This window comes from Hemiscyllium ocellatum, chromosome 3 (genome assembly GCF_020745735.1).
Source record: "Hemiscyllium ocellatum isolate sHemOce1 chromosome 3, sHemOce1.pat.X.cur, whole genome shotgun sequence".
Taxonomy (NCBI): domain Eukaryota; kingdom Metazoa; phylum Chordata; class Chondrichthyes; order Orectolobiformes; family Hemiscylliidae; genus Hemiscyllium; species Hemiscyllium ocellatum.
Genome location: NC_083403.1, coordinates 35,934,459 through 36,078,637, shown reverse-complemented (window position 1 = coordinate 36,078,637; position 144,179 = coordinate 35,934,459).

Below are 144,179 nucleotides of genomic sequence, written 5' to 3'. Positions count from 1 at the left end.
GTGCATAACATCCCACTCTAGATTCCCAACTGGGCAGGGAACTTCCCTATTAAAATTCAAGCATTGCTGGAGTAAGTCTCAATATTGGTTAACAAAACAAGAATTCAAAAACCAATGTCCTGGGAAAAGGAAGCCCAAACAAAAGAACGTTGGAACAGTTATGTCTTGAGGTGATGAAGGTCAGGATGGAATTTTCAGCTGCAAATGAACTGGGCAGGATCAGAATTATCATAGAGGTATAAACAGGTGATCTGGGAGGCAGCAAGTCAGAAGCTCATCTAAGGGTCAATTACCAACCTACATTTAAACACATAAACAAGGAACAAGATTAGACCACTGAGCCCTTCGAGCTTTCTTCACTATTCAATAAGATCATGGAAGATCTGATTTTAACCTCAACTCTACAAACCTGCATATCCCTGACAATCTTTCCTTCCCATGCTATTGAGAATTTATCAATCGCTGTCTTAAAAATATTTCTAGATTCTGCATCCACTGCCTTTTGAATTGTCAAGGTAACAAACAATCCAATGAACCTTTCACCACTGAGACAAGAAGAATGCATAGCCCCATTACTCCATGAGTCTCAGCATATGTTAAACAAAAGGAAGAGAAAAAAGAAAACAAGTAAGTAAAAAGCAAAGGAAAGAAAGTGGAGTGGTCAAGCCCTGGGCACAGGAGCCCAGACTTTGCCAACTCCACCACTGCCAGCTTGGGTGCTACATTTATCACTTGGGCAGCACGGTGGCACAGTGGTTAGCACTGCTGCCTCATCAGCGCCAGAGACCTGGGTTCAATTCCCGACTCAGGCGACTGACTGTGTGGAGTTTGCACATTCTCCCCGTGTCTGCGTGGGTTTCCTCCGGGTGCTCCGGTTTCCTCCCACAGTCCAAAGATGTGCGGGTCAGGTGAATTGGCCATGCTAAATTGCCCGTAGTGTTAGGTTAGGGGTATGGGTGGGTTGCGCTTCAGCGGGTCGGTATGGACTTGTTGGGCCGAAGGGCCTGTTTCCACACTGTAAGTAATCTGAAAATGTTTTACCTGGTTATTGAGAAGGAAAAATGTGTATGTTAACTTACCTGTTTTGGAGTACAAATCTACCAACCAGGTCTCTTTAACTAACATCAAAATTATTAACTTATAATAAAACATTATTATAGAACATTATTATAAATGTACAAAGATAAAAATCACACAACACCTGTTTATAGTCCAATAGTTTATTTGGAAACATGAGCTTTCAGAGTGCTGTTGTTTCATCAGGTGGTTGATGAAGGAGCAGTGGTCTGAAAGCTAGTGCTTCCAAATAAACCTGTTGGACTATAATCTGGTGTTGTGTGATTTTCAACTTTGGCCACCCCAGTCCAACACAAGCATCTCCAAATGATAAATGTAGCACCCAAGCTGGCAGTGGTGGAGTTGGCAAAGTCTGGGCTCCTGTGCCCAGGGCTTGACCACTCCACTTTCTTTCCTTTGCTTTTTACTTACTTGTTTTCTTTTTTCTCTTCCTTCCTTCCTTCCTTCTTTCATTTTGTTTTCTTTCTTTCATTTTTTTTTGGCAGAAGGCAGTATCAAGACATCTTCTCCGGGGTCCAGAAGAAATTTCAACTCATCCAGTCCAGTAATCAGTAGATCAGAGAGAATTAAGGTGCGAAGTGAAGCAGAGTTAGGTGTCACTAGCTTGCATGTAGAACCCATGGTTGTGCTTCTGGGATGATGTTGCTGAACTTCTGCATGTGTCTGTGAAGTAGGAAGATTTGAGGATAAACCCTGAAGACCCACAAAAGATAATGGTGTTCGAGCCATTGTGGGGCTCTGTCAAAGTAGAAACAGTACATTTTTCCATGTACTAATCTATCTGCCATATCTTTTCCCACTCACTGCCTCTATCTATATAACTCTGCATTGTTAATCCATCCTCCTCACAACTTATTTTCCTACCTGCTGTCCTGTCATCAGCAAATTTAGCAATCATACCATAAGTCTCTTGACCCAAGTCATTTACTTAAACTGTAAAGTGAGCTCCAGCACTGAACGCTATTAGATGGCATTTGTTCCATCTTGTTCACCATAAAATGAGTCAATTATGCATATTCTTTGTTTCCTATCAGATAAGCTGTTATTATTGTTTGTATTATTATTATCTATGCCAAAACTTTACTTTTACATCATAAACTTTTATTTCATACAAAATATCTTTGATGCGGCACATTATCAAATGTATTGTGGAAATGTTAGTACTAATACTGGTTTCCCTTTGCTCACAGCACACGTTTCTTCTTCAAAGACCTCCAATAAATTGGCGAAACATAATTCCACTTACTCTGCCTGATTACTTTGAATCTTTCTAATTGCCCTGCCATGGCATCTTTAATAATAGCTTCTAACATCTTCCTTATTTCAGATGCTAAGCCTGTAGTTTCCCATATTCTGTTTCTCTCTCTTTTTGAGTAAAAGGACAACATTCACCAGTTTTCAACAGAACAGAACTTTCCCAAATCTCAGGAATTTTGGAAAATTAAAATCATTACCTCAATTATTTTGCTAGCCACTTTTATTGAGCCCCATTGAGACCCAGCGATTTCGACAGCTGCAGGCAAGGAATGACTCATACACTGTTCTCGGAAGCTTGTATATTTGTTAATTTAATGCTAGGTATTAAGTATTATCATCTACGCACTTAAAGGAGTGCAGTTCATGAATCAAATGGAGGATGTTAACTTTCAGGACCTCAATTGATGTAATTCAGATGTCAACAGCTCTCGTAAAAATATATGCTATTGCAGACCAACACAAGAATCTCTGTGTTTAACCAGCTGTACCAGCTTTGTTAAAGTGGAACATTCACTTTAGGCTCACTGAGCATAAAATTGGAAATGAGTTTTGGGGCCATGGTGTACAATTAAAAACCAACCCCTCAAAGTAAAATTTGCAGTGTGCAAACTTAATGTCATTTGTTGATATAATATTAGTGGTAATATTCATGTTCACAGCACTGCCACTCAGACAGTGCACTTGCAGTAGTTTGTGACACCAGCCAGCCCAGACTGCATCCACCCATGATGAGGTGAAGCTGTCCAAAGTCAAGTCTTCAAGGCCCAGTGTTGTGAAGGGGTGTCCATGTGACTACTTGCAATCTCTTAAATGATATGTCAGCAGCTTTACCCACCCAGCCATGTTGCAATCATTGGTCAAACTCTGAGTAGAAGCATTGGGACAAGTAAAGACACACACTAAATTGCACTAAAATAACTGAGACAGTTAGCTGCAATGAAAAAAATGAAGAAATTCACAAATGGATATGGATAGGTTTGATAAATGGGCCAGACTTTGGCAGATGAAGTTTAATGGGGATAAGAGTGAATTTATCCATTTTGATCTGAAGGATAAAAAGACAACTTACATATATGGAGAGTCACCTCAAAATGTTTCTGTGCAGAAAGATTTGGGTATTCTTAGGCATAAATTGTAGAAAGGTAGAATGAAGGAAAGATTAGTAATAATGAAGGCAAATGGAATTTTGGCATTTATTGCTAAATGAGTGGAGTATAAAAGTAGAGAAGTGTTGTTGCAATTGTACAAGGCATCGGGAGTGCTGTGGACAGTTTTGGTCTCCTGTAATTGTATTGAAGGCAGTTCAGAAATGGTTAACTAGACCAATTGTCTTATGAGGGTTAAAGTGAGGACTGCAGATGCTGGAGATCAAAGTCAAGATTAGAGTGGTGCTGGAAGAGCACAGCAGGTCAGGCAGCAGCCATGGAGCAGGAAAATCGATGTTTCGGGCAAAAGCGCTTCATTGGAATGAGGCAGGGAGCCTCCAGGGTAGAGAGATAAATGGGAAGGGGGTGGGGCTAGGGAGAAGGTAGCTAAGAGTGCAATAGATGGATGGAAGTGGGGATGAAGGTGATCAGCTGGAGAGGAGGGTGGAGCGGATAGGTGGGGAGGAAGATTGGCAGGTAGGATAGGTCATGAGGATGATGCTGAGCTGGTAGGTTGAAACTGGAGTAAAGTTGGGGGGGGTGCAGGGGGGAATAAGGAAACTGCTTTTTCAGCACCATTCTAATCAATTGTCTTATGAGGAGAGACTGAATTTAGGGCTTTACATACTTCAGAAGGATGAGATGAGATCGAATTGTGGTATATAGGATGTTAATGGAGATTGACAAAATCGACATTGAGTAGATGTTTCCTCCAGGAGGAATCTAGAATGATAGATCATAGTTTTAGGTTAAGAGGTAGCAACTTTAAAACAGAGAGGAAGAATATTTTTCTGAAAGAGTCATGAATCTAATGGAATTCATTAGCCCAGAATGTGGTGGACACCATGACATTGAATACATATAAGAAGGAGATAGACATCAGTGAGGTGATGGGTTGAAGAATTACAGGGAGTGGATAGAAAAGTGGATTTGAAGTCAAGATAGGATCAACCATGATCACATCGAATGGCAGAACAGGCTCAAGAGGCTGAATTGCTTACTTCTGCTCCTAGTCCTTACGTCCGAAAGAAATATACAGTGGTGCTTGTTTTTGTTTATATGGGATAGTTTTATTTCAATTCGGGTGGTATGGAATAGCTTTCTTCTTTGTTAGTGATTAATGGCTGGTTAAAACATGCTGGTGTTGGGGAGGGGGAGTAATTTGAGGACATGTTGAACAATGGGACACCAGGGTCACTATGCTTGTTCCAAACTGCCATCTGCTGATTTTCTGCTTTTCTCCTCCTTCTCTTTGTAAACCTTCTCTTGCTCTTTTTCCTCCTCCAGGAGTGCTCATTCTTTTCCTGCTGCCAAATGTTGTACCTTACTGATGGTCAGGCATGTATTCGGGCAAGTCCCAGGGAGCTATTGCATCGTGATTAAGACAAATGAACAATTGGTTCTGCACTGCCCTATGATTGGTTTCCTGGTAGCATGGCTTTCACTGAATTAAGACTGTGTTTGGGCTGCAGAGAGAAGTCATAAGTGAGACATACACTTGCTAATCAGTGGTTGCATTTTGCTTTGATGTGGTGCATGAAAGATTGGTGGAACAGTGGACTCATACAGAGACATGACTGCCATCGTGACTGCTACCCGGAGAACAACCATTCACTTGCTTAGTGTATTGGACATGTTGCATATCAGCCACAAACCGAATGACTATGTGACAATATTATTTGTGGTTTTGGCATACCTCAGCATTGGAATGTGGCACTTGGCTCACCATGGTGTGCATAGTCATTGGCACACTGCATCGAGGTGCATGATAGCATGTCGCTGTTCCAAAGGATATAGAAATTCACAACTATTGTCACCTTCACTGTCACTGGCAGTCTGTGGTTCGTGGTCTAATTGCAGAATTCTATGGTCATCTTCTTGTTGAATCTGAGACAGTGAAAGCATTGCTTTTAATGTAGAAGGAACTCAGAAAACCTGGTCACGTGGGCAGAATAGTGGCAAATAGAACTTAATCCTGATAAGTGCAAGGTGATACACTTTAGGAGGGCTAATAAGGTGAGGGAACACATGATGAATGGTATTACTCTAAGTAATAGAAAGAATGAGATGGTTGTTGGTGTGTATGTTCATGGATCTTTAAAGTCAACAGGTGGTTAAATCAGCTTGGACTCTTGTATTTTTTTGTTGAGGCATTGAGTACAAGAGCGGAGAGATGATAATGGCAGAGAGACATTGCTCGAAGACATTTGTTAGTCAACAGCTTAAGGAATGTGTTGGGTATCTGGAACTCAATGTCTAAAGAAGTGATAGGAGCAGGAATCATTGTAACATTTACAAGATTTTTGGATGAACATTTGAAACAATATAGCACACAAGGATATGGTCCAAGTGCAGGAAGATGGGTTGAGAGTAGATAAATGCTTGATGATTGACATGGACATGATGGTCTAGAGGCCTCTTTCTGTGATGTACCATTCTATGAGGACCACAACTTCATACAGATGACCTCTGACAATTCTCCCCTTACCCCAAACCCTCTTCCTCCTCCTGCCTTTGTGAATAGCTTGTCTTACTATTTTCATCTTCTGCTTCACCTCCTCATCATCCTGAAATGAAGACAAAATACTGCAGAAGCTGGAAATCTGAAATAAAAACATCAAGAAGACTCATAGTGTAATGAAACATTAACTCTATTTCCATCTCCATGGACACCTCCAGATCTGCACTTTCCAGTGCACCTTTGTAGCACTTTCTGCTTTTATTCTTCTGATCTTGCCCTTATGCTGTCTGTGGGACCAGGGTCTATTCTCAAATAGAGTCTGCGAGATAACATTGAATAGAATGAACTGAGATTTGAACATGTTGTCATAATACTGACCAAAAAAAATCTGCTGAATTTTAACTTTCAACAGTACTAGGCAATTAACTTTCTGCTTGGGTAGAACCAATTAATGTTTAACTCTCTCCTTCAGCAGGTAAAGACAAAATATCATTTCCAGCATAAAATATTAATTTTGCGTTCAGTGTAAATATTGAAATTGTTTCCCATGGTATGGAAGGTTTTACCAGCAATGATTTATAACCACATGAGTGGGTTAGCCTTTGTTTTGGATGATCACATAGAGAAGAAAAAGTGGACAGTAATGGATTATACAGCAGTTGAATGGTATAGAACATAGATAATTGGAATTCTCTATAGCAAATTCAGCAAAGGAGAAATGTATCTTTTACCCCATCAGCCCTGCAGCTTGGAATTATTGAAAGGTTAGCTATTTCCTAATCCACTGTTCCAAGTCATTATTTTGCTAAAAGGAGACACAAAGTTGAAGTTTTTCCTTTTACTATCATCAGGATTAGGATGCCAGAAACAGGTTTAACAAATGGGACTCTTATTTATACAGCTTGAGAAGTGGTTTCTTAGTTTGGACCATTGGAGGAACAGAGATGCAGCAAAACCAGTTAGCTAGATTGTAGTAGAGATTGGCCGATCCACAATGCCATTTCTTATCCAATACAAATTGTGAATACATACATGAATTCCTGCATGTATATCAGACACAAATGCATCAGACCATGAGCCTGACTGATCATTATAAATAAGCTTCCACAGAAATGCTCAATACAGTCTAGATTATGTAATAAATTATGTCCAATAGCTTAATCACATCTAATGAAGAGCATGCTGTTCTAAGGTTTGCAAGAGCAGGTTGATTGAGCAGCAGCAGCTCGTTGCTCTCTGCCAATGCTCAACAGGTCCACCAGTCATTTGGACGTACAGTCTACATATCTGGCATCACACAGCCCCTGAAACTTATATATCATGCTACCAATTTTTGTAATTGGCAAAACGCCTTACTGATTTCACAATGCCATTCTGTTAGTGGCAAAGAGCATGTGATAGCTCACTTCACCTGCTCTTCATTCTTCAACTACAAAAAACTGCATCTTCCCCTTGCAGGAAAATCTGAGGGAGGCTGGGTACCATTTAGTGAATGGGGGTCCTTTTATGACATCTTCTGATATACAGTGCGAGATGATTTGATCAGGATAGTTTTGATACACCCTATCATATCATCAAGGTGACATGATGAGCAGATGGCTAGGACTCTATTCATGACATTACCAATAAAATTGATTTGGCAAAATTTGAAGTTATAAGAATCCTTTTCTAACCTATGCATTGACCACTGAATGTAAAGTTTGGGTTGATAGAAAAAGAAAGCCCATTGCAAATTTCTCAATCAATACATTGAGGAATTAGAACATGTTTAATGTTCCATTTGATGGTACACTTGAGCAGAGAATGGAGTTTATTAAGCTCTGCAAAGAAGTTCTTTGCTGCAGCTACGAATTCAAATATCATAAACATGTCGTTTACATTTCATAAGTATGCAAGAGGTAGGAGGTTTATGGCAATCCCATCAAAGACATGTTTCTTGTGATGAACAGTACAGATGTGATTGCAAAATGGCCAAGATCCCAGAGCAGGACTATCTACTTGACTGACTGTGGAGTCATTGAAATGTAACTCAACTGTGGAAAGTGATAAGTTCCTGAGTTTGATAAACACAGATTCAGATTCTGGTGGCACATCTAGATTGCCAAAATATAGTGATATTGTGCAACCATTGGTGATTTTGTTCCATACACTGTCGGTAAACAAGCTAATAATTTTGGAACAGCACTTGAAATTGCTCCTAATAGCTCATGAGGGTGAAGCAATCCTTTACAGTATTCTACCAAACACCATTCTGCCAATTCATGTTGTGTCAAGCCATTCATATATAAATAGGACATAAATGCTTTTGTGTTCCTTGGGTAACCTAAACATATATGGATGCAGTAAAAATTCATGATAATCCCATCATATATTTTACCAGGAAGGTTATGTCCCTTATGCGCAACTTCAAAAAGCACATATGCAATTTGCCATCAAGTGTAACTTTGCAGTCACATGTGGTAGCAGGCAACGATATACAGATATCTTATGTCCTACATCCATATAAACTTGGAACTATCATTGAGCACAAAGTGTATTTTGTTGATGTACTCATGCTTGTTAAGTGTGACTACTCCAGTCAATTTGTCAGCTTTACATATGTGCACATCAGGGCTTGCCTTGAGGTTACACAATGCTACCAGCCATCACATAGCAAATAAAAATCTGTCATGTTCCACAGTAAGTATCATGTTCACACAAGTAGGCAGTGCTGCCATGGGATCCCCTCTATATCTGCTAGGAGACCTTTCAGGGTGTAAGCATTCTTGTTGGATGTTAGATTGTGATGAGATAACCAGCAATCGAGGAGTTTGAACTCAGTGAATATCTCTTTCTGTTTAATGCGGGAATTTCAATACTAACTACAAAAAGCTGCAGACGACAACCACTTTACCATTCCCCTATAAAGATAAACCATGGATTCAGCAGAGAAACTCTATTTTATTATGGACTCTGCCCTATCCATTTAAGATGGAAGATAAGTTCAGTATAAACTCCTAAGGATGCAGAATTTAAAATACTTCTGTTTCTTAGTTCTGGTCAGTTAGATTTTGCCAGGTAACTTTTTTATGATGCTAGTTATTCAGGACTGTTACATCTCATGGAGAATTTTATGTTTAATATCATTATTGCCTTGAATCCTACTCTCCATGGTTAGTCAGTTTACTCATTGCTTTCATTTGGAATTTATTTCACATGTCCATTTTCAACCAGAAGTGTCGGATGGATGAGACTTAATAGCTTCCTCCCGAGGACCTCATCTTTATTCAGTCAATTTGATTAATTCCACATGACACTGAGAAACAGTTGAATGCACAAGACACAGCAAAGATTATGTGTTCTACCAACATTCTGGCTATATGAAAGAGTTGCCCATATTTGAAAGACACAAAATGGCCGACAAGGGGATAAACAGAGTTAGAAGCCAGCTCCAGCATTTAAATGAGGCACAATGGTAGCTTTGAACAGGCACTATTCCAAGGTGAAAGAGGGCCCTGCACAAACAACAACCTGAAACAGTTTGATAAGAAAATGTCCAAGGACCAACAGTTTGAAGATTTGTAACAAGCATTGGAGGAGGAGGTAAACTTCAACAACAAACAGATTAACTAATGGGGTTGTTGCTTGTAAAGATCTGAAGGATCAAACAAGTTCATTTAACTATGACAAGTGATCGATTCCAGCCTCATTAATGAAAGGATGTTGTCCCATTCAGTGGAAAGAATCATTCAGAAAAAGGATAAAAATCTCAGTCCAGAAGACAGTCAAGATTAGAGTGGTGCTGGAAAAGCACAGCAGGTCAGGCAGCATCCGAGGAGCAGGAAAATCCATGTTTCGGGCAGGACCCCTTCATCAGGAATGAGGCTCATTCCTGAAGAAGGGCTCCTGCCCGAAACGTTGATTTTCCTGCTCCTCCGATGTTGCCTGACCTGCTGTGCTTTTCCAGCACCACTCTAACCTTGACTCTGATCTCCAGCATCTGCAGTCCTCACTTTCGCCCAGAAGACAGTCAGCCTAATTCATTATGTAGCTGTGAAAATGGCAGCTGAAGTTATTTTGCAGTGATTAGTTCTTTAAAAAAATTATTCACAATATTAAGAAATACATTCTAGTTACAGATTATTCAGATAATCACAGAGATAGATTCCAATGTAATTATAGATAAAATTATACAACAAGATACATTAGGGGAAAAGATTCAAACATATGTGTTAAAGTTAGTTAACCTAGCCTGTTGTATCCTATAAGAAATAAATTGCTTACAAATCATTAGCTAAAGAGTACTAACAGTAGAGGTAATTGTAAATCTTCACATATAACTAACTTTGTAACAGAAATTAATCATATGAATCCTAGAGCAGTTAGGTAGAACCAACTGTCTTTTGTATTTTTTATATGTAATTAAGACAGTGGGAAAATATAAGAGGAGTAACAAAATTTGTTAGAGATAGTAAAGGAATATAATGGGCAACTAAATTGAAGAAATCTTAAGAGAAGGAGTATAGCCAGTAAACTTTGAAATGTGAGTTAGTAAGATGCATAGAAAGATCCCAAAGCCTGGAGATTATAATGTATGTTAAACATCATGTGATCATGAGAACCCAGAGCTCTCTATGGGAGTGCCCATCATTGATTAGGAATTTTACAAGATTTGATGTTTAGAATAAGGGAAAGGGCACAGTGAACATGTTGCATGTGATTATTGTAACACAAAATATATAAAAATATTGTATCTCACTGTGAAAATCAGAACATCATTGATCTCTCTTCCAATCTGAACCAAAGATTAAGGGAACAACTGAATTCTCACGTCGAGGTCAGATTTAGGGGTAATCTTTAGTCCTCTCTCTGCATGATCTTGTGATTGCTTGAATAAGAATAAAGACTGCCAAATGCGTGAATTCTGCCTGCCACCTGAGTCTTTTCCTCAGCTGGGGTTTTGCTCTATACTATAATACAGAAGAACTATGCAATACCTCCAACCTAGTTGTTCAAGTACTATTACAAAGTTGTGGGTTTACAAGTGCAAGTCTGTCCAGGTATGTCTTTGCTCATAAAGAGTGGAGTAATCCAGCCTGCTATAGGGAGAGGCTGAATACGCAGGATCTATTTTCCCTGGAGAGTCAGAGGCAGTGAGGTAACCTTATAGAGGTTTATAAAATCATGAGGGGTATGGATAGGGTGAATAGCTAAGGCCTTTTTTCCCCAGATAGGGGATCTAAAACTAGAGGGCATAGGTTTAAGTTGAGAGCGAAAAGACTTAGACCATAAGACCATAAGACATAGGAGTGGAAGTAAGGCCATTCGGCCCATGGAGTCCACTCCACTATTCAATCATGGCTGATGGGCATTTCAACTCCACTTACCCGCATTCTCCCCATAGCCCTTAATTCCTTGTGACATCAAGAATCTATCAATCTCTGCCTTGAAGACATTTAGCATCCCGGCCTCCACTGCCCTCTGCGGCAATGAATTCCACAGGCTCACCACTCTCTGGCTGAAGAGATGTCTCGGAATTTCTGTTCTGAATTGACCCCCTCTAATTCTAAGGCTGTGTCCACGGATCCTCGTGTCCTCGCCTAACGGAAACAATTTCCTAGCGTCCACCCTTTCCAAGCCATGTATTATCTTGTAAGTTTCTATTAAGTCTCCCCTTAATCTTCTAAACTCCAATGAATACAATTTCAGGATCCTCAGCTGTTCCTTGTATGTTAAACCTACCATTCCAGGGATCATCTGTGTGAATCTCCGCTGGATATGTTCCAGTGCCAGTATGTCCTTCCAGTTTTGGTTCCCACACCTCAAGACACAGTACTCCAAATGGGGCCTAACTAGAGCTTTATAAAGTCTCAGTAGCACAACAGTGCTTTTATATTCCAATCCTCTTGAAATAAGTGACAACATTGCATTCGCTTTCTTAATCATGGACTCAACCTACACGTCTACCTTTAGAGAATCCTCGACTAGCACTCCCAGATCCCTTTGTACTTTGGCTTTACGAATTTTCTCACCGTTTAGAAAGTAGTCTATGCTTTTATTCTTTTTTCCAAAGTGCAAGACCTCACATTTGCTCACGTTGAATTTCATCAGCCATTTCCAGGACCACTCTCCCAAACTGTCTAGATCCTTCTGCATTTAGAAGGGTCCTAAGGAGCAACTTTTCATGCAGATGGTGGTGCTTGCATAGAATGAGCTGCCAGAAGAAGTGATGGAAGCTGGTACAATTACAACATTTAAAAGGCATCTGGATGGGGACATGAATATGAAGAGTTTAGAGGGATGTGGGTCAAATGCTGGCAAATGACATTTGATTAACGTTGGGGCATAACAGCTCAGCATGGGAGAGTTGGACCAAAGGGTCTGTTTCTGTACAATACATCACTCTGACTCTCTGATTAAATTCCTCCTTATTAGTCCACCCAGCACCATTAGCCATGTGATGAAAGGCATTGTGAACAAAATGAACATGTAAACAAAGAACAAGGCTACATGACCCTTCAAGCCTGCCCCGCCATTCAAGAACATCATGGATTAAGTGTGTTGCTGGGGTGGCATGGTGGCTCAGTGGTCAGTGTTACTGCCACACAGCATCAGGGACCCAAGTTCAATTCCAGCTTCAGGTGACTGTCTCCATGGAGTTTGCACATTCTCCCTGTGTTTGTGTGGGCTTCCTCCAGGTGCTCTGGTGTCCTCCCATAATCAAAAGATGTGCAGATTAGGTGAATTTACCATGCTAAATTGCCCATAGTGTGTATGTTAAGTCAGCAGTAAATGTAGAATAATGGGGTGCGGGATTACGTCTGGATGGGATGCTCTTTGGAGGGTTGGTATGGATCTGAAGGGCCTGTTCCCACTCTAATTCTGTTACTTTTTAACCCCAGCTGTACATTCCTACTTATAATCTTTCATCCCCTTGGTAATCAAGAATCGCTGATTTAAAAAATATTTAAAGAGTCTACATCCACTGCCCTCTGAGGAAGGGAATTCCAAACACTCACAATTGTCTGAGAGAAAAGAAATGTTTCCTCATCTCTGTATTAAATGGGTGCCCTTTATTTTAAAAGTATAACCCTGAGTTCCAGATTCTCCCATCAAACAAAACACCTTTGCAACAAGCGTTCTCAGGATTTTATATGTTTCAATTAAATCGCTTCTGACTTGTCTAAACTCTGGAAGATACAGGCCTAGCCTCTTGAGCTTTTCCTCATAAAGGAATTTGTTCATTCCAGGTATATGTCCAGTTCACCTTCTCTGAACTGCTTCTAATGCATTAACATCTTTTCATAGTAATGGTGACCATTGCACACCTGTACACAGTGCACAGGTCTTACCAATGCATTATATAACTGAAGCATAATCTCTCTAGTCTTGCATTTATTTCAACTCACAATACACTACAACATTCTATTAGCTTATCTGATAATTTGCTGTACCTGCATATGAGCCTTCTGTGGATATCCCAATCTCTCTGCATGTAAAAACTCTGCAGGTTCTCAACATTTGCATAATATGCTTTTTTAAAAGACCTTTCTGCCAAAATGGACAACTTCACATTTTTTTCTCATTTTGCCAGGCCTTTGTCCATTCACCGAACCTATCTGCATCCCTTTGTTAGACTCGTTCTGCCTTCTCCACACCTCACTTTCCTTCCGATCTTTCTGTCATCAGAAAGTCTAGCTGCCATTTTGATTCTTTCATCCAAATGATTTATTTCAATTGCAAAAGATTTATTCCTAAACAACCTGTGTAACACACTACTCATGACATACAGTCAACCTGAAAAAAAACCACTTATTCCTATTCTCTGCTCCCTAATAGCAACCTAACTTTCTATCCATGCCGATACTTTACACCTTTGATGTCACACCTTATCAAATGCTTTCTGGAAAACTAAAAAAAATGACCAGATGGGCCAATGGGCTGAGAAGTGGCAGATGGAGTTTAATTCAGATAAATGAGAGGTGGTGCATTTTGGGAAAGCAAATCCTAGCAGGACTTATACACTTAATGGTAAGGTCCTAGGGAGTGTTTCTGAATAAAGAGACCTTGGAGTGCAGGTTCATAGCTCCTTGAAAGTGGAGTCACAGATGGATAGGATAGTGAAGAAGGAGTTTCTTAAGCTTTCCTTTATTGGTCAGAGTATTGACACAGGAGTTGGGAGGTCATGTTGTGGCTGTACAAGTCATTGGTTAGGCTACTGTTGGTATATTGTGTGTAATTCTGGTCTCCTTCTATCAGAAAGATGTTGTGAAACGTGAAAGTGTTCAGAAAAGATTTACAAGGATGTTGCCAGGGTTGGAGAATTTGAGCTATAGGGAGAGGCTGAACAGGTTGGGGTTGTTTTCCCTGGAGCACCAGGGGCTGAGGGGTGACCTTATAGAGGTTTACAAAATTTTGAGGGGCATGAATAGGATAAATAGACAAAGTCTTTTCCCTGGGATCGGGGAGTCCAGAACATGAGGGTATAGGTTCAGGGTGAGAGGGGAAAGATATAAAAGGGATCTTAGGGACAGCATTTTCACGCAGAGGGTGGTACGTGTATGGAATGAGCTGCCAGAGGAAGTGGTGGAGGCTGGTACAATTGCAACTTAAGAGACATTTGGATAGGTATATGAATAGGAAGGGTTTGGAGGAATATGGGCCGGGCGCTGGCAGGTGGGGCTGGAGCAGGGTTGGGATATCTGGTCAGCATGGACGGGTTGGACTGAAGAGTCTATTAGGTAAAAGCAATGACTGCAGATGCTGGAAACCAGATTCTGGATTAGTGGTGCTGGAAAAGCACAGCAGTTCCGGCAACATCCGAGGAACAGTAAAATCGACGTTTCGGGCAAAAGCCCTTCATCACAAATACAGGCAGAGTGCCTGAAGGGTGGAGAGATAAATGAGAAATGTCTTTTTCCATGCTGTACATCTCTGTGACTCTATGACTATGACTCTATCTCCCTTTTATCCATAACGCAAGTTTATTCTTCGAAAAACTTCAGTTAATTAATGCAGTCTATTTTGCTTTTGCCAAAACCATATTGGCTCTGTCTAATTACCTTGAACTTAGCCAAGTGCTCTTTATAGTGTCTTTAATAATAATTCCTAACATTTTCTCAATGATAGATGTTTCATGAACTAGACTGCAAGTTCCTGTTTTCTGCTCTCTCCCTTTTTGAATGAAAGAGTTACATTAGCCATTTTCCAATTTAAAAGAACATTGCCTGAATGTCACTAATCTTGCAAAAGTAAAACTAATGCATCAACTAATGCATCTTTTCAGAGCTGAGGGTGAAATTCACCAAGACACAGGGACTTGTCAACTGACAGTTCCGACAATTTACTCAGTAGCACTTCCCCAGGAATTGTAATTTTCTTGAGTTCTTCCCTTCCTTTACAGCTATTTTCAGGATGTAACTTGTACTCTCTCTAGTGAAGACTGATGCATAACATCAGTTCAATGAATCTGCCATCTCTATTACCTCCATTATTAATTCCTCGGGCTCTTTTTTTTAATGGAGCAAACACTTATTTTTATAAAAAACTTGAAACAGAGTGGATAATCTGTTTTGATATTTTCAGTGAGTTTCTGGTGAAATTCTTTGTAGAATTCTATGCCTTTTCTTCGAGTTTGATAATATCTTTGACTTTTTCAATTCATCACCAATGGGGGTCCATCCCTTAGATTTTTTTCTGATTTGTTGGTATTTATCTATTCTATGTTTTCTGGAATATCACCCTAAATGATTGGATTGCACCTCTGCTGACCTAACATCCCCTAAGTTACCAGTTCATCTTTGCTAGCTCTACTGGCCCTTGTTTGTGTACAAAGTAGCAGTCTTGGACTCACACTTCTCTCCTTTAAGCTACAGGTAAAAGTCAATCATACTATGGGAGCAGGGGATCCAGGGGACTTTCATTATGCAGTCACTAATTGATTCTATCTCATTGGTCAAAACCAGGTCTAGCAACAATGCTATCAGGCAGTATTTATTGACCAATAATCTGCTCATTGATGCCCAGTTTTAGTTCCAAAACTACCATTCAGCACCAAACCTGATTACAGCATTTAAATGAAAGGTGACAGTGACAGTGACAGTGCATTTCACCAAGTGCAGCATAATGGACCCTCAGCAAATTTGAAGTCAATGGGAATCAGGGGACTATCTGTCCACTGGCTTGAGCTGTTGAATTGGCTGGTGTCATTTCAAGTAAAAGTAAATATTGGTGTAATTATGGATGTCAATCATCTCAATTGCAGGACATCGCAGAAGCAGTTCCTCAGTGTCACTTCCTAGGCAAAGCCATCATTCATTAATGATATTCCCTTTATCTCAAGATTGAAAGTGAAAATGTTTACAACTTGTGTACAATGTTCCATTGAATTTGCAATTCCCAGATAATAAATCAGTTTACTTCTACATGCAGCAAGAGCTCAACAATGTAGGTAAAGTCACTAAAGCCTCTGAAGAAGGATCACTGGGCCCAAAACATTAACTCTGCATTCTTTCCACAGATGCTGTCAGACTTACTAAGTTTCTCCAGAAATTTATGTTTCTGTTTTAGGGAAAGTCACTTGTCCTATCTGGCCATTGATTGCTCTCTCATTACAGAGAGATAACTGATGGTGGCTTATTCTAATGGCCAAATGCCTCACAAGAAGGGAGAGGGTGAGAAGGAAAGTTCTTCGTGATTACCTCAGCCAGTACATGAATTGAACACGCTGCTAGCATCACTTTGCATTACAAATCAGCCCACCGAGCTAACCAATTCCTGCAAGTAATATGCAATCCCGGCAAGTGGCAATTAACATTTGTGTAATGCAAGTGCTTGGAAGGAGAGAAAACATAACCAACTCTCCTTAATCATTAAATAGTATTGCCATTATCTGGTCTGCCACCATGAATATTCTGGACGTCAGTTTTGGATTAGAAGTTCGGCTGGACTAACCTCATGTCATGGCTACTCCAACAGGCTAGAGGCTGGTTTTAGTAAGAGTGGTTTCTCAAAGCTTCTTCATCACCCACAATGCACAAATGAGGAGAATAGTTGAACGATTTTCAGTTGCAAGATTTCTACAGTTGCAAGAAGCACAATCCAGCATAGGATTCACCAAGACTTTGGCAATGTCAATCTAACCTGTAGCCTCCACCATCCACTATCTACAAGGGCAAATTTGAAAAGGCCAAAACGTTTAATTGGTCCAAATCCCCAAACAATTCCTGTCTTGGAAAAATATGTTACTCTTTTCTTATCCCTGCTGGGCCAAAATATTGGAACTTCCTGTGGGACAACATTTACAAGTAATTTTCCATACAGTCTTCTTTGTGTGTGGTTTATTTTATATGTGAGTCAATGATAATGACAATTTATATTAACATAGTGGCTTTAATGTAATGTGATGGAATGTAATGCATTAAAAAGCAAAATTTATTCATGATTCACAAAGGTGATGCCAGAGCAGGTTTACTTAAAAAAGTAGGTTTTAAGGCAGGTAGTCATGATATGGAGATGCCAGTGTTGGATGATGGAGCAGCTCTCCGAAACCTTGTACTTCCAAATAACCTTGCGTTGTGTGATTTTTTTACTTAAGGCAGGTAGGCACATAGGGAAATTGAACGTGGAAATTCTAACCTCCAGACTAAGGAAGCTGAAGGCATAGCTACCTATTGGAGAGTGATTACAATTGGGGATGGCCAAGGGGCACAATAAGATGTGTGCAGGTATCTCAATGCATAGCAATGCTGGAGAAATGATGATGATTGGCTGAGGCAAGGCCATCAAGGGATTTGAAAACAAGGAAGAGCATTATCAAGAAATTGCTTGACTGGGAGCTCATGGATCTAAATGAGGACAGGGATGGTAGAGAAAGAAACGTAGTGCAAGTGAAGACATGGGCAACAGAGTAAGTTCACAGAGAATAGAATATTGGGGGCTAACACATTAGGACGCTAAGTCTCAAGGCAACAAAATCATGATTAGAAGGTTTCATTAGCAGAGAAGCTGAACAAAACCACAAGTTCCGATAACAGTCTAATTTAAGGTGCTTTAAATGTTCCATGTTTCATTTCATGCTCCATCTGGATTAGCTTGTGTCAGCTGTCTTCTTCTTCTTGTTTTGTTTGCATATACTATTAAAATAATGGCTTATCTGCAGCATTGTGAACTTCACCTATAAAGTAGTGATTGCAATTTAAATGGTTGTCCTATAAATTTAAGATTTGCCTAATAAAATTTATAGGTTTGTTCAGTGGTTTAGCAAATGTTCCATTTAAGCAAATATCCCCATGAACCACAATCCCATTAATCGACCTTTATTGCAGTTCAACTCACACCAGCATTGGTTAACATTGACATGGCTCACATTTATACATGAATATTTCCCTGTTATCAGTTTATTAACTGCAAATTAATTTGACAGGAATAAAAGGCAGATTTTTCCACACAAGGTCTTTGAAAATTTGCTTGGTATTAAATTGAAGGAAAGAAAAATTGGAGATGATCACAGTTAGCTCACAGCCAGCAGTCCATAGTGAGTATGTGGTCTTTGAATTCAGGTCATTGAAAAATGAGCAGCAAATTCAAGATTGAAAAGATGATACCATCTACTGAAGAACAGAATAGAAATAGCAAAGCAACACCTCATGGTGCAGCTGTGAACATATAATGGCTCCATTCTGGAGTAATAGAATAAGGCTCCACTGTACTCATTCTTTGTGATCAGGACACAGATATTAAGTAGTCATGATCTTTTGGAACTGTAGCCATTTCTTTCTGATTGATATGGTTGAATGAGATAGTACAAAAATAGACGATGTTAAGGTGCTAAATACAGACTGTAAAGATTCGCAGTGAAATCCAAAGTTGTGACTCAGTTACTGATTCTGGAAGTGGTACTATAGTTCAATATTGTTACTTTGTGATTACTTCGCACAGCAGTGAAAACAGTTAAATTGTACCAAAAAATCAGTTATCAATCATAAAACCATATCTAATAACAAGGACAAATTACAATAAATGAACACAAAAACCATCTGCCATCAAAGCTATAATGTACTTTATATCTGGAAGATTCACTTGGCTATCTGCATATTTTAGAAACTATCATTAATGATGTACAAAGTTAAAAATCACACAACACCAGGTTATAGTCCAACAGGTTTAATTGGAAGCACACTAGCTTTCAGAGCGACACTCCTTCATCAGGTGATTGTGCAGGGCTCGATTGTAACACAGAATTTGCTATAAAATGCCCATCAGCCAGGATTGAATGGCAGAGTGGACTCAATGGGCCGAATGGCCTTACTTCCACCCCTATGTCTTATGGTCTTATGGTCTAATCACCTGATGAAGGAGCGTCGCTCCAAAAGCTAGTGTGCTTCCAACTAAACCTGTTTGACGAAAACCTGGTATTGTGTGATTTTTAACTTTGTACACCCCAGTCCAACACCGGCATCTCCAAATCATGATCATTAATGATGACATTGTTTAAAAATGAAATGAACAAGCAGATGCAATTTTAGTCATTCCAACCACTCAACTTTGATATTGCAACAATTATAAAAATCAACTCTCTCATAAAAACAAATTCACAGAATTTAATTAATCAACTTTGGAGATAATGTGATATGAATTATGCTTTCAAGACAGGGAAATATTTTTGTGATGTCCAGTTGCAGTTTCTCGATGGGTTAATAGGACTGTAATTCTATGCCTGCAGCCAGTATTTAAAATGGTGTTGGTTAAGGGAACAATGTTGAACAGGACTGGTCAGATATATCAGGGACATTTAGTTGATTCTTGGATAGGCACATAGAAGATAGTACAATGACGGGTATGTAGGTTAGTCTGATCTTAGAGTAGGATAAAAGGCTGGCACAACGGTGGCTCAGCAGTTAGCACTGTTGCCTCATTGTGCTAGGGACCCAGATTCAATTCCTACTTCGGGTAACTGTCTGTGTAGAGTTTGTACATGCTCCCATGTCTGCATGGGTTTCCTTCAGGTGCTCAAGTTTCCTCCCACAGTCCAAACATGTAAGTGAATTGGCCATGCTAAATTGCCCATAGTGTTCAGTGAAGTGTATTAATCTGGGATAAACATAGAGCATAGGGGAATGGGTTTGGGTGGGTTACTCTTCAGAGGGTCAGTATGGACTTGATGGGCCGAGGGACCTGTTTCCCCACTGTAGGGAATCTAGTCTTCTATATAACATCAAGGGCCAAAAGGCCAGTGCTGTTTGATATTCTAGAATTAATTTAGCGTTGTTCCACAAATAATTCTGAAGAAATACTAATGCAGAATTAAGCAGAGAGGTGAAACTTCTGATTCCTCATTACTGCTGTGGTATGCTAGCCTGCCTTATCAGACTGATTCTAATTAGTTTCCTTCCACAATCACAGTTTTGCAAAACTTGCTTAAATCTGGTGGCAGGGCTTGAACTCTAAACCTTCAAACTTGAGGCATGAATATCATCAACTGAGTCATGTTATAATTCATATTAAATCAAGTCAGCAGGATGATTGGTGTACATTGAAATGGAACAAGACAGTTAACTTCATGATCATATTTGAAGGATCACTGCAAGTTACCAGAAGCCATCAGAAACAACAATAAGACCTGCGGATAATGTTTTATGTTGAGATCAGTGGAAGAAGTTTGTGTTATTTTATTTTCCTTCTCCCAGAGTTTGATACATAACCAACAACACTATTATTTCTTTAAAGTCATTATAGTCTGATTGAACAATAGGCTGTTCTCTCAGAGAGAGAGAGAGAGAGAAATGACTTATGGTAGTTTAACTTAAGGCTCACCAAGCTGCAGGCAAAGGGCAAGCTTGAGAAGGGGAGTCCTTTATTGTAACCCCAACCAGTAGAGGAATTGAACCCAGGCTGTTGATGTTACTCTACATTATAGACCAGCTGGCAAGTCAATTTAGCTGACCAACTTCCATTTCAATGTTAAAAACGTTTTGTGCTGGTGACATTAGGTCAAAGTTTTCCAAACTGGTTTAGGCAAAGTCAAGATTTAATTTTAAAAAGATCAATCCAGATTTTCACTTTACTAATGTCATTGGCTGAGGAGTTTGGACTGTGAAGTTTTCCTGACAGCTGCCAAAGAACCTGATGTAGCCATTAGTTAACACGTCTGTGATTACATGACACATGGGGTAGGATCTCTACAGTCCACACTGACCCTCCGAACAGCATCCTGTCCAGACTCAATCGCCTAGCCTATCCTTGCATTTCTCATGGTTAACCCACCTAACCTACACATTCATTCCTGGGCACTAAGGACAATTTCCCATGGCCAATCCACTTTTGGACATCCTTGGACTGTGGAAGGAAACCAGAGCACACAGAGGAAACCCATACAGACATGGGGAGAATATGCAAACTCTCCAGTGACAGTTGCCCAAGGCTAGAATCAAACCAGGTCTCTGGCACAGTGAGCAAACAGTGTGAACGACTGAGCCATTGTGTCACCCCAATCTAGGATACTCCCATTCTTCAAACCACCCATGAAAAAATAGTGCTTCAATGGAAGGCATACAACCACAAAAAAAAATTGCTACAGGTAGTTCTTGGATAATGTACATTCCAGCAGTGTGATTTGGCTATAATGTCACTGAAGAATTAGGGAATGGTATTTTGGCAAAAGCTTACCTCTACTAAATATTGCGATTCCTGCAGGGATCGGGTTCGCATACTTCATTCTGCTCATGTGCCAATGTCCGTGCCAACCTTCGTGCCATTCAGCACATGTACCAGTGTCAGCTGCATACAGAGCATTGTTCTGTGAAAGGTATTGTACAGAGAGAAGCTTTTTTACTTTTTAATGCACTGTGTTAAATTTCCTTTTGTTTCATTAATAAATGATTTCAACCTTCATTCAAGCTGTGCTCTACTTTGTGTTAGATTTTTGGTTGTGTTTTGAGTGATTGTGAGTGATATTTTTGCTGGTAACCCCCTGCAAACCCCACTTTTCCCATAGGTCCCATTATTTCTACTTCTATTATTCTATTAAGTGAGAATTCATTGGAACAGAACTATGGTATTGTAGGAGAACTACCTGTATCAGTTTGGTTAATTATGATGGATGAATTCACACTCCATTATTAAATTGATATGAAAATTATTTTGCTTATTTTGCTAATGAATATAACACTGAGGTCATATAATGTTAGGATAATACTGAGATTGCTATAATGTTAGGTTCGACTGGATGTTGCTCCTCCCTTCAGTGCTACTAGTTTCCAAAATATGCATATAGATGAGTGAATCTTCCAGTTTGAAAGTACATAATATCTCTGATGGCAGATGGATTTGATGCTAGTATTTATCCGAGTCACTTTGAAACCACTGATCTAAGCATGGAGGCACCATTATTTATTCCCAGGAGAGTAGCGAAGCCAAGTACCTGTCTGAATTCCTTTGTGCTTGAATAGACATGCACTGAAGGTTTTGATGGTCAATTAAACATGCATCAGAAAATCCCACCAGTCTTGTGTGTCAGTCAATCAGGGTCCCCAGAGGTCTATGTCATTCTTGTTTCTTTATGTTAGCTGTCCTGTTTCAGAAACCAGATGCAGATGTCAATTGTGGCATTTACGGTTTTTTTTTGATTTGTTGAAGGGGAGAACTCAAAAGCCTGAATTAATCAAGTGCTTGACTTTAGTTGTGAAATAGCACCCAAAGATCAGATCTTGCACTTACCTGGAGGAAATAAGTACCAGAAGGAGTTGGATTAATTATTAGGAAATAGCTATGAGCATGGACAATGTGGAAATATTTAAAACTTAACTGGGACTGAGAGAATGAAAATACCAAGTAACCAAAGTCAAAATTAAAGGTTAGGTCTGTTTTTCTTTCATTCAGCAGTATGCATATGTAAAGTAAACAAGTTCTAAGTACATTAATAAACACGGTTAGAAGATTTAGGTTTAGAATTTTACTTGGAGTTACTGAAATTTTAGCTCAGGGTAATATAATGCTTACATAAATCTGTCACCTAGAAAATGTGTAACCTTTGCAGTGCTGAATAATACAAAGGTGGCAGTATAAACCGAGTGAGCAATGGCCTTTAGGTGCTAACCGGTCTTGTCTGAGTTCCTAATGACTGATCTTCGTTAATAGCTTTTGTGAATCTGCGGTTTATAGCAGGATTGCTGCATTTGTGCAAGATCTGCACTTTTGGAAGTGGTGAACCTAGTAACTCCGTGATAATATACAGATCAGCTTTTCTTTTTCTGTCTAGACTAACATAGTTGTATTTGGAATTTTGTTCTTTAGCCTCACTTGCTGTGACTAGATGGAGCCGGGAAATCGACTACCCTCTTTAACACCCCATTTTGGTCAGTCTCAAGAATTAGCTAGATTTCTTTATTTCAGTGCAAAACTATTATGCTTCATTTGAAATGAAAAATAAAACCAGAAACTGTTTGTCAGACTAGATTCAACATGTCAGAACTGCTCAGTTTCTCCCCCACTTTATTTTTGTTTCAGATTTCCGGTGCTCACAGTATTTTGCTTCCATTCGATTAAAGTGTAGTTTGCTGGAAAGTAGAGGAAACATTGGTAGGCCACTTTTAGAATATTGAATTCCATTCTGGTCTCCTGCTATTGGAAAGATGTTGTTAAACTTGAAAAGGTACAGAAAAGATTTATATGGAGGTTGTGAGATTAGAGGGTTTTAGCTATTGGGAGAGATTGAATAGGATGAGTCTGTTTTCCTTGAAATGTCAGAGGCTGAGGGAAATCATGAGGGGCGTGGATAGGATAAATAAGCAAGATCTTTTACTTGTAGTGGGGGAGTCCAAAGTTAAAGGGCATAGATTTAAGGTGAGAGGGGTAAGATGTAAATGGGACAACCTGTTCACACAGAGGGTGATGTGTGCATGGAATGAGCTGCCAGAGGAAGTGTTGGAGGTGGGTATAGTTACAACATTTAAAAGGCATCTGGATGGGTATATGAAAGGAAGGATTTACAAGGATATAGGCCAAATGTTGACAAATGGGACTGGATCTATTGAAGGTATCTGGTTGGCACAGATGAGTTAGTTGGTCTGAAGGGTTTGTTTCTGTGCTGTATAATGTTACAATTCTATGATTCAAATACTAGAGTTTTCTTGAGTGTAATAAAGAGGAATTCTGTCACCTTCTACCCTCAAACAATATTAAAAGGTACATCAGACTCGCATTCACAAACTGAGATGTGTTTAAATGAAAGGAATCTGGCACAGGCAGGGAGAAATAAGGCTATGCAGTTTTGAGTCTTTAAGATATTTGATTTTAAACTTGAGGCCAAGTTGATCAATTGGTAGTTCACATCCACAACAAAGCAGTATCTGTAGATATCTTCCAATCTCGATGAATGATAATTGTCTGACATATTTTTTTCACTGGACACTGACTTCAAAGTTGAGAAAGAACATAGAACATGGAAAGGTACAGCACAGAACAGGCCATTTGGCCCATGATGTTGTGCCGAGATTTAATCCTAATGTAAAATATAGTAACAACCTACACACTCCTCAACTCACTGCTATCCAAGTGCATGTCCAGCAGTCACTTAAATGTCCCCAATGACTCTGCTTCCACCACCACCGCTGGTAACGCATTTCATGCATTCACAACTCTACGTAAAAAACCTACCACTGACATCTACACCTTCCTCCTAGTATCTTCAAACTATGACTTCTCATACCAGTCAATCCTGCCCTGGGGAAAAATCTCTGGCTATTGACTCTATTCCTCTCATTATCTTGATACCTCAATCAGGCCTCCTCTCTTCCTCCTTCTCTCCAGAGAGGAATGTCCGAGCCTATTCAACCTTTCTTCATAAGGCAATCCCTCCAGTCCAGGCAGCTTCCTGGTAAACCTTCTTTGCACCCTCTCCAAAGCCTCTGTATCTTTCCTATAGTAGGGTGACCAGAACTGGACACAATATTCCAAGTGTGGCCTCACCAGGGACTTGTAGAGCTGCAGCAAAACTTCGCGGCTCTTAAACTCTATCCCCCTGTTGATGAAAGCCAAAACACCAGATGCTTTCTTAACAACCCTATCCACTTGGGTGGCAATTTTGAGGGATCTATGTACTTGCACACCCAGATCCCTCTGTTCCTCCACGCTGCCAAGAATCCTGTTTTTAATCCTATATTCAGCATTCGAGTTCCACCTTCCAAAATGCATCACTTCACATTTATCCAGGTTGAACTCCATTTCTCAGCCCAGCTCTGCATTTGGTCGATGTCCCACTGCAGCCTGCAGTAGCCCTCTACACTATCGACAACACCTCTAACATTTGTGTCATCTGCAAATTTAGTAACCCATCCCTCAACCTCCTCATCCAAGTCATTTATGAAAACTACAAAGAGGAGAGGGCCAAGTACAGAGCCCTGAGGGACCCCACCCAACACTGTCATCCAGGCAGAATACTTTCCATCTACAACCACTCTTTGTCTTCTGTTAGCCAGCCAATTCTGAATCCAGATAGACAAATCTTCCTGTATCCCATACTTCCTGACTTTATGAATGAGCCTAACATGGAGAACCCTATCAAACGCCTTGCTGAAATCCATGTACACCACATCCACTGCTCGACCGTCGTTGACCTGTCTTGACACCTCCTCAAAGAACTGGCTTTGTGCGTGGGAAATCATGTCTCACAAACTTGATTGAGTTTTTTGAAGAAGTAACAAAGAAGATTGATGAGAACACAGCAGTAGATTTGATCTTTATGGACTTCAGTAAGGCGTTTGACAAGGTTCCCCATGGGAGACTGATTAGCAAGGTTCGATCTCATGGAATACAGGGAGAACTAGCCATTTGGATACAGAACTGGCTCAAAGGTAGAACACAGAGGGTGGTGGTGGAGGGTTGTTTTTCAGACTGGAGGCCTGTGACCAATGGAGTGCCAAAAGGATCGGTGCTGGGCCCTCTACTTTTTGTCATTTATATAAATGATTTGGATGTGAGCATAAGAGGTACAGTTAGTAAGTTTGCAGATGACACCAAAATTGGAGGTGTAGTGGACAGCGAAGTGGGTTACCTCAGATTACAACAGGATCTGGACCAGATGGGCCAATGGGCTGAGAAGTGGCAGATGGAGTTTAAATTCAGATAAATGCATTTTGGGAATGCAGGACTTATACACTTAATGGTAAGGTCCTAGGGAGTGTTGCTGAACAAAGAGATCTTGGAGTGCTAGTTCATAGCTCCTTGAAAGTGGAGTCGCAGGTAGATAGGATAGTGAAGAAGGTGATTGGTATGCTTTCTTTTATTGGTCAGAGTATTGAGTACAGGAGTTGGGAGGTCATGTTGCAGCTGTACAGGACATTGGTTAGGCCACGTTGGAATATTGTGTACAATTCTGGTCTCCTTCCTATCAGAAGGATGTTGTGAAACTTGAAAGGGTTCAGAAAAGATTTACAAGGATGTTGCCAGGGTTGGAGGATCTGAGCTACAGGGAGAGGCTGGACAGGCTGGGGCTGTTTTTCCTGGAGCGTCGGAGGCTGAGGGGTGACCTTATAGAAGGTTACAAAATTATGAGGGGCATGGATAGGGTAAATAGGCCAAGTCTTTTCCCTGGGGTTGGGGAATCCAGAAGTAGAGGGCATAGGTTTATGGTGAGAGGGGAACGATATAAAAGAGACCTAAGGGGCAACTTTTTCATGCAGAGGGTGGTACATGTATGAAAAGAGCTGCCAGAGGAAGTGGTGGAGGCTGGTACAATTGCAACATTTAAGAGATATTTGGATGGGTATATGAATAGAAAGGGTTTGGAGGGATATGGGCCGGGTGCTGGCAGGTGGGACTAGATTGTGTTGGGATATCTGGTCAGCATTGACGGGTTGGACCAAAGGGTATGTTTCTGTGTTATACATCTCTATGACTCTATGACTCTAACTCAATAAGATTTGTGAGGCATGACCTGCCCCTCACAAAGCCATGCTGACTGCCTTTAATCACACTATACTTTGCCAAAGTTATAAATCCTACCCCTCAGAATTCTTTCCAAAACCTTGCTGACCACAAACATGAGACTGACTGGTCTGTAATTGACAGCGATTTCTCAATTACCCTTCTTGAAATGAGGAACAACATTTGCCTCCTTCCAATCCTCCAGTACGACTCCCGTGAAGAGTGAGGAGGCAAATATCTTCGCCAGCGGCTTAGCAACCTTCTTTTTTGCTTCCCGGAGCAGCCTAGAATAAATCTGGTCTGGACCCAGGGACTTATCAATCTTAATGTTTTCCAAAATTTCCAGCACATCAACTTCATCAATCTTGATCTGGTCAAGACTGTATCCCAGCTCCTTGAAGTTTTCATTTATAACAAGTTCCCTTTCCTTGTGAAAACCGAAGCAAAAAATTCATTTAGGGCTTCCCCTATCTGCTCAGACTCCACACACAAGTTCCCTCCGCTTTCCCTGATCAGCCCTACCCTCTCCCTGATCATTCTCTTATTCCTCACGTATGAGTAAAATGCCTTTGGGTTTTCCCTAATCCTTCTTGCCAAGCCTTTCTCGTGCCTCCTCCTGGCTCACCTCAGTCCATTTCTGAGCTCCTTTCTAGCAAGCCTGTAATCCGCTAAAGCTGTGCTAGATCCATGCTTCCTCCACCTTACATAAGCTGCCTTCTTCCTTTTGAAGAGAAGTTCCTCTGTTCTCGTCATCCAAGGTTCCTTAATCCTACACCTGCTTACCGGCCTCAAAGGAACAAATTTGTGCATCATTCGCAACAACTGCTCCTTAAGTAGTCTCCACATGTCTGCTGTGTCCTTTCTGTGGAACAATTGCTCCCAGTCTATATTTCCCAACTCCTGCCTGATAGCGTCATAATTTCCTTTTCCCCAATTGAATAACTTTCCTCGGTAACTGCTCCTTTCACTTTCCAAAGCTATACTAAATGTGAGGCAGTTGTGATCACGTCACCGAAGTGCTCTCCCACTGCGAGATCTGACACCTGTCCTGGCTCGTTGCCGAGCACCAAATCCAAAATGGCCTCTCCCCTCATCGGTCTGTCGACATACTGAGTAAGGAAACCGTCCTGAACACACCTGACAAAATTGGTTCCATCCAAACCATGTGCACTTAAAAGGTTCCAGCCGATATTGGGAAAGTTGAAATCACCCATAACAATAACCCTGCTACTTTTGCATTTTTCCAGAATCTGCCAGCCTATGAGTTCTTTAATCTCCCTAACTGCTATTAGGTGGTCTGTAGAAAACCCCCAATGCAGTGGCTGTTCCCTTGCTGGTCCTAACTTCCACCCATACTGACTCAGTAGGCAAACCTTCCTCAACAACCTTCATTTCTGTAGCTGTGATGCACTCTTTGATTAGCAATGCTACACCCCCGCCTCTTTTTTCAACCTCCCTGTTCCTTTTAAACATCCTAAACCCTGGAACATCAAGCAACCATTCCTGCCCCTGTGAAACTCACGTCTCCGTTATGGCCACAACATCGTAGCCCCAAGTACTGATCCATGCTCTAAGTTTGTCCCTCTTATTTCGGACACTCCTTGCATTAAAGCAGACATACTTTAACAGATCCCTTTGTTTCATCGCATGAAAAGCATTCCTTTTAGATTCAATATATCCTGTCACTGCCCCATCTGCAACTGTCCCCCCCTCAGATATGTGGCTCTGATTCCCACCCCCCTGCCAAATTAGTTTAAACCCTCCCGAATCACATGAGCAAATCTCCCACCCAGGACATTTGTGCCTCTCCAATTCAGGCGCAATCCGTCCTTCATGTACAGGTCCCACCTTCCCCTAAGGTATCCCAATGGTCAAGGTATCTGAAGCCCTCCCTCCTGCACCAACCTCGCTGCCACGTGTTAAGCTGCACGTGCTGCCTGCTCATCACCTCATTATCTTGTGGCACCGGTAGCAAACCTGAAAATCACTACTCTACTCATCCTGCTCTTCAGCTTCCAACCTAACTGTCTGTAGTCACTTTTCAGATCCTTAATCCTTTTCCTGGCTGCTCCCCCTCCCCCTTCAGAATCCTGTAAACCCGATCGGTGACATCCCACACCCTTGCACCTGGGAGGCAATATACCTTCAGGGAGGCCTGTTCCTGACCACAAAATCTCCTGTCAATCCGTCTGACTATTGAGTCCCCTATCACTAGCGCTTTTCTATTTCCCCCCTTCCCTTCTGAGCCACAGTGCCAGGCTCAGTGCCAGAGACTTGACAATTATGTCTTCATTTTCTTATCAAGATGATCTTCAGGCTACTTTTATCCCAATATGTAACTTCCAGAGAAGTGTGAATCAATCAGGAGATATAGATCTGCACTTCGTTTACTTTTATAGCAATATTAACTTCAGTTTAGATTGATCTTTGTTTCCTGGTGTTTTATTGAGTTTGGCCCAAATTGGTCAGCTGATCACAGCATGCGTTTTAGATCGGTATTTGTCCTTTCGATCAGTATTTGTCCTTCAACAAGTCGCTTTATCCGATAAAGCCTCAAGTATTAAAATTAGATGGTGGATGTTCAATATGACTCTCTATATCTGTGTTTGTCATAACACATTGAGGACTTTAGCTGTGCACTTTGTGGTCACTGAACTAGAAACCAAAGGATCAGTGATTTATTTAATTCAATTTTATTTAAAACAGTTAGACACTCCAGAATAAACAGTTAAGCTACTTTAATAAGGCTGGTTCATAGCAAAAACAGTTAATGTAGAACACAAAACCATCAGACAGTGATGCCAATCTACTTAATGCATTCTGATCAATGCCTGTAAATTAGTAACACCATTCAGACTATCTGTTGTTATTTATTGGCATTGTGATGCACTAAACTTAAAAATAAAGCACATATCCCCTCTAATGTATTCCTTTTACTGTTGCTTGGTTTCAGTTATTATACAACAATGGTATGAAAGTTGACAGTCACTTTACAGGAGTTACTGGCATCATTAAGCCTTACTGCAACAAGGTTATTCTGTGGTGGCCCAAGGTCTCCACGTTTATTATTTTATATGACTGTCCATTTTAGTTCAGGACTAGAAAAGTCACAGCAGAGTATGAAAGAATTCTTACACTTTAAGTTTTCATATTTAATGGGAATGACACATAAACAAGGAACTTTTTGCAAAATTGTCCATTTTATAATTCAGCACCTTGAAGACATGAGAGAATGAAATTTTCTTGGAAGATATTAGACTTCTCTACTGTCCATTTCTATCAGCCATGCATTCAACTGGCTAGACCCGGGATTCCAAAATTCTCTCCTGAACATGCTCTCCACTTTGACCACACTTTTCTTCTTGAAGACTTTCACAAAACTGTATCCATCCTACAACAGCCTTTACTTCAGCATTGACTTTCTTGATCACTTTTCTGTGAAGTGTTTCAGTACATTTTTTCAATGTTAAGTGTGTTATTTAAATATGCTTTACTGGTGTTGCTAACAGCTGTTAAGTAAATACTTTTCTGAACATACCTAGTGTTAGGTTTGCGTAATTATAATCATGTATTTACTTCATAGCTTTCATGTGCTCATTTTCCCTTGAATTAAAATTAATTTTGATTTCCAGTAATATTCCTTGTAGCAACTAAATTGTACTTATGTTGGACAACAGGGCATAAAATTTTCAGAAAGACCATCAACAAAAATGCTCTATTTAATATCATCAGAAGGGAACGTTATCCTTTATGATGTGTTGCAAGCGAAAAAGTGGGAAAATAAGGAGATCATCAAAAAGTATATTGCAAGATTTTCTCAGGCTTTCCAACATGGCAATGCTGGAAAATTTGAGGAGAATTTAAAAATCAGCTTTTGATTTCTGACATTCTCCACTTATTACCTGCTTACACATCTGAAGTGGGGGCGAGTACTGGCTTGTGATGTTGCTGACTGTGAAATGTTTTCATTGAAGAAGACAGCAATTGGAACATCGTTATCAATGGCAGAAACGAAAGGGACCTCCAGTGACTGCCACACAGCCTCCAGAAGGAGAAACAGCAGCTGAAGATACCTGAGGAGGTGGAAGAGAATGATCAGACCCTGAATATACCAAACTCTCTGTCACTACCTGCAGCTGTTGCAAACTCAAAGCAGATAGAGACTGAGATAAGGTCTGAAACAACTCCATAGAGGCTGGTAACCCATCACCAAGTGACTTTGTATTTACACATGGACAGTCCTTGACAGGGATCCAACTCCCTCAGGTCCAGCTCCCAGATGACCAGAACCTCTAACACTCCTATTCTTTTTGACCCCTTTTCTCCATAAAACCTGTGTTGTGTGTATGTGTATGTAGAATGACTGAGGAAAAAGACGCCATTGTGGAAGAACTTTATTCAATATTTCCACCACCAGGAAAACACCCACATGGCCAGTGAACTGGGAACAAACAAATCTCAATAAGGGCAATGAACACTCCTATTCTTGTCAGCCAGGGCTCTCTGATTGGACCAGATTAACAGCTCCAATACACATTATATTCTATGAGGTCCAACTGGCTGAACTCTTTACAGTCATTACATCCTTCTCCCTCAGGGTCTGAGGGCGTAGGCCAGTTCATTTTTATTTGGAGCTCCTTCTGCATTGTTTTAGCACCAGGTCAGGTTCCTCCCACTCTGCCTCTGATACGGGCAGCACGTAAAGCACAGTAACTCACCTCTGTTGCCTGGAGCATGTTGGAAGAAATTCATTTTCTTCTTTAGGCAACAAAGGTATTGAGACGGCGACATCTGCTGTGTCCACCTCAGATTCTGAGGTATCTTCAACGCTTGACGAATCAGAGAACCTGTAGGTTCCAGAACAGTAGGAAAGGCTGTCAAGGAGCGGAGCATGTTTTCTTCCCACACAGTTTGCGAGTTTGCACCTTTCATATGGCCCACGTGATTGTTCAGAGTCGACACATCTACCTGAACTTTATACATCACTGAAACTGGCCTCGTGTTGATCATGCCTCTCACCCATGCAGGGCCAGTCCCGTGTTACTAACACCAAACTTCGTCCCCTCATGTAAACTCTCTTTCTTGCTTAGCGGACTCTCGATACCATTTCACCATCCCCGCACCCCAGTTCTGGGAAGATAAGATTTAATCTGGCATTAGCGACTCTGCTGGAGCTGCCCCTGTAGTTGCCTGAGGGGTGCTCCTGTAATTAAACAGGGACTGGGACATTTTGTATCTAGTGAAGCTGTAGTCTGTTTCTGCAAGCCTATCTTCAAAGATTGGACTCCTCTTTCTGTCAGACCTTTGGCTGATGGATGATATTGAGCTGTCCCCTTATATCAAATACTATTTGACTTGAGGAAAATTAAAATTCCCTGCTGGTAAACGATGGCCTGTTATCTGTCACCAATAATTACGGGAATATGTGTATTGCAAAAGGTGTCCACAGTTTTTTTTAATTGCAGTCCCCATGTTCTATGCACGTCCAACCACTTTAAGAAAGGGGTCAAACTTAAAAAGAACATTGAGCCCATGAAAGAACATGCATAGTTGTTATCTAACCGAGTCCAGGGTTTACCTGGCCATTCCTACAAATGTGGAGGAGCTGCTGGGATTAATTTTTGTCCCTGTTGGCACTCTGAGTACTGTTCCACCAATGTGGCTATGTCTGTGTCCAATCCTGGCCAACAAACCTAACTTCTCACCAACATCTTCATTTTGGAAACCTGGATGACCCTAATGGAGTTCAGCCAGTATCTGGCAGTGACTACGCTTAGGACAATCACTCTTGATGCCCATATTACTATGCCATCTTCGAATGTGATCTGGTCTCTCTGGGTAATAAAGGGTTTCAAGTTTGGTTGTGAAGGCCCTTTGGGCCCTATCACCACTAGATATTTCAGTTTTGCCAGAACTGGACTTTTTTTGACCAAAGTCATATATAGTCAGCCGTGACTGGAAGTGTGTCCAGAAAATTGAAGCCTGTAACTGCAGTGGTGTGTCTGCAAGCATGAGGAGGCTCAAAGCATCACTTGGCCTCCTGGATGGTGTTTCAATTTCTAATGATATGCACTTAGTATTAGAGCCCACCGCTTAATTAGTCTTGAAGCTATGGGAGGCACTGCCCTTTCCTCTTTAAGTAAACCTAGCAGGGGTTTGTATTCTGTTAGTATTACAAATTTACATCCATAAAGATATTGGTGGAACGTCCTGAATGCATACGCTCTTGGACATTCCTTTCCACTGGGCCACCTATGAACAAATACTAACCCGATTCTGTATGGGGGGAGGGGGGTGGATGTGGGGGTGAGGGATGGTATCTCATGTCAGTATCAGATCTGACTTGGGATCATAATGTGCCAATGCCTTAAAAGATGATAGTTGTTTCTTCACTTCCATGAAAGCTATGGCTTGGCAACGTAGACATTTCCAAGGATGACCCTTTTTTTAAGGGTTGATGCAAAGATGCCAGGAAGGAAGCCAGGTCATGTATGAACTTTCTGTAAGAATTCACGAGCACAAGGAAAGACCTAAGTTCTGGTTTGGATAGGGATCACCCTCACTTTATCTTTCAATGGATATAACCCGATCTTGTCAACTTGGTAGCACAGTCAGATCGCTTAGCGTACCTAAAATGCATATTCTTTCCTTCTTAGCCCTACAGCAGCTTGGGGGAAATGTACAAGAACTATGTCCAAGTTCTCTAAGTGCTCCATCTTTGGTCTTCCATGTTATTAGCATTTCATTAAGCTAAATGGCAACCTGGGATAGACCTTGTAAGATGATCTCCATCGTCTGCTGTAAAATAGCAAAGGCTCGTATATTGATACAAACTCTCATGTGGATTAATTGTAGTCTCATCTAAATGCAAGTGCAGGTACACATGGCTCATATCAAACTTCATGAAAGCCAGACCCTCACCAGCTTTGTGTATAAATCCTCTAGGTGAGGGATTGGGTATTTATTTAACTGCAAAAAGTGGTTTAGTATTTGTTAAGATCCCCAAAAATGCGAACTACCGACCCATTAGGCTTCACAATCAGTACAACTGGTGCTGCCCATTCCGTAAACAGGAATTGTTTAATGATTCCTTCACTTTCCAGCCTCCTGATTTCCACCTCTACTTTCGTCCCAAGGCAAATTTGAATTAATTGAATTGAATTGAAGTTATTGTCATGTGTACCAAGGCACAGTGAAAAGCTTTGTCTTGCAAGCAATGTAGGCAGATCACATAGTTAAGGAGCATAGGTAAGTAAACAATAGGTAAACTGGAACTGGAATTGGGCAGGTCCTGCAGAATCATGGAATTGCTTCCTGGTCAACTTTTGATAGTCCCTAGACATTCCTGAAAGACATCTGGGTATTTATTTAGAATTTTACTCAGGCAGCCATTTATTAATTGAAAAATATTGAGCCAATCTAGGTGAATCTTTCTCAACCAATTTGTCTCCACCAAGCTTGGGCCCAAGCCCTTTACTACAACCAATATTAACTGAACCAACTGCTTCTCGTAAGAGTGCAGAACCAAAGTTGTACCCTTAATCTGTACAGGTTCCCCAGTGTTGTTTCTCAGTCTGGCTGAGATCTCGCACAAACTTAAGGGATGGAGACCAGTGCAAATGTTGATAAGGATTCTGAAACAGCCACGCTGGTATCAATCTCAATTAGAACTGAGTAACTATTTATTTTGATCGGTTCTGATTTGGATGTTGCTAAGCAATTCAACCATTCCAAACCAGGTGTCGGTGGATTTTCCAGGCTGTGCACTCTCCTGGATACCAGTCTATCAGTTCTCCTATTCATTTTAGGTCTAGGGTAACTCTTTATTCTCCTGTCTCGAGTCAGCATAATGATAGCAACTACAATGGCTTGCTGGCCTGAATTCTGAAGAAACCTTTTAACCGTTTGGCCAAGATTTGGCTTTGTTTTGGGGTTTTGCTGTGGGCTGACCAGGAGTCCCTCTGTCCAGAATATGTCCTATGCAATTACCATCACTTAAGTGGTGTTCCCCAAGTTAATTGGACTGGCGAGGGTGTTCACTTCCATTAGAATACCCTGCAACTCATATGCTCCACTTGCTGCATTTTGCAATAATAAAGCCAGTTGTAATGCCTGTTTGAAGTCCAGTTGGGCTTCCACTAGTAGGCCGTTTTGCATGTTTGCATCATTAATCCCACATATCAAACGGTGTCTCAGTATCTCATTAAGGGTTAAACTAAGTCACATGCCTCTGCCAGTTATCTTAACCTAGTCAAAAATCCTGATATGTATTCCTTTGGTTCTCAAATTGCCGAGTAAAACCGATGACATCTCAGAATTAGAGGAGGCTTTGGATCATAATACTCCTTAGCTAACATCTTCAACTTTTGAAAGGTTTTAGCATATGGTGTCTTAGGGAAAGTGAACCTCTTAATAACCAAAAGAACTGCACATCTACAAACTGTCAGGAGAATTACTTGTTGCTTTGCATTTACCTCAATGTCATTTGCCCAGAAAAAGTAACACATTCTTTCCACATATTGGGCACACTCTTCAACGGTATGATTGAATGACTCAAGCTTCCCAAATAACAGCATAATGTTCGAAATGCTTACCCCAACTCAATGACACTATTGCGAATGAATTTCTTAAAGAGCATGCTTTTCTCTCGTTGACACTGTAATAACTCCACTGAGATCGGCATCCCATCAACAAGTCATCCTTTATGTACACATGGAGAGTCCTTGACATTGGTCTAACCCCTTCAGAGCCAACTCTCAGAGTGAACAGAACCTCTGACACACCTGTTTGTATCTGTCAGCCAGAACTACCTGGGATGAGCCAAACTCACAGCCCGGTCAGGGAACTCATTCTACGCGGTCTACCTGACTGACCTCATTACAATCACTACAAGGCCCTTAAGGTAAGGTCTAGAACAATGGATTGCACCAGTCAGGTCTTAAATATGACTCGGCATCTTTGCTACATTTTGTATCCTTCATGACTGGAGCTAATGAGGTTTAATAAAATCCTAAAACTATAATGCTCTGGATGATAATAAAATGGGAATGAGCCAATGCAAGCATCCTGGATAGACCTTGCACTGTCAAACTTGGGAAACCAGTCAGGACTTTTTTGAAACCCTCTTCCAAGAAGAGAGAATTGGATTTGGACTTCCTTTCATTGTTTTACTTCCTATTACTTCAATGGCAAATAGCACCTGGACACCACACAGCACAGGTTTCTGCACTCATTGAACTTTTTTGTTGATGAATAAATGTTATGTTATACATATAATTTTATGCATGGTATCTTCAGTTGATTGCGCCTAAGACTCTGTACTTTACAGGCCTTCCTGCTTGTTCCGGAGGTAACACCAGTAAGTGAGACACTGCAGTGACATGGTATGGCACTGAGGCTAGCTTTTAATACTTCAGTCAGCATTTAAAGTTCAAGTGCTGTGTAGAGCTTTCAACTTTTCAATGTTTGCAAAGACTGCTAAATTGAGCGCAAGTGCTCAGCATCGCTTAACACAGTATTTAAACTGAGAGGAGCAGCACTTTGTATAGCTTCCCTCAGCAGGTATGGGAGAGAAAGGAGAAATGGAGTTCCCATTGCACATTTCCCAGTCTTGAATGGCAGTGAACTCCCTTGTACAGCTGAGAGATAGGATGCAATGTTGCCTGCAAGAGATGTAGAGTCATTGCTGGTTCTGTCCTCTTATCCATAGGGTGGAAGTAAGTATGGTAGAGTTATACAGGGAAGGCCCCATTACTATCTGTGCACATTGCTTGTCACCTCAGTATTGCCACGTTAAAGAGTGATGCCTTGAACAGTTATCAACTGTTCAAGTATCCCTGACCTCTGACGTTATCTGCAATCAAGCAGTCATTGCTTGTGAGAAATGTGTAATTTACTTGTACATTGCAACTTCTTTCATCCTTAGGCTATCCAAACAGGATGGTCATATATCAAATGAGTGTTACTTCATCAGGTGTAGCAGGTATAAAGAGACTAGAACACACATTTTAAGACGATAATCTGGCTCTTGAAGTGCAGATAAGTTACAATGTTGTTTCTTTCTTCAGGGTAAGTCAAAATTTCTTGAAACCTGAGGTTGTGCTAGGGATAAATACCATAATCATGCCCCAACTGAATCAGCAATGTTACCCATCTGACTCCAATTTGCATCGACATTCATCAATTGACCAAGAATGTGGATTAAGAATGATCACCTGCAACAATCATTACATTGTGTACACTAATTGCTACCTTGTCTTGTGAACTAAGCAAATATAATCAAACAAAGGCAATTAAAAGTAGCACCAGAAGTTCCTACTTCACGAACATGTTACTAGCTGGAATCAGAACACAACAATTCAGAGCTGCCACATTAGCACACTAAAGTGTAAGTATGCAAGTACAGTCATTCATCCACATAGTTTAGGGTGAAAGGGGAAAGATATAAAAGAGACCTAAGGGACAACTTTTTCACACAGAGGGTGGTACGGGTATGGAATGAACTGCCAGAGGAAGTGATGGAGGCTGGTACAATTGCAACATTTAAAAGGCATTTGGATGGGTATATGAATAGGAAGAGTTTGGAGGGATATGGGCTGAGTGCTGGCTGGTGGGACTAGATTGGGTTGGGATATCTGGTCGGCATGGATGGGTTGAACCGAAGGGTCTATTTCCATGCTGTACATCTCTGTGACTCTCTGACTCTATCTGCAAGGATTCCATTCCTGGCGACCCTCTGTGAGTGATGAAACTCACGAGTATGGAGCTTATTTAAAGGGAGGTTAAAAATTGCAGATATGGCATTTTTTGCCCTTGGGGACTGATTTTTGTTGTTACTTATATTTGTGGCCTCAATAGGTGAATTCACAATTGCTATCGATATTGAGGATTAACTGTACATGGTGAGCGATACTGATGGGAGACTTTTCTTTGACTGGGAATAACTTGTTACGGTGGCTTCCTGGTAGAATTCTATTTCCCATTCTCAGATGAAAACTTTGTTTGTGCAACGTACATTTATGTGAGGGTGACATATCACAGAACTCCTTATCCTGGCATGAAAATAACTGCCTTGACAGGCCTCCATTCTACACTATGTGGAGATACGAAATGAGGCTTCTTTGTGTTGGATGTGAGGGCTCAGGTGTTCCTTCAATACAATTAAGTTAACTTTTTGACATTTCCCAAAAAGGATCCGACTTGTGCTCAGAAGAAATGGGTGGTCATCAAATCCTAATAGGAGCAAATTACTGCAGATGCCAGAATCTGTATTGAGAACAATAAATGCTGGAGATCACAATGGGTCAGAGAGCTACAATGGAGAGAGAGCGAGCTGATGTTTTGAGTCTCGATGACTCTTCATCAGAGCTGAAGTGAAGTGTAGAGGAGGCCAAAGTTAAAAATCACACAACACCAGGTTATAGTCCAACAGGTTTATTTGGAAGCACTAGCTTTCAAACCATTGCATCTTTATCAGGTGGTTATGGGTTGGCAACATATATGCTATAGTTGGGAGCCGGGAAGGGGGTTGGGGGCTGTGGGCTGTAGGGTGCTGGTGGAGAAAAGATGTTGATTGTTCAGATTAAGTGATCAGAACATGAGAATGGTAGAGCAATGGTGTGTCTAACTACCAGACTTGAAAGAGGAGTCCTCTCTCACCTTCCCCGTTTAAGCAGGTCCGTCTTCTCTTTCAAGTCTGAATGTTAGCTTGCTCTCTCTCCATGGATGCTGTCTGACCCACTGTGTCCAGCATTTGTTGTTTTCAGGTCATCAAATCCATTCAATGTCACAGTTCTCCACTTTATGCCATGGCCCATTTTAAGGAGCAACTGGAATCCTGTGCATCATCTCACCATTATAGACTCATACACCCTTCTAGGATGTAACTAACGCCATTTTCTCCCAATCACAGCTCTTCATATCCTTTCTAATGGAGGGCAGTGAATTTCTCTGTCTTCACTGGCCTCAGGAGTAAGTGAGGACTGAAGATGCTGAAGATCAGAGACGAGAGTGGTGTGCTGGAAAAGCATCCAAAGAGCAGGAGAATCGATTCTTTGGGCAAGAACCCTTCATCAACTCATTCCTGATGAAGGACTCTTGCCTGAAATGTCAGTTCTCCCACTCCCCAGATGCTGCTTGACCTGTTGTGCTTTTCCTTTACTGGCCTCACCCTAGGGCAGAGCATTTAAGACTGCAATGACATTGATTTGTCCGCACCCTATCAATAGCATGCAGAATTTGTCAACAGATTCATAGAATCCCTACAGTTTGGAAGCAGGCCATTTGGAAAATCAAGTCCACACTGCACCTCCAAAGAACATCCTGCCCAGTCCCTGTAACCCCACATTTTACCACGTCCAGCCCACCAATCCTGCATATCCCTGGACATTATAGGCATTTTGGCATTAAACCTGCACATCTTTGAATTATGGGAAGCACCCAGAGGGAAACTACACAGACACCGGGAGAATGTACAAACTGCAGAGACAGTTGCCCGAGGCTGCAATTGAACCCAGATCCCTGGTGCTGTGAGGCAGCAGTGCTAACCACCGAGCCACCATACTGTACAGAAAAGACCTCTACTCCATCAATACTTACATGTGACGTCTGTACCAAATTACCTGGTAGCTGCCAAAACTCTTGTGTACCAGAAAACACATAGGCTCCTGAACCCTTCCCATGGTTACAGGCCATAAGGGTCAGCCTCTTAGAGACAACTGATATGCCCTTCAAATATGGCTCATGCCTCTTCTATAAAACCTTCAGAATGTTGTGGAATGAAGGTAAAATGCTTCTTACGCCACCACGAAAGCCACGATTGAATAAACCATGGGCCTTCTGATCTTATCCCTTCCAGATATAAGGGACCTCATATAAGAGAGAGGCCACAACCTCTGGGAAGACAGCATGCATCAGTCTGGGTGAAAGCTCATTATTATTCCAAAGCTAACATTTTACAATGAATTGAAATCATTGAAACATACATTTACAAAATTTATGTGTTTTTAAAAACACGATATATTGGTCTAAAGGTTTTTCTCATTGAGAGAATGATGTTTCTTAATTTGCACGTCAACAGTGGGGTTTCACGGAACAATCCTTCGAACATGACTGATATATCTTCATGTCATCAGAGTATAAATGATATTGATTAAGAGAAGCATCGCTACCTGCATCAAATCGAAATAGCCCACGTGGCATTTTTAAGAGCTGCAAAAGCTGTCATTCAAAGCTTGCAGAAAACACTAAAGTAATTAATGTAATCAGAAAATGCTGAGACTCAGAGCATGTATAGGAAACAAGAAGGAACACTTATTTGTATATATAGCACTTTTCAGGACTATCTATGCCTCTAATGCTTCACAGTCAAAAGAGTTTTGTTTTAAAGTGCTTTCACTGTTTTAATGTAGAAAGCGGAGCAATTGATACCTACACAAGATCGAATAAACAGCAACATCTATCTCTCAACCAACATCAACCAGGGCCTGAGAATTTGCTCCCAGTAGGGAACACAGAATTATGAAGAAACTTGGCTTCTGAACCTGATTTGAGAGGAGGTGCTCCAGACGGTCAGATTTTAATTTTGTTTTGCAGGCTCTCCTATCCCAGAGTTCAGAGTAAAGAGCGGCAGCTTTAGAAATAAGCTGTGGGAAAGGAAAGCATTTCATATCGTAGAATCCCTACAGTGTGGAAACTGACCATTTGACCCAACAAGTCCACACCAACCCTTCAAATAGTAACCCATCCAGACCCTTTCCTGTACCCTACATTTACCCCTGACTAATGCACCCAACCTACATATTCCCCCAACACTCCGGACAATTGAGCATGGTCAATTCATCTAACCTGCATAACTTTGCACTGTGGGAAGAAACTGGAGCAAACCCATGCAGGCACAGGGAGAATGTGCAAACTCCACACAGACAGTCACCTGAGGCTGGAATTGTACCCGGATCCCTGGCACTGTGTGGCAGCAGTGAGCTGAGCCACCATGCCTCCCCCAACGAGAGTTGTATTTGTGCTCCAGGACTTTGTCCCAACTTCAAAACAAGCAACAAAACAATAAATAAACACAAAAGTTGTTTGGGATTCCCAGCATCAGCTGTTCTTTGGGCGTTTTTTAAAATTTTTGTTCAGTGAACAAAGCAATAAAGCAGCCCTGTAACTATTATTTTTCAAACCCCATTATGTGACCATGCATTTCATATGCTCTACTCAAACCATTCCATGCCATGCCACCCCATTATTCCTTGTGCTTTTCATACCAATCTCTGCCCAACCAGCCAGTCTCATGGCCCTTTTTAGCTCCTGTATTTGGAACTCACGGTTCAGAATTTCAAAGAAGAATCATTAGATTCAAATAGTTAACTTGCTTTCTCTCTCTACAGATGCTGCAAGATATGCTGAGTTTCTCCAGAAATTTCTGCATTTATTTTATTTCAGATTTACGGCACAATGATATTTTGCTTATAGTTAAGTAAAATGTGATACAGCTGTCAACTAAAAATGCAAATACAAAGATTAAAAGGCACTGGAAAGGATTGAGTAAGGTCTACCTCTGTTCTCATGTTCCTTGATGTGCTTGAAGATTTCTCATTCCAAGACAAAGGGGCTGAAGACATGAAGCCAGAATCCAGCAGCTGTGATGGCTTCTGTAACTGAACAGCTGGATGCTTCTCATGCAGATCGACTGAGAAGGAATGATTCGAGAGAGGAGCAAACACTTTATATCTTTCATTTTGCTTTGCTTGTCCACTTCTAGTTCCACTGCTGGCAAAATGCCCAGCAGAAGCATCACATGGGGGAGCTGATCCATGATTGTACTTGTCCTCCTGTCAGCCAACCTTTCCTGAAGGTTGGTGAAATTCATCCCATGGAATTTAAAACAAATAAAATGGTCACTTGGCCCAAACTAGTTTCCTGTCCCAATCTATCAAACGTCAGCAGCATCTCATTGTTCTGTTTCCTCCTTATCTAGCCTCTCGTTAAATGTATATGTGCTAATCACCTCAACTAGCCCTTGTGAAAGTTTGTTCCTACACTAACTCTTCTCTGGTTAAAGAAGCTTCTGAATTCCTTATTGAATTTATTTGTGAGTTTCTTACTATTATGATCCTTAACTCTGGACAACCCACAAGTAGACATGTAGAATATATAAAGCCAGAGCAGTTAGCTCAATTGCCAGCAACTTATATATTGCTTCTCTCATTCTCCTGTCATAACCAGAATTGCTAACCTATTTAGCTGAATCCAATATGGTACAAAACCAATATATACTTTCACTCTGATGTGTATGACTGTCTCAATTAGAGTGCACAAACCATTTTGCTTACTGCTTTTAAAAGAAAACAATTATCTCAGATCTTCAGGAAACTTAAAAGGAATTTGATGGATCTACAGCAGTTAAGAAAATCCTGACTCAGTTGTCAATGACTAATCAGTGACATTGAAGATAAATTCAACCTGACAATGCACGCTACTCAAAACTCCCTGAGGAAGCTCCCATCCTTCCCATCAAATATGATGACTAGGAAAATCAGTCTGAAACAAAATATTCCCATCAGCACAACCTCAGAGGAATTTGTTCAGACAATGTTCGAAATATATTCGAAGCTTAACATTTCAATACTCATATTAAAGTTCTGGTCTGAACCCAAATCTGTTCTAGTTGTTTCTCAATCTCACAGGCAGTGTTGATCAACTACAATTTGGTTGAATATTTGCAATGTGACTTTCATTATCCTCTAAGATTAAAGTTCTAAACTATCTGAGAATTTATAAACTTTCAACCAATAAGTGTGTTTGAACTGAAAGCAGATTCTAAGATTAAATTCTGCCTCAAACAGGTAATGCTGATGTAATGAAGGCTCATAATATATTTTTATTTAGAAGTATCCATTCTCAGGTCATGTAAAAATAGATTTTAGTGTTCAGTTCTGGAAAGGTGACATTTTTAAAGGTCAGAAACACATGATTTCTAAGAAACCATATGATTTAGGTAAATAACTAGCAAGCACGCCCAATTCCCATGCAAGTAATTGTTTGCAGTTTGTGAAGTTGTTTGCTGACTTGAGGTTCATTCAGACAGAAAAGGTTTATAACAGCAGAAGTGTTGTTATTTCTGTGGTCTTCAAAACAGTTGTGACAGAAGAAGAGATAGAAACATAGAATCTCTGCAGTGTGGAAACAGGCCATTTGGCACATCTAGTCCATATTGACCTTCCAAAGTGCATCCCATCCAGATCCACAACCCTACTCTATAACCCTGTATTTCCTCAGGCTAACCTATCTTGCTTGCACATCCCCAGAGACTATGAGGCAAGTTAGCATGGCCAATCCATCTAACTGCTAATCTTTGGACTGTGAGAGGAAACTGGAGTACACGAAGGACATCTACACAGACATGGGGAGAATGTGCAAACTCCACACAGACAGTCACCTGAGGGTGGAATCAAACCCAGATCCCTGGCACTGTGAGGCAGCAGTGCTAACCACTGAGCCACTGTGCCATTATCAGATATCCTGACTTGCTTAGTGGGAAATGCTAGAAGTACATGGCTGTGGAAGTGATAGAGTGGAAGACATGTTCCAAGGCCATTGAACACATGAGTTTAAGAAACCCATATCTGGCAGCAATGGTCACCTGAGTCAGCAGCTATTTTAACAGTATCAAGGAGACACATTTATTGATAAGAATTGCATTTGAGTGTATACACAGAGTCTGGCAGGAAAGGAAACCAATTACAACCACGTCACTGAACAAGAAGCTAACTTGGATATAACAGTAAGCCTTCACTGAGCTTTGACTATGTATAAGGTTATTGTTGGGGCAAAAGGCTTGAACCTTTCTTCCTGATATTTGTAATGAATTTGTTTCATACAGTTCTTGGGTGATGTAGTGTAGTTCATGTTTTGTGTTTTGCCTCACAAACTTCTAACATTACTTTGTTAAAAGTAATTGGGCAGCATCTTTTGAATATGTTCAGTGACTGACCTCCATGAAAAATGCAAATAAAAAATAAAACTTGTGGTCTAATAAAACAGGTTTTAAGATTAAAGATCTGAATCATGTTGTGATCCCCAGAAAGACCAGCAGCTAATAAAAAGGTGTATGTATTTTTCAGTGACCAAAAAAAATTACAGGACAAGATTTCACATTTTTAATTTTTGTTGTAATAAATAAACTAAAGTCAACATAAACTAAATAGGAAACTAATAGAACAAGCTAAAAAATAGTACATACCCATTAATTAACTAATACAATGGAGTGTTTTACAACTTGTTTGTCCATACGTCACATTCTCGGCTGATATTTGACCTTATAGGATAAGTTGCACATTTCTCCTGGTTTTTCAACTGGTTCCTTTCTCTCATCCCCACATGAGGGCTTGGCTTCCAGTATTCTTTCAAACGTTCTTAACTCAGTCTTCTGAGGATCCCTAAAATGACTTCCTGTGGCAAATCCTGTTCTACTTATAGAATCAGAGAGTCATAGAGTCCTACAGCACAGTGACAAGCCCTTCGGCCCAAACTAGCCCATGCCAAACCAAAATGTCCTTCCACGCTAACCTCATTTCCCTGACCTTGGCCTACATCCTTCTCATCATTTCCTATTCATATATTTGTCCAAATGTCCAAATTAAATGTTGTTAATGTACCCACCTTAACCACTTCCAGTGGCATGACATTCCATATGCGTACCACCCACTGTGTAAAAACATTGTCCCTCAGGTTCCCTTTTATTCTTTTCCCTCTAACTTTAAGCTGATACCCTCTCATCCTTGATTCTCCAGTCCTGGGAAAAAGACTGAATGCATTCACCCTATCCATATCTCTCATGATCTTATGCACCTTTAAAGGGTCCACTCTCAGTCTCCTACAATCTAAAGAAAAATGTCCTAGGTTGTCCAACCTTTCCCTATAACTCAGACCATTGAATCCAGGCAACATGCTTGTAAATTTCTTCTTCACTCTTTCCAGTTTAGTAACATCCTTCCCTTTAAGAAAGTGACCAAAATGGAACACAATTGTCCATGTGTGCCCTTACCAATATCCTGTATAACTGCAACATAACTTCCCAACTTCTAACTGAATGCCCTGATTGATGAAGATGAGTGTGCCAAAAACCTTCTTCACTCCCCTGTCTACCTATGACTCCACAATCAGAGAACTGTGAACTTGAATTCCAAGATCCCTTTGTTCTATTACAGTCCTTAAGGCCCTACCATTCACCATGAAACTCCTACCTTGATTTGACTTTCCAAAATAGAAAACCTCACACCTATCTATATTAAACTAATTTGCCATTTCTCAGTCCACTTCCACAGCTGATCAAGGTCCTGTTGCAATTTCTGATAACCTTCCTTGCTGTCCACGATACCGCCTATTTTAGTGTCATCAGCAAACTTACTTATCATGTCTCGCACATTTTCATCCAAATCATTGATGTAAATAACAAACATTAATGGGCCCAGAACTGAACCCCTGAGGGCACTCCACTAGTCACAGGCCTCCACTCTGACAAGCATCCTTCCACTATTACTCTCTGCTTCCTGCCATCAAGCCAATTCTGTATCCAATTTGCCAGCTCACCCTGGATTCCATGAAATCTTACCTTCTAGACTAATCTACTATGTAGAACCTTACCAAAGGCCTTACTGAAGTCCATATAGTCTACCGCCCTGCTCTCATCAACTTTCCTGGTCACTTCATCAAAGAACTTTAACAAATTTGTGAGACATGAGTTTGCTTCATACAGTTCTTGGGTGACGTAATATAGCTCATGTTTTGTGTTTTGCCTCATAAATCTTCAACATTATTTTGTTAAAGTAATTTGACAGTGTCTCCCACTCACAAAGCCAAGCTGACTATTCCTAATCAAACCCTGTCTTTCCAAATGCATGTACATCTTAAACACTCAGAATCTTCTCAAGTAGCTTACCTGCCCCTGATGTTGAGTTTACTTGTCTATAGATCCCAGACTTTTTCTTTGCAGCCTTTCTTGAATAACAGCATAACATTCACCACCCTACAGTCTTTTGGGACCTCACCCTTGGTCATTTAATCCTCTTTCCTTGGATACTTAATTTCTACACGAAGGAGCAATGCTTATGATTTAGAAATGTTGAGTCTAAATGCTCTAAAAAGTGAATCATGCCTGGGGCAGTATCGCACTCTGAGAGACAGCAAATCTGTTTTTTTGCCAATCTATGAAACAACTGAAGAACAATTTCATCCCCTGGGATTTTTTACACATATTATTTAATAATATCCACCCAACACAAGTCCTTCATATCTCTCAGATCAGATCCAGTTGTTTTTACTTGATTGACACTTTAAACTTGTCATTTTCACTGCACCCACTAAGTTAAACACCAAATGTCACTCTTTGTTCTCCACCATTTTAAATTTAAGCTCCTTATCCTCAACTTCAAATCACTCTTGGATCTTGCTGCATCTAATCACTACCTAATGTAACATGCATTAATGACATTATTTGACACTCTCATCTTGACATTTTGTGTCTTCCCTTCCCATGGCCCCATCATAAAAGAACCCCCACTCTCCAGTACGGGAGCGTGTTCCTTCACAAAAAACCATATCTTAACATCTTTACACTGTAGATGCAAGGTGCTAAAGTTTCTGTGATGGCAATCAGATATATATTTATATGAGTAATTTCCCACAGTCATTGTATTGAGAGGCTCATTGCTTATTGCAGCTTCTCACTAGTTAAGTTGGTACTTTTATACATTGGAAAATTAAGCATTGCTCAAATAGGAACCATCAAATGGGGGAAATTACTACTTGCATTTCCCATGGAAAAGCATTGGCAGTAAACTCACGCACCATCGATTGTCTATGGTTTGAATTTGGGAGGTTGTAGTTACAAGTTCTGAGCTCATCATTTGTATCAATCATTTGCATCTCGGAGGCAGCAAGGTCATCAATGCATCAGGGATCTTCTGGAAGGTGTATTCAATGGCTTACCCCAGAGACTAGTCATGTATCAAGATAAATATCTGAGAAATTAAATCAGAATGCGATGTGACACTGAGATATAAGTAAGCTATAACTACTGAAATCAATCTGTATTAACTTTCAGATGTGAGTGATCACCCTTCCTGATGATAGAAGTGGTAGATTCCTTAACTGAAGTTGATAACAGCACCTGAAGCTCACTGATAGTCCTGCTGTATCCTAGGTAGGCTAGTATTCCTGTGCAAGTTGCTTGTCCTTTCTCTTTGCTGTGCAAGGGGCATACATTTGATGATTAATGAACTGTGAAAGGTAGCATCTGTCATCTGTTGAATTCAGACCCTGCCTGTTCCTTGCCTAATGCTGTCACAGAGATTTCTGAGCTAGGCAGGGGAATTGATGTCCTGGAAATCGAGGGTAATCCTCGCAGTTATTGCTGCTGACAAGGCCCTGTGGGAAGGAGACCATCTCACATCAGTGGTTGATTGCTGCCTTGCTAAAGGGCTGACTGTATATGTAAAGCTCCTTTGACAGTGCCTGAAACAGCATTACCTCTCTGTACGTGCTTTGTGGCAGATAGTACTGAGATCAGTGATATCTCTGACAATCATGCCTTGGACTGTGTACCTGCACTGCTCACCCCAGCCCCCAGCAGTTCCTCTGTTCCCTCTGCAGGCTGTTCATGATAAACAAGGACTTGGCAATTGACAAGTGGAGAGCTAAGGACAAGGGCAATGGCACAGAGGTTAATACTATTGCCTCATAGCAGCAGGGAGCCAGGTCCAGTTCCAATCTTGGATGACTGTCTGTGTGGACTTTGCACATTTCCTGTATGTGTTACCTCTGGGTGCTCCAGTCTTCTCCTACACTTTAAACATGTGTGGGTTGGGGGAATTAGCCATGGCAGATATGAAGTTATGGGTCTAAGTGGGATGCTTACAAAAAGAGAGTGCAGACTCAATAGGCCAAACAGCCTCTCTCTGCACTATAGAGATCGTATGCAATTTTATTAATACTTACCCTACATGGAGGTGATGATTGTGAAATATTTTTGCTTTCAGTGTCCTAGACGATGAAGCTGTCAAGAATAAATGGCTAAAAAAATTAAGGTTCGTGGTCAAAAAATCATAACAATTTCCAGACTGTTTTAGGCAAGACTGCAGAGCGGTGAAGACTTTTGAGAGCATCTTCAGGGCTGAGCGATACAGGTTGGCCATAACTCACACCATGATCACCATTGACCACAAGAGAGAACTGAGCAGAAAGACGAGACTTTTTTCACCTCAAATCTTGAGACACAAATAACAGTGAGTTCACAGCACACAGCATTGCTAATGGGCCAATTGACAAAAGAGACCTGCCTTGAGTTGCCAATTGGGCTGGCTGGTAACTGTTCACAGTAAAACTTTGTCCTAAATGGGGGCAGATGTCCCTTTCTGAAACATTTCAAGCTCCCTGTTTAATACTGAACAGGCTGCCCAGGCTGGCATTCTGCTGATCAATCTTTCAGTCAATGGTATGGGCTATCCAGCGGTCTTGTAAAATCCAGCTCAAGGTCTCCCATGTTTAACCTCACCATTTATTTTTAACAACGTGGTCCGATGAAAAATTCAGTGACTATTATATTCAATGCAGAAAACTAGTGCTCTATAAGTGGCTAATAATTATAAATTCAATGGCAATCAAATTTGCTAGACTACAAGGAAAACATTTTAAATTATTGAATCTCATTCCTAGAGGGTTGCAAATACTTCTTAGAGATTCAAAACAAAGTCAATTACAATTCTTCATTTACTTTTCCTAGAATAATATGGCCATGGAATGGTCTCTTTGAGTAATCAAGGAAAGATATGGACAACCGGAGGTATGAGGTTTCCAGAAGACAGTTCAGAAGATGCCACATAGAGGGTAACATCAATATATGTCTTTGTGAGGGATCAAATGCAAATTTTATGACACAAGGATAGGTGGTAATATAAGTTGTGAAGAGGACGTAAGGTGTTTGCAGAAGGACATGTGTGATTGCATGACTGAGCAGTAATTTGGCAAATTGAATATCAAGGAGAGGCTGGGGTCATGAATTTGCACTGAAAAGCAGCATATTATTTAAGTGGTGATAAATTGCCAAACTCATAAGATAAAGGTTTCTTGGGGGCTTCTGCAACACGAATCATAAATGGTTCATATGCAGCTATAAGTGTTTTTAAATTAATTCAAGGGATGTGGATTTTGATGGCGGAGTTAGCGTTTATTGTCCATCACTGGTTACCATTGAGAAGGTGATAGTGAATTACCCACTTTAACCACTTGGACTAAGTACACCCAGAGTGTGTTTATGCAGGGAGTTGTCTCAGCCACAAAGAAGGAACAGCAATACATTTCCAATTCAGAATGCTGAATGGCTTGGAGTGGGCTTGCATGTGACGATCTTCTATTACATCTGCTGCCCTTGTCTTTCCACATGTCAGTGGGTTTGCAAGGTGCTATCTCAGGATCCTTTGTAAATTTCTGCAGTGCATTTTGTAGGTGGTGCATACTGTGGCTAGTGTGTATTGGTGGTGTAGGGAATGAATGTTTGTGGATGTGGTGCCAATTAAATGGACTGCTTTGTTCTGGGTTCTTTCAAACTTCTTGAGTGTTGTTGGAGCTGCTCTCATGGGGAGCATTCCATCACACTCCTGACTTGTATTGCCTGGATGGTGGAAAGGCTTTAGGGAGTCAGCAAGTGAATTACTCGCTGGAGCATTCCTTGCCTCTGGCCTGTTCTTGCAGCTACAGTATTTGTATGCCTGGTCCAGTTTAGTTTCTGGTCGATGGAAATCTCTGCGAAGTTGATAGTGAAAGATTCAGTAATTGTATTACTCTTGAATCTCAAGAGGTGATGGTTAGCTTCTCTTTTGTTCACGATGGTGATTATCTGGTATTTTTGTAGCACTAATGTTGCTTGCTACTTGCCAGCCCAAGCTTGGAAATTGTCCAGGTCTTGTTACATTTGGACAAAAACTGTTTCAGTATCTAATGACTCACGATCAGTTTAGTGCAATCAGGAGTACTCATCCCACTTCTGATCTTATGATGGAATGGTCTTTGCTAAAGCTACTCAAGATGGTATGACCCTCATGAACTCCTGCAGAGAAGCCTTGCAACTGAAATTACTGATCTTCAACAGCTGTCCATCTTCCATTGCTCTAGATATGACTCCAACCAGTGGAGAATTGTTTCCATGATTCCAATTGACTCTAATTTTGCTCAGGCTCCTTGATGTCACACAGGGTCAAATGAGTCTTCATTATCAGGGGCAGTCACTTTCATTCTACATCTGGAATTCAGGACTACTTTCTATGTTTGAAATAAGGCTGTAATGTGGTCAGGAGCCCTGAAGAACCTAACCTTCTTAATAGCAACATTTATGATCTCTTCTCTTACTTTATTAATGACCAAAAGTAGACTGGTGTGGTGGTAATTATCTGTATGATGTTTGTCCTGCTTTTTGTTTACAAGAAATACCTAGGTGATTTTCCACACTGCCATGTAAATGCTAGCATTGTAGCTGTACTGAAACAGCTTGGACAAGAGCACAGCATGTTCAGGAGCATAGATCTTCAGTACTATTGTTGGAATATTGTCAGGGCCTATGACCTTCAGTGCCTCAAGCAACATTTTGATAACATGTGGATTGAATTGATTGGCTGAAGGCTGGCATTTGTGACGTTGGTGACCTCAATAGGAGGATTTGCAAATGTAAAAAAAATCATCATATATTGCAATGGGAATGGAATATAAGATAGGAATATTTTGCTCCATGCATTTTTGTTATGGACAGCAGTGGGGATGCACTATCCGAAGAACTCTGTACAGTTCTGATCTCCTCATCTATGAAGAGAAATAATTGCAGCAGAAGCGGTTCAGGAGATGTTCAGTCCGTTGAAATTTGGAATCTCACAAGGAACGTTTGGATATGTTGGGCCTGGAACTCTTGGAATTTAGTAGAATGAGAGGTGACCTCATTAAATCCTATCAAATGCTGAAAGGAGTTGACAGAGTAGATGTTGAAAGGGTGATCCATTTTCTTGGGGGCGACTGTGACTGAAGCCCAGTTCTGAATAAGGATCATATTAGATACAAATATCTGGCAGATTTTGCCCGACCTTCCAGTTGCAAGGGCAGGAGCTAGAAATTTGGGAGGATGCAGTGACAGTGAGAAAGTAAGATTTCCAACATCGCAAGAAAATGTCCCCTCTTCATAAATGTTCCCAGACATGCTGGGCTTTTGCAGCAGTCTCTCAGTATTTTTTTGATTAAAAGAAAATGTTCAATTTTCCCCTTTCAATTTCAATCGCTATTTCAGACTTTTGCTAGTAAGAGATGAGGATCTTATTTTCTTGAATTATTAGCTAATCACACCTCATGTCTATACAGCTTGCAATTCTGCAAGACACTAGTGAGAAACTAAATGATGCCAATGCCTAAATTGACATCCTGAGCAGTTACATGATGGGTGCTTTCCACTGGATATTTCTCCGGGATTCCTTGCTTACCTTAATTCACTAACATCTCAGAGCATGCTTCACAGGCAGAGACTGTCTCCACCATTCATCTCCACAAATTGGTATCAGCAAGACAATGGCTTCATCACACCCTTATGGTCAACCTCAGACTCACTCCAAAAACTCTTCAGCACTTGATTACAGCACTGATCTTACTGACAGCTTACATTCAATGCACAGGATACATTCCAGGGCTCTGCATTTATTCTCATAGTGCACACTCTTTTTTGCACTGAGACACTGTGCTTTCCTGACTCTCACATATCTGCTTTTTCTTGCCTTTAAGCACAGAGAAAATGTTAGGCAGCTTGCCATGGTTGCCAGCAGCCCATGTTGCTGTAAGGCCCCATCTCACATCAGTGTCACAGCAACAGCGTATGTGAACAGCTTACAAAGCAAACTTTGCTGCATGTGCTTCAGTCAAATGGCTGCGTCTGTGGGGTCAGTGTAGATTAAGAGTTATCTTTTGTCAGGGCAGACTTGAAGGTCTTCTTCTGTAATGTATGATTCTCTAACCAAAGGACAGTATTCCTTAGATGAGTAAAAGGTCATTTAGGGTGATCCATCACAGTCAATCAAGGATATTGTTCAATCTCAGTCCAGCTTGTTGGTCACAGTTAGTCCTTGTCTTTGAACAGTAAAGCCAAGGTGAGTTATCAGGGTGCAGTCTGTGCTGATTCTGGAAAGTAAGAATGGCAGGTATGAGGATTAGAGCCATTACGGTGTGATGCAGCAGGAATAATGAGCTGCAAAGGAGGATGACTTCAAATGTAAACTGGGATCTCTGATAGCATGAATGGGCACAGACTACTGTGAGATTGCAAAAGGAGGAGTGATGTTCACAAGTCACCTCCGTCCTGCATAAGGAAAACTTGAAAGTGGCTAGAATAGCTATTAGTGGCATTGTAGGAGCAGGAACGATGTTGAGATGTCCTATGTGAGTGAGCAAGAAGTACGGAGTTCAGGAAGACTTAGGTGTTTGGAAGGATGTGGTGAGTGAGAGCCATTGAGGGGTAATGCTGAGCACAATAGTGAGAGTGATAGACCAAAAATCTTGGTGGGTGATATGTGCACAGCGGGTTGGTGATGATTCACCACGGCACATTCGCCGCTGCCAATTATCCACTGCCGGTTCGCCACCAGCATTTCTCCACTGGAGTCGTTTGACCTCTGGAGACTATTCGCCACCGGAAAGATGAATATGTACTGATCGTTTTCCCTCCCGCCTGTTCTTTCATACTTCTCAGTCCCCTTTATTCATACAACAACATAGTATATATTGATAAAAAAAAGGTGAAATAAATATCATTTTATTGGTTTATACATAAAAATGAGTTGCAAACACTTGTGGTGGCGAATCGTCTTCAGCGGCCAATGGGCAGTGGCGAAGCGTCCTCGGCTGTGAAAGGGCAGTGGCTGATTGACAGCAGAGAAGCGAATTGTGCACCATCCCAATGCACAGCAGAGTTGCAGTGACTGTGAGATAGCAGAGAGAAGATGGTGACTCTTAGCCTTACACTGCACATAAACTCATTGAACTTCTTTCTACAATATCGAGTGCATCTTTTCAATGGGATCACTGCATTGACTTGGGTGACTTTCTTTGACCAACCTGGCAGTTTCTGGTGCAACCATAGCTTTCTTTGGCATTCCAGAAGAAGGAAGATAGTCTTCTTCATCACCAATCCATCGACCAGGACATCCAGCTCCCTGTTCCTGAACTGGGGTGCTAACTCCCCTTACTCAACCATCTCTTTTAGATTAACAGTCATGCAGGAGATTTTAAATAGCATTTTCCGGCTTGTAATATTTGGCAATAGATGAAATTAATGTTGAATATGAGGTCCCTGTGGTATCAACACAGGATGGTGTTGTCAGTGAGCATCTCTACTTCTGTGAGTGCACATTTCAGTCAGAAGGGCATTATGGAAGCCAAATGTATAAATAATGAGGTGAGCAGTACAATTACTCAGTGGAGAAATTAATTTCCCAAACATTTCCTTTGGAGTGGGCTGTTGTGGGGTTTCCCCAGGCCTCCACTGCACATCTCCTGGCTCTGCTGGCATTAAGACTATCTGACCTGCAGAACAACTCCAGCCAATATCCCCACAACGCAAAGGTTGAACCTGAGATGTCTTTTGGAAATAAGAGCTATTTATCTTATTTTTTACTAGATTTTTCTAGATCCACTCCTTTCATATAAATAGTGATTTGGATGCTTGTTTGTTTTCAGAAAAGTTTGTGCATTTGAAACCTTATATTATCTCACTTAGTTTTTGATATCAATCACTCAAACACTCTTTTCGAGGGAGAGTAATGAGTAAGAAGATCTATCTGGACCCTTATTTTATTCAAGTAAATCACACTCTGGTGATAAATACATTAAAATTGAAATGTTTTAAGGAAGAAAGGTAATAATCTTGATTGAATCTTTTCCTTCAGAGAAGGACTGGTCAGACTGTATAGATACAGGTAAGTGGTTTTGGGTTTTGATTCTATCTCACTAAGTTCAGGGAGAGTTAATTGGAAGTACATCTGAATCAGAAAAGCTCCAAATGGGACCTATTGTAAAATGCCACAAGTGATGCTGCTGTTGCTTAACTTCATATTCAGTGTGTCTGGAGCCCTATCTCCCACAACAACTCCTCCTCCTCCTCTGGCCCCAGTTCAACTTGATGCTCTTTATGTCTGGAACCCTGTTTGCGTCCCCTGATAAGTTAGCTTAAACATTTCCCAATGACACAAGCCAATTACCACTGAGTACATTGCTTCCAGCCATGTTGAAGGGCAACCTGTCTCATCTCTATAAGTCCCATCTCCCCTTGAAGCAAAACCCCATAAATCTAAAGTTATCCTTCCTCCACTCTCTCTCAAGCCATGCATTCATCAAATAACCTCCGGTTTCTACATTCACCTGGCATAGCTCTATAGTGGATTACAGGTCAATTTGCTCGTTTATTTCTGAACTCCATGAAATCTCCTTGTAGAACCTTGTTTCCCTTTGAACTAATGTTGTTGGTACACATAGCAACCATGACTGTGAGCTGTTCACCCTCAGCAAGCTCTGCAGCCACTCTCCATACCGGTACATCAGTTTCATTTTCAATCCTTACACCTTATTGCTTAAAGAGATAAATTGTTGATCCTGTCATTCAGTCAGATCCCAAGATATCTCTGTGCTCTTGTCATGCTACTCTTAACTCAGACTTCCAACAATTTTCGAGACAGCTTTGTTTTCAGTTGAACGGCATGTGGAAAGGTCCAACAAGGCACAGGACAGAAACGACATGGGCTATTATCTCTGGTGAGGCTGAAAGTAGAGTGTGGCAAATGTGCCTCCATGTTGTGGAGCAATACAACTCATGGTAAAACTTACTTGCATCATTATTCCCTGAAATGTTTGTATATTAACAATATTACGGCCCATTAATGTGTCATTATTCTGGCACATCCTTGTGATAAATTCAACTCCACTGATATCTATAAAGCAACAATTGAATGAGACTTCATGCGCATTACTTTATCACATTGAGAATTGGCGAATAATTGAATATGTGACCTTCATATTTTTCACATATATTTTCGTCAGTGTTTGTCAAAATAATATGCACAATTTTACACATTTATATCATCTGGCTCATACTCACCTAATGACACTCCAAAGAAATTAATGACATTATTTTCTGTATCTGGCACGTGTCATCCATGTCTTCACATCACTACATATATCAAATAAAACCTTGTTATCTCATGCCCTATGTATGTATTAAATGGTCTAGCTTTCTGTGATTCATCTATAATCCTGAGGAATGGTTATTATTCAGCCTCCAGGCCACACACAACCCACTAGAGGCTTCGCTCTAACCCACCCAAGCATTTCTTCAATGTTATTTCAGCTTTTGGGAAAATCCTTAATCAAATATTAATGAAAATTGCACTGCTGTGGCACAGTGTTCTCACAAAACTGTAGCTTTTCAACAGTTCATTAATCACTTTCAATGTAATTAATCTATTTAAAAACATTAAATAAGATTGTCTTACTTTACATTTACACTTTAGTATTCAGCAGGGAGCATTTTGCTATGATACTTAGGATACAAATATTATTTCCAGCTGACTTTGTAAAACAAGTGATTGTGGAATTCATATAAGCAATGTCATAATTAATCCAAGCCACATAATCAATAATATTTGAAGATGAATTTTGCAACAATTGTATAAATTAATCATGAAAGTGTGTGAAAAAGTAAGAATGAGTAAAGCAGAGGCCTTATCAGCAAATTAGCATTATCTTGCCTTGAAAAAGGCAATATTGCATTAACATTAAATTTCAAATTGGAATTATTACATTGACACATATCATAATAATATCAGTGGTCATCAAGAGGTGGCAAGAGGTAAAAAGATATTTGGTTAAGAATTGGATAAAACTTGTTTGAGGCTATTGCATACCTGAAAAGTGATTACTGTGACTGTTCGAAGTGATGCAGGCAGAACACAAAATTATATTGTCTCCTCACCTTTATGATTGCATCCTAAATCTCAGCACTGAACAATAGAGAGATTGCAAAAGGAGATTGACAATGTCGACATGCAACTGATGTTTCCCTTTGTAGAGCGATCTAGAATGAGAGGTCATAGTTGTTGGGGAAGGGGTGGCAGATTTAAAACAGATAAGAAGGAATGCCTTCTCTTAAACTATTGTGAATCTGTGGAATTCACTACCCCAGAGTGCAGTAGATACTGAGACATTGAATAAATTTATGAAGAAGGTGGATTTTTAATTATTCATGGGTTAAAAGTTTAGATTAGATTACTTACAGTGTGGAAACAGGCCCTTCGGCCCAACAAGTCCACACCGACCCGCAACCCACCCATACCCCTACATTTGCCCCTTACCTAACACTACGGGCAGTTTAGCATGGCCAATTCACCTGACCCGCACATCTTTGGACTGTGGGAGGAAACTGGAGCACCCGGAGGAAACCCACGCAGAGAACATGCAAACTCCACACAATCAGTTGCCTGAGTCAGGATTTGAACCCGGCTCTCAGGCGCTGTGAGACAGCAGTGCTAACCAGTGTGCCACTAGGGAGAGTGTTCAGGGGAATGTTGTTGAAACTGAGGTGAGATCAGCCATTTTCATATTAAATAACAAAGGAGGATCAAGGGGACTACTCCTACTCCAAGTTCTTTAGCTCTTATGTTCTTATTCCAAAAATGTGCAACACTGAGGGATCTGGGAGCTATTGAAAATGCTACAGGCTCCACCTAGAAGGATTTTGGAGTATTGGACTTAAGACCTGCATTAACAGTAACAGTCACTGGCCTCCTTCTGCTCTGCAGCTCTAAGCACAGCTCAATATTGCTTCCTTGCGAATCATAAAATCTCTGGTTTAGGGGAGATAGTGGTATCGAGGTATGCTATTGTGTTAGTAATCCAAAAAGCTAGGCTACTGGTCTGGGAGAGGTGAGTTCAATCCTCATTATGATAGCTCGTGGAGTTTAAGTTCCATTATTAAATCTGGAGTATGAAGCAAGTCTCAGTGATGGTGACCATGACAATTATCACTGATTGAAAAAACCCATCCGGTTCAGTAAAGCCCTTCAGGCAGGGACATCTGCTATCCCTATCCTGTCATACATCCAACTGATCCACAGCTTGAGTCTGAACTGCCCTCTGGAATCCTCTTGTTAGTTTAAGGACAATCTAGGATGGGCAAGAAAATGCTGTCTTGCAAACCACTCTTCCATGTCTTGAAATAACAAAAAAAACACAGCTTTCTCAAACACTGTTCGTTGTAATTACTATAAACTTTTGGTGGAATCTGGTTCATCTCTCAGAGAAATTGCATCAATTGCTCTTTCCAATTAGACCAACTTTCCGAATCAGCAACCTTTCAAAATCCATCCATCTACTTGCAAAGGTCCAGCATCACTTCCTTTAACTGAGAGGTGTTTTGATTTCTGTTGCAGTGCAGTCCACAGTACCACAACACCATAACGAACATCAAAACCATTTCATCAAAAAAGACCATGGCATGTAGTACCATCTCTGAATAGGTTGATTGGAAAAAATAGGTGAAATTCTGATGAGAGATTAGGAGAATGGTCACGAAGTTCTACTCCCATGTACAATTCCACAAGTGCCGTAGTAATGTCGGTTGCTCTTGGTCTGCGTGGCCCAAGTTCAAATCCCATCAGTGTGTAATAGCGTATCTGAACAAGTTAATTAGGAATATAGATTTTTTTTAAAAATCATCAAAAAACAAACAACAGATTTGAACGAATGAAGTTAGTCACCAAAGTAAGGCCACCAACCAGGAAAAAAGAAAATTAAAATTGGTCTTGGGACCCTCCAGTGGTGCAGTGGTAGCGTCGTGACCTCTGAACCAGGAGGCCTGGGTGTAAGTACCATCCAATACTGAGATGTGTGATAAAATCTCTGGAACAAGTTGATGAGAAAAATAGGCTAAGAGAGGGTCTTAGTGGGGTTCTTGAAGTGTAGTAGTATTGTCCCCACCTCTAAGCCAGGAGTCTTGTTTTCAAGTCCACTCTGCTCCAGTGATGTGTAATTACATCTCTAAATAGGTTGTTTTTAAAAAAAATAAGAGAGTGCCCGGGGGCTTTTGTGGCACAGCGATAGTATCCTTAGCTCTGACCCAGGAGGACCAGGCCCAGATGCTATTTACTTCTCTAAAGAGATTGATGGAAAATACATCAATGGAGGCCCTGCCCTCTTTCACCTACCTCTCCCTCACCTTTGATAGTTTGCATTGCCCTGAACAGGTTCGGTACACGAGTTATTCAATTAGAAACATGAGTGGCTTACTGGTGGTAGGTTTGATGATGAGGGTAAAAACATGATCAGTAGTATGTAAGAGCAGCTCCAAATATGAAACAAAAAAAAAGGAGTGGGCCAGTCTACAGGGCCTGTGGGCTGACAGAGGTATAAGGAGTTCCAGATCAATGACAAACTTTGATTTATATTGCAATATGCTCAATCTGCTTCTGGCACATTGATCAGAACTCCAATCATCATTCTTAGAATGTCAATGTTTTTAATGTCTCGCCTCCTGATCACCAAGACCTGAGGCTTTTTTTTGTGGCTGTCATGTATTATTAATTGAACATGAAGGTGCTGGCCTTGTATTTTTATTTCTCACTCTTCATTGTTGCATACTGTTAACAATTTACTAATCTCCTATTTTATCTTTATGGCCATCTTGTGGACTTGTACAATGAACTGATGCTTTAGCATGTCCGTTGGAGACATGTTACCTCAATATAATCATTTCCCGTCACCATTTCCAAGTGAATTTTCCTAAGTGCTTCTGTGAAGTTGCCATCATTTAAAAATATCTTTCAATTTCTTTTCTGTGCTGGCTTTAATTTACTGCTGATCTAACGTGATGGACAGATACAACAAATCTGACAGTCATATTTCTGATAAAGATTAATGGTTTTGTAAAAAAAATAACATGTTTGTTTCATTACAATTTGTTTGCAGCAGGGTGATCTTTTGTTTATGTCTCTGCTCAGTGCATCAACGTGTCCATTTCCATTTAAATTTGACACTAAGACACTGATGAATATTTTGATCAACAATATTAGTTTAAGAATTTCAACTCTTGCCATAATGCATTGTTTAATTCTAAAGCCTTGTTAAAATATATGAGGTGGTTCCTCAAAGGTGTCTATATAATCAGCGGGCCCAAGGCATCTTACAGTATTGACTCAAGGCCCTACTGATAGTACAGTGCATCTAGTTATTACAACTCTGTGGCGATATAAACTTAATGGCCCAATAAATTTGAGAACTGCATAATAAGGCTACACTTCACTGAAGATCATACGAGGTGACCTTGCTTCTCTTCAGTGTTTACAATCAAGCGACACATTTGATGTTGAGTCCAACCTGCACTGTGCCACCATTATACTGTTTGCTCTGTTATTAAACTGATGGTCCAAGACTGGCAGCCAAAGGAACTTCAATGTGACTATTATTGAACATGTAAATCATTTGGCATTTTGTGGTCATGAAGACATTCCTCATGAATTTCAAATTGCTTATCAAACTGTTCCATTTGTAAGATACATATTGCTGGTGACAGCTTACTGACCTGGAACATTAACTCAATTTCTTCCTCACTCAGTTGCTTCCATGCCAGCTGATTGTTTCCTGGGTTTTCTAGTTGTGCACCATGCTCCAGGACAACCTGATAAGAATTTGTAACCAGAGTGTCAAATGGTAGTAGGATGTCACTGTTCCTGCAGGGGCAAGTTGCGGATACAGATAACTTTACAGCAGCTAGCATAGCCTGTCTAATGATCCAAATCCTGATAGGGATAGTTCAGATTTACATTCTCTGTTGAGTTTGCTGGGACTTATAGATAAGCTCTGAAGCATAATAAATTAAAATACTGCAGATTCTGAAGATTTGACATTAATACTGGATAAACTCAGCAGCTCTGGCAGCATCTGTAGAGAGAGAAGCAGAGTTAATGTTTCAAATGCAGTATGATTCTTCTTCAGAACTGAGCGCTATATGCCATGTTGGATGAACATACAATTCTTGCTCCTATTCATCATAACTTGCTTGTTGGTGCGGTCAAGAATGTATTTGGATTTCTTAAGCTATCATTTTGGGGTGTAAATACCTGATTTGCTATTTTCTCTGACAATGATGGCTGAGGCTGTTGACTTTCCCTTGGTTCAAGGGTGTTACCTTCTCAGAGTGATGGTTTTTATTCTCTGGATCTTCATGTGACTGAACAGGGGAATTCTCAACCTGTAGATCTTTGGACATTTGGAGTAGAATGTCCTATCAAGTAGTGGGGAGTTGTTTTGTTTTCTCTCCTCCTCAACCACTACTCTCTCTCATTATGAAGATGTTTAGACTCAAAGTGCGATGCAGCTTGGCAGAACAGTCGTTAAGTCTTTCAACATTTGGTTGCTAATCCTCTTGGCCATTCAACGAGAGCTGTAGAATGTCTTTATTATTTCTTCTTTGTCATCCCTAGAAAATTAGCTATTTAAGAATTGGGAAAATAGGACTTGGTCGGGGAGACAGATTGAATGGTTGGGTGTAGCATCCAATCTTTTGAAGTTGACTTTGAGGAGTTTTGCCTGAATGGTAGTGAGCTGGTTTTAAGAACAACATTAGCATTTGTTCAATGGGCCACTCATTAAGTCCAGAGAATGTGATGGAAGCATTACTGATGAAAATTTTCAACCTTCCTGTCATGTTGTGGATGCACAGTCCTGCCCTCACTGCTGTACAGGAGTGAGGTGACAATAACTGCTTTGTACATTAGATTTTTTTTGAGTTGCATGAGTCCTTGTTGTCAAACACTCACTGGTTCAGTTTGTAGAAGCAATTCAGTTTTATTTAACATGGAGACCTTGGGGACCATCATTATCAATGGATTATGTCAACAGATTTCAATGAGGTTTTGAACCACAATGATTGGCAGCTCTTTGCTGCTGTAGGCCTCTGCTTTGGATCCTTGAGTGCATGTTCAGGCACCTCTCCAACACATCAAGGTGGTACTCTAGATGGAGGATGAGTACTGACTAACAATGAAGACTATTATCTTAGTAATGCTGTGTCAGCTGGCATACTACTCCTTAGAAAGAGCAACTCCAGCCTACACCATGTCTGCTTACATCCCTGTTTCACTGCAAACATTTGGAATTGTTAGAATAGATAGACTTCATGTAACAGTTCTTGAGAGGTCTGACCTGGCCTCTGTGAAACCTACTCTACCGTGGAGGACCACATTGTGAAGAATCACGCCTAACAAACCATTTGTCGTGTCCACCTGATTAAATGACGATGTTTCCATTGACGGGTGAAGCTAAGACAAGAGGGCAGAGCTTCAAAATTAGAGGGAGAACATTTAGGACAAAAATTGAGAAGGAACTTCTGCACCCAGAGAGTTGTGAATATATGGAAGGGCTTATGTCCCAAACGTTGACTCTCCTGCTCCTCGGATGCTGCCTGACCTGCTGTGCTTTTCCAGCAACACAGTTTTTGACTCTCCATGCCCAGTGAAGTTGTTGAGGTTTCCTCAATGAGTGTTTTTAAAGCTAAGGTAGATTTTTTTTAAACAGTAAAGGAATTAAGGTTTATGGTGAGAGGGCATCTAAGCGGAGCTGAGCCCACAAAAAGATGAGTCATGATCTTATTGAATGGTGGAGCAGACTCAATGGGCCATATGGCCTGCTCCTGCTCCTTTCTTATGTTCTTATGACAATGGCAGACAGGGTGGATGTAAAAAATTAAAATAGACTTTTTATGTTATTAAGAAATGCTTTAAATTCCTTCAAGTGAACTTTGTGTTCGATGTCAACAAATTTAAAGCTATCTAAATTCTGAATTGCATTCCATCCACATTTCCCCACGAACTGTTCAGGTTCAGTCAGATTCTAGACTTACCCAAAGAGGGAACATTCTTTCCACTTCCACTTTATCAAGAGAGTTCAGGGTCTTATACATTCCAATCAAATCACTCCTTCGTCTTCTAAATTCCAGTAGAAACACATACAGTGTATTCCAACCTACTCGCAATAGACAACATTCTCATTCCAGTTACCATTACTTAAATTAAGGTACCAAAACTATACACAATATTCATGAATTGTCTTACCTGTATAATGAAGCCGAGCATCCCTATTTTCATGTTCAGCTCATAATAACTTACAGCAATCAAATGCATTCTTAATTATTTGCTAACTTTTTGGACTCTTATATAGGAACGTTTAGATCTGCCTGCTGTTTGAAATTCTGCAGCCATTCTATGTTTTTTTTTCTGAATTATTTCTGCCAAAGTGAAAGTTTTCTCACATTAAAGTCTGTTGGTCAGATTTTTTTGCCCACTGATGGAAACTCAACTCCGGTATTGTCAGGCACAGAATAGGCACAAAGAATTGACCCACTTTCTTCCTGTGCATCATTTTTGGTTCAAATTGCATATTAAACACTTGAAATAACCCTACTCATGCCACAACCGAGGGTTTATTGATGGTTTAACTTTATTGCCAATATATACTGCAGATATTGATGCAATGGAAGGTAATATTTGGCGCCCATTGTACAGTACCCCAATGTAAACCTGAAAGAGGGATTGAAAAAGGATTGGACAGCAAGTCAAAATCAATTGTTGCAAGTTTGACCAATACTCATTTGAAAACAAGTATTGATATGTGAAAATAAGACATCAGACTCAATAAATGTCTGCCAGTGACTTTGTCAGAAACTCATGCAATGTGAACCATTATGGCTTCACATTGAAGAAATTAAGTTTATTAGTTTACATTTAATTACATAAAATCAGACCAAAACTGCATTAATAGATTAATTATTAAACAAAATTGCCTTGTCACTATGGTTTTAATTTCTTGTTGCAATGAAGGCCAACCAAGATGTATTAGCATACAACTGTTTCACTTAGTTCTAAGTATCAAGTTCAGACTCACCTTCAGTGCATATCTTGCCAGATAATAAAATATTGATTCGTTGTTTATCCACTCCACTATTAATTGACCACGTAAACAATTGCTACACAATAAATGACTAAGGAATAAATAAGCTTTAATTTTGCCTTTAATCTTTTTAGCTCCAATTATCAGCACTATTCGGTATGCACAACCTCTGATTACTTCAATTTGGAGAGATTGTGTTTTCTCATCTCTCTGCAGAAAACTGCTAATAAACTTTAAGCTGTTGCCATAATCCTCTATTTGTCACAGCTTTCCAGAGTTAACCATTGACCCACTCTGCATCTCTGTTCAGCACCACAAACTTTTTGTTTGTGACTTTGTCGATGTTTCTTCCTCTCTACTCAAGTACCTTGAACTGTCTTGTCTTTTATTAAACACAGGATATTTTTACAATAATGTTCCATATTTATTACACTTTGCTGTATTTTGTTCTGAAATGAATATATGTACAAGCTCCTGGGGCTGTTTCTATCAGTAATTTTTAGGTTGACTTAATGCTAATCAGAAAATAAATGGCTTATGCAGAAAATCAAACTGTGCACTACTCGAGTTTGATTGATTCATATCTTTTGTGTGGACATCCTAGTCACCATTTTAATTGAGGAATTAACTTGTTTTCATCCTAAATGTGTCAATGTGCCCATAAAGTAGCATATGAAAGAGCATCAGCCAAACTGTGTAAGTATTTGCATGTTTATATTGCAAGGAATTTTTTCACTTTGTTCATGTTATCAGCTTTAAAATTTTCATTTATTCTGCATCTTCCAGATGAAGATATGTAGCTCAGGCCCAAATGTAGAAAGTTCCTGACTCCGAATCCAGTTCTTGCAAGGTACTTCCAGTTTGGACTGGAAGTTCCAAGTAAGGTCAGCATAGCTTCCTGAATCCTGTGATGGCAAACCATTGGTATGCTTTTGCACTGGATTTGGTGAGTTGTATCAATCTGTTTATGTCCCTGGATGAATTCAGCCTAGTCTGGGCCTTCAATGTCCATTAAGACATTAAAGATTTTGGAGCATGTTTGGTTTCTCTTTGGGTCCCAACATCAGGACTTGTTCCTGATGCCAAAATGGAACCAAAGGCCCGTTGGTGAAAGTATTATTTAGAGCAAAGCAAAGGAGTTTTCTCAAAGTCCTTGACAGCAATTGTCTCTAAAACAGAATTACTGAAAGTATTTTTCTGTTTATTATCTCAAATCTGCTGTCTGTGGGACCTTGTTTGCAAATCTTATAGATCTGTTAATCTTATATTGTAATTCTGAATACAATTAAAATTGTTGTGAAGTACTTTGGGAGTACCTAAGGGCATGAAAGGTGCTATAAAAATGGAAATAAATATTTCTTGAAAGAGTTCCTGAATTCCAGCTCCGTACTACTTAATGTGAGAATTGCACATACTTATCCTTTGATTAAAGTGTGTTTCTCCAACATATCAGTCACATCTTTAATGATTGCTAGAAATTTTGTCAGTGTGATACATAAACAAAACAAATATGCTTGAATCATACTGCATTCTTACAGAATTACCAATGAATAGATATAAGAAAAGATGCATTTACATAGCACCATTCATGACCCCATGGTGCTTTACAATGGCATTGTGATATAACCAAAATGGTGGCCAATTTGCTCGCAGAAAGATCCCACAAAAAACAGTGAAATAACAGCAAAGGAGAGCATCCTAGGTGTTCTTCAAAACAGTAACATGTCACCTTTTACTCCTAACTGAAAGCACAGCTAGAGCCTTAGTTCAATCTCTTATCTAAAGGACAGCATTTCAGAATTACTGTACTCCACCAATACTGCGATAGAGTAGAGAGTCTTAGTCTAGGTTTTGTGCTCTAGTCTCTGGGATGGGACTTAACCAATAATCTCCTAACTTAATGCTCATAATATTAGCATTAAGTCAATGATAAATTTAAATCTGATTAACAGGTATACAGCAAGAAGAGATAATAGTGCTAGCAAGGAGTGAAACCATGAAGGGGGAGCTTTAAAAAAAATGATAATTTTATATTGACAAAGTTTTTTGCTCCTGATTAATAGCCAGTGTATCTTGTTGTGCAGGTAGAGAGTGCATGATCAGTTATGATACTCTGCATTCTCACTAAAACACCTAGGCAGTCAGACAGGTTACTAAAGGCTGACCAGCACTTGGGAATGCATACACATAAAGGATCAGATCATTCAGGAGGAAATATGGGATAAATTGGCATGGACAGGGAAAATGAAGTGATATGAGTGTCATCATTATTTTAAAAATATCTTCGCCTCTTCAACATTACTGTTTTATTTGCAACTATTTGTGTCTATTGTGTTTTCGATTTCTATCATACTTTTCCTGGACTCATTGCTATAATGTCTTACGGAAAGTTTCAGAACAGGACTGGATATATATTTGAAAGTGCTGAATTTGGAGGATTATGGAGACAGGGCTGGAAAATGGGATGAACTGGGCAGCTCTTTCAGGCTCTGGTACAGATGTGATGAGTTCAATAGCTTCATTCTGTACTGTTAAATTCTATGATTCTATAAGATGTCATAATCATTCCATTCTAATCATCTATTGAGAAAGCAAACTGCCTGAACATTAGCGAAATGTTTCGGGTATGCAGAAAGCAAAACAATGCAGAGACTGGAAATCTGAAATGACAAACAAAAAAAAGTTGAAAAGTACCTGGTAGGTCAGACAGCACCTGTTGAAAAGAGAAACACAACTAAAGATTCAAAGTTATTGATCTTACATCAGTATTGTTTTTAATTCCTGATATTAAGATATTGTTTTTGAAACGTGCCATTGAGGAAAGAATCAAGAGTGTGGTACTGGAAAAGCACAGCAGGTCAGACAGCAACCGAGTAGCAGGAGAATCGACATTTCGGGCATAAGCCCTGCATCAGGAATGGGGCTTGTGGGCCGGGGGACTGAGGGATAAATGGGAGGGTGTGGGGCTGGGGGGATGGTAACTGTGAATGCAATAGGTAGATGAAGGTGAGGAAGAAGGTGATAGATCAGAGAGGAGAGTGGAGTGGATAGATGGAAGGGATAATGGACAGTTCAGGAGGGCAATGTCGAGGCTTGGGACTGGGGTAATGTGGGGGGAGGGGAAATGAGGAAACTGTTGAAATCCACATTGATCCGGTGTGGTTGCAGGGTCCCAAGGCAGAATAGGAGGCAGTCTTCCTCCAGGCATCGGGTGGTAAGGGTTTGGCAATGGAGGAGGCCCAGGACCTGCATGTCCTTGATGGAGTGGGAGGGCACTGGCTTCCTGACCAATCCATCACCTTTCCCATCTATCTGCTTCACCCTCCTCTCTGACTTATCACCTTCACCCCCCACCTATATCTACCTATCGCATTCCCAGCTACCTTCCCGTCAGCAACCCCCTCACCCCCATTTGTCTCTCAGCTCTCTGTCCCTCAAGCATCATTCTTGATGAAGGCCCAAAACTTCACTTTTCCTGCTCCTCGGATACTGCCTGACCTGCTGTGCTTTTCCAGCACCACACTCGAGGCATTGATTGCCAGCATTTTCAGTCCTCATTTTCTACTGAGGAAAGAATAAAGATTTTAAAAATTGTTATACATTCAGTTCTATTTTACATCCACATTAGGAATATTCCCTGCTTTCCAGCATCAGCAGTTCCATTGTCATCATAGATCCTGTTGATGTGACTGCAAATTCTTCATCTGTTGAGATAAGTGAGGCTACTCACCAGTATCTGAATTTTCTTGTAACTTGACAGATTGGGCAAGAGGATATGTGTTTTACGTATTGCAAATTTGACTTGCGAACCTTTTACAGAGTTGACAAAAGGCCCCATTAGCTCATCAAGTACTGGATGAACAGACATACAATCAAAAGGAAGAAACATCTTCAACCCATCACAAATTCTGTTCTTTTTGACATTCCATGAGTGTAGGTTTTCAGTGTATATGCAAATCTTTCATTAAAGCTACAGTAGCTCAGTTGAGAATGCATACATCTCCAGTTAACTATTTCATGCTTATCTAAATATATATAATTGGTGCTCTGCTAAAGTTAAGGCATATCTTTCCTGCAACTCCTAAGTGTACATTTCTCTATCCATGCCTCATTATTGAACAAGCCTTTATCAAAGATACAAAGAATAAGGAAGGGTACAGCACAGAAGCAGACCCTTTGACGCACCAGGACTGCACTGGCACATGATGCTTTTCACAACTAAAAACATTTTGCCTCTATTCAGTCTGCATTCACTTATTCCCTTTCTGTTCATACACCTGTCAAGATGCCTTTTAAATATTGCGGTTGGATCCACTTCCACAACCTCCTCAGGCAGCACATCCCAGGCACATCTCACCCTCCAGGTAAAAAGAATTGCCTCCCATTTCTCCTTTAAATTCCCCACCCCACCCTTTAACCTTAAACCATGTCCCCCAGTAATTAACATTTCTACGCTGGGAAAGAAAGACTCAGAGTATTAATTCTATCCATACCTCAAATGACACAAATGCCATCCAACATGACTGTGGCCTTGGTAAACAAAGATTCTTCATTCTTTTAAACATGTGTAGCATTTAAAATGTGCCATCTTCCTCCAAACTCCGTTCTTCATCTTTCAGGTGGATGGGAATGCATTCTTCTGATTTTGTTCTTATCTATTCATTTGCAACTAATGAACCAATTGCTTTGGCTTCTCTTGCTGCATTTGTACCTGTGGAGACCTATGAAGATTTATCCTTGGCAACTTCTGTCACCCATCCACTCTCCCTTATTGTATTGTACTGTTTGTCTGAGTTTCAGAGCAAACATGTCTTCCAACTATTTCTGGAGAAGACTGAAATAATTGATTTTGGTCCATGGCACAAACTCCATTCCTTAGTACAGTACAAATCCCTATCTTAAGCAACTATCTGAGGCTGAATCAGACTGTTCACAATCTTGGTGTCATCTGTTATTATTTGAAATGAGTTTTCAATGACGTTTGCCTTGTAATCAGAACTGTTCATCAGAACTTTGGAAGCATCATCTGATTCTGCCCTGCTTCTAGTCTGCTGTAAGAGACATCTACCCCTTTCTTATCTACTGGCCTGATTACTCCAGTAATCTATAGCCTCGTCTTCCACCTTTCATCCTTCATAAACATCAGCTTTTCCAAAAGTGTAATACTTGTTTCTAATTCACACTAAATGGCAGATTTTTACTAGTGATGCAGGAAATGAGTTTTAAGTGATTTCTTGACATCAGACTCCCACCTTCTAATTCAGCCAACACATTCACTATATTTTCAACCCAATTGTTCTTATAGACAGGTTAGAGGGTCTGGCTCTGGTTACTGGAATATCACTCATTTCTGTACTGATGTAATGGACACAGAAGTCTTTCTGCTTCATTTTGCCTCAACATATACAGATCTACCTTCCACAAGCTCACTCATCCAGTATTCACTGTGAACAGAACTCATGAGCCCCACAATGACACTGGAAAGTATTTTGAGATACTTATAAAGCTGTCACTATAAAGAGATAACTATTCACCCTTTTCTTGAAATAAGTTCATTCTTTTAAGTGCCCATAAAACTGTCAAAATACATAAACAGCTCCCTTAAAACTGTGTCCCTCATTTCTTAACTCAAAATAAGAGACAGATATTCACTTAAAGTTCAAAACAAGGATGATTTGACCATTTCCTCAGTTAATTCTGGATCAAAAGTCAATCCTTTTACATGCTCATAAAACTGTCAAAATACAGAAATTGCTATTCTAAAACATTTTTAGAAACACTAATAATGCACACAAAATTGTCAACAAAAACACAGTTCATAGTATTCTTTATAGCAGTGATCACCAACCCTTGTGGTTTGGAATCAAGCCATTCATAATTAGCATCTATTGTGCAGCTATATAAGTGATACTTTAAACCCTACAGAGTCTTAATGTTTGTGAATTCACCAAGAGGTGAGCTACTAATTATAGGGTTTCAAGACTACTACATTGACCCCAGAAGTATTTGGAAAGTAAATGCATTATGTGTGTATCACCAACATCTAGATGAACTTATACCTGATCAGAGAATCCCAATTGATGAGAACGTGTCTCTGTGCCTCAGGAGGGCTTGCAGGAAATAGCCAAGTTACAGAAAGTACTTTGTGGAACTGCAATGAAAGGATAGAATGGGAATTATTTGATTGTCTTGTTTACCTTTTTAACCTATAATTGTAAGTAAGCATTCTTGTAAGTAAGCAGATTATGCTTGTTTCCTTGCTTCTACTGTGTTATTCAAGTTAGCTAATAAAGGTCAATCCAACAGTTTGATGAAATATTTTGAATTATTTGCCAAATACCATTTTTACAGGAGTTAATAAGATTTATTTCTAACATTGCACTTTCTTGAGGTAACCTGGTGTGCAAGATCAACATTAGACAATTGAAAGCTTTCCACTAAAATACCGCTACCTGTGATTTTTTTTACAGGATTTCTCCCGAACTCCCACCAGCATCATCCATTTGCCTGGGATTACCACAAGCTTTGTTAAAAAGTTACATTGGGAGGTAGGGAAACCTGGGGAAATTGTAACCACCTGACAACAACTGTTTGCTGGAATATCACTCATTTCAGTACTGATGTAATGGACACGGAAGTCTTTCTGCTTCATTTTGCCTCAACACATACAGATCTACCTTCCACAAGCTCACTCATCCAGTATTCACTGTGAACAGAACTCATGAGCCCTACAATGACACTGGAAAGACAAATACCAAATGACAATATTCTCTCCGGCAACCCTGATTTTCTAATGCAGCAAAGTTAAATTCTGAATTATATCTGCAAGAGTGACCAACATCCTATAACACTGTTGTACATGACACTGTAATACTTCAGACAAAACCTAACCAAACTAATTTTGAATTAGACATTTACAGCCAGCTAGGAGAGGAAGTTTACATCTTGTCATTCAGACCTGGATACCTATAAATAATATCAACACATGTAGATGGATTGAATCCTCCTCATCCCCCCAAACTATGATTTGAGTGTTCCTTATCATGTCACATGAGATATCACATTCATTTCTATCATCTTGAAAAATTTGTTAAAGGTTAAAACATGATATTTGCAAGTCTATTTTGGTTCAAAATGTAATTTGTGCAATATTATCATGAAACATATACAAGATTTTATACAAGAATTATTTATTTCTACACAAGTTTCCAAAGTCAATAACATGTAAATCATTTCCTATAGATACAATCTGAGACACACTCATTATAATATCAATAATGTTGATGCTACACAACTAAATTGAAAGTATTTCATTTCTATTGCATTAGTCAAAGGCTCAATTATTGTCTTTGACTCAAATCAATACCTTCAAAAGGTTGCAAAATGCAATAGCGGAGACATTAAATTGATACAGAGGAAGGGCAGGAGTGGGTTACAGAAAGATCCAACAGTGACTGGCTGAATAAACATGACTGGGTTAACCAGCAGCACAACATTTGACTTTTATTCTGTTCATTTAATTACCTGTTGGTGTGTGGCTGTAGGTGCACTCCAATAACTAAAATAACTCCATTGTTAATTAATATAGAGAGGCTGATAATTCTCTGTCTTTATTCCATCAAAAGAATGACAGTGTCAAAAGTACAAAGAGAAGAGAATACCAAACACTGTTGTGACTAAATACTTCAGAAATTAAGAATGTAAAAGCAAATTCATCTTCATTAAATTTACATTGGCACTAGTCTGTCTGCTCAATGTAAGGAGATGAAAGAAATGTAGATAAAGGGCAGTGTTTCTGTGATGCTACTTGCACTTCTTGTCACTAAGTGTGTGTCTGGCTCATCACATTGAAGTTATTGGGGTTCAATAATAACGTTCTTGACATTGATTAAGCCTTTTTTAGTAATTGAAGTCAATAGTTGATAATATTATTTCTTCCAATTCATTTGCCTACATATGACAGAAAGGTACAGTTGTGTAATGCTAATTGTATTAGACTATCAATCCAGACATCCAGATTAACGTTTCAGAGAGAGCTGTTCAAATTCTACTATAATTTACAACAGAATCTGGACCAGATGGGCCAATGGGCTGGGGAGTGGCAGATGGAGTTTAATTCAAATAAATGTGAGGTGCTGCATTTTGGGAAAGCAAATCTTTGCAGGACTTATACTCTTAATGGTAAGGTCCTAGGGAGTGTTGCTGAACAAAGAGATCTTGGAGTGCAAGTTCGTAGCTCCTTGAAAGTGGAGTCGTGGGTAGAAAGGATAGTGAAGAAGGCATTTGGTATGCTTTCCTTTATTGGTCAGATTATTGAGCACAGGAGTTGGGAGGTCATGTTGCGGCTGTACAGGACATTGGTTAGGCCACTGTTGGAATATTGCATGCAATTCTGGTCTCTTTGCTATCGGAAAGATGGTGTGAAACTTGAAAAGGTTCAGAAAAGATTTACAAGGATGTTGCCAGGGTTGGAGGATTTGAGCTATAGGGAGAGGCTGAACAGGCTGGGATTGTTTTCCCTGGAGCATCGGAGGCTGAGGGGTGACCTTATAGAAGGTTACAAAATTATGAGGGGCATGGATAGGGTAAATAGGCCAAGTCTTTTCCCTGGGGTTGGGGAATCCAGAACTAGAGGGCATAGGTTTAGGGTGAGAGGGGAAAGATATAAAAAAGACCTAAGGGGCAACTTTTTCACACAGAGGGTGGTACAGGTATGGAATGAGCTGCCAGAGGAAGTAGTGGAGGCTGGTACAATTGCAACATTTAAGAGGTATTTGGATGGGTATATGAATAGGAAGGGTTTGGAGGGATATGGACCGGGCGCTGGCATGTGGGACTAGATTGGGTTGGGATATCTGGTTGGCATGGATGGGTTAGACCGAAGGGTCTGTTTCCATGCTGCACATCTGTATGACTCTATGACTCTAATTTGAGGTAGACAGGGCAATTTTCAGATTCAAAAGTGGCAGCCTTCAGCTCATCCCTGAGTATACATGATGGACAGTGAACAATGATTGGATTGGGGAGCCAATAACACCACAGTTCCACGCTTCATAACATTGACCTCACTGGCAATCTCTTAAACAGGCCCTAGGCCCTAAGGGCCTAAACCATTTAGTCAGTTTGAAAGCTGAAATAGGGCACACTAAAGCTATACAGTGAGATAATGAATGCCCCTAAGACTGTCTATAGTGTCAGAATGATTAACTGAGAGAGTAACTTGACAATGCTGGAGCCTTATTTGGAGTTTGGAGAGATATGGGTCGGGTGCTGGCAGGTGGGACTAGATTGGGTTGAGATATCTGGTCAGCATGGACGGGTTGGACTGAAGGGTCTGCTTTCATGCTGTACATCTCTATGACCCTATGACTCTAGTCAGTAGAATTTAAGTTTATTTGAAAAATCTTTAAGATAAAGCTAGTCACAGGAATGGTTCCATGAAATTTTCATAAAATTTATCTGATGCACTGCTGATCTTTAAGACATTCTGCCAATCATAACTTACAGGTAGCTCCAGATCCATAGCAGCGTGGTTAACTCCTAACTGACCTTTAAAATGGCCTTGTGGATCACACATTTAAAGGGCAGTTAGAGTTTGGTATCTCATTCTGGTTTGTCAGTGATACACCTATGAAAGAATAAAGGAAAAGAAACTTTCAAGTAATATACTCAGAAGGATGCTAGAATTGCCAACCAGAACAGCATATGTATATATTTTATCCATTTTAGTAGCTCTTCCCATGGTCTTGTTTGCAGTTTGAACTGTAACGTGGAGTAAGGGAAGGGATTTTGGGATGTGATAGTGGGAGATTGAATGAAACCTGTTCAAAGACAAAATGAATGTTTTTGATTGAGATTTAGAAAACAAAACATCTTTAAAAGCAGCTATTCAGTAAATAAATGAGGTTCATCATTTTACTATCATCAGCTGTAGACTATTCCTGTCACCGATGTTCAGAAGTTTACTCTGCTAATCAACAAACTCAAGATTTCATTTAAAGCACAACACTTTATTAGTTTGTTTCTCTTAATATAATTACCAGACTCGTGGAAAATGAATGTCCACTTTGTGTTTTAGTTGCTCAGTTTTCCAGAGAAACAGATGGCGTAAGGTTGTTGTCCCATGCCTGTCTGTCCTCCTTTCAGATAGCAGACCAGATTATCCTCCTTTCACATCCAGCTGCAGCAGTAACCCCGGGTTCAGTGAGTATGTTTTATATCTGGTTGCTCTCAGGTAAACTGGGTCTAAGTAAAAACAATGACTGCAGATGCTGGAAACCAGATTCTGGATTAGTGGTGCTGGAAAAGCAAAGCAGTTCAGGCAGCATCCGAGGAGCAGTAAAATCAACCTTTCGGGCAAAAGCTCTACTATATTCCTGAAGAAGGGCTTTTGCCCGAAATGTCAATTTTATTGCTCCTCGGATGCTGCCTGAACTGCTGTGCTTTTCCAGCACCACTAATCCAGAATCTGGTAAACTGGGTCTGCCAGTGTACGTGCAAATACACATCCTGCTTTGCCCATCTGGTTCGCATGACAGGAGTGACGGACAACTCTCTCCATCCAACCTTGGATTCCCCCAAGTAACCATTGCACAGGAGTTACTGCAAAAAATCTATTTAGTATTCTGTGCATTATATTCAGTTTTGAGCAGAACAAATTGAAACTGCAAGAAAACCACAATTCTCAATTGGTCGGTGTGTAGACAGCTGTGTGACATTACCAAAATACTTGGATGTAGCATCAACTTTTGTTATTAACAAACTTGTATAAGTTAGCCTAAGTTGTAACAAACATTTACCTTTACCCATAATTCTAAGCTCAGTACTTAGCAGCTTTGTTCAACCCTCCCAGGATTCTGTGCCTTTGATGATGCCAGATTTATAAGGGGTAACGTAGGGAGTGTGATGTATGGTTAACAAGGTGAATTTGGGCAGATCGAGTATGAAAACTCAATAAGCATTATGGAGAAAAATCCTCCATAAAACTCAACTAAAATGACACCCAGCCAATTTTTGAGGAAATTCAGCCCTTCGTGTTCCTTTGAAATAATTCAAAGTAAGAAAAATAAAGGCATCTCTCTGGTTATTTCTTTCGCTGTGATTCTTCCTTTCCAAGCTTGTAGAAATTCTGTCAATGCACACAAACAAAGTAAGAACTGTGCAATCAGCCTCGAGCAAATTTGTAATCACGGTTCAATCTCACACACAAAACAATACACACGCATGTCCTCCATTTCACAAAAACACCGACATTTATAATTGCTTGAAGAAGCTTTTAGGTTTGCCATCTCAATGTTTTTTGGCTGTTCTTATATTTTGGACAACACCAGAATGCTGCGCCTATTAACTATCTCTGAGAGAGTGATCTCAGATCTCCTCCTTGTGCTGGTATTGCTAGGTCATTTAAATCAATCAGTGAATTATGATTTACAGGGCAAATTAGGATTATGTGTGACTTGCAGGTAAAGTTGCATCCTGTGGTGTATCTGTGACTTTACTCCTCGTGCCCTCACAATAATTTTAAGAAGCAGATGCAGCGATACTGTGAAGGGTAGCACATTGGTTAGCACTGCTGCCTCACAGTGTTAAGGACCTAAGCTCGATTCCACTCTCAGGCAACTGTCTATGTGGCGTTTGTACGTTCTCCCTGTGTCTGTGTGGGTTTCCTTCAGATGCTCTAGTTTCCTCCCAAAATTCAAAGATGTGTGCATTACGTGAATTTGCCATGCTAAATTGCCCCTAATATCCAGGAATGTGCAGGCTAGATGGGAAATGAAGGTTTACAGGGATAGGAGGAGGGGGGCTGGGTTTGGAAGGAATGCTTATTATAGCGTCAATGTGGACTTAATTGGCTGAAAGGCCTCCTACCACACTGTTGGGAATTCTATGATTCCAAGAAGCACTGTGTATAATCACACCATTTGTTGCATTTTAGCAAATTGGACAGGTATCAACTGATTAGAATCATAGAATGGTCACATTAGAGAAGGAAGTAATGTAGCCAACCTTGCACATGCTAAGTCTGCTGCCCTTGCTAAGGTGGAAGTTACAGGTGTATAAGGTGTTGCTGAAGAAAGCATGAACGTTGCTGCTGTGTATCTTATACTTGGTAGGTATTGTTACCGCTGTGCACTAGTGGTGAAAGGATTGATTTTATTCATTCATCTGACATGAATATCACTAGTTAGGCTAACATAGACAGTTGCCTGAGGGTGGAATCGAGCTTAGGTCCTTAACACTGTAAGGCAGCAGTGCTAACCAATGTGCTACCCTTCACAGTATCGCTGCATCTGCTTCTCAAAATTATTGTGAGGGCACGAGGAGTAAGGTCACAGATACACCACAGGATAGATCACCTCACTCTAATTGTCCAGAGGGCTTTTAAGAGTTAATCACATTGCAATGGATCTGGAGTCACGTTAGGAAAGACAAGGTGAGAATGACAGATTTTCTTCTCTGAAGGACATCAGAATGGTTTTATGACCATTGACAGTGATTACATGGTTGCTATACATGGGCCAATGTGGTGGCTCAGTGGTTAACTCTGGTGCCTCACAGGCCTGGGCTCAATTCCACTCTCAGGTGACTGTGTGAAGTTTGTACATTCTCCCCATGACTGGGTAGGTTTCCTTCGGCTGCTCTGTTTTCCTCCCACAGTCCAAAGATATGCAGTTCAGGTGGATTGGCCATGCTAAATTGCCAGTAGTATTCAAGGAAGTGCAGGCTCGGTGGATTAGTCATAGGAAATGCAGTGTTACAGGGATTGGAGTGGGGCTGGGTCAGGATGGGATGCTCTTCTGAGGGTGGGTGTGGACTTGATGGGCTGATTAGCCTGCTTCTATACTGTAGAGATTCTATGATTAGACTAGCCGTTTTTTTTTATTTCGATTTTTTAAGAATTAAATTCAAATTTTACCATTTTCTAGGATTCAAACCCAGGACCCCAGAACTTTATTCTGGATTGCTGGATTACTAGTCCAGTGATATTACCATGACACTCCTGCTTCCCCTCAGTTCGGTTAGTAGATAGAGTGCTAATCAAGCAGCTGCTTTGTCCTCATATAAAACTGAAACACCACAAATGTTGGGGAAATCTGAAATGCGGCAAACTTTGTTTTAACCAGCACCTTCGATAAACTAGCAAATGTTATATACCTTGAAGGTTACTGTATTATTCTGTCCAATTATTATAGTTTTTTAAAAAAAATCATTTCTGTCAATGTGATTGTACTGGCTATTCGATTGAATGGACACATGAAATATCAGCAGTTGATTCAATTTTGAGCCAATTTCTCCTCAAATACCACAATCTACCGTAATGTCTGAGTAGTCAGTTGAGGGTTCGATTGAGAAGGCTTTCTACTAGTAAGTTTTACTTAAGGCAAAACTGCATCATTATTTCAGTGATTAATGCTCAGATAAATTTGCAATGTTCACTGACTCAAATCATTGAAACAATGAATCATTGATTATAGGCATGAGTTTAGTGAACATAGAGTTGAGAGTGTGGTGCTGGAAAAGCACAGTAGTTCAGACAGCATCAAAGGAGCAGGAGAATCGATGTTTCAGGCAAAAGCTCTTTATCAGCTTTTGCCCGAAACATTGATTCTCCTGCTCCTTTGATGCTGTCTGACCTGTTGTGCTTTTTCAGCACCACACTCTCGACTCCAATCTCCAGCATCTGCAGTCCTCACTTTTGCCTAGTTGATTTTAGTCAACATAGTCATTCAGTGCATGAGGTTTACATTCAGAACATTGTGTTAATAGATGTCATTTACCTGTACCGCGTGAGCAGTTGTTTAACTCTATTGCAATTTGAAGGGATTTACATTGTTTACAAGGTGAGCACTTTCCCTCACAGATTAAAACAAAATTCTGCCTGTGGTGGCAATCCTTGCTCATTTCGATTGTGTCTGTAAGTTTTGGATCTAGGTGGAATCTAAATGGAAGGGCAAAAGAATAATTATGGAAAGATAGAGCCATTAGGGATTGTGGAAATTTAGTGTGCATGTCTCAAAGTCTTCAATGTATATTTTACATCACTGTCCACAATGGAGAAGGATGATGCAGGTATCCACATCGGGATGGAGAACTGGGAAAGTTTGAAAGCAAATAACACAGATAGAGAAGAGGTACTAGAGAGTTCCACAGCTTTGGACATGGATAAATCCACAGGCCCAGGTAAGATGTATCCAAGGCCAATGGAGGGGGAAAGAGAAGCGATACCAGGGGCGCTAGTAGTAATTATCAAATTTTCTCTGGCCATTGCTAAGTTTTGGAATATTCAGGGACTACTAATATTGTCTAATTATTTAAAAAGGGAGGAAGGGCTTGATGGAGATATTACAGATCAGTTAATCTAACCACAGTGGTGTGGGCATTATTGGAAAGGATTCTAAGGGACAGAATATATCTGCACTTGGATAGACATAAAGTAACCATATCAATAGGCATATGTTAATAGCTGGTGGGGTTTGATAAATTTCAGCGAAGTTGAAAGGATAATGCATTGAATGAAGTTTAACAAGGCTTTTTTTATCCATTCATGGGATGCGGATGTCACTGGCTAGGCCAGCATTTATTGCCCAGAGGACAGTTAAGAGTCAACAACACAACATGGCTGTTCATTTGGAGTCACATGTAGGCCAGACCAGGTAAGGATGGCAGTTTCCTTCCCTGAAGGGCACTAGTGAAACAGGTGGGTTTTTCACAACTAACAACAATGGTTTTATGGTCATCATTAGATCCTCAATTCCAGATTTTTGTTGAATTCAAATTCCACCATCTGCTGTAATGGGAATCAAACTTGGGTCCCCATTACATGACCCGGGTTGCTAGATTAACAGTCCAGTGATAATACCACTAGGCCATCACCTCCCTTTTGATAGGGCCCTCATGACAGACTGTTCAAGTAAGTAAGAGCCCATGGGATCCAAGGTAAAATTGTATGTTGGATTCAAAATAGGCTAAGAGACAGGAAGCAGAAGGAATGGGAAAGGGGTGTTTCTGTGAGTGGAAGACACTTTCAAGTGGGGTTATACAGCGCTCATTGCTAGAGCTATTGCTGTTTGTGGTGTACTTGAGTGATTTGGATTTAAATGTAAGGGGCATGAGTAAGAAATTCATGGATGGCACTAAAACTTGGGGGATGGTAAATAGTGAAGTAGATGGCCATGAACATCTGCAGGATATTAGCAGGCTGGTCAGGTCAACACAGTGGCTCAGTGGTTAGCACTACTGCCTCACATTACCAGGTGATTCCAGCCTTGGGTGACTGGCTGTGTGGAATTTGCTCATTCCCTGCGTGTCTATGTGTGCTTCCTGCACATGCTCCAATTATCTTCCACAGTCCAAAGACGTACAGATTAGGTGAATTGGCTGTGCGGAATTGCTTGTTAGGTCCAGCAATGTATTGGCTAGATGGATCAATCATGGGAAATGCAGGGTTTTGAGGATAGGATTGGGGGGGGGGGAGGGGGGGGGGCATTGGGTCTTGGTAGAATGATCATCAGAGGCTTGGTGTGGAGTCATTGGGCTGACTGGCCTGCTTCCATATTGGTTCAATTGAAAGTGCAGGAGGACATGCCAGGAGCAGCACCAGCCATACCCGAAACTGAGGCGTCAACATGCAAAGTCATGAAGCAGGACTACATGCATGCTAAACAACATAATCAGCAAGTGATAGACAGAGTTAAGTGATCTCACAACCAATGGATCAGATCTAATCTCTGCAGTCCTGCCATATCATATTGAATGGCGGTGCAGGCTCAAAGGGCTGAATGGCCTACTCCTGCACCTATTGTCTATTGTCTATTGCCTATATCCATTCGTAAATAGTGGTGGATGCTTAAACAACCCACTGGAGGAGAAGACTGCACAAATATCCCCATCATCAATAATGGAAAAGCTCAGCACATCAGTGCAAAAGATAAGTCTTAAGCTTTCACAGCATTCTGCAGTCAGAAGTGCTGAGTGGATGATCCATCTCAGCCTCCACCATGGTAATCAACATTACAGATACCGGCCTTCAGCCAATTCGATTCACTCAGTTGGTTGCTGGATACTACAATGGCTATGGGCCCTGACATCATTCTGGCAACAGACCTGAAGACCTGTGCTCCAGAACGTGCTGCTCCCATAGCCAAGCTGTTACAGTACAGTTACAACACAGGCATTTATCCGCCAATGTGGAAATTTGTCCAAGTATGTCCTGTACATAAAAAGCAGGACAAATCCAACCCGGCCAATAACCACACCATCAGTCTACTGTCGACCATCAGAAAAGTGATGGATAGTGTCATCAACAGTGCTATCAAGCAGCACCCAATCCTGATGAAGAGCTTATGCTCGAAACATGGATTGTCCTGCTCCTTGGATGCTTCCTGACTGGCTATGCTTTTCCAGCACCACACTTTTTCACCCTGCTCAGCAATAACTTGCTCAGTGATACCCACCTTGGGTTCTGCCAGGGCCACTCAGCTCCTGACCTCATTGCAGCCTTGGTTCAAACATGGACAAAAGAGTTGAATTCCAAGGTGAGGTGAGAGTGGCAGCCCTTGATATCAAGACTGCATTCGACCAAGTGTGGCATAAAAGAGCCACAGCAAAGCTGGAATTAATGGGTATCAGAGGGAAAACTCTCTTATGGTTAGAGTCATACCTGATTCATAGGAAGATGGTCATGGTTGTTAGCGGTCAGTCAACTCAGCTCCAGGACATCACAGCTGGAGGTCCTCAGGATAGTGTCCGAGGCCCAACCGTCTTTAGCTGCTTCATCAATGACTTTCTCTCCATCGTAAGGTCAGAAGTGGGATGTTCGCTGATGATCGTACAATATTCATCACTATTCACAGCTCTCCAGATACTGAAGCAGTCCATGTCCAAATGCAGAAAGATCTGGACAATATCCAGGCATGGGCCAACAACCAGTAAGTAACATTCAAATGCCAAGCAATGACCATTTTCAATAAGAGGCAATCTAACCACTTTCCCTTGACATTTCATGGGGTTACCATCACTGAATCCCCCACTATCCATATCCTGGTGGTTACCATTGACCAGAACCTCACCATATTAATACAGTGACTATAAAAGCAGGTCAGAGATTAAGAATATTGCAGTGAGTAAATCATCTCCTGACTCCTCAAGGCCAATCCACCCTCTACAAGTCAGGAGTGTGATGGAATAGTCCCTACTTGCCTTGATGGTCATTGCTCCCACAACACTCAAGAAGCTTGACACCATCCAGGACAAAACAACCCACTTAATTGACACCAAGTCCACAAGTATCCACTCTCTCCATCACCAATGCTCAGTAGCAGCAATGTGCACTATCTACAAGATGGACAGCATAAATTTAACAATTTCTGAGGCAGCTCCTTCCAAACCCATAACCACTTCCATCTAGAAGGACAAAAGTAGTAGATATATTGGAACACCACCATCTGCAAGTATCTTTCCAATGCACCTCCTGACTTGGCAGTATCTCACTGTTCCTTCACTGTTGCTGGGTCAAAATCCTGAAATTCCCTCCCTAAGGGCATTGTGAGTCAGCTTACTGTATGTGGACTGTAGCAGTTTCAGAAGGCAGCTCACCATCACCTTCTCAAAGGCAGCTAGGACCAGGCAATAAGAGATTGCTTGCCAGAGACACCCACTTTGCATGTGTGAATACATTTTTAAAAATTGGCTCAGAGAGCATTTACCGTGATTCTTCAAAACACCAGAGGATAAAGGTTTAGCCAATTGAGCTTTTCCTGATAAGGCAGTCTGCTCAATCTAGGTATTAAATGTCAGTTAAAAAGCATAAGAATATGAGGGGACTTGACCAGATGAACGTTTAAAGGATGTTGTCTCTTGTGGGAGAATCTATAACTAGGGGTTATAATTTAAAAATAAGGTGACTCCCATTTAAAACAAAGGACAGGAAATTTTTCTTTCTTTTGGAGAGTTGTCAGTCTTTGCAATTCTCTTCCTCAAAAGGCTGATCTTTGAATAAATTTTAATGCAAATGCAAATAGATTCTTGATTTCAAAGGGGATGAAAGATTATCAGCATATGCAGGCATCCAAAGTTAAGGTTACAATCAAATCAGCCATGATCTGGATGTCCATCTAATGTCATCTACAAAATACCTTATAAGAACTGTCACAACACTACATTGGACAAACAGGCAGAAAACCAGCCACCAGGATACATGAACATTAATTAGCAACAAAGAGACATGACCCACTCTCATTGGTATCCTTACATACAGATGAGGATAGACACCACTTTGACTGACACAACACATCCATCCTATGACAGGCTAAACAGAGATATGCACAAAAATTCTTAGAGACATGGCATTCCAATTGAAACTCTATCAACAAACACATTGACTTGGATCCCATTTAGGACCCCCTGAGAAAAAGAACATGAAACAACATCACCATAGGAAATGATGTCATCACAGGAAATGACACCATCAACCTAAGGAAACCCAAACATTTCAAAAGAAAGCAGGCTGCACCACCAGTGCCTCATTTGGAGGCTCATGGAAGATGTTATTTTATATGGTGATGAAACGTCTGGAAACAAACCTTCCAGCTCAGCGAGCAAACCTACATCCAGAACCTCAACCTGAGCTACAAATCTTCTCAAAACTTGCCAGCTATGATCTTATTGAGTGGCAGAACAGGCATCCAGAGCTGAGTGGCCTACTCTGCTTCCTTGTCATCAGTGATGGTATTCCTCAGAATTGTTTCACTCAGGCCCCCTGAAAGAATCGAGACAAGTCTTCTCCAATGTGCATGATTCCTTCAGTCTGAGGTCCAGCAAAACCTGTGCTGAATAAAGTTTACCAGGCCTTCCAAGCTAGGAGAATCCACTGTCACTTTCGTACAGTGCAAATAGTTGGTCTATCCTTCACATATTCTTGGACCCAGTCTCATTTTAATATTGAAATCCAGCATTGTAGTGATTCAGGATATTGACTAACATTCCTGTAGTCATTGGAACAAGGGCAAAATGGTTCTGATTGACTATTAGAGCCATAATTGAGGTTGTTAACTTGGGCCAATTGGGGAGTTCTGGCTGACAGTTATAAACAGCAGATTTCAGTGTCAAGGACTCTCCATGTGTAAATAAAGGGTGACGGGTTATTTTAGCTGCACTAGTTGGCCATCTTACAGACCCTGATGCTGCAACAAAAAAATCCCAATGCCTTGCAGACTACAGGTGACAAATTCCTCTGTCCTTCCTGAAAAGAAAACAAAGATAGACAGGAGATTCAACAAGTTGACTCATTCTAGAGATTGGCTTTGAGCTGGCTGGTCTGAGCCCATGTACTTTCCACATGTAACTAACAGGTGACTTTGTGATAGGATACCAACCTTTATGCAGTTATTTCAATTCCCAAGGAAATCAGTTCACATCCTATTCTGGTAAATTATAAACAATATTTACTTAATTCACTGATATTACTTCATCAAGCATTTGAACCATTCATTATCAGGTTCCCTTGAATTTGGAAAGTTGATAGACTTAGATTGCTGAAATTCTCAATACCAGCAAAAGCTAACTGGAACAATTCAAGTTTAGAGTCTCGTCACCTTGACAGCCAATGGGAACACCTATGTTGTTGGTGTCTATGAAGCATGCAACAAAGCTTTTCCATCTTGTCTCATGCAAAACACAGCACCTTGAAGTAATACTGCTGACATATATATCAGAGACTGACTAATGAAGGTAGTTTGGACAATTCGCTGCTGAGTATCACTGATGGAAGCTAATTTGCCCAGTATTCCTCCATTGTTCCTGTCCTTTCTCCAGAAAATAGATACAGTGGGATTCCCAAGTGTAATCCCAATATGACAGGACAAACCAAAATAGCATCTCCCCAAGCATCTGAAAAACTATGACAGCAAAAAATATTAGAGAAGAAACAAAGCCAGGTAACGATTAGGAACTCTTCAGAACAACGATGTTTTGACTCTTTGAATAAATCTCATATTCATTCCACACAAGTGGATGAATCATTCAGTGCAAGGTAGGAATGAACAAGAAAAATTGTTTCTTGAATTCTAATCTCTTTAATTTGAATACTTCTGGTGCCTAGTAAATCTGTTGAGCATGTAGACATCTGTTCTCTACTTATTCTTTTAATTATTAAATGTCCACCCTACCTTCAAAAAATCAGCATTGTCAATAGGTTATTTGTATGTTGATGATTAGTAATTGAATGTAATAGGACTGTTTCCTTTGGAGTTTGGAAGCATAAAGCTAATCTTACTGAAGCATTTAAAGTGTTTGTATGGATGTTGACAGGGCAAATGTTAAGTGGTTGTTGCCTGGACAATCGAAACCAGGGGATAGAATTTCAGGATAATTGATTGACCATTCACAAGTCAGACAACAAAAAGGTTGTGAATCCTTAGATCTGCCTTACCTATAGGTCAATGGATGTTCAGTTATTGAGTATAATCAGCGCTGAGATCAAGAGATTAACTCTAAAGGAATTAATGAATTTAGTGGTAACATAGAGGTCAGCCATGAACTTAGAGGCTGGCAGACTGGGTGGTCTGCCCTACTCCTACCTCTTAAGTCTCATAATAAATACCATTAGCTTTGGAACTTCAAATTTGTTTCTCTTTTATTTTAAAATTACAAGCTGAAGGATATTAAGCGTTTTCATCCAGATACAACCATGTAGGAAATCATTTTCAATTCATATAATCCAGTTGACAGATCGTTTCTAATTCATTGGAAATATTATATCATTGACAAAAAGAGGAAATGATTTTTATAAAAATAATCACATTTATGACAGATGTGTTCCCTTTCTCTTTTGTTTCCAACAGCGTGAAAGTGACATATTTGATGATAGTTATAATAATAGTTCCAATAATTCCAAAGCAGTTAACTCCTTTAGGTCTTCTGTCTTTGTGTTTGATTTTCTTCTGAGCAACCATTTTCTTTCAACATTAAATGCTGGTGCTATGATTGAGGCAACTGCCTTGTTGAAGTTATTGAGCCAACGCGTGTGAGATAGCCAAATCAATGTTAGTAGATGCAGTCATTAACCTCGGACTGCTGGAGCAATCCTGCCTTTTCAGTCATGCATGTTAATTCAGCTTCCTCACCCAGTCAGACTCAAACATGCCTTGTTTAGCTGAAGCATTCACAAAAAAACAACATTGATCACCATTTGTTTTCTCTGTTCAATTTATTGAAAGATCTACAAAGAAGATCTCCTCGACAGTGAAGGGCTTTGTGAGGAGGCAAATGCAAGCAAAGGGTTAGGCTTTAACTGGAGGGAACACATCCAAGTGTTCTTGGATTTCACAACTATTAAACATCAAGGTTAACAGGAATTAAATAAACAGCATGCTGGTGCCCCCTGCAGTATTAAAAAAGATCTTCTCAAGCTGTATGTCTTGCTTTATCGAGTGGATTTACGTTGCTGCTGTAGCCCATAAAAATCCTCTGGGCAAGGATTTCAGCTCCAGCTATAATCTCAATAATACTTCAGTGATATGCACTGATGTGTCTTCTTCACATTTTCATTTTAAGACGAGGACAAGACCATTTCAGTACGTAGTAATTTATTTGGAATTTCGGTGTCCGTAGCACATCGAGGCTGCCTTTAGAGAAATAGATGCATGATTTAATATTCTAATGGAGTGACTATATTTTCTGCCCATCATTACCACAGTGCATTTCATTGCTGGGAATATCATTTGCTTGGTGCACAAAGTCATAGTATGTTATGGTACTTTCAAAGCTTTTATTTCAATATTTTCCAACAAGAAAAGTCTCCCTCAATTATTGCATCTAGTTTTTGACGTAGAAGCCTTACATCACTTAATCACTATTTATTGACTTTGCTTGTGTTCTCAGTAACCTGCATCAATCTTACTGATATTTTGCACTTGCAGTGTCTGGCCTTTTACGAAGCTTCCTAAATGAATAAATGAACAGGTTAACCATGTTTGATATAGATAGTATGGAGATGGATAGATTTGTACTACCACTACGTTCCTTCTTACTGCCCCATATTGAATGGTTTCCTGTACCACAGTGCCATTGTCATTTAGCTCATCCAGACTGCAGTCCTCATTCTCATCTGAACAAGCTGAGACACACTCCATAATAACTAAAACATAGATCCACTGATGCTGAAGGTCTGAAATAAAAACAGCAATTGCTGGAGACACTCAGCAGATCTGTCAGCCTCTGTGGAGAGAAAGCAGAGTTAATAGTCTAGTGACACTTCTTCAGAAAACCTCCAACCCTTCACATAATTGCAGAGGCCAGGGCCCCTGCATTCTTGGTTCCTGAGCCTCCTGATCTGCATCACTTGAAATCCCCCCTTCTAGTCCCTGACCACTGACCCAATCAGAAGATCTGATCCCCAAAGAGTGTGACTGTCATCTGGAATTTCGCATCCTGGAAACTCACCCCCTCCCTCACGTGCGGTAGTATCTACAGCTCAACTTAATAACTCTGAATTGAAATTCCTGCAGCTGCATGCATTTATTGATGACATGCTTGCCCTGGATCACAATGGCATCCAGAATCTCCCACAATCTGCAGTTACAACACGTAAACTGCTTTACTACTTTTAATATGTGTGCATTAATTAATAGCTGCTAGGTAATTAATTTATGCTGAATATAACCTAGACATCCCAAAAGTTTTTGCCACTTCTTGTTGACCCTTAAAGGAAATCTTGTTACCAGCTTCAGGTAGTTTTTAGATTAGATTACTTACAGCATGGAAATAGGCCCTTTGGCTCAACAAGTCCACACCGACCCGCCGAAGCGCAACCCACCCATACCCCTACATTTACCCCTTACCTAACACTACGGGCAATTTAGCATAGCCAGTTCACCTGACCCGCCCATCTTTGGACTGTGGGAGGAAACCGGAGCACCCGGAGGAAACCCACGTAGACACGGGGAGAACGTGCAAACTCCACACAGTCTGTCACCTGAGGCGGGAATTGAACCCGGGTCTCAGGCGCTGTGAGGCAGCAGTGTTAACCACTGTGCCACCGTGCCGCCCACAGTTCTTTTGCAGGTTCTGGAAGGTGGAGTCAACAATTCCGTTTTTGGCCCTAATCAGAAAGGGTATTGGTAGAAGTACTTCCCTTAATCTCTGGGGATTCCCTGAGAAAGGAATAAATACATATTGTTAGTCATTCAGGCTGGGTGAGGTTACAAGAAAACTCCTAACCTTGGTAATCAGCATCGCTATTCACAGCTAAACATGGCCTAAAACTATACAATCTTAGCTATTTAGCTATACAATCCTAAAAATCCAAGGAAAATGAAGAGAGGCTTTCAGCATTATGAGCCTCCCTGAAAATCCTGAGAGCTAATTGTTTTTCATGTACTGCATGGGGGAATTAATAAACTCCAAAAATGTATTAGTTCCCACCATCAGAGCAGGTAAAAACTCCACACCTGAGTAAGTGCTCACTTAAGTGTTGAACAGAATAAAATCCCAAACTAATTTGTAAATGTGTTTTTGTTCCTTCATTTCACACACAGCCAGTGTAAAATCCATCCTAATCCCTCAGGTTGACATCTCTTTTTATTAGCAATTTTAAGGTCTCGACTGCCATTTCAAACTGCCTGAAAGCTGATACTAGCATTGTTATTGCAGTGATTTGTACAGTTGGCAGAAACTGCTTTGGTGAGAAATGTTTGCTACCTATACCATTGCTGGATTTATGTAAAATGCCTGAATAATGACTGCAAATACTTTGATTGCCAATACACGCACATCAACACACACACACACGCACACACACACACACGCGCGCACACACACACACGCGCGCACACACACACACACACACACACACGCATGAACACACACATACACACACAAACAGATACACACACACACCCATGACTATGGGAAACATAATATTTGTCTAGTTTGCAGTATCCAGACACAGGGTTAGGTACTCCGACATAAAGCAGCTTTACAACACCGGGGCACTGGGAAATACCAGCTTTTATCAGATCCTGTGCTGAATTTTAATGACAAGAGAATATAAGTGTTTGATGTATTGGAAACAAACCACAGCATATTATGTACGGTGTGGTGCTTTACAGGCAGCTGATGTTGACAGCTGTAAGGGAGTGATTGACAGGTTAGCACATTCTGAAAGCATGTTGGACAATTACTCTTTATATTGGTTATGTCTAATCTGCCTGACTTCTGTTGTTGGTCAAAATTCGGTTTGCAGATGTATTCAATGCTGGAAATGCAAAATAACAAAAGAAAATGCTGTAAATACTTAAGATGTCAGGCAGCCTCAGCAGTGAGAACAACAGTTTGACTGAATGGTCATTGAAGCAAGAAGCTGGGCAGAATCTCATAGTCTTTTTTGTGGGATGAATGTTGGTCCCGAGCCAGTGGTCTGCAAGGCCTGCTTATGCCTGCACAACCTTCCTCGAAACTGCTAATTAGGAGGATGCCTCCAGGAACCCTGTCCAATTCAGTATGTCTGGTGGGTTCCTGAGGCTGACAGGCTGTTCAGAGTACCTACAGCTTTGGTAGGGCGCTGTCACATTGGAAGCGGGTTTTTTGTAACTCATCCACGGGATGTGGGCATCAATAGCAAGGTCAATATTTATTGCCCAGATAACAATTCAGAGTCAACTCCATTGCTATGGGGTTGGAGTCACATGTAAGCCAATCCAGGTAAGGATGGCAGATTCCTTCCCTAAAGGATATCAGTGAACCAGATGTTTCCTTTTCCAGACAATGGTTTCATGATCTTTATTAGACCCTTAATTCAAGTTTCTTTAGTTAATTCATTTCCAATATCTACCATGGCAGGATTTGAAACCAAGGTGCCAAAACATTAGCTGAGTGTCAGGATTAATAGTCCCATGATACTATCACTAGGTCATTGCCTCCGTATCAGGTAGGTGCCACTTAGATGACAAGGAGATCATGAGGCACCTCAAAACGAAAAATGACAGGGGCTAAATCTGCTGGGCCCCTGACGTGCAGGGGATATTCTCCAGTGCAATTCCCTCCGCTCATGGGTCTGGCCTTACTGCCTGTGACTGCATTGTTGGGTCATAGTTCCTTTCATTTCAAAGGCCGCCCAGGAGGTCATTTTCTCCCAACTATCAGGAAGATTCTGTTGGAGTTCTCCCAGTTAGCACCTAATGAACATATTATACCTGGTCCTGCTAAGAAACATAGCCACATCTGAGATTAATCCAACTCAGGTATGTTCAGCCAGAGGGAGGGAATGGATTGGGACTCTGACCTTACATGGATTTACCCCTCATCTCCCTCCTCATGCAAATCAACCTGCAGTGGTCTGTTAGGACTCTGTCCCTGAACTCCATTACTTTGCTCTCAGATGCTGCCAGATCTGCTGAGCATTTTCAACATTTTCTGTATCTAATTTGGATGTATTCACTGCTTGACATTTTGGGGAGCTATCCATCTGCAATCTTCATTTGGTTTAGATACAGAATTTAGGACAGTACAGGGACAGGCCCTTTGGCAACCATGTCTGTGTAAACCATGATGCCACTTTGAACTTATCCCATTTGCCTGCATATGGTCCATATCTTTCTAAGACCTGCCCATTCATGCCACTTCAGTGCAGTTCTAGAGGTGCACTGCTTTGCTGAATGAGATATCAAAAGTTGAGGGTCTACCTGCTACTCAATTGAGGCAGATGCTTAAAGTTAGGCAGATCAGTTATATCCAGCGTGGAGGGCAATATTTAATCTCTCAATCAGCATCACAAGAATATAGCGCCTACTCCTTATCACATTTCTGTTTCTGTAGGAGTTTACTGAGTATATGTTGGCTGCTACATTTCCGACATTACAGCTGTCACTACACCTCAAATAACTTCATTTATTGTCTAGCACATTGAGACAGCTGATGATCATGAAAAATGCTCTGCTTGTGCAAGTCTTTATTTGTTTATATTTGTTGGATGCTCTGGAAAACAGACAATTACACTGACGTCTCAATATGCACTATTTTTTTCTGAGACGGTGCTCAGGGTGGGTGTGGGACAGGGGAATATTCTTCACAGCTTCAAGTCAACTTCTGAAAATGCTTCCTTAGATTATATCTGAATAATTCCATCAACATCTCAGAGGTTACCATTAACTAGACACTGAATCATACAGCCATGTAAATGTTGTAGCTGGAGTGATAGAGGCATACAGCATGGAAACTGGCCCATTGGTCCAACTCATCCAGGTCAGTCAGGCTTCTTAAACCAAACTACTCTCATTTGCCTGCATTTGGCCATTACCCATCTAAATATTTCCGACTTATATACTTCCCAATGTATTTTAATGTTGTAATTACACCTGCTTCTACCACTTCTTCTGGCAGCTTGAAGCATATACCCACCACCCCATGTATAAAAAAGTTGCCCCATTGGTCCCTTTTTAAACTTGCCCTCTCACTTAAACCTATGGCCTCCAGCTTTGGACTCTGGGGAAAAGACTTTGGCTATTCACTTTATCCATGCACCCATGCCTTTCTTGACCTCCATAAGCTCACCACTCAATTTCCTATGCTGTAGTGAAAGAAGTCCCAGCCTCTGCTTGTAACACAAGTCTTCCTGTCTTGGTAACATCTTTGTAAATCTTTTTGGCCCCCTGACAACTTAATAACATCCTTCATCACAGCAGGACAACCAGAATTGTACACAGAACTCCAAAAGTAACCTCACCAATGTCTTGTACAGCTGTAACGTGATGTCCCAATTCCTAAACTCAGTGCTGTAACTGATGGAAGCAAATGTACCAAATGCTTTCTTCATCATGCTGTCTGTTTGTGATACCACTTACACAAACTATCTACTTACACCCCTAAAGTCTCTCTGTTCAATTATGCTCTCCAGGGAACTCCCATTAACTGTGTAAGTCCTGCCCTAGTTTAACTTAATAAAATGCAACAAGGACAGATCAGTAGCCTGGAATCCTGCAACATTTCCTCAAAGAGTCCACAATTAGCACAGGACAAGGCTGGAGTGCGATGGAATACTCACCACTTATTTGGATGAGTGCAACTTCAACAAAACTCAAGGAGCTTGAAATCATCCACAGCAAAACAGCCCTCATCTACAACTTACACACAGTGACAGCAGTGTGCACTACATAAAAGATATAACTCATCTAAAGGTCTTCCATCTTTCATTTAGAAAGATGAAGGCAGCAGATGGAGCGCCACCACCTTCAAATTTGCCTGCAAGCCACTCACCACCTTGACATGGAAATATGTCTCTATTCCTTCTCTGCCCAAACCCTGGATATCCTGTCACAACAGCATCATAGTTATTCCTACACCGCAAGGACCACATCATTTTGAGAACACAACTCACACACCGTCTCCAAAGCAACTAGGGATCGTCAATAAATACTGTCAGCATACCACAAACATATAAAACCAAATCCAGAATTTCAGCAAGTTACATTGATGTTCTCCAATACAGCTCACTCGTTCAGTCCCATAGAATCATTCCTGGCAGACCTTAGTTGTTACATTCACTCTGTCTTCAGGGCCAATCACCTTTGGAACTCTGAAAATATTTCCTAACAATGGAAACCTTTTCAGAGTACAGTTATTTTATTTAGGAAAGCATTTGGAAAAAAATATTTTGCTGATAAGTACAACATCTCAGGTTAACTAGATTTTACAGTAAAGTGAAACAGTAATTCTGGAAAGATGACATCTTAAGTGATATTGCATCGAGACAGCTGCTTTCATATCTTTATCACATCTCCTTTAAACCTAAGGAAATATCCATAAGGGATGTGAGCTTATAGGAAAATAAAAAGGGAGACAGGCACATCTAAATACACTCAGATTGAATTGTCTGTGTGATAGAATTGTATTAAATCTCCAGAGGAATGTATCAGATCAGGTCAAGAAAGCAATATCAGATAATTTAATGTGACAACTTCCACAGTTTATTGGATTTGAGTGTTGCAAACTGCAGCAGTCTGCGATCTGTCAATTTGTTTTATTCTTAACAGTACTTCCCATTCTCCCACAACAACCCTTCAGGCTGAAACGGTTTTAAAAGCCTTTTAATTATGTTTGATCATCTATCTTCACCATTGTAGATAAGACAATTAAAGTTGGGGTTTGTACAATTCTGCTGGAGCATCCATCAGTAATTCATTCCAGATGAGGGGGCGAAGCACAACAACAACAAAAAAATAGTCTCAAAGCATATGTCATAAAGAAGGTCTTCTGTGTCTCTTCGCGATTGCCTTTCCTACTGCCTTTCTGCACATTACCACTTTACATTTTGCATTTAAGTTGACATACTCAGTAATTAATGATGTAAAATTCCTGTAATTTTTGAGATTCTCCAAATCTTTTTAGCACAACACTTGGGTACCAGGCAAAGTGAGCTCTGGGACTCATCTGGTGCCCAGTTATTTCGAATTGAAAGGGGGGATTACTGCTGCTGGTGCAATTGAATTCCATGATCCATCATGGCAGCCATTAAGTGTCAGGTGAAAATAAGGCCCCAGAACCCAGCATTGCCAAGTTACTCTCTCAGTTAACCATTCAGACACTATACTGACACTATAGACAGTCTTAGGGGCATTCATTATTTCACTGTATAGCTTTAGTGTGCCCTATTTCAGCTTTCACACTGACTAAATGGTTTAGGCCCTTAGGGCCTAGGCCCTGTTTAAGAGATTGCCAGTGAGGTCAATGTTATGAAGCGTGGAACTGTGGTGTTATTGGCTCCCCAATCCAATCATTATTCACTGTCCATCATGTATACTCAGGGATGAGCTGAAGGCTGCCACTTTTGAATCTGAAAATTGCCCTGTCTACCTCAAATTAGAGTCATAGAGTCATACAGATGTACAGCATGGAAACAGACCCTTCGGTCCAACATGTCCATGCCAACCAGATAACCCAACTCAATCTAGTCCCACCTGCCAGCACCCGGCCCATATCCCTCCAAACCATTCCTATTCATATACCCATCCAAATGCCTCTTAAATGTTGCAATTGAACGAGCCTCCACTTCTTCCTCTGGCAGCTCATTCCATACCTGTACCAACCTCTGTGTGAAGAAGTTGCCCCTTAGGTCTCTTTTTTTTCTTTCCCCTCACACCCTAGTTCTGGACTCCCCGACCCCAAGGAAAAGACTTGGCCTTTTTACCCTCTCCATGCCCCTCATAATTTTGTAGACTTCTATAAGGTCACCTCTCAGCCTCCGACACTCCAAGGAAAATAGCCGCAGCTTGTTCAGCCTCTCCCTATAGCTCAAATCCTCCAATCCTGGAAACATTCTTGTAAATCTTTTCTGAACACTTTCAAGTTTCACAACATCCTTCCGATAGGAAGGAGACCAAAATTGCACACAAATTCCAATAGTGGCCTAACCAATGCCTTGTACAGCCACAACATGACCTCTCAACGCCTGTACTCAATAATCTGACCAATAAAAGAAAGCATACCAAACGCCTTCTTCACAATCCTATCTACCTGCGACTCCATTTTCAAGGAGCTATGAACCTGTACTCCAAGGTCTCTTTGTTGAGCAACACTCCCTAGGACCTTACCATTAAGTGCATAAGTCCTGCTAAGATTTGCTTTCCCAAAATGCAGCACCTCGCATCCATCTGCCACTTCTCAGTCCATTGGCCCATCTGGTCAGGATCCTGCTGTAATCTGAGGTAACCCTCTTCACTGTCCACTACACCTCCAATTTTGGTGTCATCTGAAAAATTACCAACGGTACCTCGCATCCAAATCATTTATATAAATGACAAAAAGTAGTGGACCCAGCACTGATCCCCTTGTGGCACTCCACTGGTCATAGGCCTCCAGTCTGAAAAACAACCCTCCACCTCCACCATCCTCTGTCTTCTACCTTTGAGAGATAAAATATCTCAAGAATTAAGCCACAGGTGAAGTTCGCTAATTCATGCTGCTACTTTTATGTAGAAACTCTAATGGTATTTCTATGGTGATGGGCGATGCCAGGTACCTCATAGCCCTATGACCCCAACACCTGATAGATTATATCAAACAACACATCCCATCAGCTGCGTGCAATAGACAGAGCTTCAATAGTATTCAAATAGCCCATGGCTTGCAAACCTCTGAATGTTAGATCTAATTCTAGAGATAGGACATCACTTGCTGACCAATTTTTACTGCACTAAAAATTACATCAGTCAATATACGATAATTAGTCAGACCCATGGTGTGGCTCACTCATGCTTGCTAGAGGCCAACATGTCAAACTATTGTGCCTTTTTAAAAAATTAAACAAAAGCACGGAGAACACGGAGAAAAGCAAGGGCATTCTCCATGGCAACTCTTTGACCAATCAGCTGATTTACCAACCAAGTAATTGTTTCTCTCTCTAAAATGTGGCATTCTTGTGTCTGTTCTGTTGAATATGGAATTGAAATTTTCAACAATGCTTTTAACAAGACTCACACTCCACAACTGGTAAATAAAAGAGAACAGCTCAAGTGCTGAAGTCTTGGTGAGGGAAACTTCTCCTCAGTTATTTGATCCATCTTTAGAGATCATAGACCATAAGGAAATGTTAATTGCAGCAGATAGGAGGAAGAGTGCTGCATCAGAGCCTGGACATATGTATGTAAGTAAGCTCGCTGAGCTGGAAGGTTTGTTTTCAGATGTTTCGTCACCAAACTAGATAACATCATTGGTGAGAGTCATCGGCGAAGTGCTAGTGGGATGTCCTGCCTCTCTATTTATAAGTCTTGGTTTCTTAAGATGGGTGATGTAATTTCTAGTTCTTTTTTTCATGGTCTGAGTGGGTGAAAGGGCAGCATGCACTGTGCTGCATATGTTCAATCAGGGAGGGGTAGAAAGTCATATTCAAGACCCAGTCTCCATAGTCTGATTTCCACAGAGTTCTTCAGCTCTGAGATCCTTGACCAACTCCTTGCTTGGTCACCATCCCTTTCACTCAAGGTGCCTGCACATACCCCCACCTCAGCAGTCTCCTCTGATACTAACTTTAATCTTGGTGCTGTCTCAGGCCCATCCTTACTAGTCAACTTTCACAAATAGCTCCATCATCCTCTCAACCCATTCCTTTCTCCTACTTATAATTCTCCTCTCTTTGCAGAACAGGTTGCAGAACACCAGGGTATAACCTTCATCACCATACAGGACAAGGCAATGTGCATTTACAACAAGAGAGAATCTAACCATCAGCTCTTGATGTATATTGGCCTTTCCATCACTGAATCACTCTCTATCATTGTTCAGAAACTGAATTAAACAAACCGTATAAATATTGTGGCTATAAGAGAAGTCCAAAGATTTGGAATTCATATTGAGAGAAGTTCCTCTTGACTTCCTGATGTGTGTCCACTATCTACAAGTCAAAAGTGTGAATCAATACATCTGCCTGGATGAGTGCAGTTAAAACAAACACTCAAGAAGATTAACACCATCCAGGAAAAAGCAGTCTGCTTGATTGGCAGCACATTCATTGGTTTCAACATTTACCTCATTACTCCTGATATATTGTGGCATCAGTGTGCACATGTACCATCTACAAGATACACTGCCATAATTACCCAAGGCTTCTTCATCAGCATTTTCCTAACTGACAACTTCTACCACCTAGAAGGGCAAGGACAGCAGACACATGGGAGCATCACCAACTGCAAGTTTCCCTCCAAGCCAAATACCATCCCAACTTGGAAGTATATCGCCATTCCTTCAGCATTGCTTGGGCCAAATCGTGGAATGCCCTTCCTAACAACAGGAGATATGCTTACAGCCCAAGGACTGCAGCAATTCAAGAAGGCAGTTCATCACCTGCTCTCAGGGACGTTTGAGGTAACGCAACAAATACTGGCTTAGATGGAAATTTTCACATCCCATGAATGAATCCAAAAAAGTCTAGACAGCTGTAGAGCATGGGCCACAGATACAAGCTGCACTGAGGAATGTCCGATCATTGTAGATGGAGAGATGTTGCTTGTAAGAGAATTCAATATCCTGCAGCCATTTGATGTAGAACATGCTTAACATGTTCACTTCAATTTGACCAGCCACTGAAATCTGCTAAGAGGTTGACTTGGAACTGTTTAACTTTATTAGGTTCTAATACCTGTCTTTCACTTCCTACAAGCCTTGCAAGTATTACTCAGATATAGCAACTGAAGCAGACAAGCTGAGGGTGCAGACAGAAAGTAGCAAAACAGTTATAGCTGTTTCAGAAACATGGCTTAAGAAGAGACAAGAATGGCAGCTCAACATTTCTCATTGCAGGGCTCTCAGACAAGACAGGGAAGGGGATATAAAAAGCGGGGGATGGTTGGGTAGCTTTCTATTTTGATCAAAAAGTCACGACAGCTGCAAAGAGGGCTGGTCAAATGAGGCCGTGTGGATGGAGTTAAGGAATAACAAAGTAACAGTCAAACTGTGGTGGTGCAATTGTAGTATCCCTACCTCTGAGCTAGCAGTCCTTGATCCAAAAGTGGGTATTAACGTCACTGAACAGTTTGATTAAAAATACCGACCTGTCAAACTGCTGAGGATGTATGACAGGCCTCAGTCTGTGGGAGGTAGCAAGTGAGATGGTTAGGTGAGTGTCTGACAAATGCAAAAACAGTAGGACAGTAGTAGTTGGTGATTTTTAACTATCCCAATGTTATATAGGTGAGGTTTAGTGTGAAGGAAATTGAGAGAGCAGATATCTTGAGATGTATGTAAGATTGTTTTTGCCCAGTCTGGAGCAACTCCAATATGAGACAGCGTCCCAGTTGAGATTTATTTTTAGAGAATGAAGCTGGACAGGTGTTGTTTGTTCCAAACTGGAGTAATACTACCTTTGCTGAAAATGTGTTGCTGGTTAAAGCACAGCAGGTTAGGCAGCATCCAAGGACCAGGAAATTTGACGTTTCGGGCATAAACCCTTCATCCTGATGAAGGGCTGTGGCCCAAAACGTCGAATTTCCTGGTCCTTGGATGCTGCCTAACCTGCTGTGCTTTAATCAGCAACACATTTTCAGATCTGATCTCCAGCATCTGCAGACCTCACTTTTTACTCTAATACTACCTTTGCTAATCTAAGGAGTGATTTCTCAAAATTGTGCTCAACCAAGCTACTTAAAGGCAAGTCAGTATCAGAGCAATGGGAGCCATTGAGTGGGAAGGTCTAAGGGTTCAAATCAAACAAGTTCCCACAAAAATAAGGATGGAAAAGACAAGCCTGGAATTATCCAGAGGTCAAAAAGTTTACAGGATAAAATAAAGTAGTTAATGAAAGTTTATGATGGGCATTGAGAACTCTACTACAGGAAATCAAGAGATGTCAATCAAGTCAAGGGGTGAAATCAAAATAAAAATTAGGAAAGCAAAGAGAGGGCATATAAGAATATTAGGTTAAAAATAATGACTGCAGGTACTGGAAATTAGATTCTGGAGTGCTGGAAAAGCACAGCAGTTCAGGCAGCATCTGAGGAGCAGGAAAATCTGACATTTTGGGCAAAAGCCCTTCATCAGGAATACAGGCAGAGTGCCTGAAGGATGGAAAGATAAATGAGAGGAGGGTGGGGTGGGGAGAAAGTAGCATAGAGTACAATAGGTGAGTGGGAGTGGTGATGAAGGTATTGGGCAGGGAGGAGGGTAGGGGAAGATAGCAAAGAGTACAATGGGTGGATGGGAGTGGGATGAAGTTGATAGGTCAGAGAGTAGGGTGGAGTGGATAGGTGGAAAAGAAGATAGGCAGGTAGGACAAGTCATGGGGATTGTGCTGAGCTGAAAGTTTGGAACTGGGGTGAGATGGGGAAGGGGAAATGAGGAAACTGGTGAAGTCAACTATGAGCCAATGTGGCTGTAGTAGCGAGTTTGTTTCTGGACATGGTTGAAGAGCTTCAGGAAATGACCTGGGAGTTGCAGTGGGAGAGGGACTCCCTGAGATTCTTGTAGAGAGAGGAGGAAAACTTCTTCAAGGAAGGCATCCTTGCAAGAGGATTCGCAGTAGGGTTAAAATCAACTAGGGAAAAACAATGACTGCAGATGCTGGAAACCAGATTCTGGAGTAGAGTGGTGCTGGAAAAGGATATTGGAAAGCAAAATCAAGGTGAAGTAAAAAAAGAATGTTTCATCAGAGAAAATTAGAAAATAGGAGCAATAGATCAGTTGGCTCAATCACTCAATGCGATCATAGCTGTTCATCCAACTCAGTGCATAGTTCCAACTCTCTCCCAAGAGGGTTTTATCCCTTTTATAGTTCTAAGAAATATATCTAACTCCTAATTCAATATTTTTGGCCTTAAACAATGCTTGTGGCAAAGAATTCCATAGGCTCATTACGTGATGTCCCTTTATCTCAGCCCTAAATGTCCTATCCTCTGTCATCAGACAAGGACTCCAGGTTTTGGACTCTCTGGTCATTGGGAACAGCCTTCCTGTGTTCATCTTGTCTAGCTCCTATCAGAATTATATGGGATTCTATGAGATTCTTCCCTCATTCTTCTAATCTCCAGTGGATATATCCCTAACCAATTGGTTGCCCTTCATATGTCAGCCCAACAATTCCAGGAATCAAACTGGGAAACCTTTACTGGACCCCCTCTACATCCAGAACATCCTTCTCCAGATAAGGAGACCAAAACTAACACAATACTCCAGATGTGATCTCACCAATGCTCTGTACAATTGCAGGAAGATATCCCTTTCCTCTACTCAAATCCACACACCATAAAGGCCAACATACTGTTTGCCTTTCTTCACTGCTCACTGCACCCACATGCTTACCTTGAGCAGCTAGTTTACAAGGATAGTCAGATCCAGTTGCATCTCCTATTTTTCAAATCTGTCAGATAATAATCTGTGCCCATTTTTGCTACCAGAGTGGATAACCTTACATTTATCCACATTATACTTTATCTGCCATGCATTTGCCCACTCACACAACTTCTCCAAATCACACTGCAGCATCTCTGCAGCCTCATCATAGCGCATCCTCATACACAGCATTATGTTGTCTACAAAACTGGAAATATTACATTTCATTCCCTCAACTAAGTCATAAATATATATTATGACTAGCTGAGATCCAAGCACTGATCCCTGCAATGCCCAATCAGTCAACTGGAAAATGTCCTGTTTATGCTTACTCTTTGTTTCCTGTCTGCCTACCAGTTATCTGTACATGTCAGTACACTATTTGCAATACCATCTACATTAGTTTTATATTATGTGCGGCCTTATCAAAAGCCTTCTGAAAATCCATGTTGACCATTTTCACTGGCTCCACCTATCAATTCTACTGGTTAAATGTCTTGAAAAATTCCAATTCATTTGATAATAATGATTTACCTTTCATAAATTCATGCTGAAAAAAAAGAGCAATTTTATTTTCTGTTAACCCTGAGAAAAATAAATCAATATATTGAGTAGATATTAACATAGATACAAAGTTAAGGGGGATCATGTCCAGTACAAGAGGAATTATAAAAGAATATATAATTAGGGTATCCTTTGAACTGTAAAGTTTTAAAATATGATCAAATTTGGTTAGCAGTGGTTTGGAACAACAACAGCCATGAATATCGCAGATCTTTTTCAGTTCAATGTATCTATTTCAATTCCTTTTTAATTGATGCTGCTACTGAGTACTATCTCCTTCAAGGACAAGAGGAAGAGAACTTTTTCTCATTCTGCAATTCCAAATCCAGCTCCCTACCTCTGCTGATCGCAGCTCCTGAAAATATGGCCACCTTTGTGAATATCTAGTTCTGAACTTAATCTTTCCAAGCTTTAGTAAATTTAGAAGTTCTGAAGAAGGGTCACTCAACCCAAAATCTTAACTTTAATTTCTGTCCACAGATGCCGCCAGACCTGCTGAGATTTTCCAGCAATTTCTATTTTTGTTTCTGATTTCTGATTTCCAGCATCTGTGGTTCTTTCAGTTTTTTCACTTGTTAAATTCAGTGACATTTTTAATCTCCAGGATGTTAACCATGTTATACACATATAAGTTAAAATAGGAGACTAGACTTTCTTCATGCTTGATTAGGGTTAACTAGTTTTGGTGCATTTTGATAAAAGTGTTAACTTTAGTTTGCAGTTGTTTATTCCAGGGTGGTTGCATCAAGTTTGGCGAACCTGTGTAATTTTAAGTCTGTGTTTTAGACCTATGTTAAAACCACTTCAATCCATGAAAGCTTTAAAATTGTATAATGGAATTCAAGAATTAAAAGGCCGTTTCTGATCACTGGTGTGACACTCAACAGTTTCAAGGTAGTTCTGTATAAATGGTTTCTATTTCTCCCACAATCCTCTGATATAGCAGAAATTATCTCCATAATACAGCAATTATTGTTGAACAATTGAAGGCTTTCTAGACTGTCAAACCACTCAGTTCTGTTACTCCACATTGTCTTTCTATCTTGTTCAAACTGCTGAGCTGCAGGATGCCAATGGAGCCATGCATTGGCTGTTAAAGCCAGAATCTATGCCTCAAATGGCCAGGAAGGTGTTGGCCTAGTGTTAATCCAGGGAGCTGGGGTCAAACCCCGCCATGGCAAAAGGTGGAATTTGAATTCAATGAATACCTAGAATTAAGAAGCTAATGACTAATATAAAAGCCAACTGTTGGAAAAATCCATCTGATTCACTAATGTTATTTAGGGAAGGAAGCTACCATCCTTGCCTGGTCTGGCCTGCATGTGTCTCCAGACCCACAACAAAGTTGGTTGACTTTCAACTGCCCTCTGGGCAAAAAAAGCTGCCATCATCCTGTTCAAAGATAAATTGACTTTTACTTTTCATTCATCACAGACTTTCTTCAAACTCAGGGGGTTTTGTACGTTCATGAATGTGCTGCAGCTCAATGCAGAACTCAGCACTTTCAAAGGCTTCTGAGCATCTTGGCACCCTCCTGTATGCACAACAATAATCCAACATGACACACGAAACATTTCCCCAGTTAATCATAAATGTTACAGCATGTGAAAAGATGATTCCGTCCATCCTGAGCCTGAAGGCATTCCAAAAGACCAAACCTTGGAGCCTCCAACCCCTCTTCTTTAACTGTGTGTTTCTTGTAGAATCTTTAACCGCATCTGTTTTCAAAGTTACTTATGGATTCTGCTTTCACCATTTTTTCTTGTAAGGTATTCAATTTCCTGACAATTATGTTCATGGAATTAAGTTCATAATCTTTTCTGATAGCTCCTTTTAAACAATCAATCTGACAAATGAGTCATTGATTAGCGGAAACATTTTTGCTTCTGATAGCCCATAATTACGAAGACATTTAGCAGACTTTCTCTTCACTTCCTCAAAGGGAGAAAAATCATCAACTTACGCTCTTACATGGAAGTAAAACCGGTGGTGAAATCTATGTTGAAGTATGATTGGAATGCATATGTTAATAAAAGATGACTTATGATATTATAAGTCATTATAAGTCATTCTTAATGAAGGGCTTACGCCCAAAACGTTGACTCTCCTGTTCCTCTGATGCTGCCTGACCGGCGGTGCTTTACCAGCACCATAGTCTTTCACTCTGATCTCCAGCATCTGCGGTCCTCATTTTCTCCTTATAACATTATAACATTGACATTAGCAGTCACGTGCCATTGAGACTCTGAGATGAGAAAATGGGATAGCTGTACTTGATAGCTGGAATGCCGAGACAAGTATTGTGTAAAATAGTAGACAAATGAAATAGTGTATTGCAACTTCAATGAGGTAGAGAATAGTCACCTTTCAATAAGGCAGAGTTAGATAAGGCAGAGGGAGATTTTTTGTTGTTTATGACATCATCTGGAGGTGTGATGTCGTGATATTGTTAGTTGATGAGTAATCCAGTATTGCAGGCTAATATTCCAGGGATATGTGTTTAAGTCACATCAGAGCAAATAGCGAAATGTGAATTCAATTAAATCTGGAATGCTGACCTAATGGTGAACCTGTAACCACTATAGCTATGAGTACAAATCCTGTCTGCCCTTTAGGGAAAGAAATTTACCATCCTTACCTAACCTGTCTGTGACTCCACAGCAAAGTGGTTGACTTTGAAATGGAATTGCCAAATAAGCCACTTCAGTGTATTAAATCGCAGCAAAGTCTAAAATGCAATTGAGTGGGTCACTGAGTGCAGGCCAAGGCACTGGATTCAGCATTGGCAAAAACAGGCCTGCAAAGTACTTCTGACTAATACTTGAAACTATTCATCACAACAGGAAGAGTTGTCCCACAGACTGGTGAAGCAACAGCATGACATAATCAAATAAAAGCATAGTATTATGGTTTCTGGAAATCTGACGTGGTCATTCCCACAAAATAATAGGTTACAGATGTCCCAGTGCCATCATTACCATCCCTGGGGATAGCCTGTCCCAGCACTAGGACAGATAAAGGGAACAGGTTGTCATGGAAATCTTTCATTTTGACCTCAAGAAATCACATGGCATCACAAGGAACCTTCCTGCCGGCTCTCATTACCGTTACTCCCCTGTGATGATAAATCTGTTTACTTCTACTTAGAACGTGTGGGAGGGACTTCAATCTCCATCAGCAAGAGTGGCTCAGCAGCACCACTTCTTGCCCCCTTCAGGACATTGTTTCTAAACTAAGTCTGCAGCCGGTGGTGAGGGAAACAACAAGACAAAAAGATCGACTTTACCTCATCTCCATCAACCTGCATTCCACAGATGTGTCCACCCTGTACAGTAATGGTAGGAGAGACCACTGCACAGACTTTATGGAGATCATCATTATATCAAGAATAACCTCTGTCATGTTGTGTGGCAGTATATCACTCTGCCAAATGAGACACACTTCCAACAGGTCTAGCAATTCATGCTGGACTTCTCTGAGACACTGTGGGCATTAGCAAGAGTAGGTAGATAATCAATCACAATCTGTAACCTCATGGCCAAATAATCCAGACATGACCATCAAACTGCAAGATCAGCCGTGGTTCGATTAAGTGTGCAGGAGGATACGCAAGGAGCAATACCCTGCTCAACATCTCCCCTCACCTCAGGTGTGGTGACTTCAGGTTAAATCACCACCAATTGTCTCGTGCTCACGGGAGAACAGTCTGGTAAGGATATGGTGACCTCATTTATGTGATTACCATTAGGCTAGATTTTAATATCAGTTTTGATAGAATTCAAATCTGTTGTGGCCAAATTAAAGCCCATGACCTTTGAACTGGGACTCTGAATGACTAGTTCAGTGTCATTACTACTTTGTCTTGACTTCCTCTGTATACTTCAACTCTTCTGTGATAAAGACCAACATTTTCTTTGACAAAACTGTCAAGGAAGACTGCAGGAATGATCTCTTTGTTAAATGAAAATCTATGGCTCAACACTAGCACTCTTGCCTCTGAGGTTAAAGACTGTAGGCTCCATTCCTGCTGCACAGACTTATGCATAAATCTGGATGATACAGTGCTGCCAATTGCATATCTGCCATTTGTGCTCAGATCATTGTCAGATTAATGAAATGAGTCATCTCAAGTAAAAAAAAATTAAATTATGATTGAATACTGAAATCTAAGAGAATCTGAGTTGCAGAATGTAGTGTGAAGCTGGAAATATCGGAGTCAATCCAGAACTTGAGATTCTTATAGAATGGAAATCAGTTTTACTTGGAGGAGAACTGGCAAGAAAGTGATGTGGGTTGAAATTATTATTAGTGCCCACTGGGTGTATATCTTTCATATATGTCTCATTAATTTCTAAGGGGAGAATGATAAATTTCGCTATTCAATTCAATAATCATTTCAGATGTATGTCTCATGGATTTTTAAGGTACTTTTGAATTCCATCATATAACATTTAAAGCATGATTAATCATCAACAAGTTGCATTGACATGCATCTTTAGTGGAGTAAAATGTTTCAAGGTCTTTCACAGGACCATTATCAGATAAGTCTGATAACAAAACATATATAGAAACGTTAGATTGAGATGATCAGAAACGTGGACTAAGGAAGTAATTTGCAAGTGTTTACTTGAAGGAGAGAAAGATGGAAATTGGGAGAGGTTGAGAGATGGAATCCCAGAGGTTGGGGCCCAGGAGGGCGTAAGGTGGAGCAAAGGAAAATATTAAGAAGCTCAAGGGCAGAATTAGTGGAGCGCAGAGATTACAGAATATTATAAAGCTGGAGGAGGTACTGATATTGGGAATGGGGAGATTTGGAACAAGGTTGAAAATGTTGTAATCGAGACTAAACCGTGGAAGGAATCAATATAGTTTGGTGCTATAATACCAACCAACCAATCTCGAAATTCTAGGTCTCTGCTCCACTGTCTGCAGCTGGATCCTTGACTTTCTGATCCACCAAATGCATTCAGTGAGAATAGGCAACCAGTCTCCTCCACAACCATCCTCAACACCCCTCATGGCTGAGTACTCAGTCCCTTACCATACTCCCTGTACACTCATGACTACACGGCTAACTTTTATCCAAACTTCATCTACAATTTCACTGACGACACCATCGATGTGGGCTGGATCTTTAACAATGATGAGAGGTAGAGTATGTGAGTATGTAACAAGAAAGAGGTAGAGTATGTGAGCTATTTCAACTGCACACAAAACAAAACTTTTCACTGAACTTAGCTCCATGAGACAATAATAAATCAAATCAAAAAATGTTAGTTCGACTAATACGTATATTTATTGTTATTTCTTTACCATAGAGTTGTTAGAAATGGAGCTGATTATGACACAACAATGGCAACAAGGAATCAAGGATCTTGACAAACAGAGGGACCAACATTATAACTCCTTAATCAATTAAATATATATAGGGAAAAAATAGGGGAAGTATTCTCATGCTGCTTTTCATGAGAAAAGATTTGTGTGTGAAAATTGGCTTCCTCATTTTGTTTTATTATCTCATACGTTATAAGAATTGATGCCACAACATACCTACAGGACAACAGCGACCACATTTTAAATGTACTTCCTTGGTTGTAAAGTGCTTTCAGTGGTGTTGGACCAATCCACGTTTCTTGTCCTTCTGGGTGAATTCAACGTCAGATCAAGAATAGAAAGCAAGGCAGGCAGGAATAGTTAGAAAAAGAATTAAAAATTAAAGGATTAACCTTTCTGGAAATCACTCAATATCTGAAGAAAAGGGATTCTACAAATAAGTATTCACTTTCAAGTAATTCATTTTCAGACATGCTGTGACACTCCTCCAGAGGATGTGGGATTTGAATCCAGGTCATCGAGGTCAGACAGACAGATATTACCATAGCTCCACAAGACACTACTCAGGGTCCTTGATCACCTTATTCTGACCTGTTATAATACACCTTCAGGGAAGATAGGACTTAAACCCAGAACTTCAAGCTCAGAGGCAGGAATACTCTATCTGCACCACTATAGCCTCTTGTCACTGAAATAAAAGTAAAATACAGCAGATGCTGGTGATCTGCTATAGAAGGAGGAATCACTGGAAATATGCAGCAAGTCTAGTAACATCTGTGGAGAGGGAAACCGAGCTGATGCGTTAAATCCAGCGTGACTGTCCTGAAGAAAAGCCGATTTTGAGGGCTGGTTTTAAATCCCACTGCTGTTACTAGTTTAACATCCATACTCTTTGGTATCTTCTTTGGGTGAGCACGTTTTATTCCTATTTGAGCTCCTGCGTCATCGTTATAGTCTGGATTTAAATGACTCCACTGCTGGAGATGTGTCACAGCATGTCTGAACAGATTGATTCAAAATGCTTACAACACCATGTAGCTCACAGAGAAGGATGAAAAATGTTATTATTGCAAAGTGAATGACAGAGTGCCGCATATCATCCAGGAATTTGTGACCATTGTAATTCACAGGATATGGTCACCTCACCATGCATTCTCACCAATTTGCACTGTTCAGGCGCTCTTAAATTTTCAGCAAAGTGAATCAATGTTGTGGTTCCATATCCTAAGTAAAGAAAGTATTTTATCTGGAGAAGACCTTTTGTTTCCAAAATAATAATGTTTAGTAAATTTTGTAGAATGGTACTACTTGTAAAATCTTTAATGATCAGAATACAAATCAATAGCTTATTTCTTACCAATTTGCTTTAAGTAACTCTGAAAACCATTTGGCTGATAGAACGCATAACAAGGTTGAGACATTTACTGTTAAATTACCTCAGAGTAAACTTAGGATTTAAACTATATAATTTAAAGAAGGAGTGTTTTTTTTGAGGAATTGATTTAGACTCATAGAGTCATAGAGATGTACAGCATGGAAACAGACCCTTTGGTCCAACCCATCCATGCTGACCAGATATCCCAACCCTGCCCCAGTCCCAGTTGCCAGCACCCGGCCCATATCCCTCCAAACCCTTCCTATTCATATACCCATTCAAATACCTCTTAAATGTTGCAATTGTACCAGCCTCCACACATCCTCTGGCAGCACATTCCATACACGTACTACCCTCTGCGTGAAAAAGTTGTCCCTTAGGTCTCTTTTATATCTTTCCCCTCACACCCCAAACCTATGCCCTCTAGTTCTGGACTCCCCGACCCCAGGGAAAAGACTTTGTCTATTTATCCTATCCATGCCCCTCATAATTTTGTAAACCTCTATAAGGAGACCCCTCAGCGTCTGATGCTCCAAGGAAAACAGCCCTAGCCTGTTCAGCCTCTCCCTGTAGCTCAGATCCTCCAACCCTGGCAACGTCCTTATAAATCTTTTCTGAACCCTTTCAAGTTTCACAACATCTTTCCGATAGGAAAGAGACCAGAATTGCATGCAATATTCCAACAGTGGCCTAACCAATGTCCTGTACAGCCGCAACATGACCTCCCAACTCCTGTACTCAATAATCTGACCAATAAAGGAAAGCATACCAAACACCTTCTTCACTATCCTATCTACCTGCGACTCCACTTTCAAGGAGCTATGAACCTGCACTCCAAGGTCTCTTTGTTCAGCAACACTCCCTAGGACCTTACCATGAAGTGTATAAGTCCTGCTAAGATTTGCTTTCCCAAAATGCAGCACCTCGCATTTATCTGAATTAAACTCCATCTGCCAATTCTCAGCCCATTGGCCGATCTGGTCCAGATCCTTTCGCTGTCCACTATACCTCCAATTTTGTTGTCATCTGCAAACTTACTAACTGTACCTCTTATGCTCACATCCAAATCATTTATGTAAATGATAAAAAGTAGAAGGTCCAGCACCGATTCTTGTGGCACTCCACTGGTCACAGGCCTTCAGTCTGAAAAACAACCCTCCACTACCATCCTCTGTCTTCTACCTTTGAGCCAGTTCTGTATCCAAATGGCTGGTTTTCCCTGTATTCCATGAGATCTAACCTTGCTAATCAGTCTCCTATGGGGAACCTTGTCGAACTCCTTACTGAAGTCCATATAGATCACATCTAGTGCTTTGCCCTTATCAATCTTCTTTGTTACTTCATCAAAAAACTCAATCAAGTTTGTGAGGCATGATTTCCCATGCAGAAAGCCATGTTGACTATCCCAAATTAGTCCTTGCCTTTCCAAATACATGTGCATCCTGTCCCTCAGGATTCCCTCCAACAACTTGCCCACCACAGAGGTCAGGTTCACTGGTCTATAGTTCCCTGGCTTGTCCTTACCACCGTTCTTAAACAGTGGCACCACGTTTGCCACACTCCAGTCTTCTGACACTTTACCTGTGACTATCAATGATACAAATATCTCAGCAAGAGGCCCAGCAATCACTTCTCTAGCTTCCCACAGAGTTCTGGGGATTTATCCATCGTTAACCGTTTCAAGACATCCAGCACTTCCTCCTCTGTAATCTGTACATTTTGCAAGATGTCACCATCTATTTCCCTACAGTCTATATCTTCCATATCCTTTTCCACAGTAAATAATTAACATTCATTTAGTATCTCCCCCATTTTCTGTGGCTCGACACAAAGACCACCTTGTTGATCTTTGAGGGGCACTATTCTCTCCCTAGTTACCCTTTTGTCCTGAATATATTTGTAAAAACCCTTTGGATTCTCCTTCATTCTCTTTGCCAGAGCTATCTCATGTCCCCATTTTTCCCTCCTGATTTCCCTCTTAAGTATATTCCTACTTTCTTGATACTCTTCTAAGGATTCATCCATCTATCCTGTCTGTACCTGACATATGCTTCCTTCTTTTTCTTAACCAAACCCTCAATTTCTTTAGTCATCCAGCATTCCCTATACCTACCAACCTTCCCTTTCACCCTGACAGGAATATACTTTCTCTGGATTCTTGCTACCTCATTTCTGAAGGCTTCCTATTTTCCAGCCGTCCCTTTACATGTGACCATCTGCCTCCAATCAGCTTTTGAATGTTCTTGCCTACTACTGTCAAAATTGGCCTTTCTCCAATTCAGAGCTTCAACTTTTAGATCTGTCTATCCTTTTCCATCACTATTTCAAAACAAAAAGAATTATGGTCGCTGGTCCCAAAGTGCTCCCCCACTGACACCTCCGTCACCTGCCCTGTCTTATTTTCCAAGAGTAGGTCAAGTTTTGCACCTTCTCTAGTAGATACATCCACATACTGAATCAGAAAATTGTCTTGTACACAGTTAAGAAATTCCTCTCCATCTAAACCTTTAACACTATGGCAGTCCCAGTCGATGTTTGGAAAGTTAAAATCCCCTACCATAACCACCATATTATTCTTACAGATAGCTGAGATCTCCTTATAAGTTTGTTCCTCAATTTCCCTCTGACTATTGGAGGGTCTATAGTACAATCCCAATAAGGTGATCATCCCTTTCTTATTTCTCAGTTCCACCCAAATAACTTCCCTCAATATATTTCCAGGAATATCCTCCCTCAGCACAGCTATAATGCTATCCCTTATCAAAAATGCTACTCCCCCTCCTCTATTGCCTCCCTTTCTTTCCTTCCTGTGGCATTTGTATCCTGGAACATTAAGCTGCCAGTCCTGCCCATCCCTGAGCCATGTTTCCGTAATTGCTATGATACCCCAGTCCCATGTTCCTAACCATGCCGAGTTCATCTGCCTTCCCTGTTAGGCCTCTTGCATTGAAATAAATGCAGTTTAATTTATTAGTCCTACCTTGTCCCTGCCTGCCCTGACTGTTTGACTCACGTCTGTTCTCAGCTGTACCCGTCTCAGATCGATCTCTTTCCTCACTATCTCTCTGGATCCAACCTCCCCACCTTCCAAGCAGTTCTAGCAAATTTCCCTGCCAGTATATCAGTCCCCTTCCAATTTAGGTGCAATCGTCCTTCTTGTGCAGGTCACTTCTACCCCAAAAGAGATTCCAATGATCCAAAAACGTGAACCCTTCTCCCATACACCAGCTCCTCAACCATGCATTCATCTGCTGTATCCCTCTATTCCTGCCCTCACTAGCTCGTAGCACTGGGAGTAATCCAGATATCACTACCCTTAAGGACCTCCTTTATAAATTTCGACCTGACTCTCTGTACTCTACCTTCAGAGTCTCAACCTTTTCCCTTCCAATGTCGTTGGCTCCAATGTGGACAATGACCTCCTGCTGGTCCCTCTCCCCAATGAGAACATTCTGCACCCTCTCTGAGACATCCTTAATCCTGGCACCAGGGAAACAACACTGTGTACTGTAAACATATCACTGTACTAAAGACCATTCTGCTTTTTCTCTGCTGGCCACAGAAATGTCTGTCTGTACCTCTGACTACAGAATCCCCTAACACAATTGATCTCTTGGAACCCGACGTACCCATCGTTGCATTAGAGCCAGTCTCAATACCAGGAACTTGGCTGTTTGTGCTACGTTCCCCTGAGAATCCATCACCCCCTACATTTTCCAAAACAGCATACCTGTTTGAAATGGGTATACCACAAAAGACTCCTGCTCTAGTTGCCTACCTCTCTTACCCTTCCTGGAGTTAACCCATCTATGTGACTGTATCTGAGACTTTCTCCCCTTTCTATAACTGCCATCCATCACATACTGTTGCTGTTGCAAATTCCTCATTGTTTCTATTTGTCTCTCCAACTGATCCACTTGATCTGATAAGGTTCTCATCCAACAGCATTTATGGCAGATATAATCCACAGTAACCCTTAAACTCTCTTTAAACTCCCACAGCTGACAAGAAGTACATATCACTGTACTAAAGGCCATTTTTGCTCCTTCACAATCTACAGATCCAGAAAATAACTGTCTTATTCCTCTACAAACACTGCCCCAGGTTAAATTAATGGCTATGGCTTATATTTTAAGTTTAATCAAGAGACTTATCTCCAAAAACATGTAATCAAGAAAGAATCCACTGTACCCACTACTGCAGCCTTTCTCTTGGACAGACTTAAAACAACAATTAACTTATCTGATTCTGTGCTGTGAACTTCGCCCAACAGTTCCTCCAAGATTAGTTGTGAATTTCACTGTTAATTATCCCAGATGCACTCCGATGTCCAGCGATACACAAATTCAAACAGCAAAGGCAGCAACTGTGCAGGTTTTCTCTCTCTCTCTCTCTCTCTCTCCTCTGATACGTATTATTGCTGTAAGTGGAAAGATGGTTATAAGTGACCTTGATTTGTTTTGGAAGTTTTTAGCTATTTGAAGTCGATCTTGATATCTTTACTGTAGCAGCTAACAGAATGGTTACTTGGCCAGAATCCAGTAATGTTATTCTCAAAAGAAGTGGCTGTCACACAAACAGTTAGTTTGCTGTATTTTAGACAATCAATGATTTATGGTCGATAGCAAATTCAGTGAGGTGGAATATAATTTTCCAAAGCAATAACATAAAATAGAGAGAGGCAGAGATCAACAATAAAGAAGATGACATGAGCACATTATAATCCAGGCTATATATGACATGGCATAGACAAATAGTACAGACAAATTGTGGCAGTTGTGACTAATTTGGTAGAATGTGTGCCCCTGAGTCATAAGGTTAGGGCTTAAGTCCCACTCCATAACTGGAGCACAAACTGTAGGCACACAGACTGGTAAAGTACTGAGGAATTGAAGTACTATTGGAGATATAATGAGCATGTCCTGTTGATTTTGACTATATGTGTTCTATAGATACATTAATCTATTCATAATCTGACCTAAAGCAATGATGGAATGAGTGATAATTGATCAGCTACCCATAGAACATAGAACATAGAACATAGAACATAGAAGGATACAGCGCAGTACAGGCCCTTCGGCCCTCGATGTTGCGCCGACCGAATCCTACCTAACCTATACTAGCCCAATAACTTCCAAATGCCTATCCAATGCCCGCTTAAATGACCATAAAGAAGGAGAGTTCACCACTGATACGGGCAGGGCATTCCATGAACTCACAACCCGCTGTGTGAAGAATCTACCCCTAACATCTGTCCTATACCTACCACCCCTTAATTTAAAGCTATGTCCCCTAGTAACACCTGACTCCATTAGCGGTAAAAGGTTCCTAGTATCTACCCTATCTAAACCCCTAATCATCTTATACACTTCTATCAGATCTCCCCTAAACCTTCTCTTCTCCAATGAGAACAGCCCCAAGTGCCTCAGCCTTTCCTCATAAGATTTTCCTACCATTCCAGGCAACATCCTGGTAAACCTCCTCTGCACTCGTTCTAAAGCTTCCACATCCTTCCTATAGTATGGCGACCAAAACTGCACACAATACTCCAGATGAGGCCGCACCAGAGTCTTATACAACTGCAACATGACCTCAGGACTCCAGAACTCAATTCCTCTGCCAATAAAGCCCAGTACACCATATGCCTTCCTCACAGCACTATTTACCTGGGTGGCAACTTTCAGAGATCTGTGTACATGGACACCAAGATCCCTCTGCTCATCCACACTACCAAGTAGCCTACCATTAGCCCAGTAATCCATCATCTTGTTATTCCTACCAAAGTGAACGACTTCGCACTTAGCTACATTGAATTCCATTTGCCACATTTCCGCCCAGCTCTGCAACTTATCTATATCCCGCTGTAACCTACCACTTCCTTCCTCACTATCCACAACTCCACCGACTTTTGTGTCATCCGCAAACTTGCTTACCCAGCTTTCAAGTCCTTCCTCTAGATCATTTATAAAGATAACAAAAAGCAATGGTCCCAAAACAGATCCTTGTGGTACACCGCTAGTAACTGCGCTCCAAGATGAACATAATCCATCAACTACTACCCTCTGTCTCCTTCCAGCCAGCCAATTCCTAATCCAAACCTCTAATGTATCCTCAATGCCATACCTCCGAAGTTTTAGCATTAGCCTACCATGGGGAACCTTATCGAACGCCTTACTAAAATCCATATACACAACATCTACTGCTTTACCCTCATCCACTTCCTTGGTCACCTTCTCAAAGAACTCAATAAGGTTTGTGAGGCACGACCTGCCCTTCACAAAACCATGCTGGCTATCCCTGATCACGTTATTCCTACCCAGATGTTCATAAATCTTATCCCTTACCATTCTCTCTAAGACTTTGCCCACCACTGAAGTCAGACTCACTGGCCTATAGTTGCTAGGGCTATCCCTACTCCCTTTCTTGAACAATGGGACCACATTCGCTATCCTCCAGTCCTCTGGTACTATTCCTGTTGACAACGACGACATAAAAATCCAGGCCAATGGCTCTGCTATCTCCTCCCTAGCTTCCCATAGGATCCTGGGGTAAATGCCATCAGGCCCAGGAGACTTATCTATATTCATCCTTTCCAATATTCCCAAAACCTCTTTCCTGCATATTTCCAGGGCATCCATTCTAATTAATTGTGATTCCATATTCACATCAGCAACAGTGTCCTGTTCCTGAGTGAATACTGATGAAAAGTACTGATTTAATGTCTCTCCAATCTCCTCCGCCTCCACACACAACTTCCCACTACTATCCTTGACTGGACCGATACCTACCCTAGTCATCCTTTTATTCTTGACATACCTATAGAAAGCCTTTGGGTTTTCCCTAATCCTACCAGCTAAAGACTTTTCATGTCCCCTTCTCGCTTCTCTTAGCTCCCTCTTTAGCTCCTTCCTGGCTACCTTATAACTCTCAACTTCCCATGGCACATTTCAGTGGATTATTCTGCTGACTGACTTCAGTGGAATGAAAATCAGACAATAGTGTACAAATGCTTTACTGCCCATTTGTTTATGCACAAAGATTAAATTTCTCTCCAAATTTCCTCATGATGCAATAGTAAATTGCAGCTGAGGTTTTAATCTGATGGTCACTTGAGCAAAATGAGGCATGTCGTAAACAATTGAAACATGCACGTACTACTGGGAAGCTTGTTTTTCATTCCGTGGAATGGGGCTTCTGCAGTTACAGACACATTGTCAAATGAAAATCAGACCGCATTTCTGTTGAGTCGTCTGTGTGCGTTTGTGGGTATACACACAGGAACCTTTTATATTCTCTTCTCTGCTCCTGAGGTTGATACAGGCCCATGCCTATTAAAATATGCCTTATAATATTAACTTGTCATACCACTCTCAGAATCTCTTATCATAAAATGGTACCTAATTTCCATGGCATGCTGATCTTGATGCATTGGGGTATGCATAGACACTTCAGTGGCCTATCCCTGTCTGCTGACATACAGCTCCATCCGGGCACATGGATCAACCATTTTGTATTTTGGACAATCCTCACCCACAGAAAATAACAAAGATTTATTATATTAACCCCTGATATGCCATCAGTGGTTCCATTTTTAAAAAAAAGTCACTCATGGGACATGGCTGTCACTGGCTGGACCAACATTTGTGCCTATTCCTAGTTGACTTTCAGAAGGTGGTGGTGAGCTGTCATCTTCAACTGTTGCCATCTATGTGCTGTAGGTTGACATTAAGAAGGGAATTCCAGGATTTTGACCAACGAGGTTGAAGGAATAGCGATATATTTCCATGTCAGAATGGTGAGTAACTTGGAGGGGAACTTGCAAATGGTGGTGTTCCCATGCATTGGCTGCCAATCTCATTCCAGATGGAAGCAGTTATGTATTTATGAAAGTACTGTTTCAGGATCTTTGGTGAACTTCTGTGGTGCATTGTGTAATTAGTAAGCACTGCTGCTACTGAGCATTGATAACACAGCGAGTGGATGTGATACCAATCAATTGGGCTGCTTTATATATATATCTGAAAGGGTTAACATATTAAGATGTGCCATAATCAATACCCATTATGATGATTCATATTCATTTGTAGGCAGAGCAACTTAGAACCTTTGAAGAAGAGAGTTCTAACATTGGGTCCTCCTCAAAGTGTTTGGAACAATGTCAATCATATTAATGTAACAGCTGTTCACATGAAAATAGAATATGCCCTGTTCATTAGATAAGATTCTTCGCATTTTACTAGAAAGCAATTTTCAGCTGACCGATCCAGCCAGCCCTGCAGTCTCTTACACTTAAAGCAAGCTTCAACATGAGCAGAAGCTCATACAGTGTAGTGAGCTGACAGATCCGTACAATGACCAGAGGTAGGGAATAATGGAACAAGCCCTGCTAAACCTCTCAACTGGAATGTGGCTGGATCTCAGAGATTTCAGGCACATGTTGTGACAAATATCAGAGATGTGTTTGCCATGTCGTCAAATATTTATTGTGCACCTTCCCACTAAACCAGAAATATTAGCGTCTCAATGCTCCTGGCCACTAGGATTTTGATTCCTTCAATTCTACATTTCCCAGGTTAACAAGAATAGACCGGTCCAGTTAAATTCTCAATTAGGACTGGTTGCTTCCCAAAAAGATCACATTATTGGCTCTTAGTGTCTACCCATAAGACTTAAGAAACTCCAAAAGCATTCTTTGTTGGCATAAATTAAAAATGCTGCAGCATGGAAAATAACTGTTCACAATTGCCAGGGAGTAACACATTGCTGGGGGATGGTGGACTGTGGAAATGTTACCTTTCAGATGAAATATTAAAGCAAGGTCTTGTCTGCTAAATCAGGTTGATATTAAAGACCACATGGAAATATTCAAAACCGAGAAGAAATTTCTCTCATTGTCCTAGCCAACATTCATTTCACTAAAATCGTCACAGCTTTTCTTTTATTCACTTATGGGATGCGAACACCGCTGATTAGGCCATTATTTTGTGTCTATCCCTAGCTGTCCTTGAGAAGCTAATGGTGAGCTGCCTTCTGGGACGGCTGCAGTCTAATTGATGTAGGCAGACCTAAAATACTGTTCAAGTGTGAGTTCTGAAATTTTAAACCAGCAACATTGAAGAAATGGTGATATACTTCCAAGGTGAAAGTGCAGATGCTAAAGATTACAGTCAAGAGTGTGGTGCTGGAAAAGCACAGCAGGTCAGGCAGCTTCCAAGGAGCAGGAGAGTTGACATTTTGGGCAAAAACTCTTCATCAGGAGTTTTTTTCCAAATCAGGATGGTGAATGGCTCAGAGAGGAACCTATGGGTGATGGTATTCCCATGTATCTGCTGTCTGTGTCCTTCTCGAGAGAAGTGGTCACGTTTTTAGAAGGTACTCTCTAAGGAACCTTGGTGAATTTCTGTAGTGCATTTTGCAGATGGTACACACTTCTCCATCATTTATCAATGGTGGGGGAGTGGGTGTTTGTAGATGTGATGCCAATTAAGCAGGCTGCTTTGCTTTGGATAGTGTCAAGCTTCTTGAGGCTTGTTGGAGCTGCAGCCATCCAGACAAATGAGAAGTATTCCATCACACTCCTGGTTTGTGCCTTGAAGATGGTGGATAGTCTTTGAGAAATCAGAAGGTGAGTTTCTTGTTGTTTTATATCTGGGCCCTGACCTGCTCTTGTGGTTATTGTATTTGTGTAGTTAGTCTAGTTCAGATTCTGGTCAATACTAATCTCCAGGATATTATTGGTTGAATATTCAATGAGGTTAAACTGCTATTGAACATCAAGGTTCATTTGATTAGTTTCCCTCTTGTTGGGTATGGTCATAGCCACCACATTTACAAATATTACCTGCCACTATCAACTCAAGCCAGAATATTGTTCAAGTTTTGCTGCATTTGGATGTAGACTGTTTCTGTGCCTGTACAAACATGAATGGTGCTGTACTTTGTGAAATCCACAATGGATATGCTCATTTTTGACCAAATGATGAGGATCAGCCACTGATGAAGCAGTTGAAGATGATTGGGCCACAGACACTGCTCTGAGGAGCTCCTGCAGAGAAGGCCTAGAGCTGAGATTGCTAACATCCAAAACCACAACTATCTTCCAGATGCCAGGTATGATTCTAGCTGAGGGAGAGATTTCCCCAATTCCCATTGGTTCTAATTTACCCATGGTCCTTGATGCCACATTCAGCTAAATTCTGCCTTGATATTAATGGCAGTCACTCCCACCTGAATGTGACTAACCCTTTATTCTCGATGCTACATGTGGGAAACTTATCATCTACAAAGGAATGCATTATTTACTTTCATGCAAAACAAAGCCATGACAACTCACATGTAATTTTTTACTCTGAAGCACATTGCAACATTCTGAAGACCTAATGGAGTGATATAAGTGTAAGTACCTTTTTGGTGAGAGAATTTGCATCAATCATTGAGTAAAGAGGAAATTAGAATTACTCCTCAGTTATATAGTTACAGTTTGTTTTTCTGAAGCTCAAGAAGTACAAAGCCACACAATTTAATACAGAACACCAGATAAAGTAACTAAGGCTGCTGTCAGGTTGTAAGTGAAGGCAAAACAGAGGGATTTATTACAGTGCAAAGTGAGACAGCCAAATCTAAAGACCAAGAGCTTGGTAAGAAGTTGGAACAATTAATTTTGGAAGATCAATGACTACAATCTGAAATACACAATGTGAACTGAATTTGATATTTTTTCATGAATATGGGAAAATAAAATAGATGTGTAGGGGTAGCAACAGAGTGGCATGAACTGTCCATAACTGATTTTGGAACTTGGAGTAGTCCCATTTGATTGAATGATGCAACAGGATAATGGGCTGAACCTTATGCTTTTTTTGGCTAAGTCTAAGTTGCATTGAGTTTTTTGGAAAGGTTTTCATAATGAGTTCCAGTGGGTTTTCTAGTCCCATCTTACCAAATGTGCTGCATTCATTATCTGCCTGCCCCTTTGGCATCTCTTATATCAGGTTTCCATCCATTTTATCATACTCTGCTCCTGGAACAATTCACTGGGTATCTGAGAATGGCAACTCTTGCATCCAGACTACCTTTAAAATGCTGCTGTGTATCCACATGAACACTTGCATTCTGTAGTTGCTCTGCTTGTTGATAAATAGAATCGAGAGTGTGATGCTGGAAAAGTACAGCAGTCAGGCAGCTTCCGAGGACAGGAGCATGAGGATCAGAAGAATTGACGTTTCAGGCAAGAGCCCTTCATCATCGATTCTCCTGCTCCTCAGATGCTGCCTGATCTGCTGTGCTTTTCCAGCACCACACTCTCGACTCTGATCTCCAGCATCTGCAGTCCTCACTTTCCCCTTGTTTATAAACAGAGTCAGGAAATGGCAGAGAAGGGGAAGATGGCATGGCATTTCTCCCAGCAGTCAGCAATCAGGGACTTCACCCACATGCACAGGAAGAAGCAACAGCAATAGACACACCTGCTCTCATCGTCCAGAAGTCTCATTGGTACAACAAATCCTGCGATTATCTGACTGCCTCTGACAGTGAGTTAGCAGCTGGCATGAAGACTCAGGTCCTAGATCCTCAGCATCTGCTGAAGAGGCTGCCATAGCTGCCCAGCCATTGTCCCAACTCTTGGCCCCAGGACCGGACTGACCCTAACCCTAAAGCCAGGGCTGAAGGCATAGTGACAGGAGGAGATGGGGACCCTTGACCCCAGTCCCAGTGCCTTGTCTTCACAAGAGGACAGGGTGGTGCCAGGAAGTACCTGACTGAAGGTGGAACAACACACAGGCAGCTCTTCAGTCCTCACTCTTCACTCATGGCCCATGAAAAGTTGGCTGGATCCTCCACCTCCCCACTGCTCAACCTCCTATCCTTGGAGGTTCAAGATGAGGACTTGGCTCTGGCAAAAAAGACCTTCAGCATGTCCAGACAGACGCATCTTCAGCATCGCCCCAGCAAACATTAAGGCCAATGAGCTCCAGAGCAGAACAAACTCTTTGCACCCAGTTTCAGAACCAGAACATTAAGATTTAGTGGCAGGGAGAGAAAGTAGAAAACCTATGGAGGATACTTTTTTGGCACAGATGAAAAAGGCCTTCATGTAACTAAAATTTGTTGCATAATTGTTCCTGGTTTTGACTTGCAGTTTGGGAGTATTTGTGTAACACTGTCCAACAGAACAGATGAGTTGCCATGGATGGAGTTCTGCACTGACAGCCTTCTGCACATCTGGATCACAACGTACATCACAGCGTACATGTGGATATTGATGCATGATGAATTATTTGACACTTCTTCTCCCAAAAGCTCGGTTCCCTCTTTGCACAAAGGTGCAGCTGTCAAAGAGTTGTGCAAGGAGATGCAACTGAAAGGATCAATGCTGTAAATGTCCAGGAAGTAGGCAGCCTTTGTGCCTGTGTGCTACACATTGAATGAGCCTGTGACCAATGTTCTTTCTCTTCTGTTCTTCTCTCTAAAAGCTCTATGATCATTTTGTGCTGCAAGACTCTCCCTCACTTGTCCGACACACCATGAACCTGATGGTGAGCCTTCAAACATTTGCATCCCCTTCCATTGCTCTAACCCCACAGGCTCCAGACTTCCTCAAACCATCTACATGTACCTACACCTGCCCACTTTTCCCAGCCAAATTCTGTATTGCCATTCGGTGTCATTCCGAATTCCAGACCAAATACAAGGCTGTTCCTGACACTACGCACCCCTGCTCAGAACCTGCAGCTTGCAATCCTGAGAAATAACCTGTTGAGGATTAATCTTATGGTAATGGCCACAATCAACCTTCTTCTCCCTTAATTTCTGTGGATGGACATAATGGACAGACTAGGGCATATCCCCTTGATCAACCAGAGGCTATCCCTGATTCACTGTGCTGGGATCGCCTGGCTGATGGGTGCCTTCATGGATTTCCGTGAAGACTAGACCCTAAAGACTTTGAGACGTTCCTGCTAGCCTGCTACACAGGCAGTGAGTTCATGAGATTGATGTAGCACACTGCCAAACAGCAAAATGGCGCTCTCTTGACTGAGGAAAGCAAACAAGCTGCCAGTTTCTGTTGCTGCATTCATTTTTAATACAAAACTGCAGGACCATAAGAAGTAGGCCATTCAGCCAATCAGGTCTGCTCCACTAATAAATGCGATCACGGCTAATCCGGAAGCCCTCAAATCCACTTTCCTGCCTTTTCTCCATACTCCTCAATACCTTTACTAATTCAAAGCCTGCTCATCTCAGCTTTGAATGTAGTTGTTGACCTAGGCTCTACAGATCTGTGTAGTAAATAACTCCATCGATTCACTGCCCTCAGAGAATAATTCCTTCTCATATCTGTCTCAAATAAGGAATTCCTTATTCTGAGATTATGCTCTCTGGTCCTAGACTTTCCACCACTGAGGAACAACCTTTGCACATTTACACTGTCAAGTCCTCTAGAATCTAGCATGCTTCATTAAAGATTGTTGCTCATTTTTCATATTCCATTGAGTACAATCTCAACCTACTCAGCCTCTCCTCATAATACAGTGCCTCCATACCTGGTATCAGCCAAGTGAATGTCCTCTGTTCTGCCTCCACTGCCAGATCCCTTTAGCCAGAAGAACTATGTCTGACTCTATCTTGAAAAGATTCAATGTTTTTCCTCCACCGCTTTCTGTGGTAGAGAAAGGCCTCTTTTCAATGTTGCTCCTGGAATTTCCCAAATCTCATTCTGTTGCTGATTTGTTTTTAGGCATATGCTCATCCATTCATTGGTCAGATGAAGTTGAGTTTTGTTTTGAAATTGAGATGTGATACACATCTCTGCAGCAGACAGGAATGCAGTGAGCATGCAAAGAGGTGCTGAGTGAGCAAGCATACAGCCCTGAGATGCAGTTTCATTCACTCTGAGTTGGGTAGCTGTCCCTGAGTGCAAAATATCCCTACTGCAGTCTTTCGCTGCTAGTTACTTGAGTGGCCTGCAAGGAAAGTCTGTATTTCCAGACTGCATTGCCACTGAATAGTGAAAGCGCCAGGATGGTCATGATGAGTTGGTAGATGTTGGATGGACGGCTGTGTACACCTGTGGATCACAACCGAGATGCTGTTACTCAGGTGTCCATCGTGGAGGTCATGCAGCAAGCTGAATCTGCCAGCTATCTGCGCTGGATTCCTTGATGTGTTTTCTAGCATGTTTGGTGAGGTTAATCAGGCAGAAGGCTGATTACTAATGGAACAAGTTGTGACGTTAACAAGGTGTTTAACAACCATCAATCGGTATTTTGCTGCTGCCGAGTCAGGACCTTGCTGTGCCACTTGTAACAAAGTGAGATGATCCCTACTTGTCAGACTTGCCACCCGATCCTGCCACAGATCTCACAAGCCCTGAGAAGATCCGGCACATCTGTACTGACTATTTTTTCTTTTGATATACTTTAATGCTCAAATGCTGACTTGGCAACATACACACTTCTGGATTTTCAAATAGAAGCAGGGTAAATCCTTCTCTACAAAAATCACTAACCCTTTGTAGTCTATTGCATGCTGCCCCAATTTCTGTATGTTCCCTTTGAGAGAGCCAAGTTCAGAATTTAATCTGCTGTGTACAAACTTAAATTGATTTATGGAAGTCTCCTTGAGAAAACATCCCAAACCAATTCAGTAGAGTTCTAAACTGTGGTAAAGATTTCACATAATTTTCTAAACTTTCCCTTCACCTGTTTCTATTTGAAATTTCTAAATTGTGTACCTTAATTTTCCATTGAAGGTTCATGATTGTAGCCTGATAACTATCCAGAATATTATCCAATATATCTCCTTCAGCTCAATTGTGTATTTATTAAACAGATCTCGTAAGGTGTCTGAATCATGCTAATGTGAAGAAAATATTTGCAAATATATCTACCGCTGTCAAGAAGAATAGTTATTAGCAAGCACTCTAGGGCCAAGCAGACTTTGTTTCTTGCCAAACTCATCAACACTCAATCTAAAAGCAACTGCTCTCTCCCAGTTGTGATTTTCCCATCTCTGTTCTAAATTATTCAGGCATAGCTGACAAATCAAGTACAAAATTAAGACTTTATGCTGCAAATTCATATATTATCACAATACAGGATGAAACTTGCAGGTTCCTATTGAGACCTTCAAAGGCAACATAGTGAGATGTCTTTCTTTTTGTATTTAAATTTGGATCCTCGAAATGAAATGCAGTTGTAGGGTTTGCCATGGTTGATCAGGATTTTCTTCCAACTCTATTTGTTGATATGCTAACCAATCATATTTAGATTAGATTAGACTTACAGTGTGGAAACAGGCCCTTCGGCCCAACAAGTCCACACCGACCCGCCGAAGCGCAACCCACCCATACCCCTACCTAACACTACGGGCAATTTAGCATGGTCAATTCACCTGACCCGCACATCTTTGTGACTGTGGGAGGAAACCGGAGCACCCGGAGGAAACCCACGCAGACACGGGGAGAATGTGCAAACTCCACACAGTCAGTCGCCTGAGTCGGGAATTGAACCCGGGTCTCTGGCGCTGTGAGGCAGCAGTGCTAACCACTGAGCCACCGTGCCGCCCATTAAGTTATATTTGTGTTTAAGATTAGACTTAGACTTACAGTGTGGAAACAGGCCCTTCGGCCCAACAAGTTCACACCGACCCGCCAAAGCGCAACCCACCCATACATTTACCCCTTACCTAACACTACGGGCAATTTAGCATGGCCAATTCACCTAACCCGCACATCTTTGGACTGTGGGAGGAAACCCATGCAGACACGGGGAGAACGTGCAAACTCCACACAGTCGCCTGAGTTGGGAATTGAACCCGGGTCTCAGGTGCTATGAGGCAGCACTGCTAACCACTGTGCCACCGTGCCGCCCAATTTAGAGAAGGTGAAGTTTGCCAATAACACTTACAGACACCAGCTAACTTATTGATTATCATTCTGTTCTGAAGAAGGGTCACAAGATTCGAAACACTAACTCTGCTTTCTCTTCACAGATGCTGCCAAACCTGTTGAGTTTCTCCAGCAATTTCTGATTTAGTTTCAGATTTTTGTTTATGTTGAACATTATTTGTTACTTTGAAGTTTTTGAAGTTCAATTGTTACCTCCAGGATAGCAAATTAATAACTTTTGATTTTTAATCTACTAAATAGAAATCACTGTTGACATTTACATAAAGAGGCTAGATCAAGTTGTATGTAATTAAGAAATCAGATATATTTGATATTCACAAAAGCATACAGACATTGCAGACTTATCAGTTTTCCCAATAATTTCTGGATTAGATACTTATCCATAACTTGCATTTATATAGCACTTTTAATTTTAAAAAAATCAAAGACGCTATAATAATGCAGGTTATTGATAAATATCTCATCAGGAAATGATTGTAAGAGCTGCAGATAATCATTATTTTCAATGTCCTATTGAAACTCTGAAACTTTGGAACTCAGTGGATGAAAAAAAATTCAAGAATAAGCCAGCAAAATGGCAAGGCACAAATAGACAACATAATAAAAGAACGTTATCACACCCTGAATTTTGGAATTCAGTAACAGTCAAAAAGAATCAAAACGACAGAATGTCAATCAATCAGAAAAACTTTGAACCTTGAAAGTGACTGATTAACTAGTAACATCAAAGCGACCAGTTTCCACATGCAACACCTTCAAGATTCAACTCTCCACTCCCTGAGAACAATTCAGATACTGATCCATATGTTTTGTTTTAAATAAAAATCTTATCTTTTTGGATTCACATCTTATTTCTAATCTGTATACGAACATGATGTGTTAGTCATTCTTCTTGTATTTAAGTAATTAATAAGCCCACTCTTTATTACCTCAAGATAGCCTGGTTAAATTGACTGGTCTCAAAATAGAAGTCCTCTTGAGTCTGGGAAAAAGGTATCCTCAGGGGAAGGAATCCATTTTAAAATCATTCTTGCTGCGATCAAGTGAGGGGAGGCAGTGAACAAAGAAGGGGAGCCCATTCATTCCTTCCCAGCCAGGAGCTCAACAGTTTGATGCATTCTGTTTAAGGAATAGATTCATACACAACGGAAACAGACCCTTCAGTCCAACTTGTCCATGCCGACCTGATATCCTAAATTAACCTAGTCCCATTTACTAGCATTTGGCCCAAATCCCGCTAAACCCTTCATGTTCATATACCCATCCAGATGCCTTTTAAATGTTGTAATTATACCACCCTCCATCACTTCCTCTGGCAGCTCATTCCATATGTGCACCACCCCCTCCATGAAAACGTTGCCCCTTAGATTCCTTTAAATCTTTGCTCTCTCATCTTAAACCTCTAGTTTTTGACCCACCACCCTGGGGAAAAGACCTTGATTATTCATTCTATCCATGCCCCTCATGATTTTAAAAATATCGATAAGGTCACCCCTCAACCTCCAACGTTTCAGGGAAAAGTAGCCCCAGCCTCTTCAGCCTCTCTCTATAGCTCACTGAGGAGACTGAGGGGGTGACCTTTTAGAGGTTTATAAAATCATGAGGGGCTTGGATAGGAGGAATAGACAAAGTCTCTTCCCTGGGGTAGGGGAGTCCAGAACTAGAGGGCATAGGTTTAGTATGAGAGGGCAAAGATATAAAAGAGATCTAAGAGGTAACATTTTCACTCAGAGGGTGGTATGTGTATGGAATGAGCTGCCAGAGAAAGTGGTGGAGGCTAGTACAATTACAACATTTAAAAGGCACCTGGATGGGTATATGAATAGGAAGGGTTTGGAGGGATATGGGCCGGGTGCTGGCAGGTGGGACTAGATAGGGTTAGGATATCTGGTCGGCATGGATGAATTGGACCAAAGGGTCTGTTTCTGTGCATTACATCTCTACGACTCTATGACTATAAACCTCCAAGCCTGGCAATATCCTTCTAATGGTAACAAATTGAGGATCCTTGTCCAGGCTCTGAGCATGACAACATATCCTGGCAGTAAATGGGGATTGGGAGGAAGAAAATAAGATAGAATCAAAAGTTGAGTTATGAGGCAACAGTGGAGAAGGTTTAGCATGTTTATTTGAAATTTCGTGCTCTGGAATTTAGGCAGAGTTGTTCATCCCAGTTAATCTGTTATTGCATAATGCAAGACCAGAGCAATTACATTTAGCCATTACTAGGGATTATTTCTCAATGCTTGATTTTATTTTTCTAATAAACTTCCAAATTGTAACAAAGCTTAAAGTCAGTCACTGATTCTCACTTCTTGAACTCCAATTTAAAAATAGACCCTACTAGCATCTGTTGATTCATTATAAAGGACAGGAAATCATGGGAAGCACGTTCACAATCTCCTAACACTTTTAGCAGATAGGGAGCCTAAAATTGAAATATCAACCTTATGTTGTTTAGTAAATGATTTTGAACTGAAAGTGAATGTATCGAATCTATTAAACCTCAGTGTATATAAAATATGGACAAATAATGAACAAATTAACAGAAGATTTCAACATGATGTTTAAACTTAACAAAGGATAATGTGGGCAAACATCTAAATCTTTTTCAAATCTCTTACCACTTGCTTTAAAAATGAGAGAAGGACTTGAATTTATGCAGTGCCAAGCAGAAATTCAGTGCTTGATACCAAACAGGTACTTGCTTAGCAGTCACTGTGGTGATTAAAATTGATGTGGGCAACCTGTAGACAGCAAAGTATGAAATATAGACAATTATGAATGAGATTATAACCAAGGAACCTGTTTTTTAATGTTGACCAGGACAGCAGAGAACTGGCTGATTTTCTGTGAATAGTGGCCTGGAATCTTTTACAGACACCTGAGAAGGCAAAAAAGGCCTTGATTAAACTTGTCATCCAGAAGATAGCATCTTCGATACCACAGTACACGTCCATAAATGTATGCAGCTATTTGAATGGGTTTTTGGACTAGAATTTGAACACATCACTTTATAATACCACCACTGGTTTTGCACAATGAACCCATAAATATTTGATGCATTTGTACAACTTAAGCAGGAACACAGTAAGGCCTAACTTTTCACACCATCAGAAAGGTGGTCAAATATGACAAAACAGCAAAAGTGATTAACAATCCTATGTCTGACCCCCATTTACAACATTTCCTATTTTACAAGTGGGCAGAGTTCCACACGCACACACCAGTAGTGATTGTAATGGGGTGAGCAAAGTGGTCCTCATAGAACAAACATGAGGACCCTGATTGGGGCTGTTCATCTGGTCTAATCAGGGAGTCCTAGCTGACAGATAAATATAGGAGTTGCAGATTGGGATATAATTGAGCATTTCAGGATGGCTTATGAACAGAACAACAGATGCCTGGGAGTAGGTTGTAGTCTGGAGTCTAAGTGAGGGTTCTGAGGTGGTTTATATGAGAATGGGAGATACTGGGGAGTGACTTTCTGACTAGAACCTAGTTGAGCTGTTCAGGATGGGTTATATGTAGAAGAACAGGTACCTGGGAGGAAGCTACAGACTGGAATCCTATTGAGAGGTTCAAGTGGTTTATAAACAGAACAACCGATACCGGGGAGTGAGTTTCTAACTGTAATCTAATTGAGGTGTTCGGGGTGGGTTATATATCAAAGAACAGGTACCCAGGAGGGAGGTACGGACTGGAATCTAATCGAGGAGTTCAACCTCTTTAATAAGGATCCCCAATCCATTATTGCCAGTTCACACCTCTAACCTTCATAACTTCTTTTATTTTGATTCAAGACTCTAGTTTCAGATTCAACTAGTCACTCACTAGCTTCGCGAAGAATTTGATCATATTATGTTCACTCTTCCTCAAGGGACTGTGTGACAATATTGATCATCAATGCTGTCTTGTTGCACAGTACCAAGTTTAGATTCACCTGTTCTCTGGTTGATTCTCAATGTACTGGTGTAAAATAAACATCAGGTCCATCCCCTGGGAAATCCTCCTCAACAATGCCACTGCAAGTTTGGTTTCTCCAATTTACAGGCAAGCTAAAGTCACCCACGATTACAGTTGTATCTTAATTGCATGCATCACTGCTTTCTGGTTTAATGCCTTACCTGACATGTCTAGTTTTGTTTGAGGGTCTGTAGAAAATCCTCAATGTTTGCTATCCTTATCTACGCCATACAGATCTCATTAGATGATTTACTACTGTACAAACAATGCCATCCTACCTCCTTGCCCTCTTTGTCCGTCCTTCCAAATTAATGAAGGTCCTTTGGAGAAGTGAATGTCCATCCTTCTCAGCTTTGATCTATTTGAAATTTCAGACACACAATAATGTGGTTGACTCATAACTAGGGATGGGAAATAAATACTGACCTAGCCAGTAACACCTTCAATCTATGAATGAATAAAAAAAACCCCTGGATGTTCAATTCCTTTCCTTGGTAGCCCTGCAGCCATGTCTATGTATTTGCAACTATATCATCACCATTTAGATCTATTTGCACTGCTAATTCACCCAACTTTTTATAAATGCTCCACTCATTAAGATGCAAAACCTTTAGACTTGTCTTTTTAACTGTGTTAGTTATATTATGTTTATTTTGAATGGTCACTTAATTTGATTTTCGGCCCTTGCTTCTTTCAAGCTTCCACTTTTGATTCTGGCCTTCCTGTCTTATAATGCTATCCTTGCTACTTTCTCCACTATCTCCCTGCTCAGTTCCCCATTTGCCTACCATTCTAGTGTAAACACTGCATTCTAACTCTGGATCCTGAGCCACATTGGTCCCAGTCCTGTCCAGCTGCAGCCTGTCTTGCTTGTATCAGAGTCAAGATTAGAATGGTGCTGGAAAAGCACAGCAGGTTAGGCAGCATCCGAGGAACAGGAAAACAGACGTTTCGGACAAAAGCCCTGTATCAGTCCAGAACCAGTTTTGGAGATAGCTGTCTGTTTGGATTGGATGCAGCCGATGGTTCAATCTGATTTGGGCATCTCTTTAGTGTGAAACTTGGAGTGCACAGATTGGATATTCTCACAGCAGGTTTGGCATCGTTGGAGTTATTTGGATAACCACAGTCCCCCTTTGATTGCTCCAGACATGGTTGTGAAGCACCTCTGTAGAAATGTTAAATGCCCTATGGGGGAGTTCAACTCCTTTTTGGGATTGTTAACATTCATCATAAATTAGTATAAGTAAAATAGTGCACAACTGCATAAATATATTCTTGTCAGTCAGATTAGTTCTTTAAAGAGATGTGTAAAAATAATTGTCAGAAACATCTGTGAAAGGCACCTGTCAAAACTGTCAGAAGATCCTGCCAAAATGAATTGCCAAAGTGTCTTCCAAAAGAACTTATCAGAAGTATCAAGGCATTGAAAAATACTATCTTTTATATCTTCTATAAATAGGTCAAAATGATTGCTTGATCTTTCAAGCTGTCTGTCAACATAAGCTTGAGGGTATCAGTTATGGAATTAGTGACTGAGTTCACAATTATTCATTATCACAACGTAGTGCCTGCCATTTCATAGTTTAATTCTGAGTTACAGATGGTTTTCAGGTATTTGATGTAGGATTATGAATTCCAAAACTTGATGCCCTTGAATGAAATGATTATGCTTATCAGGCTTTACTTTGTTGAAGATGTATTAATGTATAAATTCTTTTTCTATGAATGAGTTGTTTTTAATATAAATGTATATGTACATATTTTTGGTAGATTAGATTCCCTATAGTGTGGAAACAGGCCCTTCAGCTCAACAAGTCCACAGCGACCTTCCGAAGAGTAACCCACCCAGACCCATTCCCCTACATTTATCTCTGACTAATGTACCAAAACACTATGGGCATTTTAACATGGCCAATTCAGCTGACCTGCACATTTTGGATTGTGGGAGGAAACTGGAACACCCAGAGGAAACCCACGCAGACACGGGGAGAATGTGCAAACTTCACACAGTCACCCAAGGCTGAAATCAAACCCAGGTCCATGGTGCTGTTAGGCAGCAGTGCTAACTACTGAGCCACTGTGCTGCCCCTAATTAATTTTACTAAAGTTAAATCTCTGCATAGGTCTCAAGTGGATATTCTGGATGCTAGGTAAGTTGGCATGATAAGCGAAAGGACAATGTGTATTGGGTGGGGGACATGTATTACCGTGAGTTATCACTTAGTTGGTAAGGTGGCCTTGAAGACCCACAGAGGTTTGATAGATGGCATAGTGTGGCATGGGCTAAGAAGTCCCGTGAGAGTAGATAGAGAGTCATATCTTCGCATGAGGGTGAGCGAGACAAGGATGTGTGATGGGGGCATGAGATGGCATTGGTATGGTATGAGGAGGGTCCGAGGGGTAAGGTCTGCTGGGATCTTTCATTTGTTTATTAATAAATGTTGGACCCAGGTTGAGATGAACATGAGAGTTGACCCCCATTCTTGACAACCACTGCAGCTCATCCGGGGTCACTGTCCTGACTTCTCATGGAGCCAACCCTGAAGCTGAAATCGAAAAGTGCAGAAAATCAGAGGTTCAGGCCATTTTTAAATGTCAGAGCAGGGGAGCTCTGACTTCTCCTGATTCTGAACAGCCATGCAAGAATAAAAATCTAGGCCAAACTGTTGAGACAGTAACAAATACAAATTTCTTTACTTACCATATGTTTTCACATTCCACATCATTTTGACACAGACAGTGTTAAGGTCTAAAATAGCTACTGAAATTCTGATAACATGACAGGTTCATAGTTCCTTGAAAGTGGAGTCACAGGAGACTGGACAGTAAACATGGAGTTTGGTATGCTTGCCTTTATTGGTCAGCATGGATGAGGGAAACTGAAGGATCTGTTTCCATGCTGTATATCTCGATGCATATTGGAAAGGCAAATCAGGGCAGGATGTATACACTTAATGGCAAGGTCCTGGGGAGTGTTGCTGAACAAAGAAACCTTGGAGTGCAGGTTCATAGTTCTTTGAAAATGGAGTCACAGGTAGGTAGAATAGTAAAGAAGGCATTTGGCATGCTTGGCTTTATTGGTCATTGCATTGTGTAAAGGAGTTGGGAGATCATGTTGCAGCTGTACAGGACATTGGTTAGGCCACTTTTGAAATATTGTGTGCAATTCTGGTCTCCTTCCTATAGGTCGGGAGTTGTGAATCTTGATAGGGTTAAGAAAAGATTTATAAGGATGTGGCCAGGGTTGGAAAGTTTGAGCTACAGGAAGAGGCTGAATAGGCTGCAGCTATTTTCCCTGGAGCATCAGAAGCTGAGGGGTGAGGTTTATAGAGGTTTATAAAATCGTGAGAGGCATGGATAGGGTAAAGGGACATGGTGTTTTTTCCCCTCGGGTGGAGCAATCCAAAATCAGAAGACATAGGTTTAAGATGTGACGGGTAAGATTTAAAAGGGACCTAAGTGGCAACTTTTTCATGCAGTGTATGAAATGGGCTCACAGAGAAAGCAGTGAAGATTGGTGCAATTACAACATTCAAAAGGCATCCAGATGGGTATATGAATATGGAGGGTTGGGAGAGATATGGGCCAAATTCTGGCAAACAGGACGAGATTTATTGAGGATATGGGGTCAGAATGGACGAGTTGGACCAAAGGGCCTGTTTCCATGCTGCATTTCTCTATGACTCAATGTGCAACCTTTTTTTTAGGTTAGATTACTTACAGTGTAGAAACAGGCTCTTCGGCACAATAAGTCCACACCAACACATACCCCTTCACCTAACACTATGGGCAAATTAGCATGGTCAATTTACCTGACCTGCACATCTTTGTGTGCTGTGGGAGGAAACCGGAGCACCCGGAGGAAACCCACGCAGACACGGGGAGAATGTGCAAACTCCACACAGTCAGTTGCCTGAGGTGGGAATTGAACCCAGGTCTCTGGCGCTGTGAGGCAATAGTGCTAACCACTGTGCCACTATGCTGCCCACTTTTGAGTACAGCAAATTAGGGGTGTATTTAATCACCATGGATTTTGACTGTCTGTGATCTTATTGCCTTCAGCACGTTTGGTCTAATATAAGAATACTGCTGACTGAAGCTCTAGGTTTTATGACATATTCTTCTTTGGGGATACTTCAATATTGTTTAATTTTGATAAAAATATTTTCAAATATTGACTGTCAAAGGTAGCTGAAAGGTTTTTTAAATTTTAAAAACTAGTGAAGTTCAAAATTCTTCTTTTATTTATACAAACAATAACTGGTTATCTATTACAGTCATTTGATTTTACATATGATCAATAAAGAACAATGTTTCCTGTCTCTTGCAAATGGACCCCCGTAATGGCCCCTCATAATTGGTTCTCTCCAGAAATGCTTAATAAACCTTAACCTAAAGGTTGCAGAAAAAACATGCAAGATATTTCAAGCATTCACAAAGAGACAAAAGGTGTAGGTTTCTGATGTTGTGATTCCAGCGGGGAATCCAGTGCTCACCAGCGATACATGTTGGAAGATTTCCCATCTCAATTAAAACATTGTACACAACGCACACAGAGACCCCTCTCCATTGTGATCGACAGGAGAGGTACCCGACCAGAAACATGAAGTCACAACGTTATACTCACCTGATGACCGACCTCAGTCAGCAAATTGATAATATCACAGACTAAAGCACATTAAGGTTTGTTCTTTAACGGCAAAATACTGCAAATACTGGAAATCTGAACCAAATACTAAGAATGCTAGAGAAGCTCAGCAAGTCAGGCAGCATCTGTGGAGAGAGAAACAGAGTTACTGTTTCGAAGCAGGTGTCAATCTTCTTCAGAAACGGAGTTCTGAAAAAAAAAGAATTGTTTTTTGCAGCTTCCCAATATTTACATTATTTGCATCAGAAAGGAATTAGAGTGGATGCTGGTAATCTGAACTCAAAACAGAAATCATTGTAAATCCTAAGCAGGTCATGGACAGCAGCATCTGTGGAGACAGAACAAAGTTAATGTTTAAGGTCAATAACTATTCCTCAGAACAAGGAAAAGCTGAAGATGTAAATTGGAGATGCAAGAGTAGAGACTGGGAAAGGGACAGAAGGGAGAAAGGATGAAAGATGTGTGATACAATAAAAAGTAGGAGAGAGGAAATGATAAAACCAAATAGGGTCAAGAAAGAAAAAAAATGGTCTAGTCAGTTAATGTCATTTAACATCTGAAAGTTTATACTCCATCATAATATTAACTGTAAATAAAATTGGCAATGCAAAAAGATATTTTACCCTTACTTCTGTATGACTGGTTTATACTTTATAAATACATATGTACCAGTACACACTAAAAGGTCGCTTGTAGACTTTAAACATTTTGATGTGAATAAACAAGCAAGTGAACAATCAAAATACAAGGGTCAGCAACACTCGCCTCCCTTCATTTTAATTTCAGTAACTCCTTGTAAGAATGAAAATGATTTTATAAAAAATCCTCAAGTAATAAGTTTAGAAGTTAGCTTCATGAGCTACTTAAGGCTGACTGTTTCTCTTCCTAATGTAGAATAGTTGACCTCAACTTTTAACTGCCTCTGACAGTTTAATTTACCAATACACTCCAAGCATATGTTCCTGGCTCTCTACACTCTATTTTCCCTTATTAGAAAGTTGAAGAACTAATTTTTCGCCATTTATTTGCCTGTGAACAGACCTCAAAGTCTTTCACAATGCACACGATGATCTCAGCATGATATATAAAGATGGACGATTGCTGTCAGATCTGAGGACTTGCAACGTCCATGGTGCAGGTGGTGTTAATGTAGCACATTTCTTACCTGTAGCCCCATATTGCAGAAGGAGTTTTAAATATTTCCAAGCTCAATATCACTGAAAATGAAAACTTGGTACACTTCATACTAACATGTTTAATGGGAAAATGCCAAACAGTCTCAAATACAACCAAGGTGAAATGTTGGATGGCTGAAATCAAAACATAAAATGTATCAAATGCTCAGCAAACCTAGCAGCAACTGTGTGAAGAAAGAAATAGATTTACCATTTCATGTCAATGATCACTCATCAGAATATAACAGACTGCTATTACCAATGCTAACATGTGAATGCTAAAGAGTTCATACTAAATCATTTTTCACCACAATTTTAACAGAAACTATTTAAATAAATCACTTCACTCTCCCGTTAAATATAGGGCAGAAGCATCCAGTTGAAACATACTAATTGGAAGTTTAGTGACATTTGGGACAGTAATTGCGTACAATCGGAGGTGGTATGTTAGAATAATTTCTGCTGCAGTGACTATCTTATTTCTTTAATATCTATTGGGTAAAAGTAAATTTTTAATGTAACAGTATAATTATAATAAAATGTGCATATCACTTGAAAGGTTAATTTGTTGCAAGCATTTTCTGCCACTGTTTATGATCGTTGCATGCCATTAAAAATTAGGTCTGCCATTATGATGTGGACTTAATCATGTCCAACAAATATTGAATTTGTTGCGTTATTAAAAATATTCTATTAGCCAAATCTAAATCAGCTAATAACCTGGCTTCCTGCCCATATCGATACATTATACCCACTTGATATTTTTTAACATCCCACTGTTGAATTTCAATTTCAATGAGCATAGGAGAAAAAAAAAATGATGTTCATATATTCTAGAAATGTGGATGATTGAATTCATGCTGAAGTAATGAAATGGTCTTATTGGGATCATTAAGAAATGATGCAGCACCAACCTGTTTTGACTCTGAATTGCCATTGTCAATCAATTTATAAACATAGAGGGGATGACTTTCAGTTTACACATAACATGGGCAGGGAATCCTCTTTTCTTCAACAAAGCTGTTGATGTGAGGAACAAAATAGATTAAAGCTCATCATACACCGCTCATGAAAGCACACCATGTAGGCTTTTGGTCTGGACATTCTTGTGGGGTAAAACATCCAGTGAGCTTCCCCTCCTTCAGGTAACAGATTTTTGCCTCTCCTCTCCTTTCTCATCCTGACATAAGGACATTCTAATCATCAGGAACATAATGCCACAAAAAGGTTTTGCCAGTAGTCCCTTGCCAAACCAACTGTGTACACTCAGGTAGATATGTGTTTGAGAGGTTCGAGCTCGAGTTACTGGGGTCACCAGAACACAAAGCAGCAAATGCAGATCCAGAAGTCAAGCCTAATTTGGAATATATCCTTTCAAAGCAACCACAGGAGATTATGCAACCCCAATAATTCTACACATGAATGGTGAATGGGTTATAAAACTAGAAAATGCCACACTGCTGTCAATAAGACAAACATTGGCACTTTGTTTGTGGAAGAGGTACAGAACTCATAATCTCAATATATTCATGTTTTACTAAATGGTTTCACAATTATCAAGTCGGGACTTATCACAAAGGAGATCATCCAGGCCTCCATTTAGTAATCTACGACACAGCAAAGATCTCTGCGCCCTCCGTTGCAACTGAGGCTGAGATAAAGGCAAACTGAACAACGAACAAAACCCTCACTTGACACATAAATCCGATAGTGTATTGAATCATCTAGCAAAGAATTGCAGTTTTAGAATTGGAGAGAATTCAGAAGGTCAGCAGTACAAAGGGGATAAGTTAGCAAGGTAATGTTGTATGTTTAAAACAGGAAAAGAAACAATATGGGCCAGTTAAAAAAAACAGACGTTGAAAATTCAAAATTAAGTCTCACCTGTCCAATTTGAATGGGAATCATCAATAACATTTTCAACAGGCACTGTTGTACCTTGAAATTGTGCTACGTTTAAAAAAATATGGTAACGGGCAATAGGTCAATTCATGTGCATTCTCAATTGGAAAATTAAATGTCCTAATATTTTAAAATGTGAGGAATGTGATTTTACCTGTAATTCCAACTAGGAAGGAAGCCACCTTTATGATCATATATCACAAATTATTGTTGATATCTATTATTCAAGAGCCAGTGAAATAGAAAGCAATATGATTTAAGTCATATTGTACATTGAAAATATTAAATGCTGTTATCTTCAAAGATAGTTGCAAAGTGAAATGAATATATGAAGGCTAAAATTACCCACAGCAACAACTCAGACTCTGAATCTTTAAATTTAAATTAAGCCAATATGACAATTGTTTGAATAGAGGCTTCACAGGAAGAGCATGTATACATCTTGGTCTGAAATGATAACCCGTTCTGATAGTCCTCAGGCATTGGTTTTCTCCTGTGAATTCTGAGGAAAAAAGGTAGAAATGGTCAACAGTCTAATGAAATTCAGCAGCACAAAATCTGTCTTACACAGATATTTCTATTGCTCCATTTGATGTAAGTGATTAAACTAGACCATGTCAAACAAAGTGTAGGTTAAGGATTATAGCCGAAGAAGAAGTAGCAAGTGTTTTACATAAAAATGGCTCCTTTTACAACCTCAGAACTTCTCGACGTCCTTTACAGATAATAAATTGAAATTACTGCTGCAATCGATGGAAAAGTGGCAGCCAATTTGCACATAACAAGATGCCACAAAGAACAATGAGACAAATCACTTTAGTGATGTTGATTCAGAAATAAACTTTGGGCAGAACATCTGGAAGAAAACCTCTGCTCTTCAGTGGTGTCTGGAGTATTTTAGTTTCAGCTGAGAGGTTGTTTTCAGGTCATTTTTGAAAGGCATATCTGGTAGTGCAGTAATCCCTAAATATTAGATTAAAGCATCTGGTAAAATTTATTCTGAAGCCCATCCGCTGGGATTTGAACCAACTTTGTGAATCAGATACAGTTCTGCCGCTATTGAGCCGAAGCTGACAGATAGCTTCCCATTCTCTCTCTCTCTGTCCCTCTTTCCCCCCTCCATCTCTCCATTCCACTTTTCCTCTTCCTTCTGTCCATTCCTCTTTCTCTATTCCCTCTCTCCATCCTTCATTTCCCATTCATTCCCTCCTCACTCCCTTTTAGGGGCATGAAAGAGAAGATACCAAAATATTGTTTCTCCTTGCGGAAATATGAAGGACCAGAGGCCACAATCTCATGATAAGGTGTGGCAGATTGAAGACAGAGATGTAGAGAAATTTATTCTCTCTGAGGGTAATGCATCTTGACCTCAGAGTGCTAATTGAGGCCAGGTCATTAATTACATTTAAAGCTGAGCTACACAAACCTTTAATCAGCTGGGGGACTCAAGGGTAATGGGGGAAAAGGAAATAAGTTGTATAGATTCTCAGATCAATCATGATCTCATTGAATGGCAGAGCAGACTTGATGGACAGAATGGTCTACTTCAGCTCCTATGTCATATGGTCTTATGAAATTTTGTTATACAACCCTAGGTCAATTACCTCATAGATGTAACTGGATCAATTTGTGAAAGTTGTGTTTTTATTTCTTAAAACTAGAAAGGGAATGTTGCATTATTCCATTAGGACTGAACAATGCATAAATAGATTTGACTACATTATAACTTCAATGTTTTGAGATATTCTTTTGCTTATGATTTATTTTTTGCATTTATTACTCCATACTCCATGGTTACACTAACTCAAATATTGATCACTTCTTGCTCCCAAAATCTTGCATCCTAAAATTGTTTAGTTTACTTGTGCACAATAGGAGAAAGTGAGGACTGCAGATGCTGGAGTCGAAAGTGTGGTACTGGCAAAGCACAGAAGGTCAGGCAGCATCCGAGATGCAGGAGAATCGATGTTTCAGGCATAAGCCCTTCATCAGGGTTGTGCACAATAGGCCATGACTCTAGATGTAAAGTTAAACCCATATCTCTCTATGTCCAGTGACATATCTAGAGAAAAGGGCTGCAATGGGTTTAACTTTACATTGAGAATTATGACCTTCTATCTGTCTTACCCGAGCCCAAGGCTAAAGTGAACAAAACAGTCTAATCTTGAAGCTTATAACATGATCATCAACAACATCTACCGAACACCAATTGACTCATATTAACAAATGTTTATGTAAAAAAAATGTACAACTACAATATAAAGTCGAGCTGTAGGGCAAGGGTGAAGCTTTATTCAATACAGATATGATTCAATTTATTCAGACTTTGACTTCTGAGGTAATGCACCATGAAGATAAATTGAAGAACCAAACCCTTTGATCTGCACTCTTGATTTGCTGGTTGAAGGTAATTCTTATTCCATAACATTTCCAAGTGATTTTCATTGTCATTCTCAAAAAGATTGAAAGATGAAACTATTTTAATTAGTTTTTGAAAGGATGGCTGTACATTAATAAACAGTTAATGCATGCTAAGATTAACTGAAAAACTTGCTACATATGTTGAAGCAAGGTTCACAATCTCTGCTTCATCTTCTTGAAAATACAATTCAGATAATAAAATGTCTCTAGAAATTGCTCAGTCACAGATCCCACTGAAGGTAATGATCTTGAATAAAATAAAAATATCGGGTTTCAACTTTAATTACTTAGATTTACTACAAAATTTCAAAGGAGATAATTAACACCACTGGAATCTTAAAAACATCACATTTAGTCTTCTGAATAAAAAAAAAATTGATGTTGTCAGTATTCATGTGATCTGCAAGATTTTTGTATTAAGAAGAATATTTGAGTATTATAAATGGGGACTGTACTGTGCACTCCAGACACAGAACTTTATCTTTTGCGAATCATGTTGGGCAATTTTGGGCTGACTCCTCATACTTTTCCAAGATATTAGCTCTGTAGTAATGGAATAATCATTCTCACATCTTGAACATGTTGGTCTTTTCACAATGCAAGTGGCAACAGAAAGGGACTTTCCGTCATACCACATGTTTTCACAGAAGTAGGTAGAATTGAAACATGCCAGGAATAAAAAAGAATCACAGAGTTCAGAAGGATTTGTTATTTATTTAATGCATTTGCCTCATCAAATGATCAAATACTTCAAAGAATTCTAGGATAATGCAAACTTTGTTAAATCTTGTTCTGCAAATGGCTAGTGTTTTCTGTTGGTTTAAGAATATATGTTGACCTTATTATTCTGCAAAACAATACCCTGGGCCCTCTCAGTGGAAAGGTAGCCACTTGCTGGAGCACTTTCCCTTTGTTGCACTTAAATGTGAAGTTGGATTATGAGTTCAAAACCAAAGGTACTGCATGCACTCACACAGTCTTCCAGCTCATGGGGAAGCTTGTTACAAGTGAAACTGAACTGACACTTGGAGTTGTGAACACAGATTGAAGTTAAGACTTGGAAAATGTCATGATTGCTCTCTGGCTGGAATCTTTCTGGCCTGCCTAATGCTTTCTCAAGGGTGAGTGAGGGAACTCAGTGGGTGGGAAAGCCAAAGATCAGTTTCCTGTCAACGGGTTAACATGGTGCTATTAAGTTCCCAGAATTTTTCAGGCAGGTGATATTTCCTCACTACAATTAACAACGACCTCTTTGATGCATCATTAATATGCTATGAATATTTATCAACACCCCAAACCGATGGAATTATGCTCCTCCGTGTAACTTTATTAGCCAAAAATGGAAAACATTCTGTTCAAAAATTATCTTGTCAAGGCTATTTCTTTGCACCAATGCTTCAGTAAATGGGTCGAAGCCTTTCCACATGCACCAGTTTAAGAGACAAAGTTAAAAATCACATGACACCAGGTTATAGTCCAACAGATTTATTTGGAAGCACTAGCTTTCGCAGCACTGCTCCTTTCTGCTACCGTGTGGGAAGCTACCTGACGAAGGAATAGCATTCCAAAAGCTAGCGCTTCCAAATAAATCTGTTGGATCATAACCTGGTGTTGAGTGAGTTTTTTTTAACTTTGCCCATCCCAGTCCAACACTGGCACCTCCTCTTCATGGTTTAGGAGTGGATACATTCATATGCAGTCTGCCATCTTGTTCTCACCCACTTACAGTGTCAGAGTGAAGGCTTTATAGACACCCCTCTGAGGCAAGCACATTGACTTATTTCTACTAATCTGACCAGACAAAGCAAGGCGACCTTAATTCTAAAGAGGTGCTAATCTAATTAGAGTTGACAAAAAGACAGGGCAGAGAGAGATGAGCTAGGTTAGAAGGAAAGTTAGGCAATATGTGTAGTCATTGTTGCTCAGAAGGCATACTGGAGAATGAAGGGAGTAAACTGGGATGCAGAGGAGATAATAACAGTAGGTAATGGGGCAAAGGGGACAATAAGGAGTGAAAGCAGGTTAGGATTAGAGAACACAATTAGAGACTAATTTGGTGTGCAAGAGGGACTGAATGGAAGAGGGTGTTAGGGTGAGGATGGCAATGGGATCTCAATGGGCTTGAGAATGGGGAAAGAATATGAATAAATAGTTGATAGTTAAAGAGAGAGATGGAAGACAGACACTGGGATTGGGAGATGAAAGAAGAAGGCAATAAAATGTTAGAGGGGAGACTGTAAGATGATATTAATGCTCAACACTGCCATCTCACATGAAGCCATTTTCCAAATGAGAATTTTGGAGATTGCACGTTGCAAAAGGAAAGGGCTCCATTTCTGGTTATGCTTTGGCAGAAGTGATGCATTCAAAACAAAAGTTTTAAATTGAACGTACATAATACTATTGCATGACCAATGCCTGAAGTTCATTGCATTCAAATTAAACAACAGCATTTTAGAGACATTTCAAGTCTAAAACAACAAAGGTATACGTTTCACCCACATCCATTCATGCCTTACCCTTTCACAAGAAACACTGCTAAGGGTCACTAGCAGTGCAATGGTGAAAGTTTGGGGTCGGGAGAAGAATTAGTTCACAATTATTCCTGCAAGTTCACGCAAATGAGACTTAACATATTGGGGACTCGTTATGCTTTTATGCAGGCTGAACTTTCCAATATGTAAGGCTGCATCATAGGGGGTAATGAGGCCCAACTAGATTCATGTTGGGTGATGTGGTATCAGCATGCCAAGCAGTGTTCAGACAAACAAGACCAATGTCCCATTCAGAATCAGGAGAGTGGATGACCAGTCATGGGTTATGGATGTTGCGAATCTTGTTACTTGAGGAAGTAACAAGACTAGGGAGTATTTAATGAGTGGCATAACACTAGTAAGATCAGAGCAACAGAAGGATCTTATATGATTATCCCTGAAGGTGACAGGACTGGTTAATAGGGTGGTTATGCATGCAGTGCATAAACAGGGAAACCAGGGTCTCCATCTTTGCCAAACAGTGCTGATGCCACCTCTAGATGAGTGAAGGACAGACTTCGTTTTTGCATGATTAGAGGAGCTAACACACATCTGACATCTCCTGCAGGCAGATCAGCAGTTCCAAGGTTTAGATGGAAGACCTATGCCTGTGGACCTATAGCTACAACATTGAACTTGCTTACAACTGGCACCTTCCAAAACTTAACTGGTCATTTGGGTGCATCAGCCCGTCAGTGATGTACTGGCAAGTTCCCCAACAATACAGATTTTCCAGTTCACCGTGGATCCAGACAGCCAAGACCACAGCAGATGCCAAACCATGATTCCCATATGTACACTCGGGTTATCATTGAACAGACAATTGCACTTTTAAAGTTACACTTTTACAATCTCAACTGCTCAAGAGGAGCACTCCAGTACAGAGCAGACAGAGTCTCCAGAATAGCCATTAATTTCTGTTCACCATATAACCTAGCTCAACAAAGGGGTGACAACTTAGAACAAGGGTAAAATGGATGTGCCATCTGTCTCACATTGGAAGGAAATGGTGTTGGTGGAGATGACAATGCAGGCAACTCTGGTGTTGAAGAAACAGGACAGTAGTAAGATGAGACTGATATCTAGATATCATCACCAATGACTTTGCACATCCGCAAACATCAAATAGAAGTATTAGCCAGTTGTGAGACATTAGCCTTACTACCCTCACAGGATAAAACCCCACCCAGTTTTTGGGCCCACTGTGATACTTAGTCCCTGATGAGAAAATGCTGCTTTCCACGTCTGTACATTAATCAAGTGTGACATTTAACTGTCTTGACATTTACCTATTTTCCTTCAAATACCTATCCAATCAAACCATGAGTCCATTTTTGTTTACAATACTTGGATGAATACTTGAGAAGATAAGTCACTTGCCTTTGTAGAATCCATTGGATTGTCACCTGAAATCAGTGGAATGAAAATCCAATGGATTCTGTGAAGGTGAGTACAATTAAAACTTTTATGGTAAAGACAGAAATCTGACATGACATTTCCTCCTCCACCACTAACCACAGAAATCCTGCCTCACCATTCTCTGACTGAAAATATTTCTCTTGCCTGACTGCCAGAGAATAAATGACATTTCAGTCAAAAGCAGAGGAAAAAAGGCATTTGCAAGTGTGATGCAATTCACTATAAACATCCAGTTAACCTAAAGACAATATATAATCAGTTGTTTATATTGACTATTCATTTTCATTGTGTATTCTGAATAATGTATAATTTATTTGGTTCTTCATATTTATTTTCTAAGAGATGGTTGCATAACTGAAGAAAAAGGAGCAAGTTAGCTGAGTTGACTGAACAGTGACATGAGATTCAGAATAACAGCAAGGGCTTTGATCCTGCTCTGGCTGAGGTAGATTTTGGCGTTCCCATCTTCCCCCTTCCTCATAGTAAAATCGCAGTACGTGCTGTGGTTCAGCAACCCCTGAAGCCTTGAAGATACTACATCTGAAGGTGAAGAGAAAGTTCTCTAAAAGCAACTTGTTTTAAAGATATTCAGAGCATATTCATTCATATATCTTTGACTACATTTGAAAATTCAAGTCCACATTTTCCCTGGCAATCAAATTTAGTTTAAATTGTTTTTATGCAAGCTACAATTAAATAAGTGCATTTTTCTGCATATAAAGTTAGATTTAAAGATAGTCTGCTATATAATCAATGGATCGGGTAACACTGTGTGAACCTATTATGCAAACCTTACTATACCCCTGTAGTAAAAGTCTGTAAACAGGTCATACTTCAGATATCTGATGAAATACAATCCTTACATTAAAGGAAACTGTACAGATTACTCAAACATGCTAGTCAAAGATGCATTTGAGAACAAATTGTGAATAAAATACAAAGACAAAAAATGCCTCCATGACACCTACATATGAACAGCAGCATAAAATGAAAGTTTCAACAAAAAAAAATCAGTGGCTTGAAAATGATTGAAGAGATTAAAAGAAATAGATTGATAGTAATGCATTATTATTTGAAGGCAATATTGTGACTGTTCATGCATGTATTGAGTTTCAGGCCCAGTTCCAACTTTAACTAATCACATTAATGGCAGCATCCAATCTCCAGATGCCTCAGTGATTTACAGTAAAGTGAGGGCATTAAGGGAAATCAAAAACATAGTAGACATAGACCATTAAGAAAGAAAATGAAGTTTGCGTCACAGACAATGAGAGTACTTTAAAAGGCATTTGGCATGCTTGTCTTCATTGCTCAGTCCTTTGTTGGGAAGTCATGTTGAGGTTGTACAGGACATTGGTGAGGCCTCTTCTGAAAAACTGTGTCTGGTTCGGGTCGCAAGAAACTGGAGAGGGTACAGAAGAGATTTATCAAGATGTTGCCAGGTATGGAAGGTTTGAGTGAGAAAGAAAGAATGGGACTTTTTTCACTGGAGCATCGGAGATTGAGAAGTGACCTGAAAGAAGTTCATAAAATAATGAGAGGTATAGATAGAGTTAGTGATAATGGTCTCTTCCTTTCAATGGGGGCTTTCAAGACTAGGGGCCACATGTTTAATGTGAGAGAATAAGGATTTTTAAAAAAGACATAAGAGGGTGGTTCACATCTGGAATGAACTTCCTGAGATAGTGACTGATGTGGGTACAATTACAACATGTACAAGACATTTGGATAGAATCATGAATAGGAAAGGTTTGGAGGAATATAGACTAGGAGCGGGCAAGTGGGACTAATCAGTTTGGGATTCTGTTCACATGGACTGGTGGGACTGTTTCTGTGCTATATGAATCTATGTGAAATTTGGGGAGACTAGCATGAAAAAAGTAATTTGTGTTCAAAGAGAAAGATTTTTTGTTGGGAACAGGGAGGATGGTGACCAGGTGTAGGGAATTTAAAAGTAAATGTGCAATTAACAAGTCTGAAACAAAGGCAGATGGGGTGAGAAAAAAACACAGACAGCATGCAAAAATTGTTCACTCGTCTTCCCGACAATCCTTTATTATAAGAAAACCTGAAAGATGCCACAGCAAACAGGTGGAAGTCAGACAGCTCTATCGTATTCTACACATGGCAATTTAAAGTTGAATCTGAAAGGAATATCTCCAGCTATAATATTATGGAAGCCAATTTGAAAATACTGGATGAAAGAAATCAAGGAACATGGTCACGGAAAGATTATTAATAGGTTCAAGCACTTGATGATATTTTTCTAAAAATACTCAGAGATACAATGAGTTAATGTAAACCTGTCAGGCTGAAGGAGCGACCATGGTATCAGGAAATGGTCCTGATCGTTTTCAACAATTAATCCACGGAGCTGATTAACTTGGACATACTGTATTTGGCAATTTTGGTGACACCTAATGTTTTTCCAGCTATGACTAAATATATTTCTGGACATTTCATCTCATGAGTTTCCTCATTCTGTCAAGACATTAGTCAGCCACGAATCCACCCTCATCAAGAATTGCCTTCCTCCATCTAGTGAAAAGCAAAAGGACTCATTACCCAAATAGATTATTCTTGACTGTCAGATCAATAGAATTTAGTTCCCACTTTCAATATTTTTATGTTTGATAAAGAAAAAGAATTCTGAGAAAATGATGGGGTAAAAAAAGCTTTTTTACTGTCCACATGATTTTTCTCCAAGATTGCATACTCTTTCAGTTCCTAGAGTCACGAGGTTAATCCCAGAAGTGTGGCAAACCTGATGTTATCATGTGGGTGGTCAGGTCTCACTGTTGCAACACCTTATTCTTTAAAATAGAGCCTCCCAGCAGGTATATATTGCATAGAATTATCTTATAATCATACCTCACTTTAAAAACATTATCTAGAAGTTGATTGTAATTCTTCCTTCTTTTCTCTTCCTCTTAACATTTATTACCATGAAGATACATGAAGCATATGCTACGATCACCCCTCTTCACTGGCTGGAACTAGAAGCTGACTTGATTTACAATGATAGAGAAAGCTATTAGTGAGTCTGAACTAGATCAATCTTGTCTTAAGATGGAGTTCTGTGCATGAAAGCAATCAGATATTCAGAAGTTAGCCATTGTTGCAAAGACTGTGTGGAAACCAAGGATAACAGATCTTTCCTCTTTGCCAAGTGAAAACGTTCAGCCTCTATCCTATCCAGATCACTGTCACACCATCTGACTTTGGGGGGTGATGCAGTTGTCAACACTAACCCTTTGAGAACCACTAGCTCATTCAAGAACAGATACAAGATATGGTTTCCACCAGTTCCTTGTTTCTTATTATAAATCGCCCATCTCAGTCTCTCTACGGGACCAAAGTTTATTTTCTCCTTGCAGTCTTGATTCATCTGTCCAGTTTCCAGGAAAGCAGTCAATCAGTGGTAATCAGCTGAGATCTGGCAGTTCCAATTCTACATATTCTATCAGATTCCAACCACTTTCCCTTTAATTTCATAAACCGTATTATAGAATAAAGTCAATACATGTTTATGAACAAAACAAATAAAGCAAGATAACCTTCATTTCATGCACAGTGAGGTCAGCATAAAGTGTTCATATGACCAGAAAATTAAGTTTCAAATTTCAATCACTTTGTCCTGTCAACAAATTTCTGTCCATAGTGAACTGAAAATATGCAGCATTTATGTTTCCAATTTTCACTAAAGCTTGTTAAAAACTTTGTAAAGAAGCAAAACCTTACCCTGATAGTGATTTCCAATCCAGGAGGGACAGTTGTTATACAATATAAAACTTGCCTTGCAGCAGTCCTATCTCATCAAAAAAAAACAATCTTTGATAAGCCAGCATGTGTTGTTGAGATTAAATAGGTCTAAAATGAATAGACATGGGACTAAGACAACAGAAGAAAGTCAAAGCAACAGCTAGTAAATTATTTAAACCACACATCAGCAAAAAAAATCACATAAATTCTGGTGAGAATAATTTAAGAAGGCCCAACCTAATGCACATGAACAAATTTGAAAAGTAAAAGATAGTTTGTGCTTGCGTATAATTATAGGTTATAGTAGCCATCGACAGAACTGTAAAGATATCAATGTTGGAAATGTGCAAATCAAAAACAATTGCTGATAGTCAGAGCAGGCTTCGGATCTTCTGTGAGCAGATTGAGGAGGCACTGCACCAACTAAATTTTCCATTATATTTTTTCTGCTTCCATTTACGCTCTTCTTTTGACTTCTCATTCTTCAAGAAGTTTGCTACAGAAACAAGTTTACATGCACACAGCAATTCCACAGTACTGACTGCAAATTTCAATTTTCACCCCTTTTTACCTTCAACTGGTCAATATCTGATTATTTGCAGCCCTTCTTAGTTTTCTCTGTCTCCATTTTTGGGGATAGTCCAATTTTTGCATCATGCATTGAATAAAACTTACACTCTTGCAACTGCAGGGAGATGTTATTTAACCAAAGTAATTTAGATCTTCATTCAGAGAGGGCAATATGAGTAAAGGATCTTATCCTTTCTCCACCTAAAATAGGAATTTTAGGTATTTTTAGGATTCCACTTGGCTTTCTACTCACTTGAAATGGCTTTCATACTCACCCTGTCCCCTCCTTGTGGTATGGTGACCCTCAGATGAAGCCACTACCACTCCTTCCCTTCTAATGACAGACCAGTCCGAGTGTCTGATTGGGCTATGGTGACTTTATTTTAGAACACTGCACGATTGTGAACATCCTCATTGCTATTTTCCATATCCTTAGAAAGCTTTGTGTGTTATGCATGGGAAACAGTCCTTGCTCATCAGTTAATTATAATTGCAAATATTTAACAAATTGATCTTAATGAATACCTTTACATTGGCAATCTGCTTATTGCTTGTTTTTTGCTTTGTCAACAAACCCAAAGGGACCTGTTTGGTTTCTGAATAATCACAATGCCCTTCATGTTCTTCACTGCCTCTATTATTTCTGATCTATTTAATTCTTTACTCACTGCAGAGCACCGTGGGACAAAGTGGCCTCCTTCTACCCCATCACAATTCTGTGATTCTGCAGTTGTGCATGAAGCTTCGGCATACTTGGCAAAATGTCAGCTGTAACTTGTTCTTCGGTTTGACTTCAGCATTCTGATGCCAAATTTTGGTTGTCCTTGATCAGAGACAATTTTATTAGCATGTCGTTAAATGTCGGACATACGCTGACTAATTTGCAAATAACTAGGTCCAGACTAACCATCTATCCCCAAACTAATTCTTCTTT